General features: G+C 38.8%; 7 protein-coding genes, 2 long non-coding RNA genes and 1 other non-coding gene across 12 annotated transcripts in view; 6 read left to right on the top strand and 4 right to left on the bottom strand.

Annotated features, from left to right (window-relative positions):
- LOC103424832 (NAC domain-containing protein 89-like) overlaps positions 1-2,384 on the bottom strand; it is a 4,333-nt gene extending 1,949 nt beyond the window's left edge. Inside the window, exons 1-2 of the mRNA XM_008362927.4 lie at positions 2,027-2,384; positions 52-305 (exon numbers count right to left, since the gene is read on the bottom strand). Coding sequence (XP_008361149.1) covers positions 52-305; positions 2,027-2,210 — 438 coding nt within the window. The 5' untranslated portion in view covers positions 2,211-2,384. The remainder of the gene's footprint in view (positions 1-51; positions 306-2,026) is intronic.
- Positions 2,385-8,043: 5,659 nt separating this feature from the next.
- On the top strand, positions 8,044-9,656 carry LOC139194217 (uncharacterized). Its single transcript, XR_011578978.1, has 2 exons — positions 8,044-8,613; positions 8,728-9,656. It is a non-coding gene; the product is annotated as an uncharacterized lncRNA (long non-coding RNA).
- A 28,881-nt stretch (positions 9,657-38,537) lies between these two features.
- On the top strand, positions 38,538-39,076 carry LOC139194692 (uncharacterized mitochondrial protein AtMg00820-like). Its single transcript, XM_070819594.1, has 2 exons — positions 38,538-38,569; positions 38,665-39,076. The coding sequence occupies exons 1-2, from the start codon at positions 38,538-38,540 to the stop codon at positions 39,074-39,076; spliced, it is 444 nt and encodes a 147-aa protein (XP_070675695.1).
- Positions 39,077-48,300: 9,224 nt separating this feature from the next.
- On the top strand, positions 48,301-55,327 carry LOC139194691 (uncharacterized mitochondrial protein AtMg00810-like). The gene is made up of 3 exons (XM_070819593.1): positions 48,301-48,408; positions 54,162-54,267; positions 54,414-55,327. Exons 1-3 carry the CDS (start codon positions 48,301-48,303, stop codon positions 55,325-55,327), a joined length of 1,128 nt encoding a protein of 375 aa, XP_070675694.1.
- Positions 55,328-57,967: 2,640 nt separating this feature from the next.
- Positions 57,968-63,784, top strand: LOC103424813 (bifunctional nitrilase/nitrile hydratase NIT4B). Its single transcript, XM_008362910.4, has 5 exons — positions 57,968-58,320; positions 59,616-59,795; positions 60,830-61,123; positions 62,212-62,487; positions 63,355-63,784. The coding sequence occupies exons 1-5, from the start codon at positions 58,191-58,193 to the stop codon at positions 63,513-63,515; spliced, it is 1,041 nt and encodes a 346-aa protein (XP_008361132.3). The 5' UTR covers positions 57,968-58,190; the 3' UTR covers positions 63,516-63,784.
- A 317-nt stretch (positions 63,785-64,101) lies between these two features.
- LOC103424822 (uncharacterized protein At5g41620-like) lies at positions 64,102-68,454 on the bottom strand. Its single transcript, XM_008362919.4, has 3 exons — positions 67,450-68,454; positions 66,755-66,877; positions 64,102-65,724 (listed from the first exon to the last, which is right to left on the bottom strand). The coding sequence occupies exons 1-3, from the start codon at positions 67,942-67,944 to the stop codon at positions 64,381-64,383; spliced, it is 1,962 nt and encodes a 653-aa protein (XP_008361141.3). The 5' UTR covers positions 67,945-68,454; the 3' UTR covers positions 64,102-64,380.
- Positions 68,455-85,138: 16,684 nt separating this feature from the next.
- LOC103424798 (photosystem I subunit O) lies at positions 85,139-88,849 on the bottom strand. 2 transcript variants are annotated; one of them, XM_008362901.4, is made up of 4 exons: positions 88,468-88,849; positions 88,279-88,348; positions 87,711-87,890; positions 85,139-85,433 (listed from the first exon to the last, which is right to left on the bottom strand). In XM_008362901.4, exons 1-4 carry the CDS (start codon positions 88,550-88,552, stop codon positions 85,337-85,339), a joined length of 432 nt encoding a protein of 143 aa, XP_008361123.1. In that variant the 5' UTR covers positions 88,553-88,849; the 3' UTR covers positions 85,139-85,336. The 2 variants fall into 2 exon arrangements, with proteins under 2 accessions (XP_008361123.1, XP_008361116.1); XM_008362894.4 differs by having other exon boundaries at positions 87,711-87,893; positions 88,468-88,814.
- Positions 86,238-86,309, top strand: TRNAQ-CUG (transfer RNA glutamine (anticodon CUG)). Its single transcript has one exon. It is a non-coding gene; the product is annotated as a tRNA-Gln (tRNA).
- Positions 88,850-102,806: 13,957 nt separating the features above from the next.
- On the bottom strand, positions 102,807-104,167 carry LOC103424940 (F-box protein At2g27310-like). The gene is made up of 2 exons (XM_070819591.1): positions 104,087-104,167; positions 102,807-103,823 (listed from the first exon to the last, which is right to left on the bottom strand). The coding sequence occupies exons 1-2, from the start codon at positions 104,165-104,167 to the stop codon at positions 102,807-102,809; spliced, it is 1,098 nt and encodes a 365-aa protein (XP_070675692.1).
- A 7,360-nt stretch (positions 104,168-111,527) lies between these two features.
- On the top strand, positions 111,528-117,255 carry LOC103424792 (uncharacterized). Of its 2 annotated transcripts, XR_011579295.1 has the most exons (5): positions 111,528-111,775; positions 111,901-111,936; positions 112,021-112,091; positions 112,196-112,423; positions 112,526-117,255. It is a non-coding gene; the product is annotated as an uncharacterized lncRNA (long non-coding RNA). The 2 variants fall into 2 exon arrangements; XR_003772367.2 differs by having other exon boundaries at positions 112,196-117,255.
- The last annotated feature ends 26,924 nt before the right edge of the window (positions 117,256-144,179 follow it).

The following is a 144,179-nucleotide window of genomic DNA, read 5'->3' as shown; positions in this document are numbered from 1 at the left end:
TCAAACCAAATAACTAACAAAATATATTGAACTAATAATGAAAAAAGTCACCTGGGATTTATCATTCATGCAGTACTCGTGCATAATCCATTCTGTCCTTTCCCCTTTTGGTGCACGTCCTACATGGAACACAAGTGTCCTCTTTGTACCAATAACATTAGAACCTGACTTTACGTTACGTTCCTTTCCTGTGGCTTTCCAATAACCGAATTCTGTCGCCCTCCTACTTTGTGAACCATTTGGGTACTTTCTTCCTCGTGGAGAAAAGAAGAACCATTCATTGTCCGATTGAATGATAGATTTAGCTAGTAACACATACACAATGTCAAACCCAGCAAAAGACTATTTGTTTGCACAGAGAATTTAACCAGTTTAGGCTTGTGAAATAACCACACATAAAACAAACAAATATTATAGGTGGTGTGAATCAGGCACCATATTATGCAAATTATAACCAGAAATAACCAACATAGGTCTCCATGATTAAATTTCTGGAAGCAAATAGAATTCAAGTTATTTCAGCCTTTCAAGTAAAGGGTGCTATTTCTCGGACACACTGTAGGAGGAAATTTATAGGGTAAGCGCAATTCTATAGTGTATTGAGAGAAAAATGGGTGCAGGAATTCCAATAATCTTATTGTGCATAGAACTGCATCGATTTTCAAATTTTGCAATGCAAGACTTGATCCTAGGAAATAGTTTCTTTTAACAGAGTAATTAATTACTTAAATAATTTCCAACCTTCTGTAACCATAAAAGAACTATCGTCTCAAACAGAGATTCAAAACTAAATTTTTTATAAATCCGCATTCTATACTCTTCCTGATTAACGCCAATTGACTCCAAACCATACAAATACACTACTCTATCAATTTGACCTCTTTCTGGTCAGCTCGTCAGTTAAATCAAGTCTTCATCTCTATTGGCTTCTAACTAGACAAAAACCTATACTTCAATATTCCAATTCCAATCCAAAGAAAGTGCAACAAAGATATTTCCAGTATCTGCCCCTTTCATTTACAAAATTTATTAGAGGATAGGCCAAAACATATGTATAAACTCAACACGTTCCTTCAGTTCAACACATCCTGCATGTTGAGAGACATACAGATGTAAACGTATATGTGCAGCCACTCTACTTTGTACCTTACAAACTTAAAAATAGGCGGGGGACGAGAATTAGAGTGCGACCACGTGCATGTTTGTGTTTACTCATTTTAGGAATGTGACTAGTTTACCACGAGAAACTATTGCACGCTAGCTCCATCTCTTTTTCTTTCACATAAAAAGAATCCTAAACATAGAATCCCCTCCATTCATACTAAAAGGAATTTGGGAGCATCGAAATATGCTTCGCTTTCTCATTTTGTTAAAGAACTATTTACAATTTATTCAAAGCTATCAATTTCACATGAATAACATCCTAATAACTAACAGAGAACTGAGAACCCGTAGTTGTGTAATCTCATGGTTCAAAGGTTCAGACCTAATCTATATAGGAGTGAGACCTATGCAGTTCCACAGCCCGGCTTAAAATGAAAAGAGGCCTGTGGACTGATCATTTAGCAGGGTTCTTAGTCCTCTGCATAACAATTAGAGTAAGAGTAATGCTAGGGAGACCAAATTTTTAAAACCAAATGAGCGTAGTTGTAGATGATTGAATTATTAATTAAGTGTCGATTAATGTGCTTGTTTCTCATTTGGTTTGCAATTATCGTATCGATATGCAAGAACTACAAACCAACATCGAATATAAGAGAAATGAAAAGGACATCTCTTTCATATTTTCCATGACAAAAACATTGACTAAATCCAATTCAACGCTGTCGCTGTCAGCACACAAACGCAAAACACCATAAAACAAATATCATTCGTAATCAGTGCTTCCTTAATCTTTCCGAATAATGGCTATTAAAAGTAAAAGCCCAACAAACAATACTCAATTCCTAAAAATTCGAAGAAGAAAAATTAAAACTTTCAGAAAAATAAAGTGGAGAACTAAAAAGATGAGTAAAACCCAACAAACCTGGCAAGTCCCAGGGCTCGAAGTTGCAGATATCAACCTCGGAGATGACCTCCACCGTCCTCCCGGGTGGCGGTCCCTCCAGCTTGTTCTTAAGGTAGTAGGAAATCAATTCCTCGTCGGTCGGTGAAAATCTAAACCCCGGAAACATCGAAAAGACCGCTAGAGAAAACTGAGCGTCACCCATCTCTTCTTTCTTTGTCTTTGTCTCTCTGCTGTTTGTTTTCACACAGAGAGAGATATATATATATGAAAATTAATAGGGTTTAACAGAGAGAGTTGGGTTTGGGTTCTGTGCTTTGCTTTTTCTTGCCGTTTTCTTCTTTACTTTTGCGTGTCCAGGTTGGTTTGTTTGAGAGAGAGAGAGGGTTTGGGCGGAGAGAAGGGCACGTAACAGGGACGGACCTAAATGAACGTGATGGTCACGTGGATGGAAGCTACAAAAGATAGCAATGTGAGAACACTTATGTAAAATGGGTTCATCGTTATTTGGCGTCTCGATCTAGTAATATATTGTGTAGTACCATAAATTTGGTTCATAACACGTGGCACACAGGGTGGCAAAAAAGGCCGAAATACCCATAGTTAATGACTCTCGGACTATCGGACTGGTCAGACTTTTTAGCTAGTTGGACTTAGCCTTAGTATGTTACCTATATTACTTGTCTCCCAAGTAAGGAAATCATAATTCATGTCAAGTTAGGATATATTGGGAATTAAGCAACTTAATCACAATCCTAGGAGGATTGAACAATTTATCATATTCTGATGTAGACATGGAGGAGCATCTCCTATGTGCCTAAGCTAGAGTACCTTCGTCAAGAATCTATTCTGATGTAGCACGCATCATACATAATCTTTTCTTAGAACTATACCAGTGATTTGCTTATCCATCCCCGAAGATATGTAGGCAGTCCGATTTGGATTCAATCACACTCTCAAATCAACCTCATTTTCCCTCTGTCAGAGTACTATTATGATGCCAAGTGGCATCATCTTGATTGTACACGTGTCCATTGCAAGTAACAAATTTGGGTTAAGTTGTTGCCTTGATGGGTTTGTTACGTATTAGTTAGTATAAATAAGTGATTGGTAGAAGAAGTTGTGGTTGATGTTGTAATAGTCTTGTTTGTGATACAAGTTACTATGCAATTGAGAAAGAAGTAGAGTTGGGTTCTAACATTGGTATTAGCCAGTTCGTTCCTCTCAATCCTTCCTTATTGAATGACGCGACAAGCTTCGCGGAAAAATATGGAGTCCAGGGTTTCGAGCTTGGAAACTAAGATCGAGGAGTTCAAGATTTCTCAAGATGAGATGAAAGCAACTCATGAGCTAATCTTGGTGCAGTTACAGAACCTTTTGGCGCGAGAAAATGGGGGTTCTTTGGGCGAATCATCAAAAGCAACGCTGGGTGACAATCTTTGCCCAGATTGCATGAACAATACCTAGAATCGCCATGATTTTGGTCCCAATTTCAATAAGTAATTGCGACCTCCATTCTTGAAGTTAGAATTTTCGAGATTCAATGAAGGAGATGATCCATTAGGTTGGATATATAGGGCAGAGCACTATTTCGAGTTCTTCAACATTGAAGACTCCAAGAAGGTGAAATTAGATTCCTTTCACATGGAAGGTGAAGCTTAGCAGTGGTTCCAGTGGGCGAGGTGTTTGACAAAATACCCCAATTGGGATGATTTCACTACAATATTATGTCAAGAATTTGGTCCTTTGGAGTTGGAAGATTCTGCAAAAAGCTTGGTAAAATTGCGCCAAGTAGATACCTTCAAAGACTATGTGACTGAATTAAGAAGATTGGCGAATGGTACAAGAGACATCAGTCCTGCATTGCTCAAATCATGCTTCGTGGGATGGTTACGCCCTGAATTGCGACATGATGTGAAGTTGTTGAAGCCAAAAGATGTCCTGGAAGCTTTTGCATTTGCTCATCAGTTAGATGTCAAAATTGCTAATCTTAAGGTGAAATCTAACACTAAACCTCCCTATGTTCAATCCAATGTATGATTTCATTTACAGAATGTTAATTCCAATTTTGGGTAGAAAACAAGCCTAGACCAAACAATATCAGAAGTGGATTATTGTAAAAAAAAAGGGCTATGCTTTCATTGTAAAGAAAAATTTGTTAAGGGTTACACTTGTGAGAGGAAACAGCTACTGTTAATTGATGTCCAAGAAACTGATTTGTGTATGACTGAGGAAGAAGAGATTGAAGAACCTGAAATCATAGCTTATGCATTATTTGGTACACTTGCACCTCTATCAATCCAAACAATGAGTTTACAGGCTATGTTAAGAATTGTCCTGCTACTATTTTGATTGATTCTAGAAGCTCCCATAATTTCATAGATGTGAGGTTGGTGAAAAGATTGAAGGGGTCTTTGGATACTAATCATGTGTTTAATGTAAAGATAGCAGATGGAGGAAAAGTTGCTACTCAAGGCACTCTATCTTAGGCTCCCATCAAACTTCAAGATTTCAAGTGTGTTTCAGATTTATATGTTATAGCTTTGGGAGGGTGTGATGTGGGTTTTGGAGTACAATGGTTGACAACTTTGGGACCTATACTGTGGGATTTTGACAAATTATACATGCAGTTCACAATCAACTCTCAGACTTATTGCATTGCTAGCCCATGGGTGCCTAAAGAACAATTGTAAGACATTTATGCTTTACAAATGCAGAAATTATTTTCACAAGATACAACAATTGGTGCAATTCTTATCATTTGGGAATGGTGAATAGTAGTAAGAATGTTCAGAATATCACTGAATTGCAACAACAATAGTTACATACCTTGCTACAAAATTATGAAATGGTGTTTCTTACCCCACAGTCATTACCTCCTCATTGAAGTCATGACCACAGAATTCCACTCATTCATGGCAGTAAACCTCCAAATAGTAGACCTTATAGATATGGTCTTATTCAAAAGGCTGAGATTGAGAAATGTGTTGCGAAATTGTTACAAGCTGGGTTTACAAAGGTGAGCAACAGTCCATACCCTTCTCCAGTGATATTGGTGAGGAAAAAGGAAGGTACTTGGCGCATGTGTATGGATTACAAAGGCCTTAATCAGATTACTATCAAAGATAAGTTTCCTATCCCTTTGATAAATGAATTGTTAGATGAATTATTTGGTGCTCAATTTTTCTCCAAGTTAGATTTGAGGGCAGAGTACCATCAAATACGTATGCATCCAGATGATGTTGAAAAGACTGTATTTCGTACTCATGATGGACATTACGAATTTTTAGTGATGCCATTTGGATTGACAAATGCCCCTGCCACTTTTCAAAGCCTTATGAATGAAATCTTTTAACCATATTTGAGAAAATTTATCTTGGTTTTCTTTGATGATATTTTGGTCTATGGCTTTACTTGGCAATTGCATTTGCATCACTTAAAGGTAGTTTTTGATACTTTGAAATATCATAGCTTGTTTGTAAAGTAATCCAAGTGTGCCTTTGGACAGTCTCAAGTAGAATACTTGGGACATATTGTTTCCAAAGAGGGGGTTTCAACAGATCCTACCAAGCTTGATTCAATTGCCAAATGGCCTATTCCTACCACAGTGAAAGCTTTGAAAGGGTTCCTTGGTTTAACTGGGTATTATAGGAAGTTTATTCCACAATTTGGAAAGATTATCACACCTTTAATAGTACTCACCAAGAAGGACAACTTTCAATGGACAAAAGCAATTACTGCAGCATTTCATACACTTAAAGTTGCAATGTTATCTCTTCTAGTATTAGCTTTACCTGACTTTAGTAAGCCTTTCATAATTGAGAAGAACAATTGCTTTCATTAGCAAAGCATTATGTCCTCAAAATCAAGTCCTTTCAGCTTATGAGATGGAGAGGTTAGCAATCTTACATGCCATTCACAAATGGCAGTCTTATCTAGTCGGCAATCACTTTATCATTCAAACGGATCATTATAGTTTGAAATACTTCCGTCAAAGGAGGGCTCATCCTCCATTTCAGCAAAAATGGGTCACTAAACTCCTTGGTTTTGATTATGAAATTCAATTTAAGCAAGGTTGTAATAACCAAGTTGTGGATGCACTCTCAAGATCTCCATTGGTTGACATTCCCACTATTCAGCTGTTGACTGACATGGAACTTCAAGCTGTATCATACTCTTATTCTTAATGGTTAGATGAATTGAACTTAGAGAAAGACCCTTGGATTCTTTCCTATATTCAAAAGCATTTATCTGTAAAAAACAATGATGTGGTTCTTTCTTTCTACTTTGAAATTTCAAATTGATAATGGATTATTGAAATATAAAAGTATGATTGTTTTAAGTCCTACAAGTTCTTTGAGAGACAAAGTGTTCATTGAGATCATGCCACTCCTACTGCAGGCCATGAAGGTTTCTTAAAAACTTATAAGAGGATACTTTGGTGTTTCTATTGGAGGGTATGAAAAAATTTGTTAAAGAGAGGGTAGCCTGTTGTCCCACTTTTCAACAAAACAAATATGAGACCTATCTCCTCCAGGATTATTACACCCTCTCCCTATCCCAACAAAGGTGTGGACTGATGTCTCTATGGACTTTATTGTTCACCTTCCTCCATGCAAAGGAAAAATAGTGAGTTGGGCGGTGGTAGACAGGTTATCCAAGTATTCCCACTTCATTGATCTAAGTCATCCATATTCAGCATCAATGGTTGCTCAATTATTTGTGGATCACATCTTTAAACTACATGGAATGCCTAATTCCATTGTCAATGATCGAGATCCAGTTTTTTTTTAAGCAAATTTTGGAAAGAATTCTTTAAGCTTCAAGGGTCTTCCATATGCTTTAGCTCTGGTTATCACCCTTAGTCAGATGGTCAAATAGAGGTCTTAAACAGGTGTCTTGAGACTTACTTGAGGTGTTTTTGCAGTTTGCAACCTAAGAAATGGGCTACTTGGCTAGCTTGGGTAGAAGAGTCTTTCAACACCATTTAACATTCTGCCACAAAGTTGACTTATTTTGAGATTGTGTATGGTCAATCTCCACCAACAGTGCAATGCTTATGATTGTGGTACTACTAAAGTTGACTCAGTGGATCAATCATTGAAGGAAAAATATCAAATTTTGCTAATTCTTAAAACCAATTTGGCTGCTACACAGTGTAGAATGAAGGTTCAAGCAAATAAAAAGAGGTCTGAAAGAGTTTTTGAAGTTGGTGATATGGTTTATCTCAGATTCATTTTATATTAACACATGTCCTTAGTTACTCACCCTATGCATAAGCTACAACCTCAATTTTATGGTCCATTTCCAATTCTAGCTAAAGTGGGGCTTGTAGCTTATAAATTTAAGCTTCCTAATCACTCAAAGTTGCATCATGTCTTCCATGTATCTTGTTTAAAGAAGTAATTAGGTGAGTACAGTACCATTGCATGTAGTTACAGAAGCCGGTATCCTCCAAGATGTACTAGTTGCCATTTTGGATCGCAGAATGGCCAAAAAGAATAATTTTGCAATCACTGAAGTGCTGGTGCAATGGGAGAATCATTCTACAGATGATGCAACTTAGGAAGTTTTTCAAGATCTCAACCACAAATTTCCAGAAGTGGTGAATTTTTTAAGTGGTGGCATTTGTTGTTGGCTTGAATTCAAATTTTACTTCTGTGTAATAACTTTCCTTGTAATCGTTGTTAATGTTTTGTTCTGATGAACCTGTGTTTTGAGGGGGTATTGTTAGGATGCCAGATGGCATCATCTGTGATTGACAAATGTATGGTAGATAAGCAGTTAGTAGTCGGTCAAGGTAGTTAGGATTGGGAGTTTGTTACATATAGTAACTTGTACAAGAAGAAAGACAATTTATGAATGATATGAGTTTTATATGAGTATTCTCTATGCAATCTGTGAAGACGTAGAGTAGGGTTCTAACATTATTTATGGAAGATATAAGCAATTAGTAGTCGGTCAAGGTAGTTAGGATTGGGAGTTTGTTACATATAGTAGCTTGTACAAGAAGAAAGACAATTTATGAATGATATGAGTTTTATATAAGTATTCTCTGTGCAATATGTGAAGACGTAGAGTACGGTTCTAAAATTGGTATCGAGCCAATTGTTTGTCCCTCTCAATCCTTTCCTCGTTGTATGTTTCTAGCTTCAAGTAAATCCATAGAAACTTGTGTCTCGAACTTAGACGCCACGTTTGCAAAATGAACTCAAGGTCGCTCAACACGAATTCAAAGGACGCCAAGCTGTGATCTTACAGCAACTGCAGTTACTTATGGCGATAGGTGGTGCTAGATCGGTTGGTCCATTTTTAAAGCCAAACCATGAAGATCCTCGTTTCCAAGAGGGTATAAACTCTAATCTTTTCTTCTCTGCTGTGAAATCGAATCAAGTCGTTCTCAAGCTTCAATCCTTCCACAAGGAAAAGATTCGTGCTCGAGAGAAAATAGATGCGTTCTTTTTCTCAAATTCGTCCAAGATATAAGCCCAAGATTAGTTCTTGTTTATGACCCATATTGAAGAAATTCAAGAAGGGTGGCGACTACGCTAAACACGACGACGATGGTTCTGCAATATTTCGTTCCAATTCCAAATTTCAAGAAAGTTGTAAGTTTTTTTTCAAAAAGCTTTGGCTGTGGAGGACAAAAAGGTTTTCAATTTGTTTGACAAGGAAGGTAAAGATTCTGTGAAAATTTCTCCATTTCTTGATTTTGATTGCAGGAAATCCAATGTTCAAGCTTGCGTTCTGGGTTCTACATTTCCTAATGGCTTGGCTACTTCTTTTGGATAGAAATTCATTCAGTTCAGGACGACGCCTTCATCTATGCATGAATCTAGTTGCAAGAATTCTGTGGCCCAAGAATTCATTTTCACAATTCCTGTTTCTAATGATGGGTTCGTGAAAATGGATTCACCTGCACTCCAAGTGTTTGATGCAAGGTCACACTAAAAAAATTGTGATTTTTCAGTTGGGCTATCATATGCTGATTTCTGACACAGGGGGTACACTTCGTAGGCTCTTAACTTCAAATGTTCAAACTAAAGATGCTCAAAGATCTAAATTTATTATTTGTAATGGGAAATTCATGAAAAATGGTACTATTATGCATTTGAAGCTTGGCTTCAATAAGTTCATTCTTGACAAAGGCGGAACAACTATTCAAAGGCTTCTTAGTCAACTGGAAAAGTTGAAACCATTTTGGTGCAAGAAAATGCTTTCGCTCAACAATTTGATGCACTGCAGTTTTTAGGTGGGTTTTATAATGATGCAATTGTTTCTGTTAGTTTTCAGTTCACCTACCATAAAGGAATTTGGGATAAAGGTGGAACTATTTTTCTCTTTGAATTCAATTCAATGGATTTCCTAGCAATTTGTGAGTTGGGTTTTGCTCTTAATTCAGAAGAAGTTGACCCCCCCATAACTGTACCTGTTGACAAAACTCGTATTGCTCCAAGCGTGTTTGATGAAATTCCAGACTCAAGTTGTTGTGTTGTTGTCCATTATGACATGTGCTATTGCAAAGGTATTCGCGATAAGGGTGGAGGCTCAAAATTCTAGTATACTGTTATTTCGAATGCTCATTTCTCTTGTATAAATGAATCTGAAAATTCTATTGAATGTAGCCAAGATGGAATGATTGGGGTTGTGATGTTGGTTGCATACACTAATTGCATAGTTGTAGGTGTAGTATTTTGTAGTATGTTGATGCACAAAATCAGTGAGGACTTTGGTACAACAGAAAGTGTTAAGTTTATGACCTTCGCTAGATTACTCCGGTCACTAGTGTGGATAAGTATGTAAATGGATAGAGACATGGAAGCAAACACAAGAAGTACCTGGTTCACCTAGATTGGCTACGTCCACGGAGTAGAGGAGTTCTCATTAATTATGAAGGGTTTACACAAGTACATATGTTCAAGCTCTCCTTTAGTGAGTACTAGTGAATGATTTAGTACAAATGACATTAGGAAATATTGTGGGAGAATGATCTCCTTTTATAGAAGAGAGTTGCTAGCTTTGTTTTGACATTGATAGGTGTCGTGTTGTGATTGGCTTCTGATGTTGACACGTGTCGCGCTATGATTGGCTTCTGATGTCGACATGTGTCGCACTGTGATTGACCTCCTGGTTGGAGGGAAACTCTTCTGGGTCCTTGACGGTATATCGTTGACCGGTGCTCAGTAGTTTTGGGATTGGTCAAGTATGGTACAAACATAGTACATATATTGAGTTGAGAATATGACATCCCCAATTGTTAGGGAGGATTATATGGTTCATAGCTTTCACATGCAGAAGAAGCTTCCATTTGAAAGTTCTGTTAATGGCTTTTTGGTTTGCAAGATAAGGGTCATATACTTGAAAGTGGGAAAGGTATCAACACTACAACTTTTATTTCTAGTTTATTAATTGGTAGAATGATGACAATGACAGACCTTGGTATTCTTAAACATTTTAGTAGCAAATATGTTGAGCAAAGGAAGTTGGATGCTACCTTCACGGTTGCAAATCACATACCTAAACTGGTGGATGGGTCTAGTGTTTTAGGTTCATTATTGTTAAGGCTATGGAGTAGTAATTTGCTCTAGGGAGCTAGTATTACTTTGCTGCTTGTTGTAGAAGCTATTATTGCAATTCCACCTTGCACCACCGTGATAGTCTGGGTTCGTTGTCAACATTTATGTAAGGAAGATGCTACATGACTTCAAACCTTAAGGACAAGGTCTCTGATTATGGGAGGGTGTATTATGGCATTGGGTTCTCAACGGTCAAGTGTTTTCGGATCAATTTTATGGAAGAACTCTGAGCATGAAAAGTAAAATGATGAATTGCAATGTTGCTGTTTTACATTCCTTTCCCTCCTGTTAAACACACAACCTATTTCTAATATGCATTTCAAGGAACTAATCAGTCAGAGATCTTGTTGTACACGTGTCCTTTCATGGAGAGGTATTGTTATGATGCCAGGTGGCATCGTCTTGTTGTACACGTGTCAATTGCTAGTAACATATTTGGGTGAAGCTTTTGGGTTTGTTATGTATTAGTTAGTATAAATAAGTGATTGGTAGAAGAAGTAGTGGTTGATGTTGTAATAGTCTTCTCTGTAATACAAGTTACCATGCAATTAAGAAAGAAGTAGAGTTGGGTTCTAACAAGTACATGGCCAATTCCGATTGAATCATGCCTATACCCATAGTGCGCCTTTTTTGGTTCCAACAATTGTCTTATGGAGAAAAACTTGCACATGAAAATATATTATTCGACAAGGGACACCACATGATGGTGAACTCGTTTCATGTAAATCGTTTGTTGGATATATATATATATATATATATATATATATATATGTATGTATATATTAATGGAATTTGTTTAGGTTTATACCTAGCGGAATTAACAAATTTTAGATTATTATCTCGTTCTTGCGAGTTTTCTTTGACCACATTTACTAACGCCACCACTTGTAGGATTCAGATGCATCTAATCTAGTTAGATTGCCTATGTACCCTATACTCTACCACAAGGATCAAACCGACGTAGTTCTCTCGCATACACCTTGCTAGAATTGAACTCATACACAGAGATTTATGTGAAGGGAGTGAGTAAGAAATTCCACTAAGGAATTTTGGCTAGGAGGCTTGGAATTGGTTGCTCATATTTAGGTATAAATTGCGTCGACTATGGCAGTTCGATTTCTGCACTCACCCTATGCTACCTACCCTTTATGTCTATTGTTAACTTGAACTTTATAGTGGGTTAGACAATATAAGTTTTTTTTTCCTCATCCCTTGAGAGAACACGTAGGTGCATCACCTTATACTAAGTTGCATGTGTCTTTTTCCATCCCTTATCCTTAAGGATGTCTCTGGTCCTGTTTGGTCCCAAAATAAGATTATTGGGCTGAGCGTAGTTTTATGTTCGATCCAAAGCTCTTCCAAAAATACTATGGGCCGTCCAGTGGTCATGAGCCACCTAGTTAGGTTAGCCGAGTCCTATTGCAAGAAGCATTGATCTGGATAAGAGCGAATGGGCCGAGTCTTAGTATGATAAGGAGTCTTAATGGAATAAAGATGCTGAGATTTGAGAAGTGAATGTGGCCGGATAAAGAGTTTGATTCAAGGTCCTAATGGAGGTAGGATTGGCCGAGACTTGGTTAGATTAGGATAAAGAATCCTAATCCGAGTATAGTTCTGGTTTGGCCATGATGAGATTGGCTGCTATAAATAAGAAGAGGGTGCATCATTCTAAGCCCTCAAATTCATGACACAAACTATCATGCGCAAACTTTCGCTCTACGCGAAACCTCTCAACAACCTTGAGATTTTATTTCCTTTTCGCCAACACATCTTCAGTTTGGATAAACACACTTTGAAAGCAACCGGTGATATCTTCAGTTTGGATAAACAACGCTGTTGCTATAGAATCAGCCGATTGTGGAGCACCTTCAGTTTAGATAAACAGCACTGCATCTCGGGCGACTGATTACCTATCCAAGTCTCGATTGACAAGGGTTTTCAAATCCTTATTGGTAGAGGTCATCTCATCAGCCTTCTCGATGAAGTGGGGTGTTACAAATTGCTGGGCTTGGCACTTTGAACGCCGAGTTGTTTTATGATTGGATACTCACAAGTGGGATTTAGAGTTCAGCATTCTGACAACCGAACTACATTTACGATTAAGACGTACATTTGCTTTGAGTACTTGTGCCCATATAGTTTGGTGTCGATTCGGCGTGCTTATACTCTTACGAATATAATCACTATGACTTAATCCGGCGCCGACCATTTGTGAACTTCGCAGAACTAGCCGCCTTGTCTTCAGGCTCTAGAATCTGAAGGCCAAGACATGTTCCTTCCTCGACCGCAGTTGCAAGATTAAGAAGTCAATAGCGTGCCCAACGTCACGCAACACATTATACTCCACGGCCGAGCTCAGTCGACAAGTTGTCACACCCCGCACACAACCAAAGGACGTAGTTAGCTTATTAATTACTCGGCCTACGCGCCACGTGGGTTTGGTAGTTTTTAGGGTCAACAAGTCCAGAGTAGGATTCTCTCCCTTTCAATAAAAAAATCAATGTAAGATGCTAACGTGACTTAATCGTAACTTTTTTTTTAACAACAATATTATCTACACTAAGGGGATGAAATAATATGGTTCAAACTCGCTTTTGACAAGAATCGAACCTAAGACCTTTCACTTATAAGTGAAAAGTAATACCACTAGATCGAAGTGCTAATCAACATTGTAACCGTTTATATAAGAAGGGAGAGAAATGCAGAGAGATTGGGATGAGAAAAAATACTCCTCCAAAATCTTGTATGAAAGTATGAAAACTAAAATGAGTATAGTTATTCTTACCATATTTTTATACCACATTTACATACCACATTATGTGGCATCTGATGTGGACAATCACATCATTTAACTGGGGGAGGGATAATGTTTCAGCGCACTGTGGGGGCAAATGGTAGTGGTCTTGATCGAGGATCGAGAGGCTGCCTAGGGGTGGGGTTAGGGTTTCTCTTTGCCCATTCTAAATTAATGGATAGGCTAATTAGCTGGGTAATAGGGAGATGGATAATGATTCAGCGTGCTTTGGGGGTAATTGAAGGAACAAAATTCATAGGTGTTTGAATCCGGAGCATATAGTAAAGGAATCGGCGCTGGGTAATTTCACTTGGCTTCGGGATACCTGGGGATAAGGGAAGGTCTATTCAATTTCTTTGGGATTATGGGATTTATGTGTTATGGCTTGCCTTGATTGTTTATGTCACCACCCCATGCGAGTGCTAGGATTAGGCGCAGCGCTTAGGTGACTGGATTTTGATTAGATGGAGGTTGCATATGGATGACTTGTATCTGAAGAGGAAAGGTAGGAGAAGTAATTTCAAGTGCCTAGAATTATGTGTGGGAAAGCTAAATCGGTGGAGTGAGCTCGGACTGAATGCTAAGATTGAGGGTTGTTTGTACCATACTTGACCCATCCTGAAACTACTGAGCACCAGTCAACGTTATACCGTCAAGGACCCAGAAGAGTTTCCCTCCAACCAGAAGGCCAATCACTGCGCGACACGTGTCAACATCAGAAACCAATCACAACACGACATGTGTCAATGTCAAAATGAAACTAGAAACTCTCTTCTATAAATAGAGATCATTCTCTCACAATATTTCCTAATGTCATTTGTACTAAATCATTCATTAGTACTCACTAAAGGAGAGCTTGAACCTATGTACTTGTGTAACTCATCCCAATTAATGAGAACTCCTCTACTCCGTGGACGTAGCCAATCTGGGTGAACCATGTACATCTTGTGTTTGCTTTCCTGTCCCTATCCATTTACTTACTTATCCACACTAGTGATTGGAGCAATCTAGCGAAGGTCACAAACTTAACATTTTCTGTTGTACCAAAGTCCTCGCTGATTTTGTGCATCAACATTTGGCGCCATCTGTGGGAATGACACTTATTCCCACTCTCTTCAGCTTTGCCAAGCTGGTTTCCACCATTCGTACACTCTCTTTTGACCAGGCATCATTTTCTAACATGGGGAGCGAAGGAAGCCACAGCACACAGAATGACACCCCTCTTGCATCTAGTGCAAATCAACGAAAGAATGAAGGAAAGAGGGTTGTTATTCAAGCCAAAGTCGATGAGCTAGAAGCTCAGAACAACAAGATAGCAATGAAGAATTAGGTCCTCCAAAAGCAGTATGAGAAGCTCTTTGAGACGCTCCACGAAATTAGGCGTACTTAAACACGCGAACTCGTTGCCCCTGTGAACATCAACCATCATCTGGGTGGCCCCCAACACGGAGGGTCACCTCGCTTCGACATGGGTATCCCTGATGAGGAGCGAGCTAATCATCAAAACATTGATCAACACAAGACTTCTCTCAACCCAGATGCTTTGATCCGAAGTAGAAGAAGTGGAGGAAGACAACTCATTACAGAAGGGTTGGAAGGATCGAAAGCCGTTTATTGTGACTGCCTAGATTTCCTAAAGCAACATCGAGAAAATCCCCTCCACATATGCTCGAAGATCAATGACCCAAGGGTTTCTAAAAGACTCGGTCCCCTCCCACGACCCAGGCCAGCTACCAATTTAGGGAAGGAACGACAAGTCCTAGAAGAACATGAAAGTACGAAGGACTCTGAGGTATTCCAACAAACTCGCCCTAGAAGTCAGTACGGTGAGTCCAAGAAAAAACCACACGCCCTTGCTCAAACTTTCCTACTTCCAAGAGGTGATGGACACTTATGAAAGAAAATTCAAGCGGTACATGACTCCACTCAGGATCCCCTTGTCCTACAGCTCCTTGAGGAAGTAAACAAGTTGAAGGCCGAACGTCAGGCCGAGATACCTGACTAGAACCAACCCAGGCTTGGCTCTTTCACAAGAAGGATCCTCGACACCCCCTTCAAGCGAAGACAAAACAAAAGCTTGGTTTACAACTCTATACTGGAAGGTGATAGGAGCATATTTATGCGCCTTAGTTAGCTAGTTCTTATGCATTTTCATTATGTTTTTTGAGTTTAAAGTAGTCTTTTAAGTTAGTTTCATGTGTTTTCAGGTTTTAAGGGCATATTACATAAAATGATGCAAATTGGAGCATTTTAGAGCAAAATTGAGCTGGAATGGAGTGTATGCATATGGAGCACAAGGAATGGACAAGTTTGAAGGTCAAAGGAGCCTAAGAGATGAAGAAATGAAAGTGAAGAACAAAGAATGCAGAAGTGGAAACCAAAGTTTCTAAAGTTGGAAGTTTCTATTCTTGGAGGTTTCCATTTTTGAGAGTTTCTATTCTTGGCTTTGGGCTTTTAGATGACCTATCCTCATCCTCTTAGACTTGGGCCGCACCTTTCCCCTTTCTAGAAACCCTTTACCTTGCCTTGCAAGGCATTCTAGAAGGCACATCCTTTACCCTATCCATCCAGCCGCACCCTAGGCCTTTTCCCATTAAAAATTTGATTGTTTTAACCTAGTTTCTGATGGATTTGGGCTTCTAGAAACCCTAATCTGATTTGCTAGGGTTTTTAAGTGCTTATATATACTCATTAAACCTTTTGGCCGAAATTACCACCTCCCATATTCATCATTCATCACAGAAATTCGTCCATACACACCCTAGGCAGTAAAACACCCCAGAAACACCATTCTAGCGCCCAGAAAATACAACAGCCGCTCCACCTTCTTCCACCCTCTTTGCCGAGTTCTCCACCACCTTCCAACCATCAAACACTCTTCCACACTCACCCTACACCCCTTGCCGTGCCTCTACACCCCCCAAAATCCATTCTACATCATCAAAACAACCCAGAAACCTTCAACAACCAATCTACCGCAAGCAAGGAAAAGGGACAGATTCACTCAATTGTTTGGCTCTTCATTCTGAGTTGTTGAACAATTTTAGGTGTATTCTATCTTATATTTCAATGTCTAATTCATTTAATCTTTGTTTTGCTTTATGTATGATTGGCTAAATTCGTTTTGGCTAAGGGTGTATTCAAAACCATGATTATATATGTGAAATAAGTTGATTACTTCCAGTTATCGTTGCATAAGTCGTGAATACAATTTGCTTAACCGTTTGATTTAGAACTTATTCTTGTATGTTGATTGAGAGTGCACGCTTAATTTGCATGCTTGAATTTGGTGCTAGGATATAAGTTTGTTTCACCTAATCGTTATGAATTTATATTCGCAAGTAGTGAAGGTCGCTAGTCACGATCGTGTTAAGTAGATTCCTGGCAAGAGTATCATGCTTTTCATAGTTACAAATGCCTTGTCGATGCTTATGATTTCCACGGAATGTAATGATTCTAACTTGTGTCTTTATCATGCTGTTCATATAGAGAACTTGTTAGGAATAATTTGTTTGCGATGCATATTCATCCAATTCAATGATTCTAGGGAAATCTAAAGGTTAATTTAAGCGGACCTAATTAACTTGGAGTATTGAGGTTCATAACTTATTAAATTGATAACTGGAAATCGATTTACGTTGCATATATTTCATGTGTGGAGAAGAACCCCTTAGCTATTCCATCATCCATTGATTCATCACAATTTTGTCTTACAATCTGTTTTCTTTACAATCTGCCCATTTAATTTAATTCCGTCCAAACACAATCCCCCCATATTTTGTTGAGTCTTAGTCATTCAAATCTGTTTTATTTTGTGTTTTTAAGCAATTGGAGTCATAAACACTTTCAAATTCGTCCAAATCAAGTTCTAGTTTCTGTTGAGTCAATTTGATTGTTTTAGGCAGTTTTGAGTGTTTCAAATCTGTTTTGAGTCATAGTAGTCTTGTTAGAGTCTTTAAGTTTAGTTTTTGTGTTTTTAAATCAATTTATATTAGATTAGCACCCCTAGTTAATCCCCGGTTAGAACGATCCCTACTTACATCATTACTACAATTGTCATAAATAGGGTTTAATTTGTGTGTCAACATAATTCTCACATCAGAAGGGATGACCCAATTGAACACCTTAACCTCTTTGAGTCCACCATGGCATATCGGATGCACACCGACGAAGAGCGATGTATTCTCTTCCCCTCCACCCTCTTTGACGGAGCTCTAAACTGGTATTGCTGTCTTCCACCTGAGACAGTAAACTCATTTGAGGAATTGAGGAAACTGTTTGTCTCTCAACACATCTTCCAGACGGATCACTTGCATTCTGCAGATGACTTGTACACTATTCATCAGAAGTTGGACGAGTCACTACGAGAGTATGCCAGTCGCTTTAGCCATGAGTATTCTCGCTGCGCTGAGGCAGATGACAAGACCGCCCTCAAGGCCTTCACGGTAGGCCTACAAGATTGTTTCTTCAAGTACATGATCAATGCCAATACTTGGAAGACTTACTCTGAGGTGATGGCACAGGCTTACAACCATGCCTCCGCTGAAGCAAGGACATACCAAGGGAACCCCCATATGGTTAACCCCTATCAACAAATGGGAAGTGGAAGTCAAGTTCTACCAAGTGATGAGATATTGGCCATTTAGACACCTATTGCATCATCTTCTACCTTATTTAGCTCCTCACTAAGTCACCAAACGTATCTGTCTCTTGGTAAGAGGAAGGATTTTTACTTTCAGCAAGCCCATTACAACAAGAGGGATAACAGTTCGTATCAAGACAACCAGGGGTGAACGTACCGTCGACTATTATGACTATGGGGCTAAGCCTCACTCTTTCAAAGTGGAGGACTAGGTACTGAAGGAAATGCTATTATAAGAAGGCATACACATTACAAATGTTTTGACTTTCAACCGCATGAGATCTTTTGTCACACAAGCCATTCGACAAATATATAAAGAAGAGGGAATTCAGACAACTTTTTCTGAGTCTTTTGCGTTCCTAGCACTGGAACACTTAGTCTACGCTGACCTACCCTTATACTCCAACTCAGAGCTTCTACATGCGTACTTTGACACAAAGTATGTGATACTAAGTGTTACAACCAACATGATTCACATATCAAAAGCATGGATCCCTTCATACATAGTAAAACATTCATAAGCATCACTCATATCAATCAACATAAACAGTATACATTCCAACATATTCATACATAAACATCATACATTCCAACACATTCATACATAAACATCATACATTCCAACACATCCATACATAAGCCAACTGTGCTTCGAAAAGGTTCAACATACTTTGTGTCTTCGACACTTGCTACAATGTGCTTCGACACTTTACCCTTATTCTCACAAACCAGGTGATGAAATGTGAAGAAGGAACTCATCTTCATGCCACCAACCAGGTGATGAAATGTACAACCCGTAGTCTCTTTCGTGCCATCAACCAGGTGATGAAATGTACAACCTGTACTCTAATATCATTTGGTAACTTACCACTTATGCCACCAACCAGGTGAAGAAGGAACTCATCTTCATGCCACCAACCAAGTGATGAAATGTACAACCCGTACTCTCCTTCATGCTACCAACTAGGTGATGAAATGTGCAACCCGTACTCTAATATCATTTGGCAACTTGCCATTCATGCCACCAACCAGGTGAAGAAGGAACTCATCTTCGTGCCACCAACCAGGTGATGAAATGTACAACTCGTACTCTCCTTCATGCCACTAACCAAGTGATGAAATGTACAACCCGTACTCTAATATCATTTGGCAATTTGCCACTCATGCCACCAACCAGGTGAAGAAGGAACTCATCTTCATGCCACCAACCAAGTGATGAAATGTACAACTAGTACTCTAATATCATTTGACAACTTGTCACTCATGCCACCAACCAGGTGAAGAAGGAATTCATATTCATGCCACCAACCAGGTGATGAAATGTACAGCCCGTACTCTAATATCATTTGGCAACTTGACATTCATGCCACCAACCAAGTGAAGAAGGAACTCATCATTGTGCCACCAACTAGGTGATGAAATGTGATGAAAGGTGATGAAGGAACTCACATTCGTACCACCAACCAAGTGATGAAAGCAACTCACCATTCATTCCACCTACCAGAAGACGAGTGGTACAACTTGTACATGTGAACTCCTAGCATTCGCAAATAATAAAAAACCCTCAAGCTTGACAACTCAACTAGGGGAGCACTTATGCCCAATAAGAGTTATAGTCACCAATAAAGTCTTATTGCAAGCCAACAACAACTTCAGTGCATGGCATACGAAAATCAAGCTATTCAGCCCTCTTGCATCTGCTTCAGACATTTCCCCTCTGTAACAATGCAAACACTACAACTCGTAGAAAGCTTCACACATTCTTGATCAAGACAATGTGAAGCAAAACCAATATATGGTGCCAACAAGAGCTTCAACACCAAAGCTTCACCTACAAAACTTTAAAATATATATATATATATATGTTTTTTTTCTTTTTCGGATATTCGAAAATTCAAAAATTCGAAAATTCAAAAATTGGAAAGAAAAAAAATTCGAAAACAAAAATTGCCTAGGCCTTCTCTTATTTGGGCCTAACAACTTTCATAACAAATATATATATGAAGAAGGAGTTTTAGGCTACCACTTAGAAAGGAAATGCCTTATTCGTCAACTCCTTCGATCGGAGACTTGGGGGACTCCTACCATATGCTACTGCACCTTGATACTCGGGAAGTCTCATAACCATTCAATGACTTGGATTTTTCAAGTCTCCAAACGAGAAGTTTTCCTCACTCGGGAAATTAAGGGAGCACTACCTCAACCTACATGCTTCACTCACAAAGCTTCAACATACAAGCTTCAACAAAAGAAAAAATTCAAAGAACTTAGTGAAGAATGTGGTGTATTTAACATAATACGTTGAAATGAAGCAAAGCTTGTTTATCGATATCTTCGATAAGTTACAAATATGTATATATACATGAATCAAAATAAACAAACAAGATGGAGCCTTCACAAAGGTTGCTCAGGAGAAGTCTTAGCAGTCGACCGAGCCCCAGAAAGATGAGGCACCAGAGGGTGATTATTCGGAGCTTCAGTACTAGGCAGAACCCTAGAAGGAGGAGGAACCGAAGGTTGATCATTTGGAGCTTCATTACGCAGTATAGCCCCAGAAGACGAAGGCAATAAATGCTTTTGGAACAAACCCACAAACCTCTGATGATCAAGTAAAATCTGACCATCAGATTCCTGCAGCTGGTCGAGATTCCTCTTCATGTTTGTAGCATAGTCATGTGCGAGCCTGTGCAACTGTTTATTCTCAAGCTTGAGCCTTCTGATCTCCTATTTGAGACTTATCACTTCAGCCGCCAATGATTCAACTTGACGGGTTCGAGCAAATAGGCGTTGGGCCATATTAGACACAGAACCTGCACACTGAACACTGAAAGCCAGAGAATCCTTAACAGCCAACTCATCAGACCGTTTAGAAAGTAGTCTGTTATCTTTGGGAGTGAGAAGGTTCCTGGCCACCACCGTAGCGGTCATATCATTCTTCATCACAGAGTCCCCAACGGTAAGATGACCAGTAGGGGATAAGAAGGATGGGCGCCATATGTTATCTTAAGAAGGCATGGCTGCCTCTTCACCAAAGTTCAAGTCAAAACGACGGTCGGATGGGCCAGACATTCTCAGAAATGATGAAGGAGAAATGAGGTGTAATAAATCTTTGAAGCAAGGGAAAAATTCCTACAAGCAATAACTCTCTGAATGTACTTCTTGCACACAATTGGTGCCCTTATAAAAGAAAGGGCAATAGGGTCGTTGGTTTAAAAATCGAAGAGGCACCACTCTCCGGATTCTGAAGAGACACCACTTTCCACACGCAACATCAGCTCCTCGGGTACCACAGATAACTTTGCCAAAGATCTCTGACAAAGTTTAGACACATAAATTTTGAAGGTCCAGCTACCCTACTATTATCCATAAGGATAAAGGAACAGCACCATTGCTTGATAACTAGAAAGTCTCTATGTGTGTTAACCTCTGTACTCCGTGGCAAGGCAGACTGGCAAAAAATGCCCAACCTTTACTCACATTCGAGAAAACACTCCCAACAAGATTGCTTGGTCAAAAATTGAAGAGGCACCGCTCTCCGAATCTTGAGAGCCAGACTCTCAACAAGATTAGGTGCTAAAAAATCGAAGAGGCACCGCCATCCGAATCTCGAGAGCCAAACTCCCAACAAGATTAGGTGCTCAAAAATCGAAGAGGCACCGCCTTCTGAATCTCGAGAGCCAGACTCCCAATATGATCACTTTCTAAAAAATCGAAGAGACACTGATGCGAATTTACTTAACACACAAATTAAACCCTCTTGTATCAATTGTAGTAAAGAATGTAAGTAGGGATCGTTCTAGACCGGGGATTAGGAGGGCTTGCTAATAACCTCTAAACTGACTTAAAAACATATAAACAAAGTTAAAAACACTAAACTAGACTCAAAGACTTCAAAACAAACTCAAAGAACTCAAAACAAGCTAAAAACGCTCAAATCTGCCTAAAAACACAAACTGGGCAGATTTAGACTCTAAACACACTTTTGGATGAATTTTGGTTTTAACTTGGTTCGAAATACTTAAAAACACAAACTAAATCAGTTTCTAACTAATATGACTCAACAAGGTAAAGGGGATTTTGGTTTTGATGAATTTGAAAACAAAACAAGTAAATTAAAGAACTAATGAAATCTGCACGAATTTGAGTAAATTGAATGATGGAAGGCTAGCTAGGAGGTTCTTTTCCACACATGACACACTTGCAAACAAAACGATTTCCAGTTGCTTTTCAATAAACTATGAATTCTCAACGCCCCAGATTAACTTTGAATTGCACTAATTAACCTTCAGATTTTCCTAATTTCATTGAATTGGATGATTGCATACAATAACCCAAAGCATTCCCCACAAGTTCCCTACATGAATTGCATAATAAAGATACAAGCAAGAATCATTAAGTTCTATAAAAATCATAAGCATTGACGAAACACTTGTAACTATGAATTGCATGAAACTTATGCCAAGAATTTACTTAACACGGTTGTGACGAGCAACCTTTACTACTTGTGAATATCAGTTCATAACGATTAGGTGAAACTCCCTTATATCCTCGCATCAGATTTATGCATGAAAATTAAGCGTGCACTCTCAACCAACATACACAAATCAGTTTTAATTCAAATGGATAAGTAAATTGAATTCACAACTTATGAATCACAACTGAAAGTAATCAAATCATATTGCAAGCATGAACATGGTTTCGAATTCCCCCTAGCTAAGGGGGGTTTAGTTCTTCATACTCACAAAGCAAAGATAAACAAATTTAGACAGTGAAAACAAAAGAATGAAAACACCTAAAAACGCTCCAACAATCCAACTTGAATGGCAAGCACGTCCAAGGGTCCTCCTTCTTCTCTTTGTTGCGGCACAAGGTGTGGTTTGATGGATGCGTATGGATATATGGAAGGGAATGGCTGAATGTGTTTAGGTTAGATGGAGATCACGGCAAAGAAAGGGAAATGAAGGTGCATGGAATTGTGTTTTTGTTGTGGGAATGTGTAGAATGGTTAAGAAGAAAAGACTGCATTGCGGCAGAATGTGTCTTCCTCCTTTCTCCCTAAACTGTTCGTGTGAATGTGTCTTTGGATGGATCTCCTCCCTTTTTGTTATGGTGAAGGGTGGATGCATTTATAGGCTAGGGAGAGGACCACCATCTAATTAAGGTGGTAGTGGTGTATGTTGTGGTAATGAGTGGATGTAATGGGTGTAGTGGGTGAGTGTTGTGGTAATGAGTGGATGTAATGGGTGTGGTAGATGGATGTTTGGTAATGAGTGGATGTAATGGGTGTAGTAGGTGGATGTTTGGTAATTAGTGAATGTAATGGGTGTAGTGGATGGATGTTTGTAGTTGTTGGTCAACACACTTGCACACACACATGCTGATTTCTAGCCTTCTAATCTTCAAAAAGGTCCATCCTCATGTCTCCATGCTTGCACTATCCAATCTTGGCCCAAAAATGCTCCAAAATGCTCCAAATAGCACTTTGTTGCCAACTTTGTTATTTGAACCTACAAACACACGAAAATAGCTTAAAGTACTAAAATAACTAGAATTAAACTAAGTAAATGCCAAGAAACAAGCTAACTAAGTTGCGTAAATATGCTCCTATCAAATTCCCCCACACTTAGCTTTTGTTAGTCCTCGAGCAAAACAAACGAAACAAAACAAACAAAACTCAAACTAACCTTCCAGCATCTGCCTCAGGGATTTCCAATGCACATGACATGTTAAAAATCATCATTCCCACAGATTTTGGTTATCTTCACACTTGAGCACAAACTTAATCACAGTCACTACTTACTAGTTCACAATTAACCAATTAAAACAATGTTTTGAATGTAGTAACATGCCTTAGAGAATTTGCTCAATTCCTTACAAGATACTCTCTATTTTCACACACATTTTCTGACTACACACCCTACACTGGAGACTGGGACTCACATATGTTATAACAAAGGAAGCAATTTTCTGGAGTTATTAAGCATGTTTAGATATGATCTCATGAATGGTATGCTACTACTTAGATGCGAGAACCAGTGACACCATATGCTCATACCAATTTCGAACTCCACAAATTGAAACACACAACACTCAAGATTGAAGTCAAGGGTTGTAACAGGGCTTGGGGGTAATGGCTAACAAAGAAATGATAGGAATAACAAACGTTCTTAAAGCAATAGCAAGCAAAGCAATGAAATAGACACTTGGAATTCACTTTAGAATGCAGAATCAACTTTTACATACAAAGGGAAGATTCATGCAACACTTAGGGCCGAATTCAATGTTTTGGATCCTTTTTTAACAAACAACACTTTAGAGCTCTTTTCCATACTCTTTTTTTTTCTTTTTTTTTTCTCTACCCGTGCCTTATTAAGCACTTTGGCACACACACACACACACACACAAGAATCACTTCCCCCCCTCACACACTTGCTTTCTGCAATACATTGATCAAATAGGAGTTCATTTTAGGTCATGCTTTACTATGCTTCAAGAACAAGGGTATGGATGGTCCTAAAACTAGGCTAGGTAAGGATAGTGTGGGTTAACAAAGAACATAGGCGTAACAAGGCTCAACGGGGTTAAACTTAAACACATAATGAAATAGGGGCACGGCAATTTGGCTTTGGTGGTTACTATACAACTTCATCTTGAATATGTGTTATGCAAATCAATATTATGCTTTGAATGAAATAGGCATGAGTTCTAGCATTTGGAACTAAATGATGAAATGCCTTCTAAGTAGCAACCAAGCAAAGAATAATGAGATCATGCAACGACTTTAGAAAACAATGATGCACAAATTGTTAACTTTCCAAATAAACGTTTAGGCTCAAGTCTCACAAGGTTGTAGCGTTCATTTGAGTTCCTTCCTTCAAGCATGTTACAAAAACTGATTTTTCCGTTATGATTGCATGCGAATTCATAAATTATAACCACAACCAAGCATACACCAAAGAGGAAATCAAATTTTCATCCATGTTTATAACTCTCTTTAACAGTCATGTACTTAAAAAAACAAATCCTCATCATTGTGTTGGAAGGTACCCTAAGACACAAATAAACACACAAAAACAACTCTTTTTGGGTTTTTCAAAACAATTTTTCAAATTTTTATGAGATTTTCGGATTTTTATGTCAAAAGACACCAAAACACTCCAAAACATCTTAAAAACACTTAAAAACAGCAAGGAACAACACTAGAAGTAATGGGTGATAAACTCCTACGAATTTCATGCAAAACAACTTGGTTACCCCCCCCACACTTAAATCAAACATTGTCTTCAATGTTTCAAGCATAAACTCACACAAAAACAAGCAAACAAACAAACAACGAATAAACATGACAAGTATGGTAAAGTAAAAACCAGACAGAGTAGAGTTTAAGAATACAAATTTGGTTTTGGAGATAGATGATCTTGGCGACTTTCCACAGCTTTGATCTCGAACTGGTTTGGAATTCTGAGCGAGGAATATCAGAGTTCCTTGGTTTCAAATCAAACTCCTTCTGCTGGGTTGATTTGATTGTGCAGTATGCATTCTTCTCTGCTTGTTTCTTCTGCACGGCAGGCAGGCACGAGGTAGAGGTGATGGTCTGTTTCTTTTTTCAATCTTTCTAAGTGCCCACCATTTGATTTCTTTCTCCTTGTCCCTAGCTGAGGATGAATTAGCACATTGTCTCCACATGCTTCGAGGTATCATTTTCACTTCCCTTATCTGTTCCCCAGGTAGATGTGGTAGACGAAGAGGAAGCATAAGATGTTGAAGATGAGTACTCAAGAGCAAGGCTAGGTAAGCAATCAGGAAGGGGTTCCAGGCAGTTGGTTCCAGATCGGAAGATTGATACCAAGTGCTGGCTGATTGCTCTCTTTCTCCTTGTCCCGCAGATGAAAACAACGACAAGGAGAAGGATAGGGAGAAAGCATGATATGAGATACTCTTGCTTTCAACCTTCATGATATGAAATACTTTTACTTTGGATGAGTTGTTTGCAGAGGTACCCCAAGGAATAAGGAACACTCAGTGACTCGAGAGGTTTCGTTGGGAAGGCATTCTCGGAGATGAAGAAAGGTTATATATGTTTGCCTTGCAATAGAGGGTGAAGGTTGACATTTATAGGAATTAATAACCGGTACTATTCTTTCACTCTTGTCGGCAACCGCTGGATGATTTAACAGTAAACTTCACGTGTCTTCTACTTCACAAGAAATCTTAAACAGATTACCTGTAATTTCCGTAAGGCTGAGTGTGCATGTGACAGGCGCTGACACGTCTGGAAAAGCAAATGCCTCTTCGTTATCTGGAATCGACGCTTCGACAAACTGCCCGTGATTTCCGCAAAGCTGAGTGTGCATGTGACAGGCGCTGACACGTCTGGAAAGCAAGTGCCTCTTCGATATCTGGAATCGGCGCTTCGACAAACTGCCCATGATTTCCGCAAAGCTGAGTGTGCATGTGACAGATGCTGACACGTTTGGAAAAGCATATGCCTCTCCGATTTCTGAGCTTGCCTCTTCGAGTTCTGAGCTCGCCTATTCGAGTTCTGAGCTCCGTCGAGTGCAGAGGTTGCATGTGACAAGTGCGGACAAATCTGGAAAAAAAGATTGGCCCGTGGTTTCTGAGCAAGCCCAGATTTTGAGAAAGCTAGCGCCTCTTCGATTTTTGAATTGGCCTCTTCGATTTCTGAGCTCGCCTCTTCGATCTCTGAAATCCCATCAAGTGCTGGTTTTTATAGAGGCGCACAGTACATTTCAAAGCACACTTGAATTTCTGCCTGTAGAAACTCCCTTCTTGCACTTCTACGATCTTGACTTGTCCGACCTCTTCTTTCTTCAACACCTTTGAAAATGTCTGGCCCCTCCGACCGTCGTTTTGACCTGAACCTTGGTGAAGAGGCAGCTATGCCTTCTCCAGAAAACATATGGTGCCCATCCTTCATATCCCTTACTGGTCCTCTTACTGTTAGGGATTCGGTGATGAAGAATGATATAACCGCTGCAGTGGTGGCCCGCAACCTTATCACTCCCAAAGATAATAGACTATTTTCCAAACGGTCTGATGAGTTGGCTGTTAAGGATTCTCTGGCTCTCAGTATGCAGTGTGCAGGTTCTGTGTCTAATATGGCCCAATGCCTATTTGCTCGAACCCGTCAAGTTGAATCATTGGTGGCTGAAGTGATGAGTCACAAACAGGAGATTAGAGGGCTCAAGCATGAGAATAAACAGTTGCACAGGCTCGCACATAACTATGCTACAAACATGAAGAGGAAGATTGACCAGATGCAAGAATCTGATGGTCAGATTTTACTTGATCATCAGAGGTTTGTGGGTTTGTTCCAATAGCATTTGCCTTCGTCTTCTAGGGCTGTACCGCGTAGTGAAGCTCCAAATGATCAACCTCCGATGCCTCCTTCTTCTGGGGCTCCGCCGACTGCTAAGGCTCCACCGACTACTGAGACTTCTCCTAAGCAGCCTTTGTGAAGATTTCCTCTTGTATTTTCTGCTTAATGTTCTTCTTCTTTTCATGAAAATGAATGTAAAAATACCTTGCATATCTGTCAATGTTTCAAAAATAAACCCACACCAAAAACAATTAAACAAGCAACAAATAAAAATGACAATCATGGCAAAATAAAATGCAAAAAAAGGAAGGTTTTTAGAAACATAAAACTGATTGTGGAGCGATTCAAAAATCTTCCTCATTTGAATACATGGGTTGCCTCCCAAGAAGCGTTTACTTTAACATCTTCCAGCCGGACGAAACTTCCTTCTAAACTTGGATAGGGCCCATAGCATGGAATTGATCCTTGAATGGAAGGTGATACTTGACGTGATCCGGCAATGGTTTAAATTCTAGTGTAGGTGCCTGAATCATCAAAATCAACAAGTTAGTATATAATAAAATCGAAGTTGGAGAAAATGGCTTACTTGCTTGCTCCAACACAAACTCAATTACGAACACCACATCTTTGAAGGTTGCAGGGATATGGGACTTGGCCAGATTTGGTGTTTTGAGAGTTATGACTTTTCCTGTGTCATAAAATCCAACTTCTTTGGGAATTTTCGTCTCAAGTGTATCTTCTTTGATGAATTCTAGACATTCCCCATCCACTTCTTGCTCTTGATTCTTTGGAAAGGTTTCGAAGATGCCTTTCTCACCCTTTTCTTCCTTGGATTGCATGATCCTGCAAAGAATAAGGACATTTGGTGAAACGGGATCAGGACAAATTGAATTTAGGCTTACCTTGGTTGTAGTGGATGGCATAGAGGGCATATAGGGCTGCGGCAAGGGTGGTTCTTCCCTTGCCGTGGCCTTGTTATTCTCTTCTTTTTCAAGCAGCAGCTGTTCATCCATGTTTTGGCTTGGTTTGGATGTCTTGGGTTCACCTCCAACCTCCATAGCACTTCCCAAAGTGATAGCATCATGGATTTCAAAATCTTCCTTCAAATTTTCAATAGTTGAGTTAGAGAGTTCACTTTGCTCTTGAATTTGTGCCATGAACTCCATAATCTGTCCAATTTGCTTCTCCAATTCACCCGTCTTCTTAGCTTGATTTTGCATCTCTTTGTTTCGATTTTCTACTTCCTGGTTCAAAGAGGTGAGTAACTTATTAAACATATCATTATCCAAAGACGTACCTGAATTGAATTGGGCAGATTGTTGTGGTGGTTATGATGGTTCATATGGCCAGTGATAGAACTCATCCGATGGCGGCAAATATTCTTCTTGTTGTGAGCCCTGCGTCAAAGAGGTTAGTACATCAAGAATTTCATCATAACTCATAGGCATACTTGAATTTGATTGGAATTGTTGTGGAGGAGGTTGTGGTGGCTGCATAGGTCTTGAATAGAACTCCTCTTCTTGCTGCCAATATCCATCTTGTTGGAATTGTTGAGGTTCTCCCCACATGTAATCTGAATAAGCTCTCCAATCCGAATCGTAAGCGTTGGAAAACATGTTGTCCCATGATTGGCTATGGCCTTGATAACCCCAAGCATCTTCATTCACAGCGAATTGAGAACATTGATGAGTTGGATATCCTTGCCCATAGAACATACCATATGTATAGACACTTTGCATTGTGATCCTTTCGGCATATTGTGACAATTAAGAAGTAAGTTTCGCCAATTGAGCTTGAATGGTAGCAAAATCCATGTCTTCTCTAGTACCTGAAATCAAGGAAACAAAACAAAATCAAATATCAAAAGTAAAAAAAAAAAAAAAAAAAAAAAAACACAAACAGAAACAAAGTCAGTAACTAAAAACAAAAGATACGAAAATATACAAAAAGAAATAACAAGGGATTAGCAAAGTTGCTAATCCCTGGCAACGGCGCCAAAAATTTTATGCGAATTTACTTAACACACAAATTAAACCCTCTTGTATCAATTGTAGTAAAGAATGTAAGTAGGGATCGTTCTGGACCGGGGATTAGGAGGGCTTGCTAATAACCTCTAAACTGACCTTAAAACATATAAACAAAGTTAAAAACACTAAACTAGACTCAAAGACTTCAAAACAAACTCAAAGAACTCAAAACAAGCTAAAAACACTCAAATCTGCCTAAAAACACAAACTGGGCAGATTTGGACTCTAAACACACTTTTGGATGAATTTTGGTTTTAACTTGGTTTGAAATACTTAAAAACACAAACTAAATCAGTTTCTAACTAATATGACTCAACAAGGTAAAGGGGGTTTTGGTTTTGATGAATTTGAAAACAAAACAAGTAAATTAAAGAACTAATGAAATCTGCACGAATTTGAGTAAATTGAATGGATGGAAGGCTAGCTAGGAGGTTTTTCTCCACACATGACACACTTGCAAACAAAATTATTTCCAATTGCTTTTCAATAAACTACGAATTCTCAACGCCCCAGATTAACTTTGAATTGCACTAATTAACCCTTAGATTTTCCTAATTTCATTGAATTGGATGATTACATACAACAACCCAAAGCATTCCCCACAAGTTCCCTACATGAATTGCATAATAAAGATACAAGCAAGAATCATTAAGTTCTATGAAAATCATAAGCATTGACGAAACACTTGTAACTATGAATTGCATGAAACTTATGCCAAGAATTTACTTAACACGGTTGTGACGAGCAACCTTTACTACTTGTGAATATAAGTTCATAACGATTAGGTGAAACTCCCTTATATCCTCGCATCAGATTTATGCATGAAAATTAAGCGTGCACTCTCAACCAACATACACAAATCAATTTTAATTCAAATGGATAAGTAAATTGAATTCACAACTGAAAGTAATCAAATCATATTGCAAGCATGAACATGGTTTCGAATTCCCCCTAGCTAAGGGGGGTTTAGTTCCTCATACTCATAAAGCAAAGATAAACAAATTTAGACATTAAAAACAAAAGAATGAAAACACCTAAAAACGCTCCAACAATCCAACTTGAATGGCAAGCACGTCCAAGGGTCCTCCTTCTTCTCTTTGTTGCAGCACAAGGTGTGGTTTGATGGATGTGTATGGATATATGGAAGGGAATGGCTGAATGTGTTTAGGTTGGACGGAGGTCACGTCAAGGAAAAGGAAATGAAGGTGCATGAAATTGTGTTTTTGTTGTGGGAATGTGTAGAATGGTTAAGAAGAAAAGACTCTGCCTTGCGGCAGAATGTGTCTTCCTCCCTTCTCCCTAAACTGTCCGTGTGAATGTGTCTTTGGATGGATCTCCTCCCTTTTTGTTATGGTGAAGGGTGGATGTATTTATAGGCTAGGGAGAGGACCACCATCTAATTAAGGTGGTAGTGGTGTATGTTGTGGTAATGAGTGGATGTAATGGGTGTAGTAGGTGAGTGTTGTGGTAATAAGTGGATGTAATGGGTGTGGTGGATGGATATTTGGTAATGAGTGGATGTAATGGGTGTAGTGGGTGGATGTTTGGTAATGAGTGGATGTAATGGGTGTAGTGGATGGATGTTTGGTAATGAGTGGATGTAATGGGTGTAATGGATGGATGTTTGTAGTTGTTGGTCAACACACTTGCACACACACATGTTGGTTTCTAGCCTTCTAATCTTCAAAAACGTCCATCCTCATGTCTCCATGCTTGCACTATCCAATCTTGGCCCAAAAATGCTACAAAATGCTCCAAATAGCACTTTGTTGCCAACTTTGTTATTTGAACCTACAAACACACAAAAATAGCTTAAAGTACTAAAATAACTAGAATTAAACTAAGTAAATGCCAAGAAACAAGCTAACTAAGTTGCATAAATATGCTCCTGTCAGACACTGCTCTCCGAATCTCAAGAGTCAGACTCCCAACATGATTGCTTTCTTAAAAATCGAAGAGGCACCGTTCTCTGAATCTCGAGAGCCAGATCCCCGACAAGATTGCTTGTTCGAAAACCAAAGAGGCACCGCTCTCTGAACTTTGAAAGCTAGATTTCCTTGGATAAAGCTTGTCTGCAATTTTCACACGCAACATCAGCTTTCCAGATACCACAGACCATTTTTTCAAAGTGCTCTGACAAAGTTAAAACACGTGAAGCTTGTAGCTCCCACTACATTGCTATGACCAAGAAGGGTAAAGGAATAGCACTACTACTTGTTGTTAGGGAGACTTCTATATATGTCGACCTCCATCCTCCACGGCCAGGCAGACCTGCAAATAATAAAAAATGCTCAACTTTTCTTCACATCCGAGAAGGCACTCTCAGCAGAGTCTCTCGAAATACTCAGCTTCTTTTCCTCCCGATAATACCTCTGCAAATAAGCCACACCAAAGCAAGAGTATCTCATATCATCAGGGTTAAAAGAAAAAGTATCCCATATCATGCTTTTTCCCTGTCTTTTCCTTTGGCCTTGTTCTTACCTGCAAGACAAGGAGAAAGAGAGCAATCAGTCTGCACTTGGAATCAAGCTTCCAGTCAAGAACTGACTGCATGGAACCCCTTGCCTGTTTACTTACCTGGCATTGCTCTCGAGTACTCATCTTCAACATCTTATGCTTCCAGAGAAAATACCACATCTACCTGAGGAACAGATAGGGCAAGTGAGAAGGATACAATGAAGCATGTGGAGACAAGCGTAACAGCCGATACACCCATTACTTTGTTAACAGCAAAAGTATCCTATATCATTAGGGTCGAACGTACTCTAGATTTGATGGACTTGTTTTGACCCTCAAATTCTTGAGTCGGCCTTATACTCTAGAGGAAACCAGAAAACCCTCCAGCCCAGTTCAAGAATAAGCCTATGGAAAGTTACTTCTTCAAAAGCAAAAGTATCTCATATCATCTCTTCTCCATTTTCTTCTCCTTATCCTTGTTGTTGTTTACGACACAAGGAGAAGGAGACCAATCAACCGGAAGCCGAAGTCAAACCTCCAATCCAGGTTGTTTGCTTGGAAGTCTGATTGCTTACCTTGTCTGTTACCTCCTTCGACAAATCTCCTAGCTCGGTGACTTGGGGAACTCCTATTATAGGGTTTGTATCGCACTTGATCAAGCCCGAAACTACAAGTAATCTTCAAGTGAAATTGATACATTACCTTGTGCATCTTCATCGGTTAAAGATACCACCCCTGGATAGAGGAAAAGTACTTCCAGAGAAGATGCCATATCTACATATGAGACAGATAAGGCAAGTGAAAATGATACCACACTTCGGTACTTAGAAGTTTCATGATTAGTCAATAGCTTGGATCTTGCAAGTCCCCAACCGAGGAGCTTCCCTCACTCAGGAACTTAGGGGAGCACTGTTTGTACCATACTTGACCAATCCCGAAACTACTGAGCACCAGTCAACGTTATACCGTCAAGGACCCAGAAGAGTTTCCCTCCAACCAGAAGGCCAATCACTGCGCGACACGTGTCGACATCAGAAACCAATCACAACACGACACGTGTCAATGTTAGAATGAAACTAGAAACTTTCTTCTATAAATAGAGATCATTCTCTCACAATATTTCCTAATGTCATTTGTACCAAATCATTCACTAGTACTCACTAAAGGAAAGTTTGAACCTATGTACTTATGTAAACCCTTCACAATTAATAAGAACTCCTCTACTCCGTGGACGTAGCCAATCTGGGTGAACCACGTACATCTTGTGTTTGCTTCCATGTCCCTATCCATTTACTTACTTATCCACACTAATGACCGAAGCAATCTAGCGAAGGTCATAAACTTAACATTTTCTGTTGTACCAAAGTCCTCGCTGATTTTGTGCATCAACAAGGGTAATTATTATTCTAATTTTGTTTTAATATGCTCTGTTGCTGCTTTAACTTGTAAGATGTGGTTTAATGTGATGTTTGGGTGGCCTAGCTTTGTAATCATTATTGCTAATTTCTTACGCTGGTCTAGAAGTAACATAGTCTGTGTTGCATGCTGGCTTGTTTTATTTCTAACGTTTCCTATTCCCTTAGAAGTGTATGCATGTATCGTTCTTATCTTGATGTTTATATATGAAGTGCAACTCAAGAGCTTGCATACCAGTCATTTGTTTCTATATCCTAAGTCTTTAACCTTCAGCATCAAAATAACTATCATTTCCCAACTTGAAGCCTCATTCTCAAGACACCCTAGGATCCCATCCAGTCCCAAACTCTCGTCATAGGTTAATAGGTTCACCTCTCCTCATCCGGGTCAGCCTCTTGTGGTGGTAGAGGGTTTTAAGGGTCCCTTTACCTTAGAAAGTGGAGTCACCAGGGTGTCCACTAACCTCTATTCGAACCTCAAGGTAGAGCATATGGAAACTAGGGTGCTCATGGGGAAATTAGTGGGGAAACAGATTGAAGCTAGAACTATTAAGTGGAAGTTAGGGCTTACTTAGGGATCGGAAGTCAAAAACCCTTTTTACCTTGACCACTTTGGTCACCAGTGGTATGTTGTGGAGTTCACTGATTAAGAAGAGATAGAGTATGTTTTGGATAACAGACCTTGGTATGTAAGAGGCCAAATTTTCCATTTGGAGAAGTGGACCACCTTTTTCCAAGATGTGGAGACGATCTCTACTCTCAGAGTCTGGGTTCGTATCCCTAGACTTCTGGTGAAGTATCGTGATGCTGAAATTCTATAGGTCATTATGCAACCTGTAGGAACCTTTATTAGGGCAAATGAGAATTCTTTGTCGGGTTTGAATGGACTATTTGTGAGAGTGTTGATTGAGGTGGACTTGAGGCTGCCGCTAAAAAGGGTGATGGTTATTAATGATCAGGAAGATTGCCCTGTCTTGCTAAGCTATGAAAAGTTATTTGAAGTGTGCTTTTATTATGGGCGGCGGCGATCAGAAGGTCACAAGTGCCCTACCCTTGAGGATAAGCATGTATGGCTGTTGGTGGATAGATTATTTGAGGATAAGTCATTAGTTTATCCAACAGGAGCTGAAATTTCTGAAGAAACCAGACAAGAGCTGCATAGAGGGGTTATGTTAGTGTTTCCCCAACCAGTGGTGGGGGAAGAAGTGAACGCTAAGGATGAGGAAGAGCTGGAGTTGAGATACCAAGCTAGGTCCTGTGATAAGAATGTTAGTGAAGGTTGGACAACAGTGGCTTCTAGGAAAAGTAGGTATGCTGGTAGGGGTCGAAGTGGTGTGAGAAGGGATGGGATGACTTATGACAATGTGGTTAGAAGCTAGATAGGGCCTTGTTAATGCAGCGTGGTTGAATTTATGTTCAAAAGCTAGTCTCCATAATTATCCAATTTTTGGATCGGACCACATCCTTATTCTGTTAGATTGCCACCCTAAGAATCACTGTAATATTGTTGGGCAAATGGACTTTAAATTCTTGGCTATGTGGTTGAACCACCCAGATTTTAGTAATGTGGTTAAAAGAGCTTGGTGCCTGGAAGTTGAGGGCAACCCCAACGATAAGTTGAGGGGATGTCTTAGGGCCCTGAAAACTTTGATTAGAGGATGGAATAAGGAGGTTTTTGGCAATGTACACGAGAGAGTATTGTGTTATTAGATGAGCTTAAAGTAATCCAAGCCCATAATATGGAGGATCCGAATAATGTCCAATTGCTAGCCGAATAGGCAAAGTTAAGGAATGAGTTAAATAGAGCTCTTAGTAATGAGGAAATCTTCTGAGCTCAAAAAGCGAGATTTAACTGGCTTCAATTGGGAGATAAGAATACCGAGTTTTTTCAAACAATGACGAACATTATACGTAAAAGAAACGAAGTATTAAAAATTAAGGACTCTGCGGGTTTGTGGTGGTTAATAGGGGAAGGAATGGAACAGATTTTTGTGTAGGATTTTAAACAGCGTTTCACTGGCCATTCGAATTTGAATAACAACATGACTTCAAATTTCATTAGCATAATTGATACATGTATTACTGAGGACCAAAATTTGACCTTGCTTGATCCAGTTAGTGATGATGAAATTTGGAAGGTTGTAAATGGCATTGGCGCGATGAAGGCCCCGGGAACGGATGGTTTTCAAGCTGTGTTTTACCAGAAGTGTTGGGATGTTGTTGGGCCTTCAATCATAAGGTTAGTCAAAGACTTCCTTATGAATGGTTCGAGCCTAAAACTAATTAATCATACGAATATTGTGCTCATTCCTAAAGTAGAAAATCCAGAAACAGTAAATAACTTTAGACCCATTAGCTTATGTAATGTGACATACAAAATTATAACGAAGCTGATAGTGACTAGACTTAAGCCAATAATAGAAAAGTGCATTTTGTTAGAAAGTCAATGTAATTAGATAGGAAAGAATTATATGATTGATTTGTAATTGATACTTTCTATTGATGTATTCCTAGATTCTAGGTTTTCTTGTTGTACAAGGAAAGATATTGTATTATTTATACTGATCATTCTATCAATGAAAATCATTCTGGTCAAATACAGTTTTCACATGGTATCCAGAGCAGGTTACAAACCCTAGCTCTCTCCTCTGCCGAAATTACCAGTTTTTTTTCATTGCCCTCCTTTTCCATGGGTGATAGCGACACCGCCATTATCAAGAAGGGCGACGGCGAGACCTTTGCCGACCCTTATTCTCTTCATCCTTCAGATCATCCTGGTTTGATTCTAGTCTCCAAAAAGTTAACTGGGGACAATTACAACACTTGGTGCCGAGCTATAGAAATCTCCTTAGGTGCCAAGAACAAAATTGGTTTTATTAATGGCAAGGTGAACATGCCATTTGAAACCAAACAACCGGATGCTTACGCCGCATGGCAGAGGTGCAATAACATGCTACTTGCGTGGATCATCAATTCCATTGACTCTGACATTTCAGACTCCATTCTTTACTTGAAGACAGCCTCTGAAGTTTGGGAAGATCTTCGGGAAAGATTTTCCCAGAGCAATGCTCCACGAATTTTTCAACTTCAACGAAAGATTGCCTCTCTCACCCAAGGCCAACAATCTGTGACTGTTTATTACACCAAATTGAAGGGCCTTTGGGATGAGTTGGCCTCCTATCGTTCTTCTACAATCTGCACTTGTGGAGCACAACACGAAACCGATAGACTTATGTAGTTCCTCATGGGATCCCACAACATGAGTTAGGCGCTGGATCCCGCAACCTGACTGAACCAGCAGCCATGGCAGTTCGCCATCAGTAACAATCATCCAAGAAGCAGCACCAACAGTCGCAAACCAGCAGCAACAGTCGACCTCCTCTTCACTGCTCTTACTGCGATACTAAGTATCATACCATTGAGACTTGTTGGCAGAAAAATGGTTATCCACCGAATCATCCCCGTCACAATTCCAACAAGACACGCAACTCCAAACCAACTGGTGGTGGCAGCGGCTTCTCTCGTGGAGGTTCTTCTACTCACCACGTTGCTTCTACTCCCACCATCCAAGACCTTCATGCTACTATGCCCAACCTGTCCGAGAAACAATATGCAGACATCTTTTCTGCCTTGACCTCCAAGAATAACAAACCTCAAGCTACGAATGAAGGACCACAAGCCCATGCCGCTCTCACTTCTCCACCACCCTCAGGTTTGTCTCCGCTTGTTCCCGGTCAATGGATCATCGACAGTGGAGCCACGGATCACATCACTTGCTCATCTCATTTATTGACAAATTCCATTACCAATACCTCTTTGCCGCCTGTCTCACTGCCTAGCGGAGAGAAGGCTTCTATTACTTCGATTGGCAACATTCAATTAAGTGATTTACTACAATTGAAAGATGTTCTATGCGTGCCTTCTTTTCAAGTTGATTTGTTATCTGTTGGAAAAATTACAGATGGGTTACATTGCTCAGTGACTTTTTTTCCCTCTTGGTGCATTTTACAGGACCTGATTTCGAAGGTGACGATTGGTGTTGGTAAGCGACGGGGCAATCTCTATTACCTTGTGGCGTTGGCTTCTACTTCCTCTCTACACACCCGACCCTCATGTCACCACATCACCCTCTCTATTGATCTTTGGCACCGCCGTCTAGGGCATCCTTCTCTTGGGCGTCTACAATTTTTAGCAAATAACACATTAAACTTCAATTTTGAGTCCAGTCATCATTGCCATGTTTATCCGTTGGCGAAACAAACTCGCCAACCTTTTAGTAGTAGCTCTATTTCAACTTCTAATTTTTTTGAACTTTTGCATTGTGACATTTGGGGTCCTCATAAGACTGCCTCCCTTACTGGTGCTCACTATTTCTTAACTATAGTTGATGATTTTTCTCGTTTCACCTGGATTTTCTTAATGCGACACAAACATGAAACACAACCCACCCTCAAAACATTCTTTGCTTATATTGAAACTCAATTTCACACCAAAATCAAACAAATTAGAGTCGATAATGGGGGAGAATTTTATTCCATGCGGGATTTCTTCTCTGACAATGGGATCATTTATCAACACTCTTGTGTTTACACACCCCAATAAAATGGTGTCGTAGAACGCAAGCATCGCCACATCCTAGAAACTGCCCGAGCTTTGCGTTTCCAGTCTCATTTACCAGTTAAATTTTGGGGGGAGTGTGTTCTCACCGCCACTTATCTCATCAACCGTCTTCCTACACCACTACTTTCCAGAAAATCGCCCTTTGAGATACTATACACCAAGCCACCTTCTTATTCCCATATGCGTGTCTTCAATTGTCTTGCATATGCCACATCTGTCCACCTTCCCTCCAAGTTCTCTCCCAGGGCTCATCGCTGCGTTTTTCTTGGTTATCCCCCAGGTCAAAAGGCTTATAAACTTTATGATCTTGAGACACACAAAATTTTCACAAATAGGGATGTTACTTTCCTTGAAGACACATTCCCTTTTGACCCATCTACCACCGCTGCACTCTCTTCTACCTTACTCGATTTACCTTCTTCCACACCTTTACCCATCCCACTTGACTCCAACACCCTAGACACTTTTTCCCTATCTCCTTTTCCTTCCCCACTCGATCTTGTCCCCCCCACTTCCGCACCGCTTGACCCACCGTTTGACTTCTCCCCACCACCTGACCCATCCTCCCATCCTTCTCCCTCTCACCCCATCACGGACCCCACCCCTGACCCCCCCATTCATGCTCACCCCACCCGTGTTTCCACACGTCACAAGGAGCCCAATGTCCGTCTCCGTGACTACGTTTGCTCGCAGGTGATACTGCCCCCACTCCAATCTTCGTCGCCTTCGTCATCCGGTTCCCCCAGAGGTACTCGTTATCCCATTTGTAATTCTATTTCCTATCACAGATATTCACCATTGCATCTTTCTTTTGTTGCTCACATTAGTCGAAGTATAAAACCTTCTTCTTTTGCGGAGGCTATTCAAGACCCTCATTGGCGCAAGGCCATGGATTCAGAACTTGAGGCACTTACTTCCAACAATACCTGGACTCTTACTTCGCTTTCTCCCGGAAAGCGTCCCATTGATTGTAAGTGGGTCTACAAAATTAAGCATCATGCCGACGGTTCTATCGAGCGCTACAAAGCTCGTTTAGTGGCCAAAGGATTCACTCAAGAAGAGGGAATTGATTATCATGACACTTTCTCTCCCACCGCCAAAATGATCACAGTTCGCTGCCTTCTTGCTCTTGCCACTGGTCAAGGATGGTCTCTCCAACAATATGATGTTCATAATGCCTTTCTTCATGGCGACCTTTGATAGGAGCATATTTATGCGACTTAGTTGGCTTGTTCTTGTGCATTTATGTCGTGTTTCCTTAGTTATTTTAATGTTTAATGTCATTTTCGTGTGTTTTCAGATTTTAAGGACAAAGTAGGCAAGAAGATGCATTTTGGAGCATTTTGGAGCAAAATGGAGCTTGGAATGCATGTCACATATTTGGAACCAAGGTTTGGACGAAATTGAAGACTTAAAGAGGCTAAGAATGTGAAGAATTAGTGTACAAAGGATCATGAACTCAGCCACAAAAGGACACACATCCTTGCCATGCAATCCACATAGCATTCCCTTTGGATTCCCATGCATGCTTAATCATCCTTGTCCCCTAAAATATTTCTGATTTCATGCCTCAATACACTCAATTATCACACTCAATTGTTGCATACCTCTTGTTCCCTTCACCCATCAGATTTCACAACCATTCCATGCACCAATTGATGCTCCATCATTCACATTTGGGATCCAATGCCTTGTGCAACACATGTTGCTGCACCTTTAACTAATTTCTGAAACATTTCACCTCCCCTTTTCATTTCCATGCAATGAACACAATCATTCATGCTCCCTAGCTGAAATACCACTCCATTTTACCCTCCATACTTTGCATCATTACTCCATTTTCATCCTTGGACCATTGCACACCACAAATTCACCCTCCTTGCTGTGCATTTCCCCACTGCCTAATCTGATTCTCTAGGGTTTTTGGGGCCTATATATACATGTTTACAACCCTTGGCAAAGGGTTGAAGCTCCCATATTCATCATTCATGCAGAAAATTTGTCCATACTCACCTTAGGCAGCAAAACACCCCAAAAACACCATTCTAGTGCCCAGAAAACATAACAGCCACTCCACCCTCTTCCACCCTTTTTGCCGAGTTCTCCACCACCCTCCAACCATCAAACACTCCTTCACACTCAACCTAAACCTTTCCATACCATTCCCCATCCATTCTACACCATAAAACTACCCAAAACCTGTCCATAACCCAATCTGCCGCAAGCAAGGGAAATGAGGAATCTTGGATGCACTTGCTGCCAAGTTGGAGCATTCTAGGTGTTTTCTTTCTTTGGATTTTAATGTCTAATTCATGTAATCTTTGTTTTTCTTTAAGTATGATTGGCTAATTTCGTTTTTGGCTAAGGGTGTATTCAAAACCATGATTATATATGTGAAATGAGTTGATTATTTCCAATTATTGTTACATAAGTCATGAATACAATTTGCTTAACCATTTGATTTAGAACTTATTCTTGTATGTTGATTGAGAGTGCACGCTTAATTTGCATGCTTGAATTTGATGCTAGGATATAAATTTGTTTCACCTAATCGTTATGAATTTATATTCGTAAGTAGTGAAGGTCGCTAGTCACGATCGTGTTAAGTAGATTCCTGGCAAGAGTATCATGCTTTTCATAGTTACGAATGCCTTGTCGATGCTTATGATTTCCAAAGAACGTAATGATTCTAACTTGTGTCTTTATCATGCTGTTCATATAAAGAACTTGTTAGGAATAATTTGTTTGCGATGCATATTCATCCAATTCAATGATCCTAGGGAAATCTGAAGGTTAATTTAAGCGGACCTAATTAACTTGGAGTGTCGAGGTTCATAACTTATTGAATTGATAACTGGAAATTGATTTACGTTGCATATATTTCATGTGTGGAGAAGAACCCCTTAGCCATTCCATCATCCATTGATTCTTCATAACTTTGTATTACAATCTGTTTCTCTTACAATCTGCCATTTAAGTTTATTTTCGTCCAAATCAAATCCCCAATTATTTTGAATTCCTAGATTAATTGGAAAGTGTGTTGGTTTATGTTTTTAGGTGTTTTAGGTCACTAGGAAACCAAAATTCGTCCAAGTTGAGTTAGAGTCCCAAAACTGCCCAGAAAGTGGTTTTTAGGCAGTTTTGAGTGTTTGGTTGCTGTTTTGATTCTTTTGGTTCGTTTTAGTATTTTAACATGAGTTTTGCATTCTTTGAGTCTAATCTAGTGCTTTAAACTTTGTTTTTACATTTCTAAGTCAGTTTTCAAGTGTTTAGCAATCCCTCCTAATCCCCGGTCTAGAACGATCCCTATTTACATACTTTGCTACAATTGATAAAAAGAGGGTTTAATTTTGTGTGTTAACTTATTTTTCACATCAAATTTTGGCGCCGTTGCCGGGGATTAGCAACTTTGCTAATCTCTTGGATTGTTTTCTTTCGAATTATTGTATTTTGTTTAAGTTTCTGTTTAAGTTGCTGATTTGTTTTGTTTTCTTTGTTTTTAGGTACTAGTGCATGACTCGAAGTTCCCGACCTGTTCGTGAGCATATTTTGGACTTTGACGACGACTTCGAGAGAACTTTGAGAAGAAGGAGGAAACAACAGCACAAGGAGGATCCCATGGCACAAGTGGGTGGAGAAGAGCAAGGTATAGCCATGGACAACCGTACGCTCAAGGAGCTTGCCGCCTCGGGTTTGGATAATGCCGCACCATTGTGTATCCAATATCCCATGGCTGCTCAAGGTAAAACCGAAGAGTTCGAGTTAAAGTCAAGTTTGCTCCACCACATTCCAAAGTTCCATGGGTTGTCCATGGAGGATCCGAACAAACATTTGAAAGAATTTGAAGTGGTGTGCTCAAGTATGACTCCGGTTACCGTTGACAGAAGTATTTTAAAGATGAAGGCTTTTCCATTCTCTTTAATGGACAAAGCCAAGGATTGGTTATACAAGTTGGCTCCCGGTACAGTTACATCTTGGGAGAGTATGAAGAGGGCGTTTCTGGAGAAGTTTTTCCCAACTTCTCGCATCATTCTTCTTCGTAAAAAAATAAGTGGAATTCAACAAGATGAAGGTGAGTCTTTTCCTACATATTATGAACGATTTAAATCACTTGTTGCTTCTTGTCCACAGCAACAGATGAAGGAGGAATTGCTTTTACAATACTTCTACGAAGGGCTCCTACCACTAGAACGTCAAATGCTCGATGCCTCGGCGGGTGGAGCATTGGTAGACAAAACGCCCATGGCTGCAAAAATCTTGATTGCTAATCGAGCGTTGAACGCTCAACAATACGAAGGAGTAGGCCAAAGAGGACCCCCACGGCAACAAGTGCATGAGGTAAGTTCCACTTCCAATATTCAATCTCAGTTAGCTAATCTTACTTCTCTTGTTTCACAGATGGCCGAGGGAATGAAGATTCAAGGACCCATGGTGTGTGGCGTATGTTCTATCCAAGGACATGCATCCGAAAAGTGTCCTCAACTCATTGAGAATGGTGGATGGGAGAGCGCTAATGCCATTGGGTTTCAAAGCCAAAATCAGCCAAGACATGATCCATATTCCAACACGTATAATCCGGGGTGGAGAGACCATCCAAACTTCAAATGGAGAGAGCCACAACAAGCCCAACCACAAGGAGGCTTTAGGCAACAACCCCCAGGCTTCTACAACAAACCATACGCACCCCCTCAAGTTCAACCACAATCTGCCCCAAATACTTCAGGTAATGCTTTGGATAATGATACACTTGTTAAGTTACTAACCACTTTGACTAATGGACAGGAAAATCAAAACAAAAGAGTGGACCAACTAGAGAAACAAATGCGCAGATTGCCGAGGTTGTTGGGCAGATTAGAGACCAAGGAAGGCTTCCTAGTTCTACCATTCCAAACCCGAAGGGAGGCTTTGAAAGTGCAAAGGCCATACTCTTGAGAAGTGGAAAAGAGATTGGGGCAGGTTCTTCATAAAAAACAGGTCACAGAGGATGAAAAACTTCAAATTGAGGAGGAGGAAGCATGCCCACCCACGGCAAAGGTGGACACACCTATGCCGCAAGCCCCCATGGCTCCAAATCTGTCCAATTCATCCAATAAAGGTAAGAATGTGTCAAATTCGGTTTCTACTAATGTTGTGCCTTCGAATGCTCCTTTTCCTAGCAGGTTTGTACAAACAAAGAAGGAAGAAGCTGAAAAGGACATCCTTGATACACTTAGGAAAGTTCAAGTCAACATACCCTTGTTGGATGCCATTAAGCAAGTCCCGAGATACGCTAAGTTTTTAAAGGAGCTATGCACCACTAGGAAGAGGATTTCAACCAAGGAGGTTGTGAAGGTAGGTGAAAATGTCTCCGCCATCTTGCAACGTAAACTACCCCCCAAATGCAAAGATCCGGGTAGCTTTACAATTCCGTGCGTCATTGGTAACACTCGTTTCAAATCTGCCATGCTAGATTTAGGAGCCTCTATAAATGTTATGCCATACTCCATTTATGTATCTATGAACTTAGGTGAGTTGAAACATGATGGTGTAATCATACAATTGGCCGATAGATCTAACGCTTATCCAAAGGGAGTGTTGGAAGACGTTTTGGTGCAGGTTGATCATTTAGTCTTCCCAGCAGATTTTTATGTGCTCGAAATGGATGAATCGGATCATACTTCTTCATTGCCCATCCTCCTTGGAAGGCCATTCATGAAGACGGCCCGAACTAAGATTGACGTGTATAGTGGAACGTTGTCCATGGAATTTGATGGGGAAGTTGTTAATTTTAATCTTTCTGATTCCATTAAGTACCCTAGTGAGGACCATTCATGTTTCTCTATTGATATAATTGACTCTTTGGCGCAGGGATATCTTGAAGATTTGAATGACGATGTGCTTGAAAAAGTCATTACACGAGGAATGGAACTCACAACCAAGGGGGCATATTCTAGTGTAACCCACGGTATACATGGACTAGGCCATGTCGTGCCTCCTAGTGATGAAATTTTTGAGTTGGTTGATGCCCTTGAGTCACTACCTAAGCATGGTGGTAAGTCTCCTAACTTTAATTTCATTCCAATTTCGACTAACAAGTTGCTTCCATCCATCGTTCAGGCACCCATACTTGATCTCAAACCCCTACCAAGCCATTTGAAGTACATCTTTTTGGGGGAAAACGAGACACTACCTGCCATCATCTCCTCATCCCTCACGGCACAAGAGGAGGAGAAGCTAGTGCGTGTGTTGAAGGAATTCAAATCTGCCCTAGGATGGACATTGGCCGATATTAAAGGTATAAGCCCTACGACTTGTATGCATCACATATTTCTTGAGGAGGGGGCCAAACCAACTAGAGAGGCTCAACGCCGTCTTAACCCTCCGATGATGGAAGTTGTGAAAAATGAGATAATGAAACTTCTAGATTGTGGGGTGATTTATCCCATCTCCGATAGCCGTTGGGTTTCACCTATCCAATGTGTACCCAAGAAATCTGGAGTGACGGTTGTGGAGAATGCGGAGAATGAGCTTGTGCCTACCCGAATTCAAACCGGTTGGCGAGTGTGCATTGATTATAGGAAGCTAAACTCAACCACAAGGAAAGATCACTTCCCATTGCCGTTCCTAGATCAAATGCTCGAAAGGTTAGCCGGTCATTCCTTTTATTGCTTTCTTGATGGATACTCCGGTTATAATCAAATTGTTATTGCCCCGGATGATCAAGAAAATACCACTTTTACTTGTCCCTTTGGAACGTTTGCATATCGACGCATGCCATTCGGTTTGTGCAATGCTCCTGCCACGTTTCAAAGGTGTATGGTTAGCATCTTTTCTGATTATGTTGAGAGGATTATTGAGATATTCATGGATGATTTTAGTGTGTTTGGTAATTCCTTTGATAATTGCTTGGATAATCTCACTTTAATCTTGAAACGTTGTGTTGAAATAAACCTTGTGTTAAATTGGGAGAAATGCCATTTTATGGTTAAACAAGGTATTGTTTTGGGTCATATTATCTCTGAACGTGGAATTGAAGTTGATAAGTCTAAAATAGATCTTGTACGCTACTTACCCTCTCCCACTTCGGTGAGAGAGGTTCGTTCTTTCCTTGGTCATGCAGAATTCTATAGACGATTTATCAAGGATTTTTCCAAGATTGCACAACCCCTATGCCGTCTCCTACAAAAGGATGTGTCATTTGAGTTCAACGAGGCATGTGAGAAGGCATTCAAGCATCTCAAGGAGCTCCTCACCACGGCACCCATCATAACTCCCCCGGATTGGTCCATTCCCTTTGAATTGATGTGTGATGCATCGGATTATGCACTTGGCGCTGTTTTGGGTCAAAGAAAAAATAAACAGCCACATGTTATTTATAATGCTTCACGCACTTTGAATGATGCTCAGTTGAATTATTCTACAACCGAAAAAGAACTTTTTGCGGTTGTATTTGCTTTAGATAAATTTAGATCATATCTAATTGGTACTAAAGTTATTGTTTTCACTGACCATGCAGCCTTGAAGTACTTGTTCACCAAGAAAGAAGCTAAACCTAGACTCATTCGTTGGATGCTTCTACTTCAAGAGTTTGACATCGAAATCAAGGACAAGAAGGGAGTGATAATGTTGTTGCCGACCACCTAAGCAGGTTGGTGCGTGAAGAAGAGGATCTTCCCATCTCCAAAACATTTCCGGATGAACAACTCTTGTCCGTTCAGGTAAGTGCTCCTTGGTACGCAGATTTGGTGAATTATTTGGTGACTAAACAAGTTCCTAGCACCCTAAACAAATTCCAACGTGATAAACTTAAAAAGGATGCTAGATTTTATGTTTGGGATGACCCATACTTGTGGAAATATTGTTCAGATCAGGTTATAAGAAGATGTGTGCATGAATCAGATTTTCACTCAATTTTAAGTTTTTGTCACACATATGCATGTGGGGGTCACTTTGGCACCCAAAGGACAGCTTTTAAGGTTCTTGAATGTGGTTTTTATTGGCCTACTTTGTTTAAAGATGCTAGAACCTTTTGTTTAACATGTGATCGCTGCCAAAGGACAGGTAATATTAGCCAAAGAGATCAAATGTCGCAGGTACCCATCTTTGTTGTTGAAATCTTTGATGTTTGGGGTATCGATTTTATGGGTCATTTTCCTTCATCTTTTGGTTTCACTTACATATTACTTGCCGTTGATTATGTTTCCAAGTGGGTGGAAGCGAAAGCCACTCGAACTAACGATTCTAAAGTTGTGGCAGATTTTGTGAAAACTAATATCTTTTCTAGGTTTGGGATGCCTAGGGTGCTAATCAGTGATGGCGGGTCTCATTTTTGCAACCGTACCATTCAGGCATTACTCAAGAAGTACCATGTGACGCATAAGGTCTCCACACCTTACCACCCCCAAACCAATGGCCAAGCCGAGGTGTCGAATCGTGAGATCAAACAGATTTTGGAGAAGACCGTTGGGCCAAATAGAAAAGATTGGAGCTTACGGTTGGATGATGCATTATGGGCGTATCGAACGGCTTACAAAACCCCCATTGGTATGTCTCCTTTTCGACTTGTGTATGGCAAGCTGATAGGAGCATATTTATGCGCCTTAGTTAGTTAGTTCTTATGCATTTATGTTGTGTTTTCTTAGTTAGGTTAGTCTTTTTAAGCTATTTTCATGTGTTTTCAAGTTTTAGAGACAAAGTGAGCAAAAGGATGCAATTTGGAGCATTTTGGAGCAAAATTGGGCTAGAATGAAGTTCATGCACATGAAGCACAAAGGATGGACGAATTTGAAGGATTGATGAAGCTAGGAATGTGTTTTGAAGTTGAAGAATTGAAGATACAAAGTTTCCTAGTTGAAGTAGGAAAAGGCTTAAACGAAGAATTCCTAAATGAAGTAAGATTCCTAATCAATGTAGGAGTCCTAATTGAAGATGGATTCCTAAACAAATGAAGTTTCCTACTCAAGCAAGTATTCCTACATGAAGAAGAAGAGTTAAAGTCAAAGAATCAGCTCAAGAGAAGGATCTTATCCAAAACATTATCCATAAGCTTATCTTAGCTTATCTTATCCAAACAAACCTTATCTTATCCTATCTTATCCTAATCCTAAATTATCCATATTTCAGCCACTTAGGAGGGTTTCTAACTAGATTAGGATGCTTAAAATCAGATTTCTAGAAGACCTAATCTTATCCTACAAAGATGGCGCCTAGGAACCTTTCTAGAAGCCTAAAAATCTGCCTTGTATTTCTTTCTAGAACCCTAGCTTTGTGCCGCACCCTTTACCTATTTCCCTTGGGATTTTGGTTTCTAGAAGCCTTATCTTTTCACGCTCTTTGTGCCGCACATTATCTCCCATTCCTTTTGGGTTTTTGACTTGTTTTCCTTATAGGATTGTATGTTATTATCCTATGCAGATTAGGCCTTTAAAACCTTGTCCTTGGCTACCTAGGAGTGGGGATTTTCAGCCTATAAATACAAGCCCTTGCCGCACATATCACTCACCACCCTCTACCAGATTTTCACTACACCATCCACCCAACCATACCTCATTGTGCCGTGAATTTGCAAGGAGAAGAAGGAAGAACTCTTGGAGCCGTGCATGCCATTCAAGACGTTGGATTGTTGGAGCGATTCTAGGTGTTTTCTATCTTTATGTCAATGTTTAAATTTATTTATCTTTGTTTATTTGCGAACATGACAAGCCTTGCCATCTTCCCGTGGAATTAGAACATAAAGCTCATTGGGCCATCAAGACCTTCAATTTGAATGTGGACCAAGGTGGAATTCATCGAAAGCTTCAATTGAGTGAACTTGATGAGATAAGGCATGAAGCTTATGAGAATGCTAGAATTTACAAAGAGAAGACCACGGCATTCCATGATAAGATGCTTCAAGGCAAGACTTTCGAAATTGGGCAGAAAGTGTTGTTGTTCAATTCTCGTCTTCGTCTATTCCCTGGTAAGTTACGTTCCAAGTGGGTTGGCCCGTTTGTTGTTACTAATCTTTTTGTTCATGGTGCAGTCCAAATTAAAAGCTTGAGAACCGGGCAAGAATTCAAGGTGAATGGACATCGCTTGAAGCCATACTACGAGCACTTTGTGGAGCATGTTGTGGAGGAGATCCCACTGCATGCCGTGGGTTCCCATGAAGGTTAATCAATGTGGCATCGTCCGGCTGGAAGACGTTAAAGCAAGCGCTTCAAGGGAGGCAACCTATTTATTTTGCTTGATTGTTAATATTTTTGCTTGTTTAATTATTTGGGGTATGACTTTCTATTTTGAAACATTAACAAATATGCAAAGGATTTTAACATTAAACTTCATGGAAATGAACAGGAAACTGGAAAATAAAGAAACACAGCATAAGACAAGAGGGAGCCTTCACAATGGCTGCTTGGGAGAAGTCTCAGTAGTCGGCGGAACCTCAGCAGTCGGTGGAGCCACAGATGGAGGAGGTACCGGAGGTTGATCATTTGGAGCTTCACTACGCAGTACAGCCTCAGAAAACGACGGCAAATGCTGTTGGAACAAACCTACAAACCTCCGATGATCAAGTAAAATCTGACCATCAGATTCATGCAACTGGTCAATTTTCCTCTTCATGTTTGTGGCATAATTGTGTGCAAGCTTGTGCAATTGTTTATTTTCATGCTTGAGTCCTCTAATCTCCTCTTTGAGACTCTGTATTTCAGCCGCCAACGATTCAACGTGACGGGTTCGAGCAAATAGGCGTTGGGCCATGTTGGACACAGAACCCGCACACTGCACGCTAAGAGCCAGAGACTCCTTAACCGCCAATTCATCAGACCATCTAGTGAGCAGTCTGTTATCTCTGGGGGTGACAAGGTTCCGGGCCACCACCGCAGCGGTCATGTCATTTTTCATCACCGAATCCCCAACGGTGAGAGGACCAGTAGGGGATATGAAGGACGGACGCCATATGTTGTCTGGAGAAGGAGGGGCTACTCCTTCACCAAGGTTCAAGTCAAAACGACGGTCGTAAGGGCCAGACATTTTTCAGAGGTGTTAAAGAAAGAGGAGATCGGACAAGTCAAGATCGTAGAAGTGCAAAACGGGAGTTTTTACAGGCAGAAATTCAAGAGTGCTTTGAACGTCCTGCATACCTCTATAAAAATCAGCACGCGATGGGATTTCAGAGATCAAAGAGGTGAGCTCAGAAATCGAAGAAGCCATTCAAAGATCGAAAAGGAGCCAGCTTTCTCAAAAGTTGGGCTTGCTCACAAACCACCAATTCCAGATATCGAAGAGTGTCAGCTTTCTCAACCTCGTCAGCACCCATCACACGCAACTCAGCTTTGCGAAAATCACGGGCAGTCTGTCGAAGCGCCGATTCCAACCATCTGTCTCTCTCAGCCTCGTCAGCACTTGTCACATGCAATCTCTACCCTCAACGAAGCTCAGAACTTAAAGCGCAAATTCCGGATATTAAAGAGGCCTCTGCTTTATCGAGACGTGTCAGCATCTGTCAAATTACACATCTACGTTGCGTAAATCACGCGCAATCTGTCGAAAATTTCTGGAGAAGCGGAATACACGTGAAGTCTACTGTTAAATTACCCCAGGCTTGCCGACACGAGTAATGGAACAATGCCTTCCAGCCATTAAGAAAAGTCTATAAATGTTGAACTTTATAGTGAGGCAGCCTCACCCAACTTTCAGCCTCACTTAACCTTTCATCCTCTCTGAAATGGCTTTCCAACAAACCCTCTCGAGTGACTCTGTATTCCTCATTCCTTGGGATACTCCTGCGAACAACCCATCCAGAGCAAAAGTATTTCATATCATGAAGGTTGAAAGCAAGAGTATCTCATATCATGCTTTCTCCCTATCCTTCTCCTTGTCTTTGTTTTAGGGACAAGGAGAAAGTGAGTAATCAGCCAGCACTTGGTATCAATCTTCCGATCTAAAACCGACTGCCTGAAACCCCTTCCTGATTGCTTACCTAGCCTTGCTCTCGAGTACTCATCTTCATCATCTTATGTTTTCGCTTTGTCTACCGCATCATAAGGGAAGTGAAAATGATACCTCGAAGCATGTGGAGACAACGTGCTGATTCATTCTCAACTAGGGACAAGGAGAAAGAAAGTAAGAGGTGGGCACTTGGAAAGATTGAAGAAAGAAACAGACCAACACCTTTACCTCGTGCATGCCCGTCGTGCAGAAGAAACAAACAGAGAAGAATGCAGCTTGCACAATCAACCCAGCAGAAGGAATCTGAGATGAAGAACTAGAGAAGCTGCCACATCTGCTTGGAGAACAAATAAGAAATTGCAACATCACCAAAGAGCAAAGCTTCGCCGTACAATTCCAATCCAGTTCAAGATCAAAGCTGTGGAAAGTCAACAAGATCAACTATCTCCAAAACCAGATTTGCGTTCTTAAACTCTACTCTGTCTGGTTTTTACTTTGCCATATTTGTCATGTTTATTTGTCGTTTGTTATTTGCTTGTTTTTGGTGTGAGTATATGCTTGAAACATTGAGGACAATGTTCGATTTAAGTGTGGGGGAATTGGTAACTATTGTTTTGCATGAAAATTCGTAGAAAATTATCACCCATTACTTCTAGTGTGTTCCTTGCTGTTTAAGTGTTTTTAAGCTGTTTTGGAGTGTTTCAGTATGTTTTGACATAAAAATCCGAAAATTTCATAAAAATTTGAAAAACTTGTTTTGAAAAACCCAAAAAGAGTTGTTTTTGTTTGTTTATTTTGTGTCTTAGGGTACCTTCCAACACAATGATGAGGATTTGGTCTTTAATTACATGACTGTTAAAGAGAATTATAAACATGGATGAAAGTTTGATATGCTCTTTGGTTTATACTTGGTTGTAGTTATAATTTATGAATTCACATGCAATCATAAAGGAAAAATTAGTTTTTGTAACATGCTTGAAGAAAGGAACTCAAACAAACGCTACAATCTTGTGAGACTTGAGCCTAAACGTTATTTGGAGAGTTGATAATCTGTGCATTATTGTTTTCTAAAGTCGTTGCATGATCTCATTTTTCTTTGCTTGGTTACTACTTAGAAGGCGTTTCATCATTTAGTTCCAAATGCTAGAACTCATGCCCATTTCATTCAAAGCATGATATTGATTTGCATAACACATATTCAAGATGAAGTTGTGTAGTTACCACCACCAAAGCCAAATTGCCGTGTATCCTACTTCATAATTTGTTTAAGTTAACTCCATTGAGCCTTGTTAGCCTACGTTCTTTGTTAACCCACGTTATCCTCACCTAGCCTAGATTAGGACCATCCATACCCTTGTTTTTAAAGCATAGTAAAGCATGATTCAAATTGAATTCCTTGTGATTATGTATGGCAGAAAATAAGTGTGGGGGAAGTGTTTCTCATGTAAGTAGTGTGCCATAGGCACGGGGGGAAAAAAAAGTTGAATTTGACCCTAAGAGTTGTTTAAATCTTTCCCTTACGTCTAAAAGTTGATTTCTGCAATCTAAGTGAATTCTAAGTTCAAGTTCATTATTTTATTTGCTATTGCTTTAAGAACGTTTGTTTTCACTTACCTTCATTTGTTAGCCATCACCCCAAGCCCCATTACAACCCTTGACTTCAATCTTGAGTGTTATGTGTTTCAATTTGTGGAGTTTGAATTTGGTATGAGCATATGGTATCACTGGTTCTCGCATCTAAGTAGTAGCATTCCATTCATGAGATCATATCTTAACATGCTTATTAACTCCAGAAATTGCGTTCTTTGTTATACATATATGTGAGCATTCGTTTCCATATCTACATCAATCTTCTCACATATAACTAGTATAGGGTGTGTAGTTAGAAAATCTGAGTGAAAATTGAGTGCATATCTTGTAAGGAATTGAGTGATTTCTCTAAGGCATGTTACTACATCAAAAACATTGTTTTAATTGATTAACGTGAACAAGTAAGTAGTGACGATGATTAAGTATGTGCTTAAGTGTAGAGATGACTCAAATCTGTGGGGATGATAATCTTTAACATGTCATGTGCATTGGAAATCCCTGAGGCAAATGTTGGAAGGTTTAGGTTGTGTTGTATTCGTTTCGTTTCGTTTTATTTCTTTGTTTGCTCGAGGACTAGCAAAAGCTAAGTGTGGGGGAATCTGATAGGAGCATATTTATGCGACTTAGTTGGCTTGTTCTTGTGCATTTATGTCGTGTTTCCTTAGTTATTTTAATGTTTAATGTCATTTTCGTGTGTTTTCAGATTTTAAGGACAAAGTAGGCAAGAAGATGCATTTTGGAGCATTTTGGAGCAAAATGGAGCTTGGAATGCATGTCACATATTTGGAACCAAGGTTTGGACGAAATTGAAGACTTAAAGAGGCTAAGAATGTGAAGAATTAGTGTACAAAGGATCATGAACTCAGCCACAAAAGGACACACATCCTTGCCATGCAATCCACATAGCATTCCCTTTGGATTCCCATGCATGCTTAATCATCCTTGTCCCCTAAAATATTTCTGATTTCATGCCTCAATACACTCAATTATCACACTCAATTGTTGCATACCTCTTGTTCCCTTCACCCATCAGATTTCACAACCATTCCATGCACCAATTGATGCTCCATCATTCACATTTGGGATCCAATGCCTTGTGCAACACATGTTGCTGCACCTTTAACTAATTTCTGAAACATTTCACCTCCCCTTTTCATTTCCATGCAATGAACACAATCATTTATGCTCCCTAGCTGAAATACCACTCCATTTTACCCTCCATACTTTGCATCATTGCTCCATTTTCATCCTTGGACCATTGCACACCACAAATTCACCCTCCTTGCTGTGCATTTCCCCACTGCCTAATCTGATTCTCTAGGGTTTTTGGGGCCTATATATACATGTTTACAACCCTTGGCAAAGGGTTGAAGCTCCCATATTCATCATTCATGCAGAAAATTCGTCCATACTCACCTTAGGCAGCAAAACACCCCAAAAACACCATTCTAGTGCCCAGAAAACATAACAGCCACTCCACCCTCTTCCACCCTTTTTGCCGAGTTCTCCACCACCCTCCAACCATCAAACACTCCTCCACACTCACCCTAAACCTTTCCATACCATTCCCCATCCATTCTACACCATAAAACTACCCAAAACCTGTCCATAACCCAATATGCCGCAAGCAAGGGAAAGGAGGAATCTTGGATGCACTTGCTGCCAAGTTGGAGCATTTTAGGTGTTTTCTTTCTTTGGATTTTAATGTCTAATTCATGTAATCTTTGTTTTGCTTTAAGTATGATTGGCTAATTTCGTTTTTGGCTAAGGGTGTATTCAAAACCATGATTATATATGTGAAATGAGTTGATTATTTCCAGTTATTGTTACATAAGTCATGAATACAATTTGCTTAACCATTTGATTTAGAACTTATTCTTGTATGTTGATTGAGAGTGCACGCTTAATTTGCATGCTTGAATTTGATGCTAGGATATAAATTTGTTTCACCTAATCGTTATGAATTTATATTCGTAAGTAGTGAAGGTCGCTAGTCACGATTGTGTTAAGTAGATTCCTGGCAAGAGTATCATGCTTTTCATAGTTACGAATGCCTTGTCGATGCTTATGATTTCCAAAGAACGTAATGATTCTAACTTGTGTCTTTATCATGCTGTTCATATAAAGAACTTGTTAGGAATAATTTGTTTGCGATGCATATTCATCCAATTCAATGATCCTAGGGAAATCTGAAGGTTAATTTAAGCGGACCTAATTAACTTGGAGTGTCGAGGTTCATAACTTATTGAATTGATAACTGGAAATTGATTTACGTTGCATATATTTCATGTGTGGAGAAGAACCCCTTAGCCATTCCATCATCCATTGATTCTTCATAACTTTGTATTACAATATGTTTCTCTTACAATCTGCCATTTAAGTTTATTTTCGTCCAAATCAAATCCCCAATTATTTTGAATTCCTAGATTAATTGGAAAGTGTGTTGGTTTATGTTTTTAGGTGTTTTAGGTCACTAGGAAACCAAAATTCGTCCAAGTTGAGTTAGAGTCCCAAAACTGCCCAGAAAGTGGTTTTTAGGCAGTTTTGAGTGTTTGATTGCTGTTTTGATTCTTTTGGTTCGTTTTAGTATTTTAACGTGAGTTTTGCATTCTTTGAGTCTAATCTAGTGCTTTAAATGTTTTTACATTTCTAAGTCAGTTTTCAAGTGTTTAGCAATCCCTCCTAATCCCCGGTCTAGAACGATCCCTATTTACATACTTTGCTACAATTGATAAAAAGAGGGTTTAATTTTGTGTGTTAACTTATTTTTCACATCAACCTTCAGGAAGAAATTTACATGTCCCCTCCTCCTGGTCTTCGGCGTCAGGGGGAGAACCTTGTGTGCCGCCTCAACAAGTCCTTATATGGCCTCAAGCAAGCTCTCGACAGTGGTTTGCAAAATTCACAGAAGCTATCCTTGCCGCTGGTTTCATTCAGTCCAAAGCGGATTATTCTCTCTTCACAAAAAAAAATGGTACATCCTTCACAGCTTTGTTGATTTACGTTGATGATATTATTATTACGGGAAACAATTTAGATGCCATTAATGCTCTCAAACGGTTCCTTCATACTCGCTTTCACATTAAGGATCTTGGCAATTTGAAATACTTTCTGGGTATTGAAGTTTCTCGTTCTAAAAAAGGATTATGTATTTCACAAAGAAAGTATGCCCTTGAAATTATCAAGGATTGTGGTCTTTTAGGTGCAAAACCCGTCGGATTTCCAATGGAGGAAAACAAACTTTCAGACAAAGGTGAACCACTCAAAGACCCATCTCTGTATCGAAGATTGGTTGGACGCTTGATTTATCTTACTGTTACTAGACCGGACATCACATACTCCGTTCATGTACTCAGCCGCTTTATGCATGAACCGCGTCAACCACATATGGATGCAGCACTTCGAATTGTGCGGTATTTGAAGTCTACACCAGGTCAGGGCTTATATTTTCAGTCAGATAATAAGTTAATTTTGAGAGCTTTTTGCGATTCGGATTGGGCCGGTTGTCCGATAACTCGCCACTCTACAACTGGGTATTGTATATTCTTGGGGAATTCGTTGATTTCGTGGAGGACTAAGAGGCAGAAAACCGTCTCACTTTCTAGTGCTGAAGCCGAATATAGGGCCATGGCTGGGACATGTTGCGAGCTCATTTGGTTACGACATTTGTTAACAGATTTGCATGTACCAATTTCAGGGCCTGCTATTATGTCATGTGATAACCAGGCAGCATTGCATATTGCTGCCAACCCTGTCTTTCATGAGAGAACACGTCACATAGAGATGGATTGTCATTTCATTCGGGACAAGATTTTAGACGGCTCTATAGCTACTCGATATGTCAGTTCTTCTCAACAATTGGCAGACATTTTTACAAAGGCCTTAGGCAAAGAAAAATTTTCATCCATGTCGTGCAAGTTGGGTGTTCTTGACATTCACTCTCCAACTTGAGGGGGAGTGTTAGAAAGTCAATGTAATTAGATAGGAAAGAATTATATGATTGATTTGTAATTGATACTTTCTATTGATGTATTCCTAGATTCTAGGTTTTCTTGTTGTACAAGGAAAGATATTGTATTATTTATACTGATCATTCTATCAATGAAAATCATTCTGGTCAAATACAGTTTTCACACATTTCGAATAATCAGGGTGCTTTTGCTCCTAGGAGATCCATACATGATAATATTCTAATTGCTCATGAGATTCTGTCAACTTTTAAGCGTAGAAAAGGGAGAACGGGTGCAATAAGCCTATGATATGTTGAATTGGGATTATATTAGGTTGGTGCTAGTGGTAGAGTTACCTTGATCAAGGCCAATCTTAGCGGTATGCCAAATCACATGATGTCGTGCTTTAAATGTCCAGATAAGCTAACTAAGATGCTTGATAAGGAGAATAGGAGGTTTCTTTGGGGAAAGGATATTGACTTAAACCGTAGGGTAAGTCATTTTATTGTAAATGGAACCTGGAATAGGAGTGGTTGAGAGAGGTGGTGGATGAGGAAGTCACTGAGAAAATATGCAGTATTTCGTTACCTCTCTCGATCAAAATGATTCGTTATGTTGGGGTTTGAATGCTAATGGAAACTTCAGTGTTAAATCCGCAAATTGGATTCAAAATTCCATGATCAGTGATGATTTAAAGGATAAGTTGTTAAAAAGAATATGGAAGCTTAATATTCCCAATAAAGTTAAAATATTTAGTTGGCTTTTGATCCTAATCCTAAATAAGCTTCAAACTAGGAGTAAAATTCATAGGTTTATTAATACGATAAGTGATACTTGTTTATTATGTAATGTGGATCCTGAAGACCAAAATCACCATTTTATTAAGGAAACTTTAACGAAAAACACCCGGTACTTTTCACTTTAACAAAAAACCACATTTTTACATTAAAAAGTCAATCCTGGTACTATTCACTTTACCTTTTATTTTGTCTTTATCATTTAAACTTAAAGTTTTCAAGCCCTTTTCATTAGTTTTCCTTTTTATTAATTGCAAGTGTGCTCCACAAGTTTTGAATTTTAGCCCAAAAGTCCACCCTCCTGTCAATCACAATAGTTGCAGTTTTCTTGAATGCCTTTACTCCTAAGATTATAATGATAATGAGAATTTATTATATCTTAGTTATGCTCTTATTATTTGCTGGCAAATTTGGAAGATGATAAATCAAGTAGTTTTCAACAAAGCCAAAGCTTACCCTTCTAGGGTGGTTTTTTTGGCGACTAGTATGGCAAATGAGTACAACAATGTCAACAAGAAATTTCTGTAGCTTGCAGGAAGCAAATGAGTACAACCGTCGAGGGACGATTTCTTCAAACTGAATTTTGACGGTTGACGGTTCCGTCAGGAACTTTGTAGCAGCAGCAGGTTTTATCTTAAGCAATGACCGAGGAGAACCGGTAATGGCTTGCGGAATGCCTTGCTCTCAGGGATGCGCTCTGGATGGCGAGGAGTAGAGGTCTTAAGAAGATAATGGTAGAGGGAGATTCAAAGCTGGTTGTTGATGCGTTCCAGGGAATCAGCGGTGTGCCTAGGAGAGTGAGGAATATTGTTGAGGACATCAAACTCATTGCCAGGTCGTTTTAGTACATCTTATGGAATCATGTTTTCCGTGAAGCAAATTTTGTGGTTGATGCCATCACGGATGTGGGTTTTCAGCACGCAAACCTCCATGTTTGGGATAGGTCCATCTCGTCTTCTGCTAGTCTAGCTTTCCTTTTTTATTGTACTGGGTCTGGATGTACTAGGGGAACTTCTCTTTAATATATTTTCGTTTTTTCATAAAATAAAATAAAAAAGAATTAAATGGTGATTGTGGCATACAAGGAGTCTTCTCCTTACTTTTGCGTTCAATCCTTCTTATTCTCCCATTTCTTCTTCCACGCTAGTTCTTTCACGCCATTTTTTCAAATCAATCAAATCCACCACAATCTAAATTAGTTGAGATTGCCATATGAGATTTAATTTAGATTATGGTGTGCAATTGATGCCATCTAGGTCAAGCAGAATCTTCGACAAGTTGTGGTTTGTGGGGATGGGGCATGTAGAGAACAAGAGCTCGGAGACATCCGAGAATTCTCATGATCCAACTTCGAGTCGAATGTTCCTGGTGATTCAAATTCGGTTTCAAGACACCGGAGACATTCCATCTCCTAAATCAGGGTTTTAGGGCTGACCGAAATTGAACGAGTTTGGAAAATTCCACTGCAAGTGTACGACAAGGTTCATCGAAAAATATGATAGACGCATACCAATAATCCAAATAGGGGAGTGCATAAAATTGCCGTATAAGATTTAATTTAGATTGTGGTGGATTTGACTGACCTGAAAAAATGGCGTGAAAGAATTGGCGTGGAAGAAGAAATGGGAGAAGAAGCAGGATTGAATGGGGAAGGAAGGAAGGAAGGAAAAGACTCTTCGTATGCCACAATAACCATTTAATTCTTTTTTTTTAATTATTGGTTTATTAAAAGTTTTTTATTTTAATGACGCGGCTGTCCATATCAGATATCATATAAAATGATATAAAAACATGATAAGAATAGCATTACTGAACTAAAATGCTTTATCAGAATAGTAAAGTGAGATCTATTCTTTATTTCTATATCACGTGCCAAAAACAATAGCCGCCACACCACCAACAATTCACACGACACTTTCGAGTTTCTAGAGTTTCCAATGCCCATCACTCCTCACTCACACAACGCATATTCATCACAAATTGTCGTCATACGAAATTGATCGGTCCTCCTCCTTCTTCAGCCGCATACACAGAAAATACACAAGAAACGCAAAAGATTAAATTCAAATGGCTCTGGTACCCTCTTCTTCCCCACTGATCGCAGAGGTCGACATGGGAACCGACTACTCCGCCCCCACTGTCCGCGCCACCGTCGTCCAAGCCTCCACCGTCTTCTACGACACCCCTGCCACTCTAGGTCCCTTTTCTTTCTCATCTTACTCCCAACTCTTTTTATTTACTTCTTCATTTTCCTTCTCACTGTTTATGTTTATGTTTGTGTTGCTTTCCCAAATCCAATTCAGAGGTTTTAACTTTACAATTTTGGGTTTTGGATTTTGGTTTTTTTTCTTCAGTTTATTGTTTCAGCTTCTCATTAATTTCGAGTAACTTGTAAAATTTGTTAATCCTTTGACAACTTGTAAACTTCGTTTAATGATTTTGTGAGAGGTCTTAGCTCGATTCTCATCCAAGGCGAATTCGAACCACATTATTGCTAGCTTATTGTGAGGTTTTGTCCAACCCACGTGAATAAAATATCATTCGTTCAAAAAAAAAAAAAATCCAATGCTGCCTGCTCAAAATCTCAAAATTGCTGTGGTTGTATATTTTTTTACTTCTTGTTTTGTGGAAATATTGTTAATTAGTGTAGGTTGTAAATTGGGTCGATACAGTTTGAGATCGACTCGTCTTGTTTGAACTCAGATTGTAAAAGAAATGAGCTGAGCTCAAACAAAATATTAGGCTCATACCATCTTTAAGCTATACTCGACTCTAAAGCTCGAAAAAAACTTGGTGTATCACATGTAGAGAGGCAGCTGAAGCCATTGATTGTTTTTCTTCATTTCCAATTGCGTTGAGATTGTGGTAAAACATTTCTTCTTGTGAGGGTTCCCCTCTTGACCATTCAGACTTTCAGAGTATGAGTGGGTTGATAGAGGAACAAGAAGAAATTTAGACTTCTATACGTTCCTTGCGTGATTTGGATCTTGAATTCTGAGAGAGGAAAACTTGGGGAGAAAGAGTAGTATGGTCACGACTGATGAGGAAGTACTTCTTTTTGGAGGTTGCCAGTGATACGTGTTCAGGTATAAGAAAGGAATATATTTTCGGTCCAACCAGATTTGACTACCCGAGGAGACCACAACGACTAACAGACCACAATTCATTTGTTAAATGGGGTAAACCACATAGGGGTTGCTTGTAGATTTCCCAACATATTTTTGTTTGAGGATCATATGTAAGACTGATGCAAATATGGTGATTGGTCCAGTTGACCTGTTGAAAAGAAAATGCATAAATCCCTAGCCAGAATTTCTGAAGTATAAGTTTCAATTGTTATTTATCTTTTCATTCCTGAATCCTGACTACATTGGAAATTAAGCTTTCGAGATATGATTTTTGATCTAACCCAATTAGCTGCATTCATGTTTCTTAGGTAAATTGAAGATATTTTGTATTTTTGGTGGATCTGATTTCTGATTGAATGCGTAGATAAGGCTGAAAGGTTATTGGCTGAAGCAGCTGGATATGGTGCCCAACTGGTGGTGTTTCCTGAAGCATTTGTGGGTGGTTATCCACGTGGGTCGAATTTTGGCGTTGTCATTGGGAACAGAACAGCTAAGGGTAAAGAAGACTTCAGAAAGTATCATGCTGCTGCCATTGATGTGCCTGGTAAAACTACTTTGTTTTTTTCTTTCTTGATGATTTCATGCATTGGTCATGTGTAAGAAACTGGGATAAAATGAATTCATTAGACTTCCCAGTTTGATTGAATGGTGGATTGAAATGCATTCGGTGCATTGAAATGTCAGTTGGTGTTTAAGCTTCAAATTCGTCTGTTAGTTGCTATAAGTTCTTTGTTTTTTGCAGTCAAGAAAATTTAAGCTGTGGACCTGTGGTGCAATGAACTACTATGGCTATGGCTGTGGTTAAGCATCAGTTTATTGTTAAACTTCAATTTCAATTAGTAGCTATAACTTATAATTTCGTTGCTTTATTGTAGTGAAGAGAATTAACTGCCGTCCTTTTTTTTTTTTTCCAATGAAAGTTAGATTCCAGAGGAAATTGATTCTAGTGAATATTTGTTTTTTGGCGAAAACTGTTGAATGTTTGGATGCAAAAACAACAACAAAAAATTTTTTTTTTTTAAAAAGTTGGAAAAGACTTCTTTTGTTTTTTCTTCTTTTTTGTTGGTTATACTATTATTTCTTTTTTTTTTTAACCTGTCAAGGTTCAAAAAAGAACATTAGTTCATTGGAAAATGGTCTCTCAATCCATTGAATAGAACTAACATCTTAACTGTTTTTACTTGGCCAAAAGGATGCCAGTGGTTGGCATGAGAAGTGCGGGCATATCTGTCCTGCCCTTCATGAGTTAATTGTGGTTGCTAAAAAAGGACACTAGTGGTTCATGTCAGGTTCTCAGCGAAACATTCTACACCACTGTTTTGCAAGTGGATCTTATCAACGAAATTTGATTAGAAGTATCTCAGTTGGCTTATTGTTTTCCTAATATATGGAATTCAAATCTTATGTTACACCAAGTGTTAATAACTTTACTGAGGCATGCTATCATATTTTGGTCTTATATCAAAACGAAGGCGGACACTGTGTTCCAAAATTGTCATTGTTTGACCCAAATGCAGTCTACGAATAGAATTGTGACCGTATGATATGTAGTTTCACTTTTTTTGTTAACTAATGCAGGTCCTGAAGTTGATCGATTGGCAGCAATGGCTGGAAAGTACAAGGTATTCCTGGTAATGGGTGTGATAGAGAGAGATGGATATACACTCTATTGCACTGTTCTGTTTTTTGATTCTCAAGGTTGCTACTTGGGAAAGCACCGAAAAATGATGCCCACAGCACTGGAGCGGATCATTTGGGGATTTGGAGATGGATCTACAATTCCTGTGTTTGAGACTCCGATTGGAAAAATAGGTGCTGCCATTTGTTGGGAAAATAAGATGCCACTTCTAAGGACAGCAATGTATGCTAAAGGTTAGTTATTTGAACAGGAAATTTTGAAATATCACCTCACTTTTTAAATACTTAAGTTTTCTTTGAAGCTATTGTACACTTTTTTTCCATTTCTTATTTTGGTGTTCATAATTGCATCATTTAGTTTAGTGCTATATGAATGGAGGATGGCTTTACATGGGCAGTCAATACTATCTGGGTTTCTCATTTTACTTCCAAGCTATAGCCCTGTTTGAAACTGCTTACTTCCAGTTTTCATGCTTTGCCATGCAAGTTTGAGTTCCATATGGGGTGTTAACTTGTATACAGACCGGTATCAGGTCAAAAAGATTATTTGGCTATCTAGTTAGTTGAGTTAAGTATACTGTTCTGCGATCTTTATGTGGGGTTGAGTCAGTTTCTAGGTTCCTGGGCGATTGGTTGAGTATGTTGCTACTCAATTAACTCAAATTGAAATAAGACACAGGCTTGATTTACACTTACACTTCTTTCTAAAGACTTAAAGAATAGTCTGCCTACATTTGTGGCATAGTCTGGTTGTCCTTACCAAGTTGGCAATTTACCATCCATTAAATACATGGTTTTTCCTAGCTACTTTCTTTCCAACACAATGACTCGAGAATATCTGTGTGTTTGTTAATATCATATTTTATCATATTTGGGCCTCAGTTAGCCAGCTTGAATATATGCAAAGGGGAGGCTTGCGGTTATTCTATCCTTTACTCTATAAGGGCAACCCCACCCTCGTTTGAGAGAGGACTCTCATGGTAAACCCTAGACTTTACTCTCTCAAACTCCTGTACAATGTAACCTACATTTGCAGAATGAAACAGAACTACACCAGCATGAACATAGCCCAACTTCAGGTGAAGGTGAACCATGATACATCTTTGTGTTCCTGTTCGTTTGTGTGGTTTTAGGGTCCGATCTAAGTTGATCCAACTTTGTGCATCAACTGTGTTTTAGTTCAAAACAGTTCTTACCCCAACGTGAACATGAAAATTAATGGTAGAAACGACGCATTTCTTGGTGGAGTTTAAAGGCGTTCTTAGTATTGCTTTTGATACTTTAGTACTATGACTTGATGCTGGATGCTTTGTTGTGTGCAGGCATTGAGATATATTGTGCTCCTACGGCTGATTCCAGGGATTTATGGCAAGCATCAATGACTCATATTGCCTTAGAGGGTGGGTGTTTTGTCCTATCAGCCAATCAGTTCTGTCGAAGGAAAGACTACCCCCCTCCTCCAGAATATGCATTTGCAGGAGAGGAACCTGCTCCAGATTCTGTCGTCTGTGCTGGAGGCAGTGTTATTATCTCACCGTCGGGGACTATTCTTGCTGGACCCAATTATGATGGGGAGGCACTCATCTCAGCAGATCTCGGTATGTCATCTGCTTATTCTCTTCTAACAGCAATTAAGCATCTAGATTGGAAGCTGTGCTGACATAATTTTGAGCTACAACAATCCGGCTTTGAGATATAGTGGAAATTAGAAAAACTTCAACTTAAGCGAAATGGCAGGAACCTCCATTCTGTTTTCAGAAATTAAAGTACCCTCACATCCCATAATAGATTTCAGCATAACTTAACCTCAAGTTACTACATCTGCCTTTATGATATTTCCTATATTTTGTCCGTTTCGGATAATATTAAACATAAAACGGACACCAGATGCATCAGTTGATATGCAACCTTAATGTAACATTTCTAGAAAAATGAGAACCCTAGTCTGGTATAAGAAGTTTCTCTAAATTCCAATATGGCGGGGAAGCGGTACAGAGCTTTTAAAAATAAGAGGTATTTGAAAGTAAGTGTTGGTATAATTTACTGAAACTCTATGATCTAGGCTCTCTGTTGTGCTGTTATGTGTATGTTGCGAGGCAATATGGTTTAGTTGATAATATAATTTGATTGATCCTCTCTCTCACACACACACATAGATTACGGTGGTTATGGTTGCAAGCTTGTGGCTACGTTTCATGAGGACCAAGTGTTTTCCTTAAATAGTTATATTGCCAGCTCGAAGTTCGGAATGATCCCACAAACTCACATAGGAGGAATCGAATATAGTGGTAAATCAAATAAGCACTCATTTAGTGGACTATACAACCGAAACTGTAAACAAAGAAATCAGTATAAAGAGAGATGCATTCCGCCTGTAGTAAAACTGTCATACTATGTCTACAGTTTTAGCTGTTTTGTTTAAGGAGACTGAGCTCTGATATTTCTAATGTCCAAATGTTGCATAGATCTTGGAGAAATAGCAAGGGCGAAATTTGACTTTGATGTGGTTGGCCACTATTCACGGCCCGAAGTGCTTAGCTTGATCGTGAGGGACCATCCAGCAACTCCAGTTAGTTTCACATCAGCCTCGGCAAAGACCGATCGCGAAGTCTCACATAAGCCATAATTAGGTTTCGTCAGTTCATCTGACAGTGGTTTGCAAAATGCAGGCCTGTTCAATAAGAATAAGACGACCCTTTTGTACATATATCATCAATGATGTATTTCCTCTGTAACCTGGTCGCCTTGCTTTCGCATATGGTTCTCGTTCGTCAAATGTGAATCGTTCCAACTGATTAGTACCATAAAGAATCTGCTACAGATGGAAGTTTAATATGGTTCTGTACTTTCTTGCTGTGTATGGAGATCAAGTTCATAAATATGTTTTCCCAAACATGTTGAATTTGTTATGTTGATTCTGAATGCGACCGCAGACCTCCTTAAGCAGTTACAGTAGTTACGGTTCTTCGCTCTACCCTTCAAATGCATTCCCCACAAGGCTTCAGATTCGCAAGCTCATCTAGAACTAGGCGCGTTGCATCCAGCATATGCTCTACAATCATAAAAATGTAAGCTATCGTGTTGTCCAAGTGCAGCTAATGCGAAAATGGTGAGCGCCTTGCCTTGAACGTCAAGAATTTCGGCAACCATGTCACAGTCTACTTGGCGAGGTTCGTAACGTTCGCTATCCCTAAAAGATCAAGAAGAAACCATGCAGCAAATAATGTATATTTCTCAGAACTCAAAAACAAATTATATTTGGTTCCATACAAAGCAGTGTGTAAAAGTGTATATACATTTGTTCTATCTGTAATATCGAACATGATCGATGCAAACAATTTTAGTGGCAAGATTTGAAAACACAAGCAAAGCAATGCGTTGCGGGGAAGAAGTAACATGAAAACGTCGATGTTCTCTTGATCCCGGCATTGGCCTTCTCTTCCTGCTAGTTGGAGCTTCGAACCATCCTCGTGGCCTCGTGGCCCATCAGTCTAACTTCCGCATACTTCGTTTCCTGGATCCTTCGTCGGAAAGGATTGGAACTGACAAGTTGTACCGGCTAGGCTATGGATCGGAACCACTTTTGAATTCGATAACCTATGGTCTGCAAGACCCTTAACAGAACCATTTTTCTTTGTTTCGGTTTCATGTTCTGGGGTTTGAGTTTGCGGAACAAGCTCTGATATTTCTATAAGCCGCCCGTCTGACTGCCATTGAGATTTTACGCCAAACTCCCAATCGATACCGCTGGAATTTTTGTTTAAGCATATGCTTTCCCATTGTATTTTTTCGGAGAGCGATCTTCTCCCTTTGAATTGTTTATCAACCGAAGTCCGCTTTGAATCATCTTCAGTATCATCTCCACAACCGTAACTCCATTTGTAGCTCTTGTTGTTATTGTCCATGCTTAGCTCGATGGAATGAAGATCGCTATCAACTGAAGTCCGTTTTGAATCGTCTTCACATTCCACTCTGTATGCAGCAACTTCCATTTCATTCCCTTCTATCTTCGCGTTCTGAAATGATCCAAAATTTATCTTCTTTAAATAAGCCTCGAGTTCCTTGATTTTACTGAAATCTGGAGAACCGCGACTACCTTCGCGCGTTTTGGATCTCAAATGAGCCTCTAGTTCATTCTTTAGCTGTTCCACAACGGCATTTTTCTCCTCAAAATGATATTTGGCTTCAGAAAGCTTCATCTGGACTCTCTCCTCGCGCAACACATCGGCTAGCTGAAGCATTTCCCTCTCCTTCTCCACTTCTTCACGGACTTTCTCCGATTCTTTCTTTAGCTCTTCGACTTGTGCTCTGTCCTCCCCAAGACCTGTGGCTAACTCATCACAAACTTGCTCAAAAATCTCTTTTGCCCTCTTCTCCCTCTCGAGCTCTTTCGTGGCCTTCGACAGAGCTGCCTCTTTATCTGCCAGTTCTTTCCCTAGCTTCTTGTTCAACCTTTCTGTTTGTCTTCTTAGCTTCTTCTCCACCTCAAGTTCTTCTGCCATGCACGCTATTGCAGCACGTATCCTCTCTCGCTCCTTACTTTTCCAGGCCGCCTTTTCTTCTGCGAACTTCTTCATGAGAAACTCAATTTCGTTGCAGTTAGACCTCTGTTCTCGGATCAGTTGATGAACCTGGACACGCGCTCGATCAAGCTCAACTCGTAAGGCTGAGAGTAGGGTTGTAGTTAACGAATGCTGCTCTTCAAGACCCGAAATGCGAGTAAGAACCTTCACAAGCTCTTTAGATGTAGAAAGGCCACTACTGACATCCTTCAAACCGGTCTTAAATCCGTGTATGCATTTTCGATCAGGTTTCCCACAGGATTGATATTTGACCTGCACATTGTGAAATTCAATCAACATGTCTGCTTATTCATCATCCTAGAAACTCACTCTTGAAACCCTTGCAGCCTAATGCAATCAACATGTCTACTCAAAGATTGAAGTAACAAACATTCTTTTTTATACAAGCGATATCAGGGAGTAAGGAAGCGAACTCGAATTCTCGGGCGCAGGAGTGCGTACTTTAAGCAATGGGATTTTTTATGGTGTTCCGGAGTATGAGACTTTAGAGCATAGTAGAATTTTTGTTAAGTATAACAAACATTCTTTTTGGAGTAATGATAGGGAAACTAAATTTTTAAACCAAACTATGTAAACCAAATGATGTGGTTGTTGATGATTGGATTATTAAATAAGTGTCGATTAATGCACTTATTTCTTATTGATGATACATCATTTAGTTTGGAAATTTGGTTTAAAATTTGATCTCCCTAGCATTATCCTTCTTTTTTATAGAAGGGATATCAGAGTAGTGGGGGAACTCGAGACCTCCAGTGACGAGAGTGAATGCTCTTAACTAACTAAACTATGAACTTATTAAGTAACATACATTCTAGTCGACCATTAAAGCAAATGCATTAGATTAATTATTTAAATTGAAGAGCTAATTTTTAGGAACAATTAACATGATTTGTCATTTTTTGACATTTGGTTTCACGAACAATCTTCGACACAGCTAATTGGTCATTTCTACACCCCAAATGTCGAAAATGATCATTCTAGCCAATTGTGCAATTTGTAAACACGAAGGTGATGAACTAGATCAACTTTTTCAAATACAAAAATTTATATCCTATTCATTGAAAATGACAAGGCAGAAAACTAGATTTGATATTTATGTTCCATTCTATGGGGACAAACTTTATTTGAATCACTGTCAACATCTTCTTGTCCATTTTTTAATTTTCACCCCTTCCACACAAACTGTAAAAATAAATTCCAGAAAACATGTACCTTTTTTTTTTATCAAATTTATATATATATATATATATATATTGAGATTGAAATGCAGTTGAATTTTTACCTCAGTTAAACTAGCACTTGTAGGTCTCTCGAAGCCTCCCATTTGGTAATCATTCAAATGATGTTTCTGAGAAACGACCGACAATCCTCTTTGGCGTCCACCACCCCCACTTTCATTTTTTATCTGCACAATTCCCAACAACAAGCAATATTACTTTCAAACTTCAATTAATAAACAAGAAACTTACACTTCCACTCCGTAAAAAAATAGGTAGCTTACGTAGTGAATTAACTTGGTGATTAAGGTTTTATTTTCAACTTCCTATCTTCTTAGTATAAATTAATATAAAGTATAGCTTGTATATAAAAGAAAAATCTCATTTTGCATTCTAAATTTTTTATAATAAAAAAGAAAAACAGACTAGTGAGGAGTGTATAATGAAAATTTTGAAATACTAACAACAATTTCCAAAAAAAATAAATAAATTTATCTAATTTATGACATTTAGATTGAACAAGCCAAGAAAAAAATGTTTGCCAAATTCATTTGCCATTGAATAATGCTAACAAAAAATGAACAATTTGGATTTGTGTTACTATCTAATATGTAAACACAAGAAGCTCGATAAACAAAGTGAATTTTCCAACTTATTTTCTTTTCTGCATTTTTTTTGGTTCTCTTTTTTTGCATTTTCATTGAATATATAAAGAAAATATGAAAAGAAAAAGTAAATAAACAAATAAAATAATCCTTACCTCATAAAAAGGAGTAGAGGATGGATCTGATGACTTTGGCGGCAAGGAACCGGCTAAGGAAGGAACTTGAGCAACTTTGGAATCCTTCTTTCTCAAAGGAACTTGTTCTTGTTCATTCATTTCCCACAAAGTCGCCGCCAGCTTTCTCGCCGAAACCGAAACCACTTCCTTCCCTTTACCGCCGCCGCGGCCACCGTGTTCCGAAGCCGGTCTCCGCTGCTGCAGCTTTGCAATCTTCTCATCATCCTCATCCCCATTTGCCACCATCGTCGCCGTACAAGGTGATCCCTCCACCACCGCCGCGGCGCTCAGAGTCTTCCAAGTGGGGACTGGCGTGCTGGAACCGCCTCGCTTTCCGACCAGGATTGCCCTCTTCAGTCTGTACCTACGGACCAAGGAAGACGAGGAGGAAGACGAGCCGCCGCCGCGCTTCCTGATCTTGCATTGCCTGTCGACGACCAAGCTGTGGCAGTGCTGGTGGTTTTTCCAAGACATAGAAAAACGAACAGAGTGCAGAGAAAATGGGGTGTGGGTGAATCTTTTGGAGCAAATGATGGAGACCCAATTGGGAGATCTTGAAGATTTGGGGAGTGAATGGAGAGATTGGATTGGAGGAGCAAGAAAAATAATGAAAAATTTAAGGGGTTGAAAAAAGCTGATGGAAGTACAAGGATGACAATGATGGTGTCAAGATTTTCTTTTTAGGTAAATATTTTCAAACTGTCAGCCTTGAATTTAGCAAAGAAGAAAAAGTGTCAAAGATTCTGGGGTTTGATGGATTTTTGGGCAGTCTTAAAGAAGATGAAAGAAGCTCAAAAAGTTGTCAAACTAATCAAATATGGGAGGTGGCGGTGGGATTTTGGGAAGAATCAATGGAAGCTTTAATTTGTTTTATAAATGTTGTGAGAGGGAAAAACTAAGTAAAAAGAACAATGGAAATAAAGGATACAAGTAAAGAAGACTAGGACAGGAGTGTAAGACATGTGAGTGGGTATTTCTTTTATTACTGACAAGGAGTGTTATTATTTTACTTATATTAGATTGATTACGCTTATTTAATCTTACAATCTAGTGATATTCTTTTTTATTTGAAAATGATAGATTTTAAATTCGATTCTCGCTAAATTTGAATCACATTATTGATAGTATATTGTGAGATCAAGCCTACTTTCTCCCTTTAGTGTAGAAAATATTGTTTGTTAAAAAAATATATATTGATGATGTACATTTATTCGTGTTCTCTTAAAAAATGGGCATTTCTTTTATCCCGTCAATTCATCTTTTCGGGGGTTATGAAGACTCATAGATGTATTTCAACATTTTCCTGGCTATCATCGTATGATTCACCAGTACTAGGAATCGAATACAAGACGTATCGTGTGGAATACGAGTTTGAAATTCATCCCCAATTACAGGGATACCCCATTGTGATTGTATATTTATTCGTGTAAATATAACATGTCACGTGTTTCAGTTACTCAAAAAAAAAAGTAATGTTAGGAAGACTAATCTATAAAGTAAATTTTGTAAATTAAATAACATGGAAGTTGATGATTGAATTATTACTTAATTGTTGATAAACATACTTATTTTCTATTTGTGACACCTAATTTAATTTACAAATTTCGTCTCCCTAATATTACTTTTCAAAAATTTAGTCCGAGGGATTGATAATTGATTTATAGTTGGGAAAGGGAATTGGGATTTTTATGTTTTAGGATTAAAAAAAAAAGGGAGATGATGTGGCAGACATGTGACCGAATTGCATTCAATCAGGGTCGTGCATGTGTAAGATAAGCGGCCCACAATGTGGACTAGGTTCTCAGTATTTTTACTTAATCTGTCTCCTTCTCTCTCTCTCTCCCTGTCTCTGCTGGAATGTTCTCTTGCACATTCTCTGCTCAATACTCCCTCCTCGACTCCTTTTTCTTTCTTTTTCTAATCAACGCAATCAACTCTTAATTACTTGTGTTTAAATTATGATTCAACTGACTAAGGAATGAAATCAAAACAAGAATCTACTCATTTAATTATCTGTTTAAAACTTGAAATTTAGGTCATCTTTCACCATTAAAAAAGAAAGAAAAAGAAAAATGATAGGAACTTGCAGTAAAGAGAGTTTTTGCGTTGCCTTGAGGTTTTTGGTTTAAACTTATGCTAACTAACTTGGACTTAGCTAAGATGTTTAAAACAGTGTACTTTCTACTTTGCATTCGAATTCAAAATATTGTCACAAGAAGAGTTAGTGAATTAGTAATTTGATTAATAATATTGTGGTTCAAATTATCGTCACAATAAGAGTTAGTGAATTAATACTTTGATTATCTCACAATATGCTAACAATATTGTAGTTCAAATTCGTTTGTGCTTGTGACGAGAATCGAACCTAATACCGTTCACTTACAAATGAAGAAAAATATCACTAGACATGTCCAATCTCTATTAGAAAAATAGTCTAAATATAATATACAAAAATATGATAAAAGTAGCATTTTTGTTAATTCACTGACCAAGAAAAAGTTCAATTGTAACAAGCTAGTAATTAATTCAGTGAATAATATATGGGTAAATTAAACAATACCCCCTCAGGTTTGAGGTCTATTACAATCGCATACAACATCTTCAAAACATTTCATTTTCATACCTCAACTACTATTTTATTTCAATATAGTACCTCCATTACATTTTTCATCCATTAATCCGTTAAATGTTGACGTGGCTGCCAAATGTCTGCTACGTGGCAAATAAAATAATTTTTTTTTTTTTTTTTTAAAAACCTGAAATTTTCAAAAAAAAAAATTGAACCCCACTATCCCTCACCCCCCCCCCCCCCCCCGCCCCCCAAAAAGTGACCCACATCCCTATCCCTAACCTAGAACCCAAAAACCTACAACAAGAAGAAGAAGAAGAAGAAGAAGAAGAGGGAGGAAGAAGAAAAAAAAAACCCCAAACCCAGTTCATCCCCCACCCGCAAAAAAACCTGCAATCTTGAAGAAGAAGAAGAAGAAGAAGAGGGGAGGAAAAATAAAGCCCAAAACCCTTCCCCCCGCCCCCAGGATCTCATGATTTTTAGTGTGGGTGAGTTTTGAAAGTATTTTGGATTGGTTTTGTGGTAGATCCACCTAAACTCGGGTGGAATTTTTGGGGGTGGGTGATGGGGGATTTTTGGGAGGGGTGATGGGGGATGGGAGAAAGAGATGGCTCGGGTGGGACGAACTGGGGCTTCTTTTTTCTTTTTTTTTTTCTCCCTCTTCTTCTTCTTCTTCTTCTTCTTGCAGGTTTTGGGGGGGACGAACTGGGGGGTTTTTTTTTTTCCTCTTCTTCTTCTTCTTCTTCTTGCAGGTTTTTGGGTTCTGGGTTAGGGATGGGGATGTAGGTCACTAGGGGGTTGAGGGATACTGGGTTTCAATTTTTTTTTTTTAAATTCAGGTTTTTTTAAAAAAAAAATTAATTTATTTTTATTTGCCATGTGGCAGACATTTGGCAGCCACATGGTATATATGTGACAGCCACGTCAGCATTTAAAGGATCAATGAATGAAAAATGTAACGGAGGTATTATATTGAAATAAAATAGTAGTTGAGGTATTAAAGTGAAATATTTTGAAAATGTTGTATACGATTGTAATAGATTTCAAATTTGAAATACTGTGTAATTTACCCATAATATCTTGATGTGGATCTTTTAATAAGGTTTAGGAAATTCTCAGGAAAATGATTTTCTCTCACATCTTTTTCTCTTTTTGTGCATCATTAATGATTTTTATTCTTTGATTCTATTTTGATATATTAAATCTAAGAACAAAAATAGAAAAAATGTGCAAGAGGAGTAACAAAATATGCGGAAATCACTTTCTTTTCACCAAATATTAGATGAGAAGGAGGAAATGTCATAAATTGGGGTCGATAAATTTTTTGCGTATACAAAATATATTTGTATTAAGAGTAGGGATATCGAATTTGACATCACAAAATTTAAATAATTTTTTTTTTTACTTACAAGTAAAATTACTGAACTCCGAAGTACATCAAATTTCAAGTAGGATGGTAATAATTGTCAACATCTTATCACAACATATCAATCAGTCAATAAAACCCTAAGAACCCTATTAATAAGAAAAAGTTAGGATAGAGGCCATGCCAAGAGGAGTGGGGTCCCTACTAACGGCTCAATGTGTTGGGGATTGGTTGGAGTTTCCTTGCTGTATTTGGAACTTACACTCAAACATTTCTTAATAAAACACCACATATTTATAATTGTACATGCCGGCCCCCACACCTGCACCCCATGATGTTCGTGTCCTTTGCGGCTATTCTAATTAAAATCCTTGTGGTTTATGGACTGTCACATTCACTAAAAACTTGATAATGTTAATGTTGGGGTCTTGGATCATCTCCTGAGCTCAAGAAAAGGATTTTCTTGATCAAAGGATTTGGACTGTTAGAAGAAAATTCAACGGTTACAAACAGGAAATTTTTTTTAAAATTATAATAATTATAATCATTAGATTTTCATCTAATGAGTCAAGTCTTTTGGTCAAGAGGATCCTCTCCTTGGGCTCAGGAGAGGATCCAAGTCCTAATGTTGGTGGTCCATGCTTCTCAATTTTTTTTTTCAATATATTTTTTTTAGAAGATTTGATTACGAAATAAAGATTCAATGTTAAAATGGTAGAAAAAGACTTTAAGAAAAAATTTGAACTATTTGAACTTAACAAAAAAATATAACACAAGACGCAGAGGCGTTTTATGATTTATATTACGAATTCCACATAATAATAAGGCTTTGTTGTTGAAAAATTTCTAGTCACGTTTGCCCACAAGTTATGTTTATAAGTATTCGGGCAGTGGGAGCATGAATCTACAACCAAATCAACCATGTTCCTCGAGTGCCTAGCACAACCAATGAAATAAAAACAAAAAGGATATAGCTAGCTGGGGACGGGTTGGTTCACATGCGTACGTACAAATCATGTGGTGTGGGAATTATGTGATAAAAGAAAGGATTGGGATAAGAGTACCAAAAATAACACATCTCCGTTTGTTTTCAATCTTTTTTAAAAGACCGTAAATAATTTGAATTATACTAGAGTCAATAGCTCCGCTGACTCTAGAAATTAGAAAACATACGGAGCACATGTCGAGTTATTACTAAGCTAAATACTTCCTTATGTGGTATTGCTGATGCGAGCATGTCAATTCCTTACCGAGCTTGGTCGGGCAAATGTGATGAATGTGGTGGTGTAGTGATGAAACGTGCTTCCTTACTTCTGCACCGAACAACTACAATCGAGGAAGAAACACACTCAGCCTAGGGTTCTACGACATGAAGACAAGGTTATGCCTTTGACTATGACGTTCAATAACGGTTCGGCTTTCCATGTGTCAAACACTAAGTAATCTAAGTAACACCTCACTTTGACGAGAAAACTAATGAAGTGACCTCGTTCCGCGAGATAATCAATGACTCTTTGCCAACTAAGAGTTCTTGATTCTACGACTCCAGCGATGTTCAACCGAACTGAGTATGGCGTTAGTTTGTCAACCTACTGATGTACAACAGAACTGAATGTGTGCTGACGGAGGGGTTAGTGAAGCAATTATTGTTTTTCTCAGCATATGAGAAGGTTTCACATAGAGCGAGGGTTTCACGAAGAGCTTTGGTTTGTGTGTTGAGTTGAAAGTCCCGTCTACGTGACCATGTTTGCCAAAGTAGAATCCCATTTGGACTGTGACTCCTCAATACGTACCTGGATATCCTTGACATTGTCCCATTAGACCCCTTTCCTATCGAAACTCTATCTTTTTCAAGTTGTGGCCTCTTTGACTTGAATTAGGACTCTGAACCTAGTCATCTTACATGTTAATTCACTTCTCATCTGATGAGTCACATGTTTTGATTCTTGAAATGATTTGAATCTTATCAAAACTCATCCTTATTTTTAGCAATTATAATTCATCTAGGACTCGACCGAGCAATACCTAAATCCAACTGTTTAGCAATACCAATTTCACTAGGACTCGGTTTGTTGGCATTCCATTTCTGGCTTAGAAATGTTACATGGACTAAATATTCATTATTGGGTCAAGGCTCACATCCCTCATTTCTTGGTTTATTTCTTCTCGGCTCAAATCCCAGATTCCAAGCCCCAACACGCTCACACAAGGGTACACGATTTCTAGAAATCAATGTATACCTTGTGGTGTGGGAATTAATGATACGATAAAATAAAGGTTTAGGATAAGGGGAAAGGGCAAATAACACTTTCCTATTTTGTTTTCAGTCTTTTTTTCAGAAAGAAAGTAAATAATAATTTGAATTATATTACAGTCAATCACTCACAAGTGTACACGATTTCTTCTGATCATAGTATTGTTCGATAGTTTTCTGAAAAGCTAAAAATAAAATAAAACTAAGAAGCTAGTTGGTAATTTATCTAACAAGTTGAGTTATATATATGAACAATGATTGTACTATTATTGTTTTTTGAACAACTTATCAATTGTTTAAAAAATAAAACTGTGATATTCGCATTCTCCATTTGTATTCTTGTACAGCTGCATGCACTCCTGATTAGGAAGAATACAACAACATAAGGGAACATTTCATGTGCTTCAAATAATGAAGAAATTGTTAAATTGTGTGCACATAGAACTAGGATAATACTTGGAAATTGGAAGGGCTCCTTCTGGCTTCTGAGCACGAGATGAGGAGAACCAATGTCTCTTTGAACTAATGGATTACATTTTTGTAATATATTATTGTTTTTCCTCAAGAATTTGTTAGTACGTCAAGGTTCTTCCGGTTCTGGTTAAAACTGAATTTTCTTCAAACTATTTAGAGCATTAGCCAATCGTTGTTCATGTGCGATTGATAGTAGTATTATCCAATTAATTCAAAGAACCTTGTTGGATTGTGCAAAGTTGGGACAATGTCATTGTGATTCGTATTGGGCGCTAGTCCGACTCTGTAATCTTGACATGATATTAAAGTGAATTTTTTAGTTAGGAAAATTAATGAAAATGATTTGAAAACTTTAAGTTTTAACAATAATGACAAAATAAAGGGTAAAGTGAATAGTACCATGATTGACTTTTTATTGTAAAAATATGATTTTTCGTTCAATTGAACAGTATCAGAAGCTTTTCATTAAATTTTTTTTTTTTTCGAAAACGATATTAAAGTGGATTAATTTCTCTTGACTTGATTAGATTTGACTGCTATGATTGTGAACAAGATCCTTACCCGACCATTGCTATTGTGAGCAAGACCCCGACCTGATCTTGATCCAAATTAGAAATCTTGATATTCTTAGCTACAGTTATACGTTTGTTATGTTTTAATGGTCATTAACTAACTATGGATATATATTTGTTAGGAAGTCACAGTTTGTATGATTGTGACTTGTTCTCTTTCAATAAAGGAAATTTTAACGAAAAATTTCTGGTACTGTTCATTTTAACGAAAAACCACATTTTTACACTAAAAAATAAATGTGGCATTATTCATTTTACCCTTTATTTTGTCTTTATCATTAAAACTCAAAGTTTTCAAATCATTTTCATTAGTTTTATTTTCAATAAAATATGGTTTACCTTTGCAATCTTATCAGATCACCAGGCGGATCCATCCACTGTATTCACAAAATTATGCAGCAGAGATATGAAATAGCATAGCATCCTGCTTACAAATGGTATCCAGATGGCGACAAACTTATACATTTCATGGACAGAGAGAAACCCCAATCTAATTCCCATGAGTCGGCTGACCGTGTGTGAACAGCTTGAAAGTAGGGGCAAGATAGGCGATAACTGTCAGAAAGCAATGATATTGTTGGACCTTCGAACCACTAATTAATTGGGGCGGAGGGAGGTTAAGTTATTAAAGAATAAATTATAGGTTTAACTGTATTAATACTCTCTAAATTTTATCCAAAATTAATTTTAAAGAAAATTAATGAAAAGAGCTGAGTTTTAATCAAAATGATAAAAAAGTATTGTAAGTGAATAGTACCAGGAGTGATTTTTTAGAGTAAAAATATTATTTTTGTTAAAAATGAACAATATCAGAAGTGTTTCGTTAAACCTCTCTTAATTTTAGCGAATAAGCTCTCGTATTAGTTTCTTTAGTTATCAAGCATTATGTTGTATCATTCATCATTTTTACTGACACCGTTTATATTTTCGTTAAACTTAGGAGTATATTACGAACTTCATCCCACATCACTAAAAATGATTTTAACAATGAAAAATGAGAGAGACAAAAGAACCTAAAAAAATCAGATTTTTTTTGTGTGTTTGGTTTTTTTTTTTTTTTTTTTTTTTTTTGTAGTTTACTATGTGATTTGTTAGTTGTTTAAATCCTATCACAGTTTGATCAATCTCCTACCAACTTTGAAATCGCATTGCCTAATCTTTACAAGTTGCTAAAATTCAACCATTTTCATTTTGTACTTTTATCGTTCAAATTTCATCTTGTTTTATGCTTTAGATATCAGTTTATAAATTTTTATCTGTTTTTTTTAGCTTTTTTATTATTTTTTTTAATTTTAAGTTGAAGTTCCTAATATAACCTTGGATTTATGGCAAGAGAGATGGCGTTAGTGAAATGTAACAATAATGAATCTAATATGAGAGTTCAGGGATTACAATTAAACTAGGGGTTCAATTCAGAGTCTATGTTGGTGGGAATGATTTGCAAGTTGAAATTGACAGCAAACGTAATAACTTGCACTTAAAAATCTATGTATGTGCTTGTCTGACTAGTCAGCAACACCAGTCAACTAAGATTAGATATGTTAGTTTAACAATAGCGGAAGCAATCTATTTCAATACTTGAGTTATTGAAAAGTTCCTAGTTAATTAAGATCCAGTTCAGTAGATTCAAACATTGATTAACTTAGTTGTATGGACAGGTCATGATGATCGCATCTCATATACAGATATTGAGATATAAAAGCTAAGAAAAGTAATAATCAACACATGATGTTTTTGGCGGGAAAACCTCACATCTGGATTAAAAAATTAGGGACTCTCTACTGAGTCCAATCCATTAGTGTAAACAAGATTCATACAAAGTATCCACACACGCTCAATTCCTAGATCCCTAATCTATGGAACAACTTATACCTTTGTGCAATATTGCCTTACACGAGATGGACTCCTTCGGTCTTCACGAAGTGGCAGCTCCTCCTGAGCTCATCACCAAGTGGCACCGAGAACCAACATGATCAATGCAAATGATATGAAATCTAGATTGAAAGATCAGTTAGTTTCTCTAGTCAAACATTTGAAGGAAGAAATTGAAAATAATCCAAAACTTGATCTATATGAGAAATTTAACTCAAAATGCTAGATCAAGAACACAACACAAAACAAGTGAACCAATGCAACCTAGATACACAATGATCTTAGGGTTTTAATGCATAAAAACAGTTTTGTGGCTAGGCAACTAAATGAGGAAGCAATAAGCTCAAACTCTCTCTTTGATGAATGTAAAATGTTCTCACCAAAGAAGCAAGGAAGGCAGCTAGGGTTTTATCATAGGGGCTACCAAATTTTCTGTCCAACCAAGGACAAAAGACACTTGTCAATGCAGAGCACGATTTGAGCAAATCTAAGGCTTAGATTTCAACCTGGGACAAAGCTGTCAGAAAGCCTATGTAGGTAGACTAAAAAAACATGTCCAAATAGCTGGACAACAGTGACAAATGTCTGACTAGACAACATGACTAGAAAAAATGAACTCAGGTTTATGCATGGAATGAATATGAATGATCACCTTTTGTGATGATGAATTGTCTTCGACCAATGCCTTTGGACACAATGTCCAACAACATGAACTCATACCAGAGTTATAAAACAAAAGACAATCTAAGAGTATGTGTGGTATCATTTACAACTTTTGACAAGGAAAGCCAAAGAACTAAAACTAGACTTCACACAAGTCTCAAGGGACCAAACCCAAGTTAGTAAGGAATAGGCTAAAAAATGTTGGATGTAGAGAATCATAAATTCGTCCTTTAATGTTATAGCAAAGGCATATAAGAGAGATTTGCAAATCACTACTTGGAAGAAAACATATATAAATCCTTGTACATGTCCTTGCAATGCTCATGAAGGACATTTCTAATCACCTTTATCTAATATATTATAAAACATTCCTTACTAACTTGGTCTCAATGTTGGGAATGTGCCCTAAAACCAATCATATGATGATACTTTACGGACATTTCACATGTTAAACTAATCTAGTTTAATATCAAGGGCATAGATTATTGTTTTAAGCCGTCTCATATAAATGTTATATGCTTAAACGATGAGTCCAAGGAATATGTAATTAGGAGAATGAATTTAAAGAAGTTAGATTCATGAGACCATTCTCTTTCGTATACATATCCTAAACGTTCCTAATCATATGATTGCCAATTGGGCATTGACAGTCCGTTAAGATCAGTATGTGCTATGTCTTCTCTTAGTGAGAGTGACTGGTCTCGAGTCATTGGTGTGACTGACACCAAGACAAGTACGTAGGTGCTCAATAAGGAATGAGTTCACTGAACACGATCAACGAAGAGTTCTCATACTCATGTCACATGAGAACTCATGGTTGGGATAATGCAAAATAGTCATTTGACCTGAGGCATCATAGTTGTCTTGTGGTTAGGTCATTGATCTTTGATTATGTCAAAGTCACTCAATTCGCGGGTGTCCACGGCATAGTTGGGGTTAAGCCACTTAGTCATGGAGGCAAGTGAATGGGCAACAAGGGATCTCTAACCTTCAAACCGTTTGAGGGAGAATACTCTATGATATGATTAAGAATCTCTTGCCAGAGTATGAATGAGATTTAGGAGGTCGTTCCAAATCACATTCAAGATAATCATATAAGTAAATGAATCACATTGGATAGTAGACATGAATAAACTATCAAACCAAACAATGTGGTCAAGAGTATTGTATTAGAGAAAGACCGTATTGCATTGTAATCCTAAACTGAATAGGTTCTCCACCTCTTCTGATTAGCTTGGGTAACCATGATATGCTGCTAGGTATCACTCATGGTTTGTGGAAGCCCTAAACGTGTATGAACACTAAAGGGAGAATTGAAAGTAAGTTTCAATTCACAATCGATTTGAAAGAGTTTTAATCGCCCACTGCCTCGCTAAAAGGAACCTAATGGATCGTACACTGTGTAAGGTAGAGATTGAAGAAACAACGGAGATGAGTAAGAATAATTAAATGGTTTAATTATTTATGGCAAGGATGAATTAATATGTTAATTAATCAAACGAATAAGTTCGTTAAAGACCTCGGGATAATATTGGACCTTAAGGCCCAATGGGCTTTGAATGTCAAGTCCATTGACTTAAGTTGTATGACAACTTAATGAATAATGATTCACAAAGGCCCAAATAGCCCAATAATACCCTAAGGCCGGCCATTTAGAGGAAGGGTAGTGAACTTGCTTTAATTACAAGTTTGCCACTCCAATGAATAAAGGTATAAATATGACTTTATAGCCAAAATTCATTTAGGGTTTTTTGAGGAAATTGGAGAGAACACAAAGCTCTCCTTTCTCTCTAAAGAGGCCGGCCACCCTGAAGGGAAATCTGTGAGTTTTACACATGGGATTTCGAAATGACTAGCATGCATATACAATTCAAAATTTATATACATAAGCAACGGAAGCATGTTATCAAATAATATCAAAGCTATAGTCATGAAAATCCCTTTCAAGGTTCATAGGTTTATATATAATGCATCTAAAACATTCAAGTTAAGAACTAAGTGAAGGTATAGATCTATACCTCTTGATCTTGATTTTAGACCAAGGATGGACCACCTCCAAGCCCTTTGCTCCTTGAAGTCCTTGAGCCTAGCCTCCCTCCTTGCCTCCTCCACTTTGTTAGTAAGAGTGCTCCAAGGTTCTCCTTTATTCTCCAAAGGAGAAGACCTCTAAATATCCACACCCACTAGTGTAGTGAGATGGATGGAGGAATAACCAAAAGGGTGAAAGATTGTTAGCTAAATCACCCTCAAGGTGGCCGGCCTTTGGTGTTTTAGAGAGATGTTTCTTTTGCCTCGTTGTTGTTTTAAAACACACAAAAACCCTAAGGAATAAATCTCTATAAAGTTCCTTATATAGACAAAAAGAAACCTAGTCAACAACTTGACTTAATATCTCTCCCTCTCCACTTTAAATGGCCGGCCCCTTTGTGTTGGTTTGGGCTTTGGGCTTTTATTTATTTCTAGTCATCCAATGCTTGAATAAAAGCCCAATGGGTTTAGGCCCAATGGACCCAATTAAACCCGAACGTTTCTTTAAGCCCAAAACGATCTTTTATCGCTTTTATGATTTCTTTAGACTTTCTAAATTAATCACAACACTTAATTAATCCAATTAATTATTTCCATCATCCATTAATTACTCACTACAAGAGTGTATCGGTGTACAATCATTTTAGGTTCTAATTAGCAAGGCAGTGAGGTGATTGACATCAATCCAATTGATTATATTTAATCCAATCACTTAGTGAATTAAAACTTCCTTTTAATTCACCTTTCTTCTTTGATGACTACATTTAATCATCTAGAAGAACTCACAAGCTATGAGTGACATCTAACCATATGTCATAGCTACCCAAGCTAATGTAGAAGTTGTTCGGAGAACCTATTCAGTTGGAATTACAATGTAATTCGATCATTCTCTAAAACAATACTCTCAATCACATTACTAGGGTATGGATATATTATGTCAAACCCCTAATGTGATTATTCCTTCTTATATGATTCTATTGAGTCGTATAGGAACGCTTTCCTTTATTACGCTCGATACTTCGGCCGAAGATTCCCGAATCATATCTTAGAGTATTCTTCCTCTCTTATCGAGGATTAGAGATTCCTTGTTGCGCATTCACTTGCCTTCATGACTAAGTGGCTTAACCCCAATTATGCCGTGGACACCCACGAATGGGGTGACTTTGACATAATCAAAGATTAAGTACTTAGCCACAAGACAACGACGATGCCTTAGGTCAAAGGACTACTTACATTATTCCAACCATTAGAGTTACTTGCTTGACATGTGAGTAGACCTCCATGCAAGTACTCTCATTCGATTTTGTTCAGTGAACTCATTCCCTTAATGAGCACCTACATACTTGTCTTAGTGTCACTACACGAATGGGATGAGACTTTCCATTCTTCCATTTGAAGCGAACACAGTATGTACCGGTCTAAGCATTGTCAGTTTCCCTCCAATAATCCAATGACCAGGAACCTTTTTGGACATAATGGTTATGTGAAGAAGGTCTCTGTAGTCTAACATCATTAGATTACTTCTTCAATCGATCCATTGTCCATGGATTCACTATTTAGGACATATATCGTTTATTGAGATAGTCCTAATTAGTATCTTTGTCATTTGATGTATAAGAGTCATCTATACATCGATTCATTTGTCCTGAAAGGTTTCTTCCAAAGATTGACTTTCAGGGCATATTTCCAACACACCCTTGGAGGGATTAGCTAGTAATCTTTCTCCTCCAAGGTCACTCATCTCTTCTTCACATCTTACCTTGGTGTGGAGACTTAGAGGTTCTCAATTTTGGGAACTTGGAGAAACCTATTCTTCCATCCAAATCCATGGATCTAAGAAGCAAGGAATGAAGGCCCTATCTCTTGGGTGATTATCCTTTGCTTTTGCAAAGAGGAATCTACAAAGGTATAAATTTCTCAACTCACTTTCTTTTGAGTTGAGTCTTGGTTCACCTAACTACTAGGCTTTGAATTTTATGGGTAATGTTTTGTTTTGAGTGCATGCAAGTATGATTCCGCCTTTAATTTGTTAATTGCATGCTATAGATGTTGCTTAAATGAACATGTTTTTCACAAAATTTCCTTCCCTCAATCCCCTGAATTTTTTAAATCACTCACCCAAACATAACCTAGAAGGCATTTTTCGCATTTCTAATATCCTCCAGCTAACATTTTGTAATCCACTTCTTAATAACCTGGTCTCAAATATTCGTACAACTTGAAAATCTCTTCTTACCCAAGCTTCCGTAAGGGAACATGGAGACATATCTCCGTGATAGTCAAGACTTCATCTTCTATCACAGAGGAACCTAAAGTCTCCAAAATTCAACAATAAACCTACCCACAGCATGTAACCACTTAATTATACGTTCCTTTTGTTTGGGTTAAAACTTGAACTTTGAGCTAAAAAGGGAGTCGGCCCAAAAGAAGGACTAGGAGGAAAGGAGCCCGAAGCCCAGCAAAAACCCAGAAGGTAGAAAAGGCATTTTCCCGACTAGGTGCAGATCATTTGAACCACTTGTTCACCTACCTAGAGACTAAGTGGTGTAGACCAGCCAGCTAATTAGCCCAAAAGCACTTTACAGTGGCAGTATAAGTAAAAAACTGATGAGTCATTGCCCTTCAAGCTGCATTCGGGCAAGATTAAAGCTACAGGAGGCCAAGCCAAACTGTCTATAAAAGAAGAAAGAGAAATCAGAGATGAGGACACTCAAACAGCCAAACAAATACAAGCACAAACTCTGCTCAAGCCAGATTTGCTTTCAACGAAGCTGTAGTCAGCCCAAGCCTTCATCCCTTTCGGGATCAACCCTCACCAAAAGCCTTTGTAAAAGCTCTGTTACCTTGTCTAAATCTTACTGTAGTATCGATTTCCTTCTGTAAACTCATCTCCCTATCCCTCTTTCTAAGCTCTCAAGCCCCTCTATAAATCACAAAGATAGGAAGTTGCAAGACGACCAGTCTTGCCCGACAAGGTGAAACCTTGCCCGACCCTCTTTGTTTTTGTCTTTTCATTCATAAGTCTAGTAATATGTTGTATACTTCCATTTGTATCCAAGTTAGTTCTAGCAAGTTGATGATTAAAAGACTCCTCAGTGCTTGAATCCGATTGGAATATGTAGTCACAGTTTAAATCAGATCTAAGTTCTAAACCCTCGGGCATGTAAGATTGATCATTCAAAAGTCCTTGGTCTCAAGGCATAAAAAAGAACCTTATGTGGACTTAACCCATCCACGACAACCTTTGATAACAAGAAGTCCGAAGTTACTTGGGGCGCAAGTAATCGACCTATTTCTTAGTTTTATTTTTGTTATATTATGATTATTGTAGAACGTTTGAGTATAGAAGTAATTCTGATGGGAAGCTTCAAGGCCTACACCTAAGGCCCTACAAAGGCACCTATTTGGATTCATTCTGCTCTTTGGGCTTGGGTAATTAGAAGTATAATAGTCATAACACTTCTGCAATTAATGAAACAAACATTATATGTTCGAGTACTGGGTTAGTTATTGATTGAGAGCATCAAGGCCTACACCTGAGGCCCCACAAAGGCACCTTTCATAACTAAAACAGCCTCTCGGGTATATATACAATTAAAACTCAACATCTGTTTTACATCTACTATGCTAAAGATGGCAGTGGCACGCCTGAACACCTAAAAGTTAATCTTGATTGTGAGCCTCAAGGCCTACACCTAAGGCCCTACAATGGCACCTTTCAAAGTTAACCCTGTCATTCTCTTTCAGCTTTGCCCGACAAGCCTTGCTCGACAAGATTTGCCCGACAAGCCCGCCAGTGAGCAGAAGCTAGACAGAAAGCATCAATTGGCGGCAACCTCTCGGGGAGCTGTGTGCTCGTCCGCTAGGAAACATCCTCAACGGAAATTCTAGCCACGAACACCTTCTTTCCCGACTCTTCATGGCAATTAATTGTTTCATCTAAAACTTGTACAAATTGTTTAGTTCGTCTATAAACCTTGTACATCAAAATAGAAACCTATTTGTGAATGAATAATGCTAGGAAGATCACATTAGTATACTATATGATGTGGCAAGTGATTAGTATAATCAACATCCAATCAGAAAACTCATTAATTGACGTGTGTTGGAGTTTTTGAGTAGAGATATCATTCTAACTCATTGTCTCACATTAGTCACCACCAAAAGATTCCTTCACTTTATAAGACTTTGTACCTCTTATAAAATGATTGGAGTGATAAACCATTGAGAGCAAAATTGTGCTCAACCTTGGATTTGGGCTTTGGGGTGTGATAATTATTTAATAATAATTATATATTTAATATCTAATTAATTATCAAAAGATGAGTTCTAATAATTAAATTCAATAATTAGCTTTTTTTTAATTTATTAAATTAATTTCGAATTTAATTAATCTTTTTATTTTTCAATCGTTTGAGAATGTATGAAAAAGTCTGAGGAAAAGATGGAGCCACACGCCCTTTGTGTTGAACAGTTGCCTCCCAAAAACATGCATGTTGCAAACATGCATATGATTATTATAAATACATGCATCTGCATATCATTCAATTTACTGAAAATCATCTATCCTTACATACAAAACATACTGAGAATACCACAAAGGTATTTGCCAGAAGTCTAGTTTTATGGTGTTGGAATTTTGACTTAGATCGTTAAATCTTGATGAAGCAGACGCCTATCAAATTACAAGCACATAGTAGGACAAAATTATGTTTTTAGGACATTGTAGTACACAAGCCTCGATCTTCAGTTTATCTATTTAATATTAATTTTGTTTTGTTCATACTCTGCTAAATTATTGATTTGCATTTATTATTTGTTAACATATATATAATTTATCATTGATTGATAATTGTCCAACATCATGAACACATCACTTGGCACATGTATGGTATGAAAATATAATCTTCCTAGTATTTTCCTTTGTGAATTGGTGAACTTATCACACATGCGAGTGAGGGGCATGCGCCTGACACAAAAAAAATAAAAAAAGCACCGACGCCAGGCCTGGCGTTAGGTTGACGTCACACACACCTCGGGTTGCAGGGCTGTCAATTCTCCACGGGCTTGGCCCTCGGGCTCCCACCTTCAGTCGGGCTGCCCAACGTTGGAGGCCTATCCACCAGCCCTCAGGCCCTTTCCCTTCACCTATCTCCCGAGCAACCACCAAGGGTGGAGTTGCTCTTAGGCCGCAAAGAGTGCATCAGGTAGGTGGTGGACGGATGTGTTGACTGATTTTGAGATCTGAAGAGGGGCATGTGAGATGTTGGATGGGGCCACCACTTAGTTGTGTTTCATAGGGCACCATTTGACAGAGGTGAGGGGTGAATGGTGGTATTGCAGTTTTTTATCTGTTTTAAGCTATTAGGGTTTTAAAATTAAAAATTGGCATAGCATCGAGAATATCAGGTGTTGTAGATTTGGTAGAGATAGGTAGGAGGTGGCAGCGGTGGCTAGAAAACTTCCACATTAAGGCCACAAAGGGTTTTTGCACTTGCATCGCGTGTGCCAGCTATTTAGTATTCTATAATGTTCCGATGTATAAATGCACTCATACATCAGATGACTATATTTACATGACTAGGTTATGGTTGTTTTAATCCAGTTGAACAAACATCGATACATCTAATGTATTGTTGAAAGCCTAATTTGCATTTGGTTTGCAGTCATAAGCATTACTTGTTTCTAGTACTCCACATATTTTTGGTCATTGTGTTTACTGTAAGTAACTTGACTATTTCTTTTTTGAACAAACGATATTATTTATATTAAGAGGGAGGGGGTTGGGCTTAGCCTCACTATGGGCTAGCAATAATGTGATTCAAATTTGCATTTGATAAGAATCAAACTTAAGATCTTACACTTACAAGTAAAGAGGAATATCACTAAATTATAATACTAAGTAGCAGTAACCTGACTTGAATACATATTTATTTACACAAAGGTACACAATATTGATTAAGGAGGATCAAGTTGTGGAGTTACAACAGGAGAAAGAAGGGAAAAGAAATTGAGATAATTGAACATTAAGCATATATATAAATTTTAGATAACCTAATTAAAAGGGATCATTTATCAAAGTAATCTTCAGTCCTCCCCTTGAATCCAATCTGCCCAAAGGTCAGGGTGATGAAAAGCCCCAAGTGCCATGTTATCAGCCACAGCCTGCTCAAAAAATTGTATATCCTTGTCATATTTACTTGAAGCAAAAAACATGTACTAGACTTTTTGGTACATTGGCGCGACTTGAGTTTAGCTCATTACTTTAGTTTAATAATAGCATATGGGCACACATAAAGTGTGTGAGAAATTTTTTTATTTTTGTTTTCGAAATAGAAGGAGAGAGGAAGAGAGTGATAGGGAATGTGGGAGTGGGAATATTTTTTTATTTTATTATTATTATTATTATTATTTTATTTTTTTAATTAGAGATATGATAGGATTACACGTAGGTGAGGCTTTAAAAAAAAAGTAAAATTTGGTTGTGTGAAATTACATTTCTACCCTATATTTCTTATTCATGTTCTGTTTTAATTAGAGGGTTAAATTGGTAATTTCATAGGATTTTAGTTGACAATGAGTGTTTTATTAATTAGTAGAGATTATAAAAATTTTGGAGCCTGTTTGGTAACTATTTTGTTTTGTTTTTATTTTTATTTTTAAGTTTTTGTTTTTTTGTTAACGATGGAGATAAAAAACGGAGAGAAAATACAACCATTCCAAACAAAAAAATTGAGCGAAAATGAGGGATGAAGACGAGTAGAGTTAAAAAAAAAAAAATCGTTTGGTGTTTTTAGTATTTAATCTCAAATTTCCCAATTAAATTTAAACTATTAGGCTGTCATCATAAATTATAAATGTTTAATACAAAACCCAGGTAATAGAAATGTAATTTAATTATGTTTTTCTTTATATGGCTTTATTAAAGATTGACGATAAATTGAACGGTAATGTTGGTTTGACAAGAACGGTCCCATGGTCTAGTGGTCAGGACATTGGACTCTGAATCCAGTAACCCGAGTTCAAATCTCGGTGGGACCTTCTTTTTCTTTCTTTTTACACCCATTTTTATACTTATTGACTTCCACGTTTTTTGTTTTTTGTTTTTGCTTTTTTCATTGTGGTGTTTTTTCATTTTTTTTACTGTCCTTAGACCTATTCCAATTCTTGAAGTAAAATTCAAATTTTAGATTTTAAACTCATCTCAACTTGCTCCAACTCTTGAACCAAATATAAGTTTTAACCCAATACTTATTTCTGAGGCAAATTTAGATCAGGATTTCCCCTGAGTTAGTAGGCTGGCCCCACCATATATGTGTATTCTTTTTTAATTTTATATTTATAAATTTATTGAATTTAACGGTTAAGATTTAATATGATCAAACCCAAAGGGAAAAAAAAACATCTAACGGTCCAAAACTTAAGTCCAATGGCTAAAATAATTAAAAAAAAAATCTTTCATGTGTTTCCTATTCTTTTGTAGTGTTCCACGAGTTTCATGGTGTTGGTTTAGTGATTTTTCAATATTTATCGGAATTTAAATATTTTTAGGTTAAAATGTTTATGAAATTAAATTAGAATAGTCTACATAATTTTTTTAAAAGTCACTTCAAGAAAAAAATTATCCAAAATTTAATCTTTAGTAATCTAGAGCTAAATATTTAACCCATAAGGGTTGGAGCAAAAAAAAAAAAAAAAGTTTCTGGATTAAAACTTTTCTAGGTAAAATTTTTTTAGGTTTTAACCCAAAAGTTAGAGATGGTCGTAGAAAACAATAATCATACTCAAATCACATGATTAAGTTTATTAAACAACTTGAAGTCGACTGGATAAATTAATTGACTTATGCTAACACATTTTGCTAATCAATCTTAAATCAAATACACAAGTTATGTCGATCGAAATAGCTTAATATTTTACTAAATATGCAAACTCGATTAAGAATACCCTAAAAACTGAGATTCTGATTTCTGTATAACGTAATTAGTGAGATAAATCCTTAAAGTACATATACGATAGCTAGTGCAACCATATTTTCTTCCACTTTGTTTTTTATTTGGGATTGAAAGTAGTTAGTAGCTCAGTTAATTATGAGCATTCACATTATATTCGATGTCTCAAGTTCAATTCACCCTCCCTCAATACAGCTTGTATGAAAAATAAAAATACAAAAACCTTTATATTTGGGATTTAGGGGTTGTTTGGGGGGGTATTCTGAGTGGCGTTTGGCTGCATATATGTGGTTTTGGGCCCTATAAAGTTTTTTTGGGTTGTTTCTATATGGCTTGGGTATTTGGGCCTTGAATGTCGTAATTGTGCCCTTTGGGCTGTTTTATTGCAATTTTGTGTTTCAACAGAAAAGGAAGGAAAAAAGAAAAACTTTTGATAGTAATCTAAACAAGATCAAATAATAAAGGTACAAAAATTAGAAGGGTTACTGACCAAAACTGAGAAGTGAGAGCAGGAGGTGAGGGGAAGTGAGCGAGTTCAGCACCAATGCTCTCAAAGAAGAGCCCCGTCAAACTCTTACCGTCGATTAACGGTATGCTCGACGGAGCCAGCCATCCTATCAACCCAAACCCAATCACATTCAGATCTCTCCGCAGCCAATCCCTCTGAAAGCTACTGTTTGTTCCCAACACCATTCAACACAAAACAAAACCCTATATGCATCAGTGCATCGATGTCTTACCAGTTACCACATTAATTGTTTGCTTAATTTAGGCTAAACATTGATTATAACCACGCACTGGTACACATGCATAACAATATAACAACCATTAATTTTTTTGGTAAGATTTTAACATGTGGCATGTTGGCATTGTGTCATATAAACCACCTGTGTTAATATTATACTCGTCAAGTATAAATCAATCACTTATCACATATCAATTAGTAACACAGTACATTGATACGTACAGTCACATACAACAATTTTTACTTTACGACAACAACAACGACAACAAAATCAACGGTCATAATCTTCTTTAGAAAATGATAGGTAAATTACCATGTGAACCTTCCTCCAGAAGCCCTAACTTGCCTCAAAGGGTTTCCAACCACGATAGGCTTCACAAAGCCTGTAATTAAAGAGTAGTGCAGCATTAGTGTATTGTGCACAGAGGCGCATTTTAGTGAGAGCATCTATATATGTGTGAGTGTGTATATGTATATATGTGTGTGTGTGTGAAATATGAACCTGAAGTAAGGCATGTCCTGTTTGGTGAGAGGGAGGAACTACCCAGCCCAATCACGGTTGATGCGGTCGCCATGCTTACTGCCATTTTTTTCTGTTTCTCACTCTCTCAGCTGTGACTATGAGTTATGGAGTGAGGGAGTCAGAAATGTTATTGGTGGAGGTGGTGGCTGAGATTAACTTGAAAGTGGTAGGGTTTTGTCAGCTGCCGGTGGAGATATTTTGGGAAGGATAGATTGGAGTTGCATGGATGGATGGTTATTCAATGATCATCTGCCACGTGGGACTTCATAGGATAAAGTGGGGTCTCACTCGTCTAAATACACTAAAGGTGTTTACATTTTGCTGAAGATATGTGCTAGCTCAGCCTTTTGTATGTGAACATGTGATGTGATGATATTTCACCAGCGTTTTAAAGTAAAGATTGCAATGCTTGATCAATTAGATTAGAGCAATTCAGATCGGGGCCTTCTGAGATAACAAAACTCAACTCAAGATTGTTAAAGTCAAGGATGAACAACAAAATAAGAAAAACAAGTTAGAAACTCTCAATCTTTTATTTTTTTTTGGGGGTAAACTCTGAATCTTATTCAATAGAAAAAGAAAGGAAAACACTATAAATTGCCAAGATAGCTGCATAATTCGAAATATTAGATCTTTGCCAAGACTTCAATTTTACCGAGTTACTATCCAAAGGAGATGTCAATGCCACATAAACATATAACACTAACAAATGACGTACCCTTTACTCCAACCGAGATGTCAAAGTTGACATGGAAAAGAAGACTAAACTGACATGAAAAAGGAGATGTCAAAGTTGACGCCATCGTTTCATGATGTCAAATAAGATTTTTGCTATTTCTGTTTGGATCCAAATTTACACCATCGGCCAGTGCAATCAAGACTGTTGAGTGAGCATAGCTTCCAACCATCGGATAGAAAAGTGAAGACAATTTTTGTTATTGTTAAAGGATAATATTATGGTTTTTATCATAATAATTATCTATTAATGTGAATTATCTTGGCTTCTTCTTAAACCAGATAAACGTGATGCAAATAATATCTCTAACCTACAATTCAAATTAATCGGAGATATTCGGCATATGGCAGTGCATCTACTACTGGATTAATTTCATGCAATTAATCTATGCATGGGGTGAAGGTGAATTTGTGAGATGGTGATGTGATGTGATTGGGATGATTATATATAGATAACAAAAAGGAGTAGGCTTCAGCCTATGGACATGATGAGAAGAACAAATTAGCATAAGATAGTGACGTGGCAATTTTTTGACCATTGATCACGTGATAATGGGATAAAGCCATTATTATTTGGTCAGATATGGTGTATTTAAATATTAAAGATTTGTGGCGTAAGGAGACTCAGGGATTACTCATTGGTAGTCGTGATACATCAGAAGACTAAGAGATTATTTTCTAGTAGCCATGACACATTAGGAGATTCATAAATTTACGGCTTGGATTATCAACGAGACCAGCGTTATAAATATAGAGGCAGTGGTAATGGAAAAGCCCCTCCAACTAAACACACAAACTGCCTTGCGCAAATTCTTGCTCTACGCGAAACCTCTCAACAATCTTGAGATTTTCATTTTCTTTTTCGCCAACACATCTTCAGTTTGGATAAACAGAACTATGAAGGCAACCAGCGAACACCTTCAGTTTGAATAAACAGCACTGTTGCCGTAGAATCAGCCGACCGCGAAACACCTTTAGTTTGGATAAACAGCACTGCAACAAGGCCGCCTAGTTATCTATCCAAGTCTCGGTTGAGAAAGATTTTTGAATCCTTATTGGCAGAGGTCATCTCATTAGCCTTCTCGGCGAAGTGAGGTGTTACATGTTACTAAATTTGGTACATTGAAAGTCGAAATTGATATTAAACTTCGCAGAACTAGCAGCCTTGTCTTTAGGCTCTAGAACCCGAAGGCCGAGACGTGTTCCTTCCTCGGCCTCAGTTGCGAGATCAATAATTCAGCAGAGCGCTCAACGCCACATCCACATATTCTACTCACTGACCGAGCTCGGCTGTCGAGTTGGCACGCCCTGCACACAACCGAATGACGTAGTTAGCTTATTAATTACTCAGCCTGCGTGCCACGTATGCTTGGTAGTTTTTAGGGTCAACAATTTCCAAAGACATTCTACTTGCCTTACCTTAAATGCTAGCATATTTAAGTATTATTATTATTATTTTTAAACCAATAACAACGCAATTTTGATTATTTTTGTTAAAAAAACATAAATGAAGCAATAAATTTTAGCATATCAAATGGAATGAAAATATTGACAATATATCAAATTGCCAAGTCAGACATCAAACTAAAATTTAGCGTTTTGAATTTAACGTCTCCTTTAAAGACACTAAAAGAGTTAATTTTGAAACAAACAAGAAAACAATCTAACTCTAGTCGAGAATAGGAACTTAATGATTCATAATCCTTATCTCACTAGAAAACCCTTTCCTTTACTAGGGTTAGATTGTTTTCCTATTCTAGCCCCAAATTGCAATAAAAAAGGAGCGTGCAGCTTTTACTTCTCACACACCCTTTATTAAATTATATCATTTAATTTTCTTCAATTTATTTGATTCGATGACTGAAAATTAATAAGATGTGTGAGAAATAAAAAAGTGTGTATGGATAACACACTCCTAAAAAAAGCTTTAGTACCGATTAGACATGCTCTATAGTACCGATAGTACCAGGAGGAGTGGACACATCTTTTAGGCAACAATTGGAAACACAAAATTCAAGATCATCTATGAGTCGTTAATGAGAATTTAATTTATTACATTTTTCAACAAAGTAAAATTTGAGTGTCATTAAATCAAATTATCACAGTTCAAAAGCTTCAACTTTATCCTTTGGTATACTTATCAAATAAACTTCCCAACTATAAACATAAATAAGTATTATAATATCCAGTGATATATTTATATTAAATGAAAATAAATTGATATCAAACTCGTTATTCATGAAATTCAAACTTAAGACATCTGATCCATAAGTGAAAAGAAACATCACTAAATCGTAGTTTAGGTGGCATATGATAACTATTCTTATATATTAAAGTATTATATATTTGCTATTAGAGTATTCTATATTTGCCATTGAAGGGATGACTTAGATTTTGTTCATACCGGTGTGCGATCCTTAATATTTGATTTAGGATATGCTAGGGAGACTAAATTTGGAGACAAAACTTGCAAACTAAATAATGTGTCATTAATAGAAATAAACATGTTTACCAACTCTTAAGTAATAAGTCAATCATCAACTTTCATGTCCTTTAGTTTTCAAAATTTTGTCTACCAATTTTGACACACCCCGATCCTAGAATCAAGGCATGCTGGCTGTCACGTGAGCGTGACGTAACCATAAGTGCGGTGCGGAAGCAAAATAAGAGAATTACGAAAGAATAAAAAAAAACCAACTACTAGCAAGAATAACCAAAAGCATGCTAGAGAGAGAGTTAAAGTGTGTAACACACAATTTCAGAGCATAAGCAACTAGGTGCAGTCAAGTAGGACGATAATTAAGTTACAACACCCGCAGGTGAGTCCTACATTAGGAGAGTCTGTCAGAACGCCGAAGAAAGCCTCGTGAGCCACCAACTGCTAACTAGAACCTGGAGGGGCGCAAAACAAAATTGAGTGGGTCAGTAAAACAAAACTTTTCGAAAACCTTTCATTTAAAACATTTCTAACCCTTCGCTGTAAAACCTGTATACTTTCCCAGAAAATAGCATACTAGCATAATACTTTTCATTTATCTCAAATCGTCAATCTTTCTTAAAAACCATAAAGTATGCCATGTTAAAAAACTTTCAAAAACAGAATGAATGATGCATCAATGTAACAGGTGAAATAATGAATTAACCGGAGACCCTGCAGTTGATCATGTACGGTTAATTCTATAGCTCAACATCAATTCCATCCGGAATCACCTCGGTGACCTGTACGGCACTACACTGCATATACATCGGAACTACCTGAAGTAGTCTGTACGATAAGGATGGTGTAATAATAATACGCTCTAGTGCTTCTCTCATCAAACATCTGTGTACACAATCTAAGGTCACCTATCAGTCGGAACCCTCTCATGGTCTGTACGACATGTCGGAACCCTCTTATGGTCTGTACGACATGCACCTACTTGGATCCAAGGTGAGCGTGCGGTGCGAGGTGAATAATATAAGCACTAACACCATGATTGCAGGTTATGAGCTATCAACATAATACACATCAACAATGCACATGAATAACATAAAACTCACCTGATACTCACCTGTGCGTCCACAGCACCAATTCACATATATATATATGCATCAATTATCAATTCATATAACTCCTATCATGCATGCATGGCATTTGAAAACGTATTTTCGTTCAAACTCAATTTCTGGGAAACATATCAATAGTATATAGGTATAAACAGAAATACTGCCCACTCACTGATAAGTCGAAGGGTCGTAACCCCCGTGACGTCCCTGGATGCGCTCGTCCTCGGGATAGGTGTCACCTATATGCGAAATAACTATAAAAACGTTATTTAAAGCACATAACCAATAATTCGTAATAATTTCTCATACGGTGCTCAAATTGGGTATAGGAATATACCACAGTGACCTACTCGACGTCACGGACGTCGACAAATTTTTAAAATAATTTTTGGGCTTGTCACGCGCCCCCACGCGCCGTGGGTGGCACGGACCTACGCGCCCCCACGAGCGTCTTCTTCCTCAACCAGTCGCCGGACTGGTTTTTCCGGTGGCCGGATTCTGGGCATTTTTCAAACGCCTTGTTCTCCGTCATTTCTCAACCATTTTCTTCGTATTTTATATCAAAATGAAGCCCTAAACATGTAGTTTCACGTTACACTACTTTAAGGCTCTAAAAATCACGAAATCTCATCGGAGAAATTCCAAGAAATCGGCCAACTTCGAACTACACGATCCCGACGTCCAAAACTTCCAAACGAACGTCCCCGAGCTTGGTGAGAACCTCCTAAAGCTCACTATGAGCTTGGATTGTCCTAAAAATCAACCAACATAAAGTTCATGAATAGTGCCAAAATCGATGCTTGTGATTTCGACGTGAAATCGAAAGATTCCTTACCTGAAATGGGTGTGGTTGACTTCGTATAGTCCTCACGAGCACAATGGTACCTTCACAATCTTCGATCCGTGCTTGTAGGCTCAATGGTGAGTGTGTCCGTACGGTTTCGAGAGTGAGAGAGAGACTGAACGGAGAGGAGAGAGAGAGAGCACGAGGAAGAGGGAAGGAAAAGGTTGTCCCGAGTGTGTGTTGTGTGGTCCATCCAAAAAAAACAAGTCCAACTCACAACCCTAGCCACACAAACATACATATCACTTTATTAAATCAAACTTAATTCATTTCCAAGAATTTAGGAATGTATGTTTTAAACCAATTATATGTCACACACACATACCTTAGTACCCGCTAAGAGTAATTCCGTCATATCGCGTCCTCGATGAATAAAATCCCGGAACGGGCTGTGACAAATTTAGTCTTCTAAGCATTATTCATTGACCTAACAAGGAATTGGGTGGACAATCCAAATACCCACAAGCTTAAAGCGACTTAAGCGATCAACTTAGAAACTGTTTAATAACCACTTTGTTTTTACATTTTTGAAAACTGAAAAATTGAAAATTGAAATTTAAAAACTAAAAAAATTACTTTCAGCTTTTTAAACTGCATATAAAAGTAGTTATTAAACGAGTTTAACATAAAAACGAACCCTTACTAACACAACAAAATTAAGCCACTAAACTATAAACCAAAGAAATTATATATACATCCACCTTCCACCTCCATGACATTGGGACATATTAGAAAAATATTATTTGTAATTTTCTTATAATTTAGTTTAATAAGACTGGAAAGAGATAACTAGTGATGGATTAGACTTTTTAGAGTAAGATTTGCTTAACATTCAACCCAGCAGGAGCGCCGGCCCGCGTAAACCGTCGTGAAAAAGACCAAAGCATGGAAAGAGTGGCCGGCCAATTCAAAGTCAAATATTAATCCAACAGATCGTTTCCTATTTCTGACTTTCTATACCAAACCCATTATATTTCAATTTCCAAAAATAAATAGTTTATTCTTTTCGTTTTAGTCTATATATTAATCAGAGTACGATACATGCATATAAAAGTTGGTGATGTGAAGAGATTAATATGATACATGCAAACAACATGACTTTTTGTTTAATGTGAAATCACCAATAATTAAGTAATGTGAATCACTTCATTAATAATTAACAAAATAGACGCTTGGGGATTTAGTTATCGGTAATGCTAAGTTGATTAAATTTTTAAATCAAATTTATAAACTAAATGATGACAACACTTAAGTAATAATTCAATTATTAACAACTACGTCATTTGATTTAAAATTTTGACCTATTTAACATTACCCTTAATATATTCACCGTATTTATTACTCTACTCCATTTACTAGTCAAAATGATGCGACTTTCTAGTTATAAATATATATATATATATATATATATTTATATATATATATTTATATATATATATTTATATATTTGAATCTAGAGCAATATAATACTTATTGATCAACTATAAGATATCGACATATTGGTTCACAAAGTTTGCTAGGATAGAATTATTGATTCTGACCAGTGACGGAGTTAGGAAAGTTTGTAAGGGTGGGAATTTTCATTTTCTGTTCAAGGTAGGCTAATTTTATCAAGGAAAGCTGGGTTAATTTGGAATTAGATAACTTTTGTTCTTTCATATTTTAAAATTAATAAATTTACTCTAGGCTATAGCCACTCCAACCAAGGTCTAAAATGTCGATATTATCGGCGATATTTCGCCGATAATATCGTTTTTGTGAGAGAGCGATATTTTGACACTTATCCACCTAATTATCGTCAAAATATCGTGATATTATCGATGTTATCGATAATATCGATAATATCGCTCCACCTTCCTAACAGGCCTAAGGCTCGAGGGTTATGAGAAACGGCCTGAAAGGCCTGCACTTGTCAGGAACCAACAGGGAAGAACATAAAAGAACGTCAGAGCTTCTACAGCTCCGGCCGACTGCAAACTACCACCCTAGACCCTGATCTAGGTACCAAACGAAAGCACAAGGCGAGAGGAGTGCGTTTATACCTTCTGTTTGCCGTGAAATGACTTGTGGTGGTCGGAAAACCTCTCGACACCCACGGCCTCGTCGGAGATGGGTGTGCCTATTCCCGAGCCAATTTCGTTCCAAAAACCTAACCGGAGAAATTCAAGAAACTCACCAGAGGGTTCCTGCGTTCGCCGAGTTGCAGAGACGAGAAGGAGAGGGAGAAATACGAGGTTGCTGATGACGATGGGTGTCTTCCTCAAGCAGGTGCGATGGTGTGCGTGTGTGTATGTGGGTCTCGGTGCAGAGAGAAAGGAGAGAGATGAGAGTCTCGAGAGAGAGAGAGATAGAGAATGCATAAAAGAAAGAAGAAGAAAGAAGGGGTTACAGAAAGAGAAGAATAAAGATTGTTGGGGTGCTGCCACGTGGCAGTTTGAGAGAGAAGAGAATCTTAAGTGTAGATCCAGATTGGGTAAAGGAAATTAGGACTAAATTGATAGATTCCATAAATATTTGGGGAAATACGGACAGTTTGAGAGAGAAGAGAATCTTAAGTTTATGACTAACTATGCATATGGGTAAACTATCATTTAACCCCTAACCTATTGCTGATAACTAATTCATTATATATAAATGATTATGGTGTGTTTAAACATCTTTCATTAATTACTACATATTTTCTACACTCACAATGTTTGCCAGCTTGCTATTTAATCAACTTAAATAAGTTAAATCCATCATGCAATGCATTTCCTTCCAATTTTTTGTGAGAAACTAATAGATAATTGACTAAATAAACATCATGCAAAGTTTCAATAAAAATTTCCAAGTTTTTCTTACAATTTCCGTGGTTTTTATTCAATTTTTATCGATATCGATAATATCTCGATATTTCCATTGAAATTTCTGTGTTTTTGGACTACCTATATTCCCGATATCATCGATATTTTATATATTGACTCCAACCGTAGAGAGAGAGAGAGAGAGAGAGAGAGAGAGAGAGAGAGAGAGAGAGAGAGAGAGAGAGAGAGAGAGAGAGTATGGCCTCTCTGGATCCATGCATCCTAATCCTAGGGATCCACCAATTCGAGCCATTGAAATTTGATCCAACGGTTAAAATTATTATAACTTTTAAAGTGGGTCCCTATTTGTAGCCGTTTGATCAAATTTCAATGGTACGGATTTGTAGATTCCTAAAATTAGGATGCATGGATCCGGAGAGGATATTGTGAGAACTTTTGTGTGAGAAATGGTCCAAACCATTTAATAAAGGAAATATGGTTATAGTATACGTTATAAACATTAAGTACACATAAATATAAAGTGAGAAAACCATATTACTTGTACAAATTATGGATGGATGACAGTTACATAACTTGAAGAAAACTGACAGCAACTGCTACCATGATAGGTGGAGCAGTTGCGTCCTATAAATCAGGTTTGATCCCTTTTCTCGGGTAAGTTACAAAGTTCTCATAATGTGAATGCTCGCTCTGTCGAGATTAAGAGTTCCATTCTGTTTCCAAGAGAAAGGAAGGTCCAAATCTCATCTCAATCATCTCGTCTACGACAGCAAGTAAGTGCATCCCTAGTTTATTCAAAATGATGATTTAATGAATATTATGACTAGTATAAATGCATGCGTGTATATTAGTATGTAGTTCATCGTGCAAGGTTGATCTTGATCTCTGAATGAAGTATATAATTAAGTTCAACATGTGGAATTAGAGCCACCAACTTCTGCAATGAACTCAAGAACTTGATTATTATAAATACACTGCTTGCATATGGAAATACTATTTTAGTTATAATGTTCACATTTGATTCCGCTGCTTCTGTTTTATTTTTTTGTTGAATTTTGTTCTTATTCATGATGAATTAACTACTTAAACCCCTGCTTCTGTTCTTGTTCTTAGTTATAACCATACACAATCATTTACTCGTATGATTTGCTACTGTAACACACAAAATTTCAATGATCATTCTTTTTCCATATGATCTTGATAAATTTTGAATATGCTTCTGTGTTGGGGTTAATGATTCACATATATTACAATATGCTTACTTGTGTATTGGATTCCATACTAATTTCCTTGGTTAAACTGATATTGCCTATATAACATGCAAGCCATGGTTATAGAATCGGTATGGTCAAAACCAAGTCATTTTGACCTAAATACTAGAATTATGAAGAATTTGATTATTTCCTTCAAGAACATAAAAATTGGGACCCTGAATATTAAAAAAAACCCCCAAAAAGCACAGTAAAATTTTGATCTTCATAACTTAAATTGCGGTTTTGGAGGCCTAAACGGTATCGGATGGCTAAAATCACCCTTATGTCATAACAAAGTGGTGTGTTTGAATCATAGTGTCGTTCTCTTTTCGGAAAGGTATCATGGGCCTAAATCCGAGCACAGACGAACAATTTGTAAATTTCTCGTTGGGTTTTTTTTTACAAAATTTCTATTAATTTCATGAAATCATTTGATGTCTAAATGAATCACCAAAGTGTTTTATTTATTCTTTTGCACATATGATTTCAATAAAGATGATCAGTTTGTGGTTTATATACATTTAACAAGTAGAATATTTCCAAAGAATGAATCTACTGGGTCGGTTGTAAACCAATGTATTGAGTTATAAAAACATGTAGTGCATGTAAATTTGCTTGCCTAAAGGTGTGGTATTTACATAGTGTTACATAATTTTGTGCTTGGCTATACAAGATTTGCAATTCATATCTTTTGTATATATAGAAAGTGTCTTGCCTAAAGGTGTCACTGGTTCTATAGATTTTGTATGACTTCTTGTCATTCTCATATGAATTTACAAATCCTTATGAAACCATTATGCAAGTTTCAATATGTTGAGTCTCATATTGGAAATAACTTTAAAGCTTGGAAACAAAAGATTGAAATGCATTTAGGTACGTTGGAATTTGACGTTGCTTTCAAGTTACCTCAACCGACTACACTAACTGAAGAAAGCACGCCACATCAAAGGTGTAATGTGGGAAATGGATAATCAAATGTCCATTCTCATAATGCAAATGCGATGAAGATCACATTAGGGGAGGAATTTCAATTTGTGATTTGGCTAAGGAATACATGGCAAAGAACAATGTTTGGTCCTTGGCTATAGGATCTCATGACATCAAACCAATTGGGGTGTATGTGGGCATAATTACGATCAGCACAAGGATGCTTTATTTAGTGAAATTTTGTTTGTATCTGGCAAGCAAGGTTTGGTGGTACATGTTTTTGTTGAATCCACCGAAAACACTGATGTTGACAGGAATGCACTGCATGGTGAGTATGTGCAGAGGCGGTGTGTTTTACCATTTCAGATTTATACATAAACTCATCCCATTGAGAGTTTGGTAATTATTTTCGATCACACAAGAGAGAAGAATGTTGTATTGTTGCAGTGATCTTCATGGCATCAGATGCAGATTAAGGTTCCTTAGTTGAAAATATGGTGGTGGAGGAACCAACCTGTTTGAGTGTTAAAGCCACTGGAAGTATTGATTTAAACATATCCAATGGAGACAGTGACACTCCCCATAACAAGTGAAATGTGCCCAGGAACGACGAGTTGCCAAAAAGAGTTGCTTCTAAGAAATGGTTGGCAATCTTTTCTGAAAAAAGTTGAAATTGTTGAATACAAGGGTAATGTATTGACCAGATCCCCAGAAAAGTCACTGTTTCCTTGCTCTGTGAAAGTTGTTTCATTTGGTTTGTTTTATAGTAATTTACCATTTATGGACTTCCTTTCTAACAGTGATTCAGTGTCAAATGAGTGCAGGTAGGAAAGAGTTCATGAGTCAGAGAGCGATAAGTCTATAAATGCACATTTGACTTCATCTGGTCCGCATTTCAAATCTAAAATTTTGTTTAATATTTTTGGTTTTGGAATGAACTGTTTATACAAGTGCTGCTCCAGAGTGTTTTCAAGCAATTCACATTGCTTTATTGGATTTGTTTTCGCACAGGTTGATCCTGTAACTTTGAATACTAGTGATGAAAGTGAAAATACTAAGAAAAATAATGTACTTTTGGTTGCTAGATCAAATAGGTGGGTAATTCAGTGTGTTTCCTTAGTGAAGCTTGACAAATGTCCAAATATTGGCTCAGTGGTACAATGAACGGATTTCCAATTTTCTGATAACCTTCTTATTTGTCTAAATGCATCTGGCTTAGTTGTTTTCTATGGAGTAATGTCTGGTGAGCATGTTGCATGTGAAATTGTTTTCTATGGAGTAATGTCCGGTGAGTAAATTGCACATTTAGTATTTCACAGACCTTAGCACTCAACTCTCAGTGGATTTTCATAAGCAAGGAGCATTGTCTCTAGGTTCTAAGAAACACAGTACTAAATTTGATGGAGTTGATTACAAACGAGTTTTGAAACATGGTTATTATTTTGGTAGGAGAATGTTTACAAGGTTGATTGCTGCTTTACATACCTCCCTAATAGATGTTGTTGATGATTATGGTGTAATATATGTGATTTCAGCTGGTGTATATATATCTACCAGACATGTATTATGAAAATGAGAAGTTACTTTCACATATTCAGCACCTAAGGCTAGGCATGTTGAGTGCTTGGGAGGTTGGTGGTTGTGATATAGGTCACCAAATGGTATATTCTAACATATCTGGTTCACATAATTCTATTATTCCATCCATGACCAATGGCAAATCTTCTTTCCTGGATGCTTGTGGAAGTAATGTGCTTAGAAACCAAGAGTTGGAAGGTAAGTGAGAAGGGAAGGGATCTAGCTCATTTTTGGGTGGTTTTTCTGCTTCAAAATTAACAGATCAGAAACCTACTACTTTGAAACGAAGCCACACTTGATATGCAAGATCTTTCTTCTCCCACATAGGTTTAGTGAAGTTGATTCGATATGTTTCTCTCCATTAAGAATTACTCGACTTGTTAAGAACCGGAATATGATGAACCCGAAGGTTCTGCACGCTGAGTTCGTAGATTGTGATGACAACTTTTGAATACATGATGTGAAATGTTTTATCTCAAGGGAAAGGAATAAGCCTTTATGGTTTAAAGCACAAGGGAAAGTTGAAAGATTAAAGGCAAGGGTTGTGGCTAAAGGATTTACACAAAGAGAAGTCTTGATGAGGACATTTATGTGAAGCAACCACCATGATTTGTTGAAAGGGGGAAGGAGAATTCAAGTATGCAAACTCAACAAGTCCATTTATGGTTTAAAACAAGCTTCAATTTAGATTTATGGTTCTATATGTCGATGATATATTGTTGGCAAGCTCTAATGTCCAATTGTTAAATGAGACCAAGCAAATGTCGTCCAATAGCTTTGACATGAAGGGTTTGGGTGAAGCTTATTATGTCTTAGGCATTGAAGTTGTAAGTGATAGAATGAAAAGAATTATATTGCAGTGGGGGTGATGTTCTGATTGCCAAAGGTGAGTGTGGTGTATATATGGTTTGCACTAGATTGGTTTTGGCCTTTTGGCTTTTGCACCGAGTGTGTTAGGTAGATTTCAATCAAATCCTGGCATTGCACACTGGAACACAAGTAAAAAGGTATTAAGATATTTAAAGAAGACACAAGCTTCTGTCCTAGGTCTTCATCAAGTTGAGAATTTGGAAGTGATTTGTTATAGTGATGCAGAATTGGGTATGTTTTCATATTAGCTGGTGGTGTAGTCTCATGGAGAAGTAGAAAACAAGCCATTAGAATATATAGGCTGTTTTTGAAGCAATGAGGCAAGGTGAGTGGTTAAGAAACCTGATCTATGACATGAAGATAGTGAGAAGTGTTGAAAGACTAATTAAGATTTTTGTGACAATACCTCAATAACAGAAGGTCAGAAGCTTCAAGACTCATAGATATTAAGTATTTGAAGCTCCGAGATGAAAACAAAAAAGGAACTATCGATCTTGAGCATATTGGTACTTATCACATGGTTGCAGATCTATTGACAAAAGCATTACATGTAACAACATTTCAAAGGCATTTTGCCAAATATAGGAATACAAACAGTTATAGATCATGTTTGAATGTGGGAGTAAAGTAATTTTCCATTGTCTTAAGTATGTGTTTTGATTAGAAATTGTGCTTATAATGTTCACTTGTATTACATGACGATGTAATTCCTTTGGAAAAGCTCAAGACTAATAGGATACATGTTCATGTTTGCATTTTGCATAAATAAAGTACAAAGGATGACATCTGCAGTGTCATTATTGTTATGTCAAGCAATGTGGGAGTCATGCTTGCAGTTGAAGGTCTTCTCATTTGAGTTTTCTCTAAATATAGTCTCATTTGGATTTGATTAGTTTGTGGTTTTAGCACAAATGATACTATTGCTGTATTATGTTGTCTAGAATTCAACTAATGAATCTTTGAGTATGAATGAAAGTTTTTTTTTTGATAATCATATTTCAGTGATCACGTACTAGTAGTTGGACACAATGTTGTAAATGGTTACAGCCATTCTCGTGTGGGAGAATGTAAGAACTATTGTGTGAGAAATAGTCCAAACCATTTAATAAAGGAAATATGGTTATAGTATACGTTATATACATTAAGTACACATTTAATATAAAGTGAGAAAACCATATTACTTGTACAAATTATGGTGGAAGACAGTTACAAAACTTGAAGAAAACTGACAGCAATTGCTACCATGATAGGTGGAGCAGTTGCATCCTGTAAGTCAGGTTTTGATCCCTTTTCTCGGGTAAGTTAAGAGGTTCTCATAATGTGAATGCTCGCCCTATTGAGAGTAAGAGTTCCATTCCGTTTCCAAGAGAAAGGAAGGTCCAAATCTCATCTCAAACATCTCGTCTACGACAGCAAGTAAGTGCATCCCTATTTTATGCAAAATGATGATTTAATGAATATTGTGACTAGTATAAATGCATGCGTGTATATTAGTTTGTAGTTCATCATGCAGGGTTGATCTTGATCTCTGAATGAAGTATATAATTAAGTTCAACAGATACATGTCCTCTTTTACACGCAGCACGCGCAAAAACATATATATAAACACACTCAAAAGAGCCAAGATTTGTAATAAAAAATTAATTACAAATATCCATTTTGCTTCTTTGTATGAACTTTTCTATATATTTTGGTTTAAAGAATTAATTAATTAAATGGTGTAATTAACTGTAAATTAAGTAAAACCGGGTTCATCATTGTTTATCTGAACAAGACAAATGACCAGAACGCCAAGAAAATAGTAACCCCAGTAGCAATGCAGATCATGTCCAAGGCCTTCTCTCTCCTCTCCTTTCTCTCTCTCCTCTCTCTCTTCATCTCCAAGTATTCATCGAACCTCGCCTTCTCGTTTACCTCCTTCCTCCTCATCCCTCCCTCGATCGCTCTCTGCAAAATTACCAAACTCTCCCTCCCGTTCAAGTGGTTCCCCTCCATTCCCTCCAACTGCATGCTCACCTCTCTCACGTGCAGCTCCCCTCCTTCGCTTCCCTTGCACGTGACCACCATCCCACACTGTACATACTCCCCCTTCTTCTCCCCCGCCAAAATCGTCGCGAAGCGCAGCTGTATCTCCCCCGTTAGCCAGTGCCGCTGCACCGTCATCGCCCTCCGGCTCGACAAGTTCGCCGCCCGTTTCCGGGCCCGGTCGATCACGATCCAGCTCAGGCTCAAGTTGTCCTCCAAGTTCTTCAACGACTTTTGGTCTTCCCCGACATGTCGGATTGGTGTTGGGACGGTTTCTTTCCTGTCAAGTAATTCAACTCGGAAGGGCGAGAAGAGGAACCACCCGGACTCGGTTTCGGACTCTTCAACTTTCGAGAAAATGAGCTGGTCTTTGTAAAAAATATCGACGGCCGAGATTAACTCCGCGGTGGGAGACGAACATCTGGGATTGTATTGGGAGGGGGAGTGGTCGAGGAGCGGGAAAGAGTCGGAGAAGAATGAGCGGTGACCGGCAGGGAAAGTGGAAATGAGGTCATCGACACGTGGATCGGTGATGGAAGGCCAAGTGGAGGTGCTAACGTCCCGCCAGAGTTTTTCTTCGGCAGAGAAGGCGCGTAATTCGGAGGAAGCGCAGGCCGCGGCAGCCAAGGTCTGGCCGTCGAGGCAGGTAAGGATGTGAGCAGTGATGATGTCGGAATGGATGGCGGAGATTGAAGCTCCGTCGCCCTGATCGACGGCCGATGTTGTTACTGTTAAAAGTGCTCTACTCACATGCTGGACAGAAGGAATATGGACAGAAGGAATATGATCATTCCTTCACAGCTAGGTTAGCATGTGTGGATGCACTATCAACGTGGACAGCAAGGCCACTGCATGTGGTTGCTGACTGCTCCATCAAGGACAGCATGGATGCTACTTTCTGTCCTTTGTTTATTGCATGTGTCTGTAATAATCTTGTATATAAGTTCTGCTGCAATTGTAGCAGAACATTCATTCAAATATATTGGATCCCAATATTTTATATGGTATCAGAGCACCGATCTTGGTGACTCTGGAAGGCTCATTTTTGCTTCCGCCACAAACACAACCAGTTTCTCTTCATCAAACCCAGCCACCATGGGCGACCAGATGATACCTCATGTATCTGATCCTCTCATTCTACATCATTCAGACTCACCAAGTCTTGTTTTAGTCTCACAACTCCTCGATGGACACAACTATGGACAATGGAGCCGCTCCATGCAAATTGCTCTCAGCGCCAAAAATAAACTAGGGTTTGTTGATGGTTCAATCAAGAACCCTGCAACCACTGATGCTAAATATCCAATTTGGCAGAGATGCAACGACATGGTCTTATCTTGGATTTGGCAATCTGTACAAGGCAACATTGCTCACAGTATACTCTACTGCAAAACTGCGACAGCAGCATGGAGGGATCTTGAGGATCGATTCTCGCAAGGCAACGATTCCAGGATCTATCAAATCCGACAAGAGATTGTCGAACACCGACAAGGATAGCTATCTGTTTCAGATTATTACACAAAATTAAAAGCTCTTTGGGATGAATTAGCATCATACCATGAGCCCATTGCTTGTGGATGCGAAGGATCCAAGGCGCATGCAGACAGGGAAGAAAAAGAGAGAGTCATGCAGTTCTTAATAGGACTGAACGAGAACTACTCCACCATACGAGGCTCTATATTGATGATGAGCCCACTCCCGGATACACGACGAGTCCATGGATTGGTTCTTCAACACGAACGCCAATTGGATGTGGTGAATCGTCGTGAACCCACTGCACATGCAATGCAATCCAGTCGTTCAACAGCACCAAAAGGAAGCTATGGCACCCACAACCCTAGTTCACGAAAGATTTTCAAATGCAGCTACTGTGACGGAGGACATCCAGTTGAACGTTGTTTTTTTCTTATTGGCTTCCCTGAAGGACACAAATGGCACGGAAAGAATGTGCAGCCCAGAAATAGGCGTACACCTCCAGCCTCCAACAATGTTGAAACGCTCCCATTGACAACTGCTCAGATTGACGCAACCAAAGTACCCATCTCCAGCAATCAACCAACGTTCACAACCGAGGAATATCATCAACTCATGGCCCTCCTTCGCAATAAGAATGGTACCAATCTGCCGCTTGCACATGCAACAGGTATCTCTACGTCTAACTGCAACTCTACACAACATTCTCCGCATTTAACAACCTGTTGGATCGTAGATAGTGGAGCCACAGATCATATTTCTCACTCATCACCCATCCATAATCACACTAGACCCCAACAGGATTTTGTTGGGTTACCAAATGGTGGACAGGCTGCGATTGAATCCATTGGGTCTATTAAACTGTCACCCAAGATCACCCTTCATAGAGTTTTGCACGTACCACAATTTCGTGTGAACCTATTGTCTGTGAGTAAATTGACTTGGGCATTGAAATGTATTGTGATTTTCTACCCGGGTTTTTGTGTTGTGCAGGACATGGCTACGAAGAAGATGATTGGCCTGGGCAAGCAGTTTAATGGCCTCTACTACCTCACTCCAACACAAAACCCTCATCTCGCCAACCATGTCAACCATACCTCGACACTGTGGCACCAACGTCTTGGGCACCCATCCTCGGCTCCTCTTCACTCTTTATCCCAGACCATTCCAGAAATTATTTTTCATTCTCCACATGTTTGTGATATTTGTCCCTTAGCAAAGCAAACTCGTTCATCATTTGTTTCCAGTTCAATAAAATCAATTGCACCTTTTGATTTGATCCACTGTGATATTTGGGGGCCGCACCAAACACATACACCCTCTGGAGCACGTTACTTCCTCACCATTGTAGACGACTTCACTCGATTCACATGGGTTCATCTCATGCGATTTAAATCTGACACACAAACCATAATCCACTCGTTCTTTTCTTGGGTGAAAACACAGTTTAACAGTGACATTAAAATTCTTCGTGCAGACAATGGGGGGGAATTCATATCTCTACGATCCTTCTTAGATACTCATGGCACTCTTTTTCAACACACCTGTGCTCACACCCCTCAACAGAACGGAGTCGTTGAACGCAAACACCGTCACCTTTTAAATGTTGCCCGAGCCTTACGACTACAAGCTAACCTACCCTTAAAATTCTGGGGGGAGAGTGTACAAACTGCCTGTTACCTTATCAACCGCCTCCCAACACCTCTGCTTTCCCATCAATCTCCCTATAAACTTTTACATGGGACACCACCTGTCTACACTCATCTCCGAGTTTTTGGGTGTTTATGCTATGCTACCAACCTCACTCCATCACACAAATTTGATGCTCGTGCTCGTCGCTGCATTTTCCTGGGATATCCCCTTGGTCAGAAGGGTTATCGCGTTTACGACCTTGATAGCAAGCGCATCTTTACCTCTCGAGATATCATCTTCCATGAACATCTTTTCCCTCTTGCTAACTTACCACCAGAACCTGCCCACCCTACCCCGGTCTTACCTGTTCCCCATGACGACCCTACTCCTACACCTTCAGACCCCGTTCCTACTATTGATCTACCTACCTTATCAACCGCCTCATCCGCTCCCTCCCTTCCTGACGACCCTACTCCTAACATACTTCCTCCAACCCCAGACACTCCTACCTCGCCACCGCCTGCACCATCGTCTCCTTCGCTGCCCCTAATTCCCCTTCGTCGATCCGCCCGCATTAAACAACCCCCTGCCCATCTTCGTGACTATCAGACCCATCATGCTGCTTTGCTTCAGTCCAGCGCCATCTCTTCCACCATGTCCGGCACACGATATCCTCTTCACAGGTATGTTTCTTATGCTCGACTCTCTCATGCTCATCGTTCCTTTGTTCACAATGTCTCTCACTTAGTTGAACCAGCCTCCTATGAGCAGGCACGCCATGACCCTCACTGGCTTGCAGCTATGCATTCTGAACTTGAAGCACTTGAAGCCAATCACACCTGGACTTTGGTTCCTTTACCCCTCCACCAACGCCCCATTGGATGTAAATGGGTCTTCAAAATCAAGTATCATTCCGACGGTACCATCGAACGCTACAAGGCTCGCCTTGTCGCCAAAGGGTTCACGCAGCGCGAAGGTATTGATTACAAAGAGACGTTCGCCCCCGTTGCTAAGCTCATTACTGTCCGCTGTCTCTTGACCATTGCTGCTGTTCGCAACTGGTCTCTTCACCAAATGGATGTCCAAAACGCTTTCCTTCACGGTGCACTCCATGAGGAAGTATATATGTTACCACCTCCTGGTTATCGTCGACAGGGGGAGACCATGGTTTGTCGACTTCACAAGTCATTATACGGACTCAAGCAGACATCTCGCAGCTGGTTCCAACGTTTTTCATCAACCATTCAAAAAGTTGGTTTTCAACAGTCTCATGCAGACTACTCATTATTCACTAAAGTTTGTGGACACTCCATTACTGTAGTATTGCTCTACGTTGACGACATGATCATTGCAGGAAATAATGAGGAAGCCATCAGTCAACTCAAGCAATTTCTCAGTGGATGTTTTCGAATTAAAGACCTCGGACCATTAAAATATTTTCTGGGTGTCGAAGTTGCACGATCCAAAGCTGGGATCTCCATTTGCCAACGAAAGTATACTCTGGACATATTGGAGGAAGCTGGCTTGCTTGGCGTAAAACCTGCCAAGGTACCTATGGAACCCGATTTAGTGTTGACAACAACAGGTGGTGATGCCCTCAAGGATCCGACTCGATATCGACGCTTGGTTGGAAAATTAATATACCTTACCATCACCAGGCCAGATATTACGTATGCAGTGAATAATCTCAGTCAGTTCATGCAAGAACCAACACTCCATCATCTTAAAGCAGCACATCGTCTCCTCCAATATTTGAAAGAAGCACCAGGACAAGGGTTACTATTTCCTACGGAGAACCAACTTGATTTGATTGGCTACTGTGATGCGGATTGGGCTAGATGTCCGATCACACGACGATCAGTGACAGGTTTTTGCATCTTCCTTGGTACATCACTTGTATCGTGGAAAAGTAAAAAGCAAGTCACGATGGCAAGATCTTCAGCAGAAGCCGAGTATCGCTCCATGGCTGCAACCACTTGTAAGCTTACTTGGCTGAGGAATTTGTTGAATGATTTGCGTGTAAATCATCCTGAGCCGGCAAGGTTGTTTTGTGACAATCAAGCTGCTCTACATATTGCAGCGAACCCTGTGTATCACGAACGAACCAAACACATAGAGCTGGATTGTCATACTGTCCATGAAAGGATTCAGAGGGGAGAGATCGAGACGTCTCATGTGCAGACGGGACGTCAAATAGCAGATATGTTTACAAAGCCACTGAGAGCACCTACCTTCCATTCACATCTTGGCAAGTTGGGTGTTATTGATATCCACACTCCAACTTGAGGGGGAGTGTTAAAAGTGCTCTACTCACATGTTGGACAGAAGGAATATGGACAGAAGGAATATGATCATTCCTTCACAGCTAGGTTAGCATGTGTGGATGCACTATCAACGTGGACAGCAAGGCCACTGCATGTGGTTGCTGACTGCTCCATCAAGGACAGCATGGATGCTACTTTCTGTCCTTTGTTTATTGCATGTGTCTGTAATAATCTTGTATATAAGTTCTGCTGCAATTGTAGCAGAACATTCATTCAAATATATTGGATCCCAATATTTTATAGTTATAGCTGAAAAGCTCATTGTGATGGGAGGCTTGGAGCAGAAGGTTTTGAGGTTGTTTTTTAGAGTTGTGTGTTGAGTGGGTGACAAGGAAGGAACGGTGTGAAGGGTTGGGTTTATAGTGGGGCGGGAGTAAACCAAAGCTGAATGGTCAAATAACAGTTTTCAAGCTTTGAGTCTTAATCAATCAGTTAATTATTTAGTTTAATATTAATTAATTAACTAGTTGCAGTGAAGGTGCAGGCAAATCTTCTCTTTGAATAAATTTGTGTAATTTAATATTTTGGAGTTGGAACACAAGCGTGTTTCATACCTTCTTTAATTTCATTTCATTTTAATTTTAGTTTTTACTTTAAATAAGATTTCTTCGACCAAAAATAAAAATTAAATTGTTCCCATCCCCAACAAAATAATGTGTTCTAGTTGGTTTATTTTTATGTTTTTTTGTCGAATTTGGTTTTTTTAATTTAAAATTTTTTTTCCTCACACCATAATTTTATTTTTTATTAAGTTGGTGGATTATTGTATTGATTTTGGGAGGGAATCGGGGGGAGTGTTTGGTTTCACGTATTATTTTTAGTTCTTTGACAATTATTTGTATATTATTTACATAGCATGTTGTTATTGACTTAACCAAAGCTCAAGCTTACCAGACCGACTCAATAGGTTTGAGTATATATATATATTAAAAATAATTAAGACTATTTGATTATGTTAAAAAATAATAAAATAATTTTAATAAAATTCACTATATATTGAAAGTTTAAAATAATATACTTTTACCTCTTCTCACTTCTCCAACCTATAAGAGAAGGGCTTCAAACTCGAGTAGTGGAGAAGTTTCGTTTGCGACCTATTTATCTTGTTGGCATGAGATCTCTTATGTTAAACACTAAATTTGCTTACCATCTGTTTGCAATCTATCTTCCTCAACTGTTGATGTTGCGGGAGTGTCAAATGGCTGGTCAGCTACATGACGTCGACGACGAGTCCGACAAGCGCTTAGCTATGGATGGGTCACCAAAGCAGTGGAGGACTTGAGCGCCTCATATTTTAAAGGAAACTTTAACGAAAAACTCCTAGTACTGTTCACTTTAACGAAAAACCATATTTTTACACTAAAAGGTCAATTATGGTATTATTCACTTTACTCTTTATTTTGTCTTTATCATTAAAACTCAAAGTTTTTAAGCCATTTTCATTAGTTTTCCTTATTTTAAAATCTACTTTTCAAATGTCGATCACATTATATCACTTATATACTTTGAACATCATCTAATAGGGCCGTAACATTTGCAAACTTCAAAGGTACCTCTTAATGTACGAGGTGTATGATTAAGTAATCTCAGGATCAAAGTATGGTCATTAGTATGTATAATAAAATATCGTTGGTAATATCACAGCGCGAGCAATACCCTAATTAAGAAAAACAAATTCATAGTATTTTACACGACAAATTCCTAATATACTTCGTCGATCAAAGTTGTCTTGTGCAATGAATTATAATGCTTCGTCGCTAAAGGTTGTCTCGAGCAACAAATAATAGCGCTTCGTCGCGAAAAGATGTTAAATGATTCTCAGCCGTTCTTTCTTTGAACTTCTAAACAATGACTTATTCATTTTAGAATGAAGTAATTTTTCTCAAGGATGATCTTGAAGAAGAGTTCTAACTATTTAACGGCTCAGATTTTCAAATTGACTTTCCAAAATGTAAATCACATTATATCACTTATGTACTTTGAATATCATCTAATAGTTCCATAATATTTACAAACTTAAAAAAAATAAAATTGATATATGTGGCCAGTTTTTTGTGATTACTATGCTCAATAAAACTTCGTTGGTAATAGCCTAGCACGACGCAATATCGTAAATTTTGAAAATAATAATTAGGGGAAGTTTAAGCAACGAAAGTTGAAAATTCATCGCGTAAAGATCCAATGGACAAATATATTAAATTTTGTCACGCAAAGATCATTTAGGCGGCGAAACACAATTTTCGTCTCCCAAAACTAACCTAATTTATTTTATTATTTAGGGCTTAGGGTTTAGGGTTACAGATCACACAATGGGAGATATTGGAAGCATACCCTTATGGAAACTTTATACAAGAATGAAACTTTAAAAACTCTTTCTTCCCCGCCAGTTTAATTGTAACAGATGAATGGCCCTTTCTCATTTTGTCACTACGTTTCTTCAGCCACAAGGGTCTACTTATGTCATTCGTTTCAAATCGAGGCGAGCTTTGACCGTGTCCATCGATTTTCCTTTAATTTCTAGAATTGACCCCACCAATGTATCACTCAAATTTTCTCAATATGCATCACATCAAGGTTGTGTCTCATTTTTAACTTCGACTAGTATGGAAGCTCAAATAAAATACCTTATGCATCTAATTTAGATGTGTAGTTAGCTTGCCCTAGTAGCAACTTTACCAAGGGGACTAAATTCTATATTATTCAGCTGGCCAAAATGTTTCAACCCGTACCTTAAAATAATGTATTTTATTCTTGAACTATGTGAATGACAATTTTACCCTTGAGTATGTTTCTTGAGTAATTTTTGAGCCATGACTCGAAATCTAATTTTTTTATACCTTCTTAGGTTTTCCTAGTTATATTCACGTATGTGAATGTGAAATCGAAAATGAAATTTGAATCGAAACTTTGAGGGCCTATTTGTAAAATTTATAACTTGGGAGGGGCAAATTCGTAATTTCATTTTAAATAATTTTAAAGTGTGGTTATACCCACTCTCAGTTCCCTTCTCCCTTACTCCTGATTCTGCTTTTTCTCTCTGTTCTCTCTTCCTCTTTGCAACTCTCTTTTTCTCTTCCTCTCCTTCTCTCTTTATAGCACCGAGAGAGAGAACCCTCACCCTCACTTTATTTCTCTATCGAATCAAAGCTGAAACCCCTATATATGGAATCCTTAAGACCTGGGGAGTTCGAATATAGTCTTGCATGCATCATCGAAGCACCATCTTGTGCTCTGCCACTAAAGCCGAGAGCTTTATGCTCTGAAACTCGAACTCAGGTGAGGTTTCCTGTAAGAGATTTGAATGTTAATGTTTTTATCTTTCTTGGAAGTGATTAATGTGAAAATATAACTCAAAAAGACGGTTTTAACCCTCTCTACATTTCTCTTTGTGCATATGCCAGTTTTTGATGTTCGAGTCCAGCTAGAACCTATCCTAGGTAATTGCCAATATTGTTTTGGGTGAGTTTTGAGCTGCAAAACTCAATGAAACTAACATGCATGCTCTCGATTTTTGTTTCCAGAATCCAAAAAGGAAACCCGATGAGCGATTCCGAGGTGGATTCAACCCCTACTAGCCCTAATATGTGTTTAGGTGATTTTTCTAGTCTCTTGGGATGATTTTGGTTGAGTTTGGACTAAAAACCCGTCGAATTCGGGCTCCAAAACCGGCCTAACCGTAATTTGTAATTTCTGCAGTTTCCAGCGATGACGCCGGCGGTCTACGTTGAACTTAAAGGTGACAACAATGACAACGTTAGATTTGATGTCATATTCCCTCCTAGTAGGTATATTATGTTTTCTTCAGTCACATTCATCGACGACCGAGGGTGCATGGCAACGGTGATGGCGACCCCATGGCGGCGTGTCTTCCTGGTGCGTGACACCATGGCGGTAACGCGTGGACAATAGCTTCTGAATCACGAGGTGCCCTCCATTTGTACAAATTTGATGTCTAAATAGTAGTTTTGGACTATTTTCCATAGAATGTCTTTAAAGCTTATTTTCAGCTTTAAAATTAATTCACAGGCTTAATAGAGGTTAAAAAAAATTCAGGCAATGAGTCTAACGAGGAAGGACACTTTCCTTACCTGTGAGTGGATCCCTTAAAATTAAATATTTTAAATTATTATATGTTGATGCATATTATTATTATTATTATTGATGGTCTTTTAGGAGACTAATTTCTAGTTAAACTTAAGTAATATCTTGAGGCTATTGGTGATTTATTTTCACCACATAGTCATCATACATATCGTATAACTAGCTACAAACATAGGTTTATTGTAGGTACACATGTTTCTATTAGAGGCTAGATTCGCTAGTAGACGCTAGACATCGATCAGGTAGATGCCATTTCACCTGCTTGATATACACTTGGTAGGATAAGATACATTTCTTCTCTTTACAGAAAGTTAAGTGGAAGCTTGGATTGGAGAAATATGAACCAATGCTTTGACAAAGACTTGGTATGAATATCAGCCAACTGATCTTGGTTGCAAACATAACGAACCTTGATAAGATTAGCTAGGACCAATTCTCGAAGGTAATGGTAATCTATTTCAACATGCTTTGTCCTGGCATGACAAACAGGATTTGAAGTAAGAGAAATGGCTGATAGATTGTCACACCAAAGAGTGGGAATTTTGGACAATGGGAAGCCAAAATCACAGAAAACTTTGCACACCCAAGGGATTTCAGCAGCTGTGTGTGCTAAGGATTTGTACTTTGCCTCTTTAGATGATCTAGCAACTGTTGGTTGCTTCTTAGCACTCCAACTGATGAGTTTATTACCCCAAAAGATGCAAAAACCACATGAGATCTTCTATCAAAGGTATAACCAACCTAATATGCATCTGAATATGCAGAGAGATGAAGATAACCCTTTTTGAACCATGATCCATGAGTAATTGTGCCTTTAAGAAGCTTGAGAACTCTTTTGGCTATCTGTATGTGTTGTTCTATATGAGAATGCATAAATTAGCATACCTAATTTACTACAAATGAAAGATCAAGTCTTGTCTAAGTGAGGTATTCAAGGTCTCCTACAATTAACTCGTCTTTAGCAGGATTGGACAAGAATGGACTACTGTGGTCAAGTTTAGTTGTGCCAAGAGGTGTAGTGCAGGGTTTTGCTCCTAGCATATTTGTTTTGGTAAGAAGATCAATCAAGTACTTGCTTTGACTTCTAAGCCTAAGAAATAATGTAGTGGTCCTAAGTCTTTAACTGGAAACATATGGATGAGCTTGTAGATGAATTTTTGAAAAATAGAAGCATTTGGTCCTATAACTACGATTTCATCCACATACACCAATACAATGACAAGAACGAGAGCTTTGAGTGCAAATAGAGAAGCGTCATAAGACGATTGTTTGAAACCAAAGTTATGCAGAGCTTGTTTTAACTTATACAAAGACTTCCTTAACTTGCAAACATGATGAAGAAAGTCAGAATTAATGAACCTAGGTGGTTGTTGCATACAAACATCCTCTTTCAAATCTCCATAAAGAAAGGCATCACTGATATCTAATTGATTTAGAAATCAATCAAATTGAATAGTTAAAGTTAACAAGATCCTAATGGTTACTGGTTTAGCCACTAGACTGAAGGTTTCTTGGTAATCAATGTCTTCGTGTTGATCGAAACCTTTAGTTACTAGCCTAGCTTTGTCTTGCAAGGCATTAAATTCTTTTTGCATAGCAAATCTCTAATGAGTTGATGGAACAAAATCAACTAAGGATGGTAAATGATGTTTTGTTGCAGAGAAGGCCTTAGGTTTGAAAATACCTGCCTTGGATCTTGTGATCATTGGATATGTGTTAACAACATAACTTGAGGCAACATGATTTGAGACAACATGTTCTGAAGCAATAGGAGATGATGAGGATGGATCATGCATAGTTTGTTCTGAGAGAGGAAGAACTATAATTGTGATGTAGTTGAAGAATGCACTTGATTAGAATTGGGAGAAGAGAAACTATGATTTGTAGATTGAGATGAAGCTTTGTGTAATGCTGAGAATTCCATATCAATTTGAGAAGACTCAAGTTGTGATGATGAAGTTGTAGTAGTAGTAGATATAGATGAAAGAAATGGGAAAGTAGATTCATTAAACTACACGTCTGGAAATATATATTCTTAGTGTCTCTGGATCAAGGCATCTATAGCCCTTGTGCTGTAAACTATAGCTTAAGACACATCTCTTGCTTTTACCTTCTAATTTGGATTAAATATATGGTTTTAACCATGGAAAGTAGCCGCAACCAAATATTTTAAGTTTGGAGTAATCGGGTGAGGAATGAAATATGAGTTCCTATGGTGAATGAACCAAACCAGAAATTAGCAACCGATTGATGAGACAGATGGTAGTGGAAAAGGCCTCAACCCGGTACAAATGTGGAACATTAGATGCTACTAACAATGTTCTTGTAGTTTCAACTAAATGTATGTGCTTTCTTTCAGCACAGTCATTTTGCTCAGGTGTGTAAGGACAACTGAGTTGGTGTGAAATGCCGTGAGAATTAAGAAATTAAGTGAATGATTTGCTTATAAATTCACTCCCTGAATCTAATCTTAAACACTTTATTTTATTTCCATGATAATTTTCTACATATGTTTCGAATGCAACAAAAGTAGAATACACATCAGATTTGGCCTTGAGAGGAAATAACTATGTGTATTTGCTAAAATCATCAACAATTAACAAGTAATACTTGTAGCCACATACAAAAAAGGCAGCAACTGAGCTCCACATATCACAATGTACTAAATATAAACTCATAGCAGAAGAAGAGCTAGAAAGTTGAAAAGCCAGCTTGTGATTCTTTGCAATGGCATAGTTAGAGTTAAAAAAGTCCACATAATGCTTGCCTTGCATTGCAAATTTATTTGCAAAAACAATCCTTCTAAAAATAGAGGAGAAACAATCCATCCGGATGCACTAGCCTACTATGCCATACTTTGACAAAAGCTTTATTACTAACAACAACATAAGTTGACATAGATTGTGGTTTGAGTGCAGGAGTACCTTGCAATGGATAAAAACCATCTCTAACTGGTCCCCACAAAAGCTTCTTCCAGTAAAATGATCATTGACAATGGATCCATTTGGATTTAGAGTCAAAGAACAATAATTGTCTTTGAGAAATTGATAGGCAGATAACAAATTGTGCTTCACTGGAGGAACATGTAAAACATCGTTCAACTTAAATGAAGTTTTATGTGTACTTAATGAAGAACAACTAACATGGTGGATAGATAAACCTTTACCATCGCCGATATAGGCCTTATCTTCACCAGTATAAGGATTATAAGATGTGATGTTGGAGATATCAGTGGTGATGCCAGAGGTTACACCATAGATAAAGATCCATAAAGGAGTTAGTTTGGATGAATATTGCATTGCAGCAAGCCTAGTTGGAGGAACCTTGCCAAAATATTTGGATTCATTCGATCAAAACAATCAATGGTGTTTATACCATATTTAGGGCCTCGTATTTAGATCTCGTACAAATACTCGGCGGACGTACATGTAATTATGTGATAAAGGAAGGGGCAAATATGTAATAAGTGAGGAGTCCTTATTCTATAAAAGGATCCCTCACCCTCACAATTAGAGGAGGCCAATTCCTAAGGCTCCTCACCCCCTCAAGCTCTCAATCTCAGAGCCTCTCAGATTCATTACAGAGGCTCTCTCTCTCCCCCTCAGAAATACAATATCAGTGTGGACGTATCCCAAACCTTGGGGTGAACCACGATACATCTTGTGTTATTTACATTTCTTGCAGATTCACGGTCGGATTTACGTTGTTCTAAGACCTTCGGTTTTGTGCATCAATATTTGGGGCCGTCTGTGGGAAACGACACGAAAAGCTTCGTCGGTTCTCTTTCATTTTTTCATCTCACCACCGTGAGTCTGCATAAACTAAAACAAAAAGAAATCCAAAAAAAAAAGGCACATGTTTCTCTGTCTTCTCTCTCTCTGGCCTCACTTTGAACTTATAGCTGAAGGCGCGATGCAAGCCGAGTCGAAGTGCGTTGGGCGCCATTATCTGACCCAATCATCTTCAATCTCGTCGCTCAAGCCAATCTACCCCATTTCCGATCACTATTATGGAGATGATCATCCAAAGTACGGATCTACCCTCGCCACCAAGGGAGTGGGGGATTTGGGATAACATCACCTAGTCCAAAAAACTCAGGCCACCAGTTCACCTTCGCCCAAGCCGACCTCTGGTCTGCAATCACCGACCTCAAAAGACGGCTACACCACCATGCACTGCTAGGTCCCGTAATCACCGAACCCTTCTAAGCCCAACCTCTTCCTCATCCATGGCTTCGACGTCGACGTAATATGGCAGTTCGCTGATCTCAGACAATTTGAAGTTGGGTCGGAGGTAAAAAAAAAAAAAAAAGGTGGGGGAAGGCGTGAGGTTTCAACTGGGGACAGTGGGAGCGTTGACCCTCTTTATGGTCTCGTCGGTCTCCATTGTCATTTGTAACAAGGCCCTTATTAATTCTTTGGGTTTTCACTTTTGATTGAGTTCTCTCTCTCTCTCGATCACGACAACAACGCAGAGAGTTTACATCAACAGAAGATCCAACGGTTTTGAGTTTTAGATTCGAGGACTCGGGACCTGGACATGGGCCGAGGAAAGTAGCGGCCATTGTGAGGATGTTGCCTTGTACTTTGGAGGGGCTGTACAATGGCGCCACCAAGAAGCTGAAGATCTCCAGGGATGTTCTTGGTGCCAGCGGATCGAGCTCTCTCTCTTGATCATGATAACAACCATGGAGAACATGTGATAGAGGACAGACACAGAGATCCCATCTCTTGCGAATACCACGAACACTAGTGGAAAACCAGGCAGAAGATAAGATTCCTGTTCCCATAATAAATCATTAGTCCACTTTGGCGTTGTCCGCCATCTGCCAAAAGAGAAAAGAAGAAAAGGGGAAAAATTATAAGGTTCCTATTATTACGATTCCTTTTGTCTACCAGGTGAAGAGACAGAGAAAGTGCGACGGAAAGCAGAAAGCAAAAGCAAGGAATAAACACCCCACCAGAATGATGTGATTTACTTTTCTGGTTTTGTATGATGTAATTTATTTTTCTTATCTTTTGGAGACATCTGTATAAACCCCATCAGAGGGTAAAAAAAAAAAAAAAAGGCAAAGCCCAAAATAAATGGGCTGGAACGTTGTGTAGAGGGCGAAGGCCCATAAGCCCAAAACAGCTCCAACTAGGCGATCAAAGGTATGCCCAGTACTCCACAATTATTTGACAACCTACCACTATTACTACCAACCAGGTGATCAAAAGTACGCCCAGTACTCCAAAATTATTCGGCAACCTACCGCTATTACCACCAACTAGGTGATCAAAAGTACGCCCAGTACTCCAAAATTATTCGGCAACTTGCCGCTATTACCCCCAACCAGGTGATCAAAAGTACGCCCAGTACTCCAAAATTATTCGGTAACCCGCCGTTATTACCACCAACCAGGTGATGAAATGTACAACCCGTACTCTAATATCATTTGGCAACTAGCCATTCATGCCACCAACCAGGTGATCAAAAGTACGCCCAGTGCTTCAAAATTATACATAAGCACTACTCATGTCAATCATACATAAACATACATGAGCACTACTCATGTCAATCATACATAAACATTCATGAGCATCACTCATATCAATCATACATATACATTCATGAGCATCACTCATGTCAACATTCATGAGCATCAATCATGTCAAACATCCATGAGCATCACTCATGTCAATCAGCTTCAAAAGCTTCATTTACAGAGCTCTAGCTTCAAAAGCTTCATTTACAAAAGCTCCAGCTTCGAAAGCTTCATTTACAGAGCTCTAGCTTCAAAGCTTCACTTGCAAAGCTTCACCTACAAAGCTTCAGTGCAGGGTATACAAATACCGCATCCGAACAACCGCCACTTCGGCCCATACATGGATTCAATTTGAAGTCTCCAGCCAACAGACTCTAATGGTCGAAGACTTGGGGGACTACATTATGTACCATATATTGGGCCTCAACTGAGACTCATAAAAAATACTTGGGGGACTTAGCCCATTATTTATGTATTAAGGAGAGAGCCCCTATTCTATAAAAGGGACTCCCTCACTTTCATTAGTGAGCACCTATTATTCATGTATTGAGGAGCGAACCTTTATTTTATAAAAGGGACTTCCTCACCTTCATTAGAGAGCAACGTCACCAGCTGAGCAACCGCCTCGCCGCGAGCATCACTCCTAGCCCATCACTTATGTATTGAGGAACGAGCCCTTATTTTATAAAAGGGACTCCCTCACCTTCGTTAGAGAGCATCGCCACCAGCTGAGCAACCACCTCACCGCGAGCATCACTCCTAACCCATCATTCATGTATTGAGGAGCGATCCCTTATTCTATAAAAGAGACTCCCTCACCTTTAACGCCACAAGCCGAGCCAACCAAGGCAACATAAGCCACGAGCCGAGCAGCCTCGTAACATGTGCTACTTCTAGTTGAGCATCATTTCAGATTGAGCACTGCCTCATATCGAACATCAGTTCAAGACAACATCTAGTTACTTCGGCCTACACATGGACTGAATTTCAAGTCTCCAGCCAAAAGACTATCTTGACTGAAGACTTGGGGGACTACTATTTATACCATATTTAGGGCCTCGTATTTAGATCTCGTACAAATACTTGGGAGACTTAAATGTAATTATGTGATAAATGAAGGGGCAAATATGTAATAAGTGAGGAGTCCTTATTCTATAAAAGGACCCCTCACCTTCACAATTAGAGGAGGCCAATTCCTAAGGCTCCTCACCTTCTCAAGCTCTCAATCTCAGAGCCTCTCAGATTCATTACAGAGGCTCTCTCTCTCCCCCTCAGAAATACAATATCAGTGTGGACGTAGCCCAAACCTTGGGGTGAACCACGATACATCTTGTGTTCTTTTCATTTCTTACAGATTCACGGTCGGATTTACGTTGTTCCAAGACCTCTGGTTTTGTGCATCAACAGATTGATTTATGAGTCGTACAGGTTGCACTAGGTAACTCCGAATCATGTGTCAGCAAAGATAGATGAATGCCTGATTTTATTATGCTGCTGCTAATATGTATTGATTTGGAATATTTCTGGATTTACGATTGATTTGCAATTGATTTCATACTTATATGTAGTATGACTGTCTGGAAACTATATGAGTTTTTACAACGAGGGGTTATAATGTTTTTAAAAGATTTTATTAAAATTTTACTTTCTGTACTTTACTTATACTCTGACGTCACGTGTGAAATGAGTTCATTCCCGCTCACTAGCACACTCTTTTATTTAGACACTTTTAGGTTTAAATTTATTCATAATTTCCACATCACTACACTTTATGGCTTCATCACCTTCCAGGTGTCGGCCAGTACAACTCGATTCAGAGTCCTAGTGGACAATCTGGGTCGGGATGTGTCAGTTTGGTATCAAAGCATAAGTTAGGCAGTATTGCGTTCATCACACGCGTGATGTAAGCATTCTTGGTCTTTGAGCCTAAATTGCGAATTTTGCCACCTCGTCGAATACAAAGAATATGTTAGCTTTTCTAAGTTTTGCCTGACTTAGATGACTAATCGACATTTTAGAACATCGTTTTGGTGACCGCCTCTAAATTATAAGTGAAGAATTCCCTTGCCAAGGAAAGATGTAGGTTTGAGATAAGTTGATGGCCCTGAAGCAGGACTACTATATCGATAGTTGTGTATCACAAAGGGGAAATTACCTACCAAATTCCACTACCATTTAGGTATTTCTACCAACCCTTTCGAGAATGGAAGCTAAGAATAGTTTTGATTCCTTGGCAGCGTCCGTTAGTATATCATCTATTAGAATTCCTGCGAAGTTTACTTGGTCGAGATTTCTGAAATGTCGTTAAGTGACAACTAGGTGATAAAGTGGTAGCACTCGATGGGAGACCACCTTGGGACAATTACTTTTGGCTCCTGAAGGAACTAACCGCTTCAAACACTATTGATCATTTTGGATCTTCAAAAGGAAGATCGACTTCCGTTTAAGACCATTCTAGAGTAGATTATTAGCAAATTCTTCTTTCTAGCTTTGGGACATTTTAACCAATATTAGTTTCCAGAATTTCTTTTGGTGCTGCGTCATTTCGATGGGTATAGGCACATGTGTACGAGTTGTTACACCTACGATTAGTAGAAATCCCTGAAGTAGAAAGTATTTTCCCTAGAATTACTGAAATTACCTCACCAGACCACCCTTTTATCAATCGTTCAAAAATATCCTCTTGAGTAGACTCTAATATATGATCAGTCTATTATAGCGCTAATAATCGATGATACTGTCTGATATCTAGAAGTTGTCAACCAATATTCAGGCTGTATGATTTCTGATACTGGACACATGCTAGAATTTGGGAGTGATACTCTTATGCTAGAACACCTGTTCACAGTTTCAGGGTAATGAACAATATCAAAATATTGTATATGTGTTAATTAGCGGCCCAATTAATGGGTTGATTAACAATGACTACTTGAATTGAAGAAGCTAAATTGTGGAAATTTAGGAGCAAGTCTAGTCTTAGGACAGTAAATTCATAGTTAAGTTAACCATATTACCTATTTAGGTAATCAAAACTTCTTCGACTAGCAACCTCTTGATCACTTCCACAGGTAGACAGAAGAATTGAAATACGAGATGATATCTCTCTGTTAAAATGATTTGAGTGTCGAGAAATCTGCGAAGACCTTTTAGTTTGTGTCGTAGAGTTGGTTAGTAGCATAGTATGTTTTGAGGATGTTTACCTTTGACGTCAATTCTCAAAATTTTTACTTAGGATACCACCGAATGCGAGAAGTAGAATACACCATTGATCCACATTGTTAACACCACATTTATTCTCCTTATTTCTTATCTAACAATTCTCATATCAGTTTTTTTTTCTTTTTCGTATGACTTTTCGAACAAGTCCTGATTCATTGAGAGAACTTAGTTACTAAACACTTTATCTTGGAAACCTCAAACTTACCTGCGAAGGCGAAAGATTGAACCTTAGGGTCATACCTAGATTTTAGCAACTTCCTCGGATGATGATTAAAAAACCATTATCCCTACCTTGAGTTGAAGGTCTAATAGACCAACCTTTGTAACTCGAGTTTCCTTCAGTAGTCTAACGAATTCATAATAGTCTTGTAGACGACTATCTCACCTATTCTAGTAATGAGATTAAATTCTCCAATCATCAATAGCCAGTTTTACATCAAATTCCTCAAAAATTACCTTCGTGTAAATTGGTACTTCTCCTAGGAGATGTGATCTTCGTAAATGATATTCTTTTCTTTTTCCAAAAAGATTATAGCAGAAGAAAGTGAAAATTCTCACAAAGTATTGTGAATTTCAAGATATCTTTGGTCTCGTCGCTTTTATCGACAATATGTCAGTGATCTTTGGGCTATGGTGTTTTCCTCACTTACGATCGAGGAAAGTTAGCTTGGTTTGGAATGTTGGATATGATTAAAGTTTTTGACAACCGAACTGTTGTCTCACCTTACCCTTGTTTTATGCCTTTTGATGAAAATGATCATTATAGAAACCCATGATGACATATTCTTTGGATGTTTCGATTATGCAGAGGCAACATGACGGGGTATCACTTAAATTTTCCAACGGTTAGAACCATTCGAAATGAACCATCATATATATGACTTAGGGTCAACAATTACCATCTTCATTTGAAAACCGAATGGTATTTCTCGGTGGAGAAACATGTTGATGAGTAGATTTTATATTATATATTTTACCCTAATCTTAGTATATTTTGGTTAATATATTGGAAGAATTTTGATACTTTGAATTGTATTTTCAATATAGGACTTTTGACTTCCTCTGCAGCAAAACAGGACCAAATGGACGAATTTTGGAGTAATTCCAATTGGAGGACGTTCATGAGTCACTTAGCTTGATCGTATCAAAAATTGGGATTTTTCCACCAAGCGGTTATTTTCTGACGATGAAATAAAGAAGCAGTGCGCAGTGCTGGAAAATGACGTTTTTGGGCTTAAATTTCGTTTTTGGAGCCCAAGATGACCTTGGATAGGTTCGTGGCCTTCTGGAAAAGTGTTCAGAATATTCCAAACATTAAATCCAGCTATATCGGGCCAGTTTTGGAGCAGCTTATGGGTCAAAACGTGGCTGTTCAGATTTTAGACGAATTTTATCATTTAATTTAGGGTTATGTTTCCTAAGTTTTGGGGGGATTTAAATTAATTTTAGTTTCCTAGGGTTTGTGTGGGAGGCTTGGCAGATATATGGCTTGGCCGTCTACCATATTTCCGGACGTTTTCTTTTATGCAATTTTGGAGACAGAGAGAATTGTTAGGGTTTTGAAGACTTTTTACTTGAAGGTGCTTTCAATCCTTTTCTTGAATATATTTTCTATGATTTCAATTATGAATATGCGGAACTAATTTCTTTTGCTAGGGCGAAGCCTTGAGCCTTAGCATGAATATGTGATTTTTATTTAATTGATTATGATCAATTGCATGCGTACTTTGAATTGTTAATCACCAGGATAAAAACTATCTAATTGTCGTAATGCCTGATCACCATTAGGATCTTTAGAAAAGTAATGTGATGCAATTTTGGTCGGAAGGTTCCTTGAAATTGACGTTGGCTTCTTGTGATTAATAATTGTAATTTCTCTTAGGATGAATATCACGTCTTAAGGATTGCATGGTTTTTCAAAGGATTTTCATAAAGCATAATGAGTCTTTCATGTTTAGATTTGATCCGAACGTCCGGACGGGTTGCATGTTAGATATACGTTCTATGTTGGAGGTTCCAAGTAGAATATGAATTAGGAAAATCTAACCTTCAAAGTGGCATGTGTAGATCATAAGTAATTGGTAAAAATTCATAGGATTGCTAGGTGATGGTGAAACCCTAGTGCTTTCTTAATTTTATTCTTCCAAAACTGTTTTCTTTTCTCTCTAGCTCTAATATTGCAGATTGTTTATTTTAATTCATTAATTTTGTTTTTATTTTAATTAGGTTATAAAATCAATCACTTCAATTTCTACTTTACAATAATTAAATGGAATCTGATTAGTTCGAATTATTTAATAATCCCTGTGGAGACGACCTTGCGAGATCCGTTTATACTACAATAACCTTGTGATTCTTGCAAGTAAAATAGGAGATTTAAGCCCGTTCACATGAGTAGTAAAAATTTATATCACATGTCTAGGACCTTTAACAATCTTAGACTTTTCAAATACATTCTCATCTGAAATAAGCTAAATTGCTGACGGCAGCAGTGGAAGAACCAAATCAACATCTACGTTTGCATTATAGTGTATCATCCTAATGGTGCAAACATTATGGCCGTTTGCCGCAGCGAAAGACATTATCTACCCTTGAGTTATTTTCAGACTGTCTTATAATCACTCGAGTGGTTATAATCATTTTTTGTGTCCGAATGGAGATGGAAAATATCACCATAAGCTCTCGGTATGGGGTATCTTGCACATTCCCAAGATAGGTGACCCACTGTAAGTTCTGCTCACATGAGTTCCCAGGAACAAAATCGCGAGGGCGTGGTCGGGGCCCAAAGCGGACAATATTGTGCTACGGTGGAGTCGAGTTCGGGATGTGGTGGGGGCCAGGGCCAAGATGACATTGACCATCAGATTCTTGATTATTCTTTTAGCCTTCTCAACATAGTCTTTTGCTAAAGTTGAGAGAAATTCAATATGAATATGCACACTACAGCATTGTGAATGGCATTCTTTGACTACTTAGTGTGCATATCATGAATGCATCTCTCTATGATACTCGTTTTATTTCCAAGTCGTAGGAAGCTTTTTGAAGGTTATGAGTAATAAGTTTTGTTTAGTACCACATTTTCACCCTTAAGCTAATGATTAGTCTGAAACGAGCTACTCAGACCTTGGTGGACATGTTGCATTTTGTTCGTTCTACAATTAGCATGGTTGTAATACATAGTTATCTTTATTTTAGTTGGTTGTAACTACAGTTACAATTTTTAGTTTTGAGTATGGCATTGTTGAGGCGTAGTGTGAAAATTTTATCCATAGCACGTGATTCATAGAAGAGTATTGCGAACATGTATTTGAATAATTGAGATTACAATATAGAAAATTTTATGATATTGACGATGTTGCCCAAGAGGGTAGTGCGTGAACATGGTCGAGGCTTTGATCAGGCGTTGAATGTGTATTTCCCAATAAGGGGCATGATGGTAATATTGCACCCTCAGGAAATTGTTGCTTGTCTATTGAGACAACAATGAGTTATCGGTATTGCAGGTTGCAAACTGTAATATCAATAACTAATTCGTTGGATTCGTTAACCAAGTAGATAGGTAGGTCCATTCACGTTAGTGTACTACTTAATTAGTTATTACATATTTACCTATTTATTGTTTGGGCTTGACCCAAAGATACGGTGTACATATCTTCGGAGTAGGTATAATTTTTCTATATTCGGTTTTCTTTTCAATAAAATTATTTTAACTTTATGTTTTTATATACGTACTTTGACGTTACGTTGTTATATAACTATTTTTCTATTATATGTTTTTATAAAGGCTTTCATAATTTAGTATTGTGCTAAAGAAGGGAAGTGTGAGTTTGGGGGTATAAAAAAGGAATCACTGCACTTCGATTGCGACAGAATGACATTCTCTTTTATGTAACTGCTTTAACTTGATATCTTCTTTACATAACTGTTTTTTTTTTCTTCTATCTTTTCACTACTTTTGTTTAGCAAATGATTATAAATTTCGAGGAAGAATTTTTTTTAAGGTGGGTAAATTGTGACAACCTGTCCCTAATTTTACGTTTTTATTTATTTTAAAAGCGTGAATTGGCAAAAATTCCCCTAGAGGCAAGAACTTTGACTTCCGTTGACCATTGTTTAGAGAAACGTATGACTTGTTCTTTTGGTGTAATTGTGTAGTATTCATTGGTACGAACGCATAGGCGAAAGTTTTTTGTGAGTCTGGATTATAACGGTATAGTTACAGACGTTTGGAATTGGTTACTTACATTGTAGATTATTAAATTATTTGAACTCCCACCTTGTGGGAAAGAAGCCAATCAGCTTCAAGGAGAGAAAATAGGGACTAATCAGATGAGAGAGAATCAACCAATCAGCCAATTAGGTGAGGAGAGAGGGAAGCTATCAGCTTCCATTCCCGTGGCCTTTCAAACTTAGAAACCCGGTTTCGACCCGGGGTGGTTTCCGGCGGTTCTCCATCATTTTTCAAGTGATTCTCACCCATCCATCACATGCAATCTCTTCCACAACCTCCCATCTGCCATCTCCACCCATATTTGAAGGGTTTTAAGTCCTATTTCGTGTAAAACTCCACCGGAGCACCGGTGGTGCTCGACGGTGATTCCTCCATTCTGACGAGTTTCACCACCCACTACCACCCTTAATCCACTCCCCATGGACCCAAGAACAAGACCCAACCAGTTGTAGGGGCGTTGGAACACCAAGGGAGGAGAATCGAAGCTCACCCATTCTAGGGTTTCCAACGGATTGAAAGGGATTTGAGGTGTTTCCTAGCTGAATTGGCCTTGGCCACAAGTATGAAAGTTGTTCCTCTCTTTGAGATCTTCATTTTTATGAAATTTGAGAATTTTTAGAAATAGTTAAATTTTCCGGCGAGTTGGGGTGGCCGACCGCCACGTGCGGCGGCGCATGGTGGCAGCACGTGGGTCGAGACACTCCTTACCTTCCTATGCTAAAAATGATACCCCAATTCCATATTTGATGTCCAATTAATGAAATCCCATTGTTTGGGTACAATTCTATTAAGGTCCGCCACTTGAGTATTATAGCAATTGACGATCCGACGGTTGGATCATCACTAAACTTTTATACGTTAAAGTACGTAATATATGAGGATCAGAGACTCACCCAAATCTTTACTCAAGCTTGATCCATAGCTTACAAGATGTTAAAACTCTAATAGTGAAGGGTATGATCTTTTCAGAAATAGTAGAGTTCAACTAGATCAAGAGATTTTGATCTTTTTCATGCCATATTTCAAATTCCGAATTGAGAGATCAATCGGGAAGCAGAAGCCGCATACATGGCTCAGATCCATCGATGATACTGATGAGTTTGTAGCACTTGAAGATGGGAGTAGAAAGAGCACGCCATGGAAGATAATTGGAGCATTTAAGCTTGATTGGAACCATGCTTCCAATGTTTTGAATTGTGAGAGAGTTATATGAATTTGATGAATTAGGGTTTGACAGAGAGGAATTGAGGATTGAAGAAGACAAATCGGATGGAGACACCATCGTTAAACACAATTCAAGAATCAAGATTCATGAAGAACAAAGATGTTGATTGGAGTAATCAACAAGAGATTTACAAAGAATCAAAGCAGAAGAGGATTGGAAAATCAAGAAGCCGTGAGGTGGTGGCGAGAGATACCATAAAGAAACTTAGCTTGTAAGAAATCTCATCTTTGTAAAAATACCTCTCTTTCATTGAATGTAATTAATTTCAATGTACACAATAGTATATATATACATCTACATGATATTTTAATGACACTTGATACCCTAACAGTTGTAGCTAATTACAATTGAGTCTCTAACAACCACAACTAAGTGTAGCTAACTATTTAACAACTGTACTAGATACATTTTGCTCTATAAATACACCATATGAAGTATAAACTCCCGTAAGGTAATAACTCAAGGCCGTTCCTGAGTTTTTGGAGCATCTAGGGAAAAGCGATGAAACGGATGCCAAAGTTAATTCAGAGTAAGCCAATTTGATATTGCAAGAAAACACAAGATCAATTTTAGAAGCTATTGATTAGTTATTGTTCTTCACATTGCAATCATTTCATTAGAAGATCCTCAGTTATCAAATGTAAAATAGAAAAAAACAAGAAAGTTTCAACAATTTGTCATTCCATCTGTGTCATTCACAAATTAAAACCGAGGGTGTTTATCCGACTTAGGCCGGTAATCAATAGTGTTCGAAACATATTGAAAGGCACAAGATAAATTAGTCCAAATTAATAGAAAAAAGGTTAAATAGTGATAGGAGCATATTTATGCGACTTAGTTAGCTTGTTTTCTTGCATTTATGTTGTTAGTTCCTAGTTATTTTAGTATTTTAAGCTATTTTCGTGTGTTTGTAGGTCCAAAGGGCTAAAGTAGCAAGAAAGTGCAATTTGGAGCAGTTTTGGGCTTGGAATGGATAACACATGCTTGGAGCAATGTGGATGGATGAATTTGAAGTTCAAAGGAGGCTAGGAATGAGCAAAGAAATGAAGGAAATAAATTCAAGACAAAAGAAATCAAGGAATTAGCAAGAAAAAGGAAACATTATCCAAACCTTAGCTTTTCCTAATTTCCAGCTGAAAGGGGGAAATCTAAATGACATTGGGAAACCTAAATCAGGCTTCTAGAAGGTCTTTTCCCTAATCTTAAAAGGGTGCCACATCTCCCCTTCTAGAAACCCTTCCTTGCCGTGCAAGCCTTGTCCCTTTCCCTCTAGGATCCTGCCGCATATCTTCTTTCCCCTTCTCCCTTGAATTCTGACATTTAATTACCCTTTTTCTTTGAGGATTTGGTGTACAAATCTGTCTCCAAAATTAATTAGGGTTTTTGCTATCTTTCCCTTTAAATATAACATTGTGCCACACCATTCAGAACCACCCCATCCTTCATCATACTTCACACCAATCATCCAATCCACAGAACCATTCATTCACACCCTTGTGCCGCAATTTTGCAAGGAAAGAGAGGAAAGCTTGGAGCCGCGCCTGCCATTCAAGATTGTTGGATTGTTGGAACGTTTTTAGGTGTAATCCATCTTTTGTTTCCAATGTTTAATTTAAGTTATCTTTGTTTAATTGTGAACATGAGGAGCTAAACTCATTTTAGCCAGAGGAAAATTCAAAGCCATGAACATATTTGCAATATGAATTGATTACTTACAGTTGTGATTTCATAAATCGTGAATGCAATTTACTTAATTATTTGATTCAGAACTTATTCTTGTATGTTGATTAAGGATGCATACTTAGTTTGCATGCATGAATTTGATGCTAGAATATAAGGGAGTTTCACTTAATTGTTATGAACTTATATTCATAAGTAGTGGAGGTTGCTAGTCACAACCATGTTAAGTAAATTCCTGGAAGGAGTATCATGTTGTTCATAGTTACGAATGTCTTGTCAATGCTTATGATTTTCACAAAGCTTAATGATCTTTGATTGTATATCTATTATGCTGCTCATGTAGGGAACTATTGAAGAATAATTTGGTTGCCGATGCGTTATCCATCCAATTCAATAACTTAAGGAAAATCTGAGGGTTCATTAGTGCTGTTCACAGTTAATCTGGGGCATTGAGGTTCATGGTTTATTGGAAAAGCAACTGGAAATCGATTTGTATACAAGTGTGTCATGTGTGGGGAAGGACCCTCTAGCTAGCCAATCACCCATAATTTCCCCCAATTTCGTGCCAAACTTGTTTAAGTCTTTAATATACTTGTCTTTACTTTAAATTCGTCAAAAACCTATTCCCCTTTACTTTGTTGTGTCAAATTAGTTAGAATCTGTCCAAACTTGTGTTTTTAAGTGTTTTGAGTCAAGTTAAAATTAATTTTCGTCCAAATCATCCTTTAGTGTCTAGTTTGAGTCTATTTGATTATTTTGTGCTGTTTTGAGTCTCTTTAGTTCGTTTCGAGTTCTTTGAGTCTAGTTAAGTGTTTTCAAGCCTAGTTTTGTTTTTTTGAGTCAGTTTTAAGTAGATTAGCAATCCTTCCTAATCCCCGGTCTAGAACGATCCCTACTTACATCTTTACTACAATTGTCAATAAGAGGGTTTAATTTGAGTGCTAGTTTCTAATACATCAAATAGTTCTGGCGGCTTTATGTTAAGTCCTGATTTGATTTAAGACTGATTTTTTTCTGTTCTTTTTTTCTTTTTACAGAGACTAGCTAGTGACTTTGTCATGGCAGTCCACCCTTCTGGGGGTCAAGAAGACTCACAGAGAATTTTAGCTTGCCCATGGCCATCATCGTGTGATTCATCAACGTCAAAAATCAAACGAAGACATGCCATGTGGATTACAATGTAACAACCTTACTGGTTTACGCCACCCAACTTGCATGCACGCATGTATTATTTCCAAAGAAATTACTTCAACAATTTGTTGTTTCGACTGTGACAAGCATACATGACAACTTTTAAAGATTTTAAGTTGAATAGTTTAATTAAGAGGTGTGTACCTTATGTTTCTTTTTTTGGGAAAAAAAAATTGAGAATATTGGCAAGGGAATAAGAGATGTGTAAGTTTAGTTCTTATCCATAAGGGTCGCTGGAAAATAAAAAAGGACACATTTTCCACATGATTAATTAGCTGGTAATGACAACTACATGTTTTGCACGGTTTACATTTGGTGTTATCTTCAACTTAATTGTAATGCAAAATTTATCCTTTTCTATTATACATAGGAACTTTGACTAAAAACACATCAAAACATCCCAAACACGCTGCTATATTAACAAAAGGGAGTAAGAAAGACTTTATCCAAAAAGGAGAGACGTAAACCTCGAAAACTAAACAATGTAATCAAGGTTCTAAGAGACGCTATAATTAGTTAGGCGGCAAGCTAGTGGATGCATCCTCATGAAGTCTTTGGATTTTTCTCCATTGATGGCTCTTGAGCAGGCGATGAAGATCTCTTTTTCCCACTTCCACTAGCAACAGGCTCCATGGTAGCGATTGGACGAGCTGCACCGAAGCCAAAGCCACTCGGGATATTCAGCAGGGATCCCCAAAGCAATGTGCACCTTCTTCATATCTGGAGAAGTCTTGGGAGTTGAATCGAACTCCAAATCTACATAAATAGAGGAGGAAAAATTAGAAGGTAGCTTAGCAAAAAGTATAAAGCAGCTTAGAGACTAAGCAGCCTACTTATGAGTGATGAAATCAGTCGGAACGTGCAGCCCAGGCGAGGAGTCGGATTCCCACTTTTCGCTGATCTCTAAGGTATCCTTGGTCTAGTCATGATCTTCTTTGCTTGAGTGATCGAAGAGCCTATGACGGGTCCTCAGCCACCCAACACCATTGATGTGACCTCTGTCAAAGAAGTACCAAAACTCATTGACAGTTATGTCCAAGTCAAAGAATTTGCTCAAGTTGTGGAACCCTACCATCGCGTGGATAACATTCGAAGAACATTGAGCAGAAGCACACTTCATGGAGCACATTACCTCTTGGACGAATCGAGGCATGGGAAAGGTGAACCCCAACACAAAGTAGTAGGGATGGAACCTTGTTAGCTTTCCTAGAGCCACATGGTTCACAGCTGCTACCATCCCCAACTCGCTTCATGCGAACTCCAGAAAGAATTGCCTGCTTAAACATCTCAAGGAAATCTTTGAACTGCTCATCGGAACCTACCTTGACGTGAGCAGCCCCGAAATAACTTAACTTACTCACAGATCCAGCCTGACGATACAACGATGAAATAAATTCATCATTCTTATGGCTCGAGGAAGACATGTTTGAAAAAATCCTACAACATCGCAAAGAAAAATTGTTAGAAGGCCGCTCGAAGAAGAAAAAAAACCAAGAGTGAAGGACCCTAGCAACCATGCCAGGCCCCACGATCTAATCTCCTCATCTCGGCCGAAAGAGTGCAGTAACCCACATTGTAAGGCAGGGGCAGGCGCCCCAATGCTGTCTCACTTTCTCTTTCCCTTGCGGCCCAAACCAATTGGAAAAGGGCTAGCGCCCTCGCACCTTCATCTCTCTCACGCATTTCTTACCGTTGCACGGGCATGGGTCCAGCAGCCCAGAACCAGTGCCTCAGCACCAAGGTTCATGCACTTGGCCCAGCCAGTAGAGCCGCACCACACCAACTGCAATCATGAAGTTGCCACCGCAACAACAAAACAGTAGCACGCAGCTGCACTTTTCCTAAGTCCTCGACCCCTATCAAGCAAAAAATTCAAGCCCCGAGGCTCCGCAAAATCAAGAAGAATGAGAAAATTAATTTTTTTTCTTACCTTGGAAAAGAAGAAAAGCAACATAACATAATTCTTTGCACGGGCAAGCGAAGAAGATTCTAGGGGAAGGGGAACACATATCCTCTGGCTTTCTCTCTTTCTTGCAGGGTTTTAGTTGCACTTCAAATTTATTTAACCCCCTACTTGATGGAGACTTAAATAGGTTTTGGTGGCAATTACATTTCTTATCTTAGAAGAATTTAAATTCCAAGTCAAAGAGGGAATTTACATCAAATTGAGACACAAACTCCATTCCAACTTTGGATTCTTACTCCTCCTACCCTCTTCTGCGAGCAGCGCAGCAGGTGTGGGGGGACATTTGTGAAGCTGAAAATAATCCTAAGGCAATAGGTAGGCGGAGGCATCCAATAAGACCATCCTAGATTGCCTCAAGAAATCCCTCACAGACTAGTAGGGAAAATGGCCAAACAAACTTCCCGGTGTCCTATGGGCGTATCGCACAACTAAATGACAAGCAATCGGTGAGACTCCTTTCTCATTGGCATTCAATTCAGAAGCAACCATCCTTCCCAATGTCATCGTGCCGAGCATCAGCACTATATTGCCAACTTTAGAGCAAAACAGAAAGGAAATGACCATAAATCTAGATCTGGCAGAGGAAGAATGCAAGAAGGTCATCACCCGCATTGCAGCCTACCAGCAGCAGCTCCTCTCCAACTACAACAAAAAGGAAAGATCCGACAATTTCAACCTAGAGATCTAGTATTAAGAAAAACATTCATCGCTGCCCGAAGAGAATGCTCTAAAAAGATGAATCCTATCTGGGAAGGTCTGGACAAGGTTAGCAGAGCAGACGACAAGTGTAGCTACACCTTCACCACCATGAATGACAAAGAGATTGACAAGCAGTGGAATGCTTACAACCTGCAGAAGTACTACACATGACTTCCCATTTCTCTTTGAGCCCTGCTCGGACGAAATAAAGCTTGATGACTCAAGCAGCTCGACGAGCATTACCTGGCAAGCCGAGGATTATCCAATTGTTACACGATATTTACCTTTCAACTAAGTTCGATATCATTCTTCTCATTTTTCAATGAAGCTTTCTGAAGTTATTCATCACTTGGCTTGATTGCGTATTTGCAACAATTGTCTACTTTTTCTCTTATTGAAGATCACACCCAATCAGGGACCGATCGCATGAATTGTGCCCCTTCTTGAGGACCAACCATGTTCTCTCCTTGGGAGAGGGTAATCTACGCACTTTGAATATCCAAACGTGGATGGGTTGGGCTGCCCTAGTGTAACTAGAGCATGATGGCCTGCGCTGACATCCATCCCTTTAAGTAGCCATTATGGTCTTTTTTAAGGCTTAACTAGATTGAAGGATTTTAGGGCTTTGGCTTGATCTGCGGGGACCCAAGCCTCAGATACGGAGGAGGCACGTAGTGCAGCTCGCCCTCTGGACGTTTACCCACGAAGATGGATTGCAAATTGAGCATCCTTGATGTGACCAGCTATTGGCAACACTCGGCTGAGCATTATGTATATGACCAACTAGCGATCTTTATGTTACATAATAATATTCCTCCTACCCGTTAGAGGCACATCCCTTTTGAGCATCCTCGATGTGATTAGCTAGCATTCTTAGCTGAGCATCCTTGGTGCAATACATAGGTGATCTTTGGGAGGATACAAAATTCTAGCTTCAGCTACACGCATGGGGTTCATGCGGTTGAGTATCCTTGTTGTGACTAACTAGCGTAAGGAGCTGAGCACCTTGTATGTGATGAACTAGTGATCTCTGTGTATCCCTGGGAACCTAAAGTCGTTGCCAATTCAACGAATAGCCTACAATTTCTAGAAGACTGCCTATGGTACACCCTTCAAGTAGTTAGCTGCATAAACCTATACAACCGCACAATTTTGTGAAAAGCTAACATGTTAAAGTGCATATGCACTGCCTAGCGCATAACAACCCTTTGGGTTTTCACTAATTCCTAAAGTATTGTGCAACTTGCTATGCAGCCTACAAACTTGGTTACATAAAGTGCAAAACATTCTTTCGAACCACTGCCCACAAATTTCCATAGAATAACCCACTTTTGATATGAAAGGGTAGTGAATTTCATGTCCCAACAATCTTTAGTATGATGTGATGCAGGCCACGCAGCTCAAAGGATTGGAGAAATGACGACCATCTAAGCTGGCAATGGTCAGAGGGCAATAACGCGAGATAAATCTCAGCAGTTTAGTGCCGTAGAAGATCAAAGTTAACAACTGAACAGTCATGCAGACTTGCCTGCTTTTGTAAGTAAGGCGTTTGGCTGCTGACTTTCTAGTTAACAGCTTTACAGAGGTCCTAAGCCTAGTTCAATAGCCATATCATGCAAGCCCATCTGCTTATTAAAAAGTAGCGTGCTGCACTAACGACTTTATGATTAAAGATCTTGTTGACCACTGATACGAAACATGCAACTATAGATGTTATTCGGCCATGCAAGTTAGAATTTACAAAAGATGCCTTAAGCAAGCAAAGACCCATACCCGACAACCTGAAGTTGGTGCCTAAAGCAATGAAGATGGGCTTTGTTGATGCACAAAATCAGTGAGGACTTTGGTACAACAAAAAATGTTAAGTTTGTGACCTTCACTAGATTGCTCCGGTCACTAGTGTGAATAAGTATGTAAATGGATAGGGACAGGGAAGCAAACACAAGATGTACGTGGTTCACCCAGATTGGCTACGTCCACGGAGTAGAGGAGTTCTCATTAATTGTGAAGGATTTACACAAATACATAGGTTCAAGCTCTCTTTTAGTAAGTACTAGTGAATGATTTAGTACAAATGACATTAGGAAATATTGTGAGAGAATGATCTCTATTTATAAAAGAGAGTTTCTAGTTTCATTCTGACATTGACACGTGTCGTGTTGTGATTGGCTTCTGATATTGACACGTGTCGTGCTATGATTGGTTTTTTATGTCGACACGTGTCGCGTTGTGATTGGCCTCCTGGTTTGAGGGAAACTCTTCTGGGTCCTTGACGGTATAACGTTGACCGATGCTCAGTAGTTTCGGGATTGGTCAAGTATGGTACAAACAGTGCTCCCTTAAGTTCCCGAGTAAGGGAAGCTCCTCGGTTGGGGACTTGCAAAATCCAAGCTATTAAGTAATCATGAAACTTTTAAGTACCGAAGTGTGGTATCATTTTCACTTGCCTTATCTGTCTCATATGTAGATGTGGCATTTTCTCTGGAAGTACTTTTCCTCCATCCAGGGGTGGTATCTTTAACCGATAAAGATGCACAAGGTAATGTATCAATTTCACTTGAAGCTTACTTATAGTTTCGGGCTTGGTCAAGTGCGATACAAACCCAATAGTAGGAGTCCCCTAAGTCGCCGAGCTAGGAGATTTGCCGAATGAGGTAACAGACAAGGTAAGCAATCAGACTTCCAAGCAAGCAACATGGATCGGAGGTTCAATTTCGGCTTCCGATTGATTGTTCTCCTTCTCATTGTGTCGTAAAATAGCAACAAAGATAAAGAGAAGCTAATGGAGAATAGATGATATGAGATACTTTTTTTTTTTAAGAAGTAATTTTCCACAGGCGTATTCTTGAACTGGGCTGGAGGGTTTTCTAGTTTCCTCCAAAATATAAGGCCGACTCAAGAATTTGAGGGTCAAAACAAGTCCATCAAATCTAGAGTACGTTCGACCCTGATGATATGGGATACTTTTGCTGTTGACAAAGTAGTGGATGTATCGACACGTGTTCTGTTACGCTTGTCTTCACATGCTTCCTTGTATCCTTCTCACTTGCCCTATTTGTTCCTCAGGCAGATGTGGTACCTTCTCTGGAAGCATAAGATGTTGAAGATGAGTACTCGAGAGCAATGCTAGGTAAGTCATCAGGCAAAGGGTTCCAGGTAGTCAGTTCTTGACTGGAAGCTTGATTCCAAGTGCTGGCTGATTGCTCTCTTTCTCCTTGTCTTGTAGGTAAGAACAAGGCCAAAGGAAAAGACAGGGAAAAAGCATGATATGGGATACTCTTGCTTTTAACCCTGATGATATGAGATGCTCTTGCTCTGGTGTGGCTTGTTTGCAGAGGTATTATCGGGAGGAAAAGAAGCTGAGTATTTTGAGAGACTCTGCTAAGAGTGTCTTCTCGGATGTGATGAAAAGTTGAGCATTTTTTTTATTTGCAGGTCTACCTGGCTGTGGAGGATGGAGGTAGACATATATAGGAGTCTCCCTAACAACAAATAGTAGTGTTATTCCTTTACCCTTCTTGGTTATAGCTATGTAGTGGAAGCTGCAAGATTCACGTGTTTTAACTTTGTCAGAGCACTTTGAAAAAATGGTCTATTGTATCTGGAAAGCTGATATTGCGTGTGAAGATTACAGACAAGCTTTATCCAAGAAAATATGGCTCTCAAAGTTCGGAGAGCGGTGCCTCTTTGATTTTTGAACAAGCAATCTTGTCGGGGATCTGGCTCTCGAGATTCAAAGAACGGTGCCTCTTCGATTTTTGAGAAAGCAATCCTGTTGGGAGTTTGACTCTTGAGATTTGGATAGCAGTGTTTCTTCGATTTTTGAGTACGTAATCCTGTTGGGAGTGTAGCTCTCGAGATTCGGAGGGCGGTGCCTTTTCGATTTTTGAGCACGTAATCCTGTTGGGAGTTTGGCTCTCAAGATTCGGATAGCAGTGCTTCTTCGATTTTTGAGAAAGCAATCCTGTTGGGAGTCTGACTCTTAAGATTTGGAGAGCAGTGTCTCTTCGATTTTTGAAAAAGTAATCCTTTTGGGAGTCTGGCTCTCGAGATTCGAAGGACGGTGCCTCTTCGATTTTTGAGCACGTAATCCTGTTGGGAGTCTGGCTCTTGAGATTCAGAGAGTGGTGCATCTTCGATTTTTTAGCAAGCAATCTTATTGGGAGTGTTTTCTCGAATGTGAGTAAAGGTTGGGAATTTTTGCCAGTCTGCCTTGCCACGGAGCACGGAGGTTGACACCCATTGGGACTTTCTAGTTATCAAGCAGTGGTGCTGTTTTTTTAACCTTGTGGGTAATAGTAGGGTTGCTGGACCTTCAAAATGTATGTGTCTAACCTTTGTCAGAGATCTTTGGCAAAATTATCTGTGGTACCCGAATAGCTAATGTTGCGTGTGGAAAGTGGTGCCTCTTCGGAATCCGGAGAGTGATGCCTCTTCGATTTTTGAACCAACGACCCTGTTGCCCTTTCTTTTATAAGGGCACCAATTGTGTGCAAGAAGTACATTCAAAGAGTTGTTGCTTGTAGGAATTTTCCCCTTACTTCAGAGATGTATTGCACCTCATTATCCTTCATCATTTCTGAGAATGTCTGGCCCATCCGACCGTCGTTTTGACTTGAACTTTGGTGAAGAGGCAGCCATGCCTTCTCAAGACAACATATGGTGCCCATCCTTTTTATCCCCTACTGGTCCTCTTACCGTTGGGGACTCTGTGATGAAGAATGATATGACTGCTGTGGTGGTGGCCAGGAACCTTCTCACTCACAAAGATAACAGACTATTTTCCAAACGGTCTAATGAGTTGGCTGTTAAGGATTCTCTAGCTCTCAGTGTTCAGTGTGCAGGTTCTGTGTCTAATATGGCCCAACGCCTATTTACTCGAACCCGCCAAGTTGAATCATTGGCTGCTGAAGTGATAAGTCTCAAACAGGATATCAGAGGGCTCAAGCATAAGAATAAACAGTTGCACATGCTCGCACATGACTATGCTACAAACATGAAGAGGAAGCTCGACTAGCTGTAGGAAACTGATGGTTAGATTTTACTTGATCATCAAAGGTTTGTGGGTTTGTTCCAAAGGCATTTAATGCCTTTGTCTTCTGGGGTTGTACCGCGTAATGAAGCTCCAAATGATCAACCTTCGGTGCCTCCTCCTTCTGGGGTTCTGCCTAGTACTGAGGCTCCGAATAATCACCCTCTGGTGCCTCTTCTTTCTGAGGCTCTACCAACTGCTAAGACTTCTCCTGAGAAACCTTTGTGAAGGCTCCCTTTTGTTTGTTTATTTTGATTCATGTATATGTACATATTTGTAACTTATCGGAGATATCAATAAACAAGCTTTGCTTCATTTCAATGTATTGTGTTAAATACACCAAAGCCTTCTTCACTAAATTCTTTGAATTTTTCCTTTTGTTGAAGCTTGTATGTTGAAGCTTTGTGAGTGAAGCATTTAGGTTGAGGTAGTGCTCCCTTAATTTCCCGAGTGAGGAAAACTTCTCGTTTGGAGACTTGAAAAATCTAAGTCACTGAGTGATCGTGAGACTTCAGAGTATCAAGGTGCGGTAGCTTATGGTAGGAGTCCCCTAAGTCTCCTGTCGAGGGAGTTGACGAATGAGGCATTTCCTTTCTAAGTGGTAGCCCAAAACTCCTTCTTCATATATATTTGTTATGAAAGTTGTTAGGCCCAAAGAAGAGGAGGCCTAGGCAATTTTTTTTTTTCGAAATTTTTTTTTTCGAATTTTTTAATTTTCGAATTTCTGAATTTTTTAATTTTCGAATTTCCGAAAAAAAAAAAATATATATATATATTTTTTTTTTTTTAAAGCTTTGTAGGTGAAGCTTTGTAGGTAAAGCTTTGAGGTTGAAGCTTTGTTGGGTACCATGAATTGATTTTGCTTCACACTAACTTGATCAAGATAGTGTGAAGCTTTTGTGTTGAAGCTTTGTAGGTGAAGCTTTTGTGGTGGGTGAAACTTTTGTTGGTGAAGCTTTTATGGGTGAAACTTTTGTGGGAGAATCTTTTGTGGTGGGGGAAGCTTTTGTGGGTGAAGCTTTTGTGGTGGGGAAGCTTTTTTGGTGGGGAAGCTTTTGTGGGAGAAGCTTTTGTGGCTTTTGTGGGTGAAGCTTTTGTGGTGGGGAAGCTTTTGTGGTGGGGAAGCTTTTGTGGGAGAAGCTTTTGTGGGTGAAGCTTTTGTATTGAAGCTTTTGTGGATGAAGCTTTTGTTGGTGAAGCTTTTATGGGTGAAACTTTTGTAGGTGGAGCTTTTGTGGGTGAAGCTTTTATTGGTGAAGCTTTTATGGGTGAAGCTTTTGTAGGTGAAGTTATTATGGGTGAAGCTTTTGTAGGTGAAGCTTTGGAGTTGAAGCTTTCTAGGTGAAGCTTTGGAGTTGAAGCTTTTATTGGGTACCATGAATTGATTTTGCTTCACACTATCTTGATCAAGATAGTGTGAAGCTTTTGAGAATTTGTAGTTGTCCTCCATTGATGAAGCTTTTGTTGGTGAAGCTTTGGAGTTGAAGCTTTTGTTGGGTACCATGAATTGATTTTGCTTCACACTATCTTGATCAAGATAGTGTGAAGCTTGTGAGAATTTGTAGTTGTCATCCATTGATGAAGCTTTTATTGGTGAAGCTTTTGTGGTGAAGTTTTGTTGGGTACCACAAATTGATTTTGCTTCACACTATCTTGATCAAGATAGTGTGAAGCTTTTGAGAATTTGTAGTTGTCCTCCATTGATGAAGCTTTTTTTTTTTTTTTTTGGGAAACTAGAAATTTGAAAATGTGAGAGAGACAACATATACAAATTTTGCTTCCACACTGTTGAGCAAGAGATTATGATGCAAGTCACACCTTGTAGTAGTCGAAGGTTTGGATGAACCATATAAATTGAATTTGCTTTGAACAGTCTTGAATTTGCTTCAAAGGTTTGAGAATTGTAGTTGCCCTCTATTGATGAAGCTTTTGTTGGCACCACAAATTGGTTTTGCTTCACACTGTCTTGATCAAGAGTGTGTGAAGCTTTTGAGAATTGTGGTTAAACTCCTTTGATGAAGCTTTTGTTGGCACCATAAATTGGTTTTTGCTTCACACTATCTTAATCAAGAGTGTGTGAAGCTTTTGAGAATTATGGTTGCCCTCCATTGATGAAACTCTTATTGGCACCATAAATTGGTTTTGCTTCACACTATCTTGATCAAGAGTGTGTGAAGCTTTTAAGAATTGTGGTTGAACTCCTTTGATGAAGCTCTTATTAGCACCATAAATTGGTTTTGCTTCACACTGTCTTGATCAAGAGTGTGTGAAGCTTTCTACGAGTTGTAGTGTTTACATTGTTACAGAGGGGAAATGTCTGAAGCAGATGCAAGAGGGCTAAATAGCTTGATCTTCGTATGCCATGCATTGAAGTTGTTGTTGGCTTGCAATAAGACCTTGTTGGTGACTATAACTCTTATTGGGCATAAGTGTTCCCCTAGTTGAGTTGTCAAGCTTGAGGGTTTTTTATTATTTGTGAATGTTAGAAGTTCACATGTACAAGTTGTATCACTCGTCTTCTGGTAGGTGGAATGAATGGTGAGTTGCTTTCATCACTTGGTTGGTGGTACGAAGATAAGTTCTTTCTTCACCTGGTTGGTGGCATGAGTGGCAAGTTGCCAAATGATATTAAAGTACGGGTTGTACATTTTCTCACCTGGTTGGTGGCATGAAAGAGAGTACGGGTTGTACATTTTTATTATGTGGTTGGTGGCACGAAGATGAGTTCCTTCTTCACCTGGTTGGTGGCATGAGTGGCAAGTTGCCAAATGATATTAGAGTACGGGTTGTACATTTCATCACCTGGTTGGTGGCATGGAGGAGAGTACCGGTTGTACATTTCATCACCTGGTTTGTGGCATGAAGATGAGTTCCTTCTTCACCTGGTTGGTGGCATGAGTGGCAAGTTGCCAAATGATATTAGAGTACGGGTTGTACATTTCATCACCTGGTTGGTGGCATGAAGGAAAGTACGGGTTGTACATTTCATCACCTGGTTGGTGGCATGAGTGGCAAGTTGCCAAATGCTATCAGAGTACGGGTTGTACATTTCATCACCTGGTTGGTGGCATTAAGATGGGTTCCTTCTTCACATTTCATCACCTGGTTGGTGATAATAAGGGTAAGGTGTCAAGGCACATTGTAGCAAGTGTCGAAGACACAAAATATGTTGAACCCTTTCGAAGCACAGTTGGCTTATGTATGGATGTGTTGGAATGTATGATGTTTGTGTATGAATGTATTGGAATGTATAATGTTTATGTATGAATGCGTTGGAATGTATGATGTTTATGTTGATTGATTTGAGTGATGCTTATGAATGTTTTGATATGCATGAAGGGATCCATGCTTTTGATATGTGAACCATGTTGGTTGTAACACTTAGTATCACATACTTTGTGTCAAAGTATGCATGTTGAAAGTCTGAGTTGGAGTATAAGGGTAGGTCAGCATAGACCAAGTGTTCTAGTGCTAAGAACACAAAAGACTCAGAAGAAGTTGTCTGAATTCCCTCTTCTTTAAATATTTGTCGAATGGTTTGTGTGACAAAAGATCTCAAACAGTTGAGAGTTAAAACATTTGTAATGTGTATGCCTTCTTATAATAGCATTTCCTTCAGTACCTAGTCCTCCACTTTAAAAGAGTGAGGCTTAGCCCCATAGTCATAATAGTCGACGGTACGTTCACCCCTGGTTGTCTTGATACGAACTTTTATCCCTCTTGTTGTAATGGGCTTGCTAAGAGTAAAAATCCTTCCTCTTACCAAAAGATAGATACGTTTGGTAACTTAGCGAGTAGCTAAATGAGGTAGGAGATGATGCAATGGGTGTCTGAATGGCCAAGATCTCCTCACTTGGTAGAACTTGACTTCCATTTCCCACTTGTTGATAGGGGTTAACCATATGGGGGTTCCCTTGGTATGTCCTTGCTTCGGCGGAGGCGTGGTTATAAGCATGTGCCATCACCTCAGCGTAAGTCTTCCAAGTGTTGGCATTGATCATGTACTTGAATAAACAATCACGTAGGCCTGCCGTGAAAGCCTTGAGGGCAGTCTTGTCATCTGTCTTAGCGCAATACTCATGGCTGAAGCGACCGGCATACTCTTGTAGTGACTCGTCCGGCTTCTGGCGAATAGTGTACAAGTTATCTGTAGAATGCAAGCGATCAGTCTGGAAGATGTGTTGAGAAACAAACAGTTTCCGCAGTTCCTCAAATGAGTCTACTGTCTCAGGTGGAAGACGGCAATACCAGTTTATAGCTCTGCCAGAAAGGGTGGAGGGGAATAGAAGACATCGCTCTTCGTCGGTGTACATCTGATATGCCATGGTGGATTCAAAGAGGTTAAGGTGTTCAATTGGGTCCTCCCTTCCAGTATATAGTTGTAAACCAAGCTTTTGTTTTGTCTTCGCTTGAATGGGGTGTCGATGATCCTCTTTGTGAGAGGGTCTGGCCTGGGTTGGTTCCAGTCAGGTATCTCGGCCTGACGTTTGGCCTTCAACTTGTTTACTTTTTCAAAGAGCTGTAAAACAAGGGGGTCCTGAGTGGAGCCATGTATCACTGGAATTTTCTTTCGTAAGTCTCCATCGCCTCTTGGAAGTAGGAAAGTTTGGGCAAGGGCGTGTGGTTTTTTCTTGGACTCGCCGTACTGACTTCTAGGGTGAGTCTGTCGGAATACCTCAGAGTCCCCTGTACCTTCATGTTCCTATGGGACCTGTTGTTCTTTCCCTAGATTGGCAGCGAGCCTGGGTCGTGGGAGGGGACCGAGTCTTTCATAAACCCTTGGGTCATTGATCTTCGAGCATATGTGGAGGGGATTCTCTCGACGTTGCTTTAGAAAGTCTCGGCAGTCACGATAAACGACTTTCGATCATTCCAACCCTTCTGCAAGGAGATGTCTTCCTCCACTTCTCCTATTTCGGGTCGAAGCATCTAGGTTGAGAGAAGTCTCATGTTGATCAATGTTTTGATGATTAGCTCGCTCCTCATCAGAGATACCCATGTCAAATGGAGGTGACCCTCCGTGTTGGGGGGTACCCAGATGATGGTTAATGTCCACAGGGGCAACGAGCTCGCGTGTTTGAGTACGCCTAGTTTCATGGAGCGTCTCAAAGAGCTTCTCATACTGTTCCTGGAGGACCTCATTCTTCATTGCTATGTTGTTGTTCTGAGCTTCTAGCTCATTGACTTTAGCTTGAAGAGCAACCTTTTTCCTTCCTTCTTTCGTTGCTTCGCACTAGGTGCAAGAAAGGTGTCATTCTGTGTGTTGTGGCTTCCTTCGCTCCCCATGTTGGAAATGGATGCCTAGTCAAAAGAGAGTGTACGAATGGTGGAAACCAGCTTGGCAAAGCTGAAGAGAGTGGGAATAAGTGTCGTTTCCCACAGACGGCGCCAAATGTTGATGCACAAAATCAGTGAGGACTTTGGTACAACAGAAAATGTTAAGTTTGTGACCTTCACTAGATTGCTCCGGTCACTAGTGTGAATAAGTATGTAAATGGATAGGGACAGGGAAGCAAACACAAGATGTACGTGGTTCACCCAGATTGGCTACGTCCACAGAGTAGAGGAGTTCTCATTAATTGTGAATGATTTACACAAGTACATAGGTTCAAGCTCTCCTTTAGTGAGTACTAGTGAATGATTTAGTACAAATGACATTAGGCAATATTGTGAGAGAATGATCTCTATTTATAGAAGAGAGTTTCTAGTTTCATTCTGACATTGACACGTGTCGTGTTGTGATTGGCTTCTGATATTGACATGTGTCGTGCTATGATTAGCTTCTGATGTCGACACGTGTCGCGCTGTGATTGGCTTCCTGGTTGAAGGGAAACTCTTATGGATCCTTGACGGTATAACATTGACCGGTGCTCAATAGTTTCGGGATTGGTCAAGTATGGTACAAACAGACTTGACTGCTTTGTTCAAAGCAACTTGCTCAGTTGTTTATTCTATGGCTAAAGCTTGAAGCAAGGCAAAGAGACAAAGATGAAGTAAAGCGAAGAAAAACAGTTTATTAATTTTTAGCAAATTGGTAAACTGGCACAAAGGCCAACAGAGTGCAAGCAAAGAAAAAAAAACAACGCAGAAAAGGGAAAGAATGTAAATCCTAAAGTCTATCTAGACGAGACTACTCATAAGCAGCTTGGATATCTTCAGCAGCCGAATAGCTCTCAATAGTATCAACCTCATGCACTTCATATATAGTTGCCTCATCCTGGGTAGCATTGTCACTAGTCGTCTCTGCCTAAGCGGCACCACTTTTGACTGCACCTACATGGGTAGCCTGATCTTCAGCTGCTTCACCCACGGCGCTCTCGAATGAAAAAAAGCTCGAGGTCCTTATCAGAGAAGGCGTAGTCAAACGACATGACAATGAAATAATCTATATAGCCAAGCTTGTAGAAGTCAGCTTGACCTTGGGCAAGGACAACCTTAAGACTGGACTTCTCGCCATTCAGCTGCTTATTCTCCTCAATCAGGTCAATACGAGCATTCTGCAACTTATCTAGTTCTTTCTTCAGGTTTTCGCTAGCAAACAACACTCTTTGCAGCTCCACTTCCATGGACTTAAGTATACTGATAGCCTTCTTGAGTTGAACAATGTCATTATGCATGACGAGCAAGCTCTAAATCCTTGGTATCACGGGTGGACCAAAATTCTGAAATGGCACGCTCAAGGTCCTGTACAAGCAATAGTTGGACTTTAATTTCCTTTTCTGCAACACTATACTTCCCCTGGATCCATCAAGCTGAGTTTTCAAGTCACTGATCTCTTAGCGAACGGTCTCAAGATGTTGAGCAATAGG

This window comes from Malus domestica, chromosome 03 (assembly GCF_042453785.1).
Source record: "Malus domestica chromosome 03, GDT2T_hap1".
Taxonomy (NCBI): domain Eukaryota; kingdom Viridiplantae; phylum Streptophyta; class Magnoliopsida; order Rosales; family Rosaceae; genus Malus; species Malus domestica.
Note: the sequence above shows the minus strand (reverse complement) of the source record. Positions and strands in the feature narration are given on the sequence as shown.

Excerpts from the sequence above, each read along its gene's own strand:
- LOC103424813 (XM_008362910.4), top strand. The coding sequence starts at position 58,191 with ATGGCTCTGGTACCCTCTTCTTCCCCACTGATCGCAGAGGTCGACATG. Across the intron at positions 58,321-59,615 it reads CGACACCCCTGCCACTCTAG|ATAAGGCTGAAAGGTTATTG; the intron begins GTCCCTTTTCTT and ends TTGAATGCGTAG. Across the intron at positions 59,796-60,829 it reads TGCTGCCATTGATGTGCCTG|GTCCTGAAGTTGATCGATTG; the intron begins GTAAAACTACTT and ends TAACTAATGCAG.
- LOC139194691 (XM_070819593.1), top strand. The coding sequence starts at position 48,301 with ATGGAGGAGGTACCGGAGGTTGATCATTTGGAGCTTCACTACGCAGTA. Across the intron at positions 48,409-54,161 it reads TACAAACCTCCGATGATCAA|GAAGAAATTTACATGTCCCC; the intron begins GTAAAATCTGAC and ends ATCAACCTTCAG. Across the intron at positions 54,268-54,413 it reads CAAGCAAGCTCTCGACAGTG|ATGCCATTAATGCTCTCAAA; the intron begins GTTTGCAAAATT and ends GAAACAATTTAG.
- LOC103424940 (XM_070819591.1), bottom strand. The coding sequence starts at position 104,167 with ATGGTGGCTGGGTTTGATGAAGAGAAACTGGTTGTGTTTGTGGCGGAA. Across the intron at positions 103,824-104,086 it reads TTCCAGAGTCACCAAGATCG|CATGTGAGTAGAGCACTTTT; the intron begins GTGCTCTGATAC and ends CCTTCTGTCCAG.
- LOC139194692 (XM_070819594.1), top strand. The coding sequence starts at position 38,538 with ATGTCCGTCTCCGTGACTACGTTTGCTCGCAG. Across the intron at positions 38,570-38,664 it reads GTGACTACGTTTGCTCGCAG|ATATTCACCATTGCATCTTT; the intron begins GTGATACTGCCC and ends TTCCTATCACAG.
- LOC103424798 (XM_008362894.4), bottom strand. The coding sequence starts at position 88,552 with ATGGCAGTAAGCATGGCGACCGCATCAACCGTGATTGGGCTGGGTAGT. Across the intron at positions 88,349-88,467 it reads CAGGACATGCCTTACTTCAG|GCTTTGTGAAGCCTATCGTG; the intron begins GTTCATATTTCA and ends CTTTAATTACAG. Across the intron at positions 87,894-88,278 it reads TCTGGAGGAAGGTTCACATG|TAGCTTTCAGAGGGATTGGC; the intron begins GTAATTTACCTA and ends GGGAACAAACAG.
- LOC103424822 (XM_008362919.4), bottom strand. The coding sequence starts at position 67,944 with ATGTCTTGGAAAAACCACCAGCACTGCCACAGCTTGGTCGTCGACAGG. Across the intron at positions 66,878-67,449 it reads CCTCTACTCCTTTTTATGAG|ATAAAAAATGAAAGTGGGGG; the intron begins GTAAGGATTATT and ends GGAATTGTGCAG. Across the intron at positions 65,725-66,754 it reads CAAGTGCTAGTTTAACTGAG|GTCAAATATCAATCCTGTGG; the intron begins GTAAAAATTCAA and ends CACAATGTGCAG.